General features: G+C 35.7%; 2 protein-coding genes and 1 pseudogene across 8 annotated transcripts; 1 reads left to right on the plus strand and 2 right to left on the minus strand.

Moving 5' to 3' along the window:
- Positions 1 to 17890: 17890 nt before the first annotated feature.
- Znf711 (zinc finger protein 711) lies at positions 17891 to 42378 on the plus strand. Of its 7 annotated transcripts, XM_052734979.1 has the most exons (11): positions 17891 to 18264; positions 20068 to 20193; positions 21096 to 21349; positions 21704 to 21808; positions 28622 to 29167; positions 32680 to 32835; positions 33446 to 33583; positions 36273 to 36418; positions 37192 to 37249; positions 38832 to 38975; positions 39692 to 42378. In XM_052734979.1, exons 4-11 carry the CDS (start codon positions 21730 to 21732, stop codon positions 40867 to 40869), a joined length of 2445 nt encoding a protein of 814 aa, XP_052590939.1. In that variant the 5' UTR covers positions 17891 to 18264; positions 20068 to 20193; positions 21096 to 21349; positions 21704 to 21729; the 3' UTR covers positions 40870 to 42378. The 7 variants fall into 7 exon arrangements, with proteins under 7 accessions (XP_052590939.1, XP_052590911.1, XP_052590921.1 ...); XM_052734951.1 differs by lacking the exon at positions 36273 to 36418 and having other exon boundaries at positions 17893 to 18264; positions 21096 to 21241; positions 37205 to 37249; XM_052734943.1 differs by lacking the exon at positions 36273 to 36418 and having other exon boundaries at positions 17894 to 18264; positions 21096 to 21354; positions 37205 to 37249.
- A 7308-nt stretch (positions 42379 to 49686) lies between these two features.
- Pof1b (POF1B actin binding protein) lies at positions 49687 to 121636 on the minus strand. Its single transcript, XM_052745803.1, has 15 exons — positions 121352 to 121636; positions 106963 to 107037; positions 98669 to 98749; positions 90833 to 90934; positions 86787 to 86960; positions 76579 to 76709; positions 71820 to 71847; positions 70421 to 70495; positions 65377 to 65469; positions 64419 to 64532; positions 63468 to 63620; positions 63061 to 63180; positions 60814 to 60942; positions 59880 to 59962; positions 49687 to 49825 (listed from the first exon to the last, which is right to left on the minus strand). The coding sequence occupies exons 1-15, from the start codon at positions 121634 to 121636 to the stop codon at positions 49687 to 49689; spliced, it is 1782 nt and encodes a 593-aa protein (XP_052601763.1).
- Positions 121637 to 129119: 7483 nt separating this feature from the next.
- The window catches only part of LOC128116923 (TBC1 domain family member 10B-like), a 15211-nt pseudogene continuing 151 nt past the window's right edge, over positions 129120 to 144179 (minus strand).

The raw sequence follows: 144179 nt of genomic DNA on the forward strand, positions 1-144179 counted from the left end.
GTTTTACAGTCTTGCATCTAAGCTGTTAATGCCCAATATGCAGGGTACACAGACAAGGAACTTTCCTTAAGCATTCAGGAGGGTGGAACCCGTCAGGGAATTAGCATAGGGAGGATATCAAGGTCAAGGTCAGCAAGCAAGGCAACAGTTACCCAAAACGGGGGTCAGGGCCCTACAGGTCACCCTTTTTACTAAAAAATGAGCTTCTGACTTAGGTTGCATGGGACATCAGCAGGTCACCTTATCTGTCATGGAGACACCTGCCCAGGCCACACAGGCACTCTGTCTTAGGTTGGTGAGCTCCCCCAAGGCATTACCCATCTCTGAATACTCATTATCATACAGGCTCAATTGTGTGTGAGCTGCAGAGTTAACTGCTGCCAAAGATCTCAAAGTGGCGCTGGGCTTGCAATCTGTGTGTTTGATACATAAAAGACCAACAGAAGTCCTAACCCACCCATAGCCAGTAGGCTAAAGGCAACTGAGCCATTCCCTTCCTTAACGAGCCTTATTGCAAATTGGAGTCCTTGTAAGACAATATCCCAAAAGCAAATGGAACTTGAGTTTATAAATTTATAACTTTCAAAGCCAATCGAAATGTATATGACTATTGAATTAAATTTATCATGCCCAATAGAATGAAAGATTAACTAACTGTGGTAGCTACTTTTGCTGCCAGGGTCTCCACTGTGCTATCTGTAGCAACCAATTATGAAATGGCAATCCCAGTAAGTAACAGTAGCAGCGGTGGCTGCCACTGCTGTAACAGCAACAATGGCAGCAGTGATGTCAAATTCCCTTCTGGAGTGTGTGGGCATCCACTGGTATGGACACAACTCCAAGAACACAAACTGCCAAGGCCCATTTTTCTTTATCCCAGCACGACTTAAGCTGGCAGCTCTGCAAAAGAACAACTAAGAACCATAAAGAAAAAACAGGCAGCTCACAAGGAGCAGAACTAATGGTCTTGTAATGGCTACATTCAGGCTCACAAATTTTAAGGTTATCTCCAAAGGGGGCTAAATGAATTTCAGGAGGCCAATAAGTGTTGCACAGAGCCACTCCTGAAAAGTACGTACTACACCAGCTTGAAGAGGATTGTGAAAATGCAAAGGCTTAGCTGGCATGCAACTGTTAACAAATGGAGGTCAGTGACCTTCAGGGTTATCCTTAATCTCCAAGGTGTCTGGGTGACACATTCTGAAACATACTTGAAAAAGCAGTTACCATACATTACCTTCTGGAGAATCCAACCACATGGCTAAAGTTCCTAGGCTTATGTTACTGATTGCCAAAGCTGGTCATATTGGACTCTCAATCCCCATTGGCATCAGAAGGGGAGAGTTTTTCATGAAGGCCCAATAGGTCTCTGCCATGTTGAGCTTCAGCAGCAGCCAGAGGGGGCACACAATGCTCAGGAACCCAAAGAGGAACCTCATTGTCCTGAGGAAAGACATAAACAGAACCCTAGGCCCACACCAACACCAGATCAGGTACCCTCCAAGTGCCAGTAGAAAGATACTTCCATTGCTCCAGAGGGTGATTTGCAACAGGAGCCCTCCAGTGCTTATCTGCAGCGGATACTCCAGCATAATCCACCAATAAAAAATTTAAAATATATAAAACAAGGGAAAGAATAGAATGTAGAGATGAAGATTGAGCCCCTAGTTCCCCCTTTTTACTTTAGCAAAATATGTTTTTAATAGTTCAAATTTTTCTTTTATTTTTTATTTTTCTTTTATTTTTTATTTTTTAGTTAATTAATTAATTAATTTTTCTATTATCAGCTTGATATAGTATAAATTCTTACCTTAATAGTGAAATGTTTCATTGAGGCTTACTCAGTAAAACCAAAACTTATTATAAGCCACAGTCATCCTAGGGTCCCCCATGCTATATATATAGCCTCCATGGTTCTCTGGGTTGCAGTTTGATTGTTCTTTGCTTTATATCTAGAATCCACTTATGAGTGAGTACATACCATGTTTGTCCTTCTGGGTTTGGGTTGCCTCACTCAGGATGATCTTTTTCTAGTTCCATCCATTTGCCTGCAAATTTCATGCTGTCATTGTTTTTCTCTGCTGAGTAGTACTCCATTGTGTATATGTACCACATTTTCTTAATCCATTCTTCAGTTGACAGGCATCTAGGCTGTTTCCAGGTTCTGGCTATTACAAATAGTGCTGCTATGAACATAGTTGAGCATGTATCTTTGTGGTATGATTGAGCATTCCTTGGGTATATGCCCAAGAGTGATATGGCTGGGTCTTGAGGTAGTTTGATTCGCAATTTTCTGAGAAACTGCCATACTGATTTCCACAGTGGTTGTACAAGTTTGCATTCCACCAACAGTGGTGGAGTGTTCCCTTTGCTCTACATCCTCTCCAACATTGACTGTCATTAGTGTTTTTGATCATAGTCATTCTGACAGGTGTAAGGTGGTATCTTAGAGTCGTTTTGATTTGCATTTCTCTGATGATTAAGGATGTTGAGCACTTCTTTTAATGTCTTTCAACCATTTGTGATTCTTGTTTTGTGAATTCTCTGTTTAGCTCTTTAGCTCATTTTTTTAATTCGATTGTTCAGTGTTTCGATGTCTAGTTTCTTGAGTTCTTTATATACTGTGGAGATCAATCCTCTGTCAGATGTGGGGTAGAAAAAAACCAAAAAAAAAACAACCTTGAAAACAAATGCCTTCTCTTATTGCATCATGTTATGCTGTGTTTGGTTGATATCCTTGGGAGGTCTGCTGCTTCCTGAAGGGAAACAGAGGAGCAATGGATCTGAGGGAGAGAGGAAGGAGGAGGGAGGGAATGGTGCAGTAGAGGATACATTTTATGAGAGAAGAATTAAAAAAAAAAGGTCCATTTAAAAATGGGCCTGTGACCTGAACAGAGAGTTTTCAAAAGAAGAAAAAGAAAAATGGCTAAGGGATACCTCAAAATTTATTTTTTGTCCCTAGTAACTAGGGACAATATAAATCAAAACAACTTTGAGATTTCATCTTACTTCAGTCAGAGTGGCAGTGATTAATGGAACAAGTGACAACAAATGCTGGAGGGGATGAGGGGAAAAGGGAGTCCTCATTCCCCATTTGTGGGTTTGAAACTGTTATAGTCACTATAGAATAAGTATGGATAGTTCTGAAAAGCCAAAACTAAACCTACCCTATAATGCAGCTGAACCACTCCTTGGCATATGCCCACAACTTAACATCCTACTCCATGACTACTTTTCTCAATCATATTTACCTCAGCCAGAAATTTGAAACAGCCCAATGTTTTACAACTGACAAACAGATAATGAAAATGTGGCACGTACATACTATTTAGTTGTAATAAAAAATGAAATCATGAGCTTTGTAAGTAAGTGGATGGAGCTAGAGAAGATCATATTGAGCCAGGTAACACATAGCCAGAAAGACAAATACTGCATGATTTCTTTCAATGGAGGCTCCTAGCTCCAAATCTTCCATTGTGAATATATAGCCTACAGTAACTACAGAAACCAGGAAAGTAAAATGGGATCATTGCCAGGACAGGGATATTAGGCAGAAATAGAGAGGGGAATAGCAGAGTACAAGTTGTCTTATCAGGGAAATGGGAAAGGGTAGACACTTTTAGGGAGTGGGGAGATAAATACAAAAAGGTGGGAAAGATAAAGGATAATAGTTAAGTACAAGTGATCTGAAATGGGAAATGGGAAATGGGGGGGCTCCTTAGTGAAGGAGATGAGAGTTACATATAGAAGAAGGAGGGGTGGGGTAAAACAATGATATGGATGACTGAAAAGGCCACAAGGCATCATTCTATTAACTATCAATAATACATGCAATTCTGTGTATAAATATGAGTATAGAGTTTTAATGAACTTTTCTCATCTGGGCTTAAGGTACTCCCTCTAAGAGCCAAGGATAAACTAACAAAAACTCCAGTATCAGAAATGAGAAGCCCTTTTGTGAGTTGCTGGGGAGGGCTGTCAAAGACTCTCAAATCATACAGCATATTACTGTTGCCCTTGGTTACTTCCCAGAAGTGAAAGGCAAGTCCATGTTGCTGAAGACATCATGCAATTCAGAAAAAGGGGCCAGAGAACCCTGAACTTCAACTGACCTGAGTGTCCCCTCTCTGAATTCTAGTGGTACCAAAAGACACTATGCAAGCTTCCAAAGGAAAGAGGAAACTAACAGTCCTACCCTGATATGACACTTATGGACCACAAGCAACATTGCACAATAACCCTAAGGGTAAAATACTGCATGAACACCTTGGTAGTAATCAACAGTTCTCTGTACTTAAGACACTCTCAACAAGAGGGAAACCATTTCAGATGGGAAACCTACTATTTACCCAGTGCTAGTAAAGTCATGGTTATTAGAGGAGAATCTACAATTACTAATTTAATAAACCAGCATAAGGCCTAGCAAAAATCTATAAACATTTGTCATTATATCCACAGACATAAGTGTAGCCTTCACCTTTTATCAAGAAAACTTCTTTGCAACAGATGGAGATCACTAAAGAAAACCAAAACCAATAAAAAACATAGAGGTCAGGAGCCTACAAAACACTCCCAATCCTAAAGCTCAGGGGAACACTGTGCAAGAGGCGACAGAAAGATTGCAAGAGCCAGAGGATCAGAAAGCTTGCTGTGAGACTGTGTCTCCTAGTAATGTCAGAAGCTACATCCACAAAGTCTCTCCAACATGACTGCTCAACTGTGAGCTGAACAAGGAATACACCAATGTACATGCCAAAAAGGATGGGGAAAAGGCTATGAATCTATCGGGGACTATGAGGGTCCAGCCCCTAGATAGTCCCCTCCCAGGGTCCGGGAAGAATCTACAGCCAGCTGATAATTAATCTTTGATGAGAAGAAATGAATCTATGTACACGAAACTCCTTAGTCCATATACTTTATTATTCTGTGTCAGTTACAAGCTTTTATTCTGCTCTCATATTTAGCTCATTTCTAGCCTGATTTCTCTCTACACTTGTCTGCGGTCCCCTCTAGGTTCTATCTTAATCCTCTCATCTAGTTCTGCCCCTTCAAGGTTCTCATCCACCTTCCCATATCATCTCCTTTGCCATCTTCTTCTCTCTCCTCATCTCGTTCTTCCCCATCTGGCTCTTCCTCACCTTCCATCTCGTTCCTCTAGTACTGTCTTCTAGCCCTTCAATCTAGTTCTTCCCCATCTCAGTTTGTTCCTCTCAAGTTCTTACCCATCTAGTTCTTCCATTCTCTTTTCTCTTCTCCACCCTGTGCCCTGGAAGTCCCAGTATATAAAGGGAGGGTCTGAGCTAAATTGTGTAAAGCTATTACTTAACGTCCACCTCTCCTAGGCGGTGTCTCCTTGTGGAATTTACCGTAAGTCAGGAGAGCATGTGGGTTGTTATCATTGTTAGTCCTCGGAAGTTGGGCACCCACCTGGGTGGTGTTTCCTGTAGTCCTTGAAGAAAGTGACTAAGGGAGATAATCTGATTAGAGAAAGCCTTTCCTGAGGCTGTTCTCCAAATACCTGGAATGTGTATATCCAGAGAGTGATCAGTCTACACTGTTAGTCCTTCTTAGGGGGAAGTCAACTGGAAAAACTATGAAGGCACACATGATTTTCATAACAGAATACAGCTGATATATAACAAGCCAAGTAACACCAAAAACTCCTTGGGATTTGGCTTCCTATGGAAGAATTCCCTGATCCCTCCAGGTAGTGACTTTGCCATAACCAGCTGAGTTCTTATGATATATTCCTGTGGCCTGCAGCATGAAGCCTCAATGCTACACAAATAACTATAGACAATTGAGGAAAACCTGGGGGTGAGAGAGGTGGTCTTTACAAGTGAAGAAGAACATACCAATTGGTTTTCCAGTACCAATTTGTCAGCCCTGAAAACATTCATACATGTAACATTATACAGACCCAACAGGTTATATTTAGGATATATCACATAAATATATAAATATTGTGTGTGTGTTATTCTAAACACACACATATATGTGTATATATAGTTAAATATAAATGATCTGAAAGGGGAAATGGGAAACGGGAGGCTCTTTAGTGAAGGATATGGGATGCCTACACGTGTATATAGGCAATGCAATTGTTTAAAAAGAGGTCATAAATTTGAAGAAGAGCAGCTAGGGGTCTGTGGGAGTTTTTTTTTAATTAAGAGATTTTTCTATCCATTTTACATATCAGCCACAAATTCCCTTCTCCTTGCTCCTCCCACCCCCAGCCTGCCCCCCACAACCCAACCCCCATTCCCACCTCCTCCAAGGCAAGGTCTCCCATGGGGAGTCAGCAGAGCCTGGTACATTCAGTTGAGGCAGGTCCAAGCCCCTCCTCCCTGCACCAAGGCTGTGTAAAGTGTCCCACCATAGGCACTAGGCTCCAAAAAGCCGGCTCATGTACCAGGAACAGGTCCTGATCTGATCCCCCTGCCTGGGGGTCTCCTAAACAGTTCAAGCTAAACAACTGTCTCGCCTATCCAGAGGGCTTAGTCCAGTACCATGGGGGCTCCTCAGCTATTGGTCCATAGTTCATGAGTTTCCACTAGTTTGGCTAGTTGTCTCTGTACATTTTCCCATCATGATCTCAATGTCCTGTGCTCATAGAATCGCTCCTCACTCTCATCGATTGGACTCCTAGAGCTTGGCCTGGCACCCGGCCATGGATCTCTGCATCTGCTTCCATCAGTCACTGGATGAGAGCTCTATGATGACAGTTAGGGTATTCAGCCATCTGATCACTGTAGTAGGCCAGTCCAGGCACCCTCTCAACTATTGCCAGTAGTCTAAGGTGGGGTCATCCTTGCAGATTCCTGGTAACTTCCCTAGCACTCTTTCCTTGCTCTCCCACTCTGTCCTTGTTCCAGCTCAAACGTCCCGTTCCCCTATGTTCTCATCCCCCATCCTTGACCTCCATTACCCCCCTCCCCAGTTTGCTCATGTAGCTCTCATTCATTTCTCCTTCACTGGGTGATCCATGTGTCCCTCCTAGAGTCCTCCCTGCTAGCTAGCCTCCCTGGAACTGTGGGTTGCAGTCTGGCTATCCTTTGCTTTACATCTAGTATCCACTTATGAGTGAGTACATACCATGTTTGTCCTTCTGAGTCTGGGTTACCTCATTCAGGATGATATTTTCTAGTTCCATCCATTTGCCTGCAAATTTTATGATGTCATTGTTTTTCTCTACTGAGTAGTACTCCATTGTGTATGTGTACCACATTTTCTTTATCCATTCTTCAGTTGAAGAGCATCTAGGTTGTTTCCAGGTTCTGACTATTACAAATAATGCTGCTATGAACATAATTGAGCGTGTGTCCTTGTGGTATGATTGAAGATTCCTTGGGTATATGCCCAAGAGTGGTATAGCTGGTTCTTTAGGTAGACTGATTCCCACTTTTCTGAGAAATGGCCATACTGATTTCCAAAGTGGCTGTAAAAGTTTACACTCCCACCAACAGTGGTGGAGTGTTCCCCTTGCTCCACATCCTCTCCAACATAAGCTGTCTTCAGTGTTTTTGATTTAGCCATACTGACAGGTGTAAGATGGTATCTCAGTCATTTTGATTTGCAAAAATGACTTAATCCTGATAACTAAGGATGTTGAGCAATTCCTTAAATGTCTTTCAGTCATTTGAGATTCTTCTGTTGAGAATTCTCTGTTTAGCTCTGTAACCCATTTTTTAATTGGATTGCTTGGTATTTTGATGTCTAGTTTCTTGAATTTTTTATATATTTTGGAGATTGGCTCTCTGTAAGATGTCTGTAAGATGTGGGGTTGGTGAAGATCTTTTCTCATTCTGTAGGCTGTTGTTTTGTCTTATTGACCATGTCCTTTGCCTTACAGAAACTTCTCAGTTTCAGGAGGTCCTATTTATTAGTTGTTGCTCTCAGTTTCTGTGCTACTGGTGTTATATTTAGAAAGTAGTCTCCTCTGCCGATGCGTTCAAGACTTCCTACTTTCTCGTCTTTCAGGTTCAGTGTAACTTCTTTTCTATTGAGGTCTTTGATCCACTTGGAATTGAGTTTTGTGCATGGCAATAGATATGGGTCTATTTGCAATCTTCTACATGTTGACATCCAGTTTTGCCAGCACCATTTGTTGAAGATGCTTTCTTTTTTCCATTGAACAGTTTGGGCTTCTTTGTTCAAAAATCAGGTGTTCATAGGTGTGCAGACTAATGTCAGGGTCTTCAGTTCAATTCCATTGGTTCATATGCTGGTTTTTTTATGCCAATACCAAGATGTTTTTATTACTATAGCTCTATACTAGAGCTTGAGGTCAGGGATGGTGATGCCTCCAGAGGTTGCTTTCTTGTACAAAATTGTTTTAGCTATCCTGGGTTTTTTTTTCCATATGAAGTTGAGTATTGTTCTTCCAGGTCTGTGAAGAATTGTGTTGGGATTTTGATGGGGATTGCATTGAATCTGTAGATTGCTTTTGGTAAGATTGCCATTTTTACTATGTTAATCCTACCCATCCATGAGCATGGGAGATCTTCCCATTTTCTGATATCTTCTTCAATTTGTTTCTTCAGAGTTCTTGTCATACAGGTCTTTCACTTGCTTTGTTAGAGTTGCCCCCAAGGTATTTATTTTATATTATTTGTAGCTATTGTAAAGGGTGATGTTTCTCTTTTTTCTTTCTCAGCCCATTTATTATTTGTATATAGGAGGGCTACGGATTTTTTTTAGTTAATATCGTATCCTGCCACATTACTGAAGGTGTTTATCAGGCATTTCTTGGTAGAATTTTTGGGGTCATTTATGTACACTATCATATCATCTACAAATAGTGAAAGTTTGACTTCTTCCTTTCCAATTTGTATCTTCTTGATCTCCTTTTGTTGTTTTATTGCTCTAGCTAGGACTTCAAATACTATATTGAATAAATATGGGGAGAGTGGACATCCTTGTCTTGTTCATGATTTTAGTGGAATTGCTTTGAGTTTCTTTCCATGTAATTTGATGTTGGCTGTCGGCTTGCTGTAAATTGCCTGTATTATGTTTAGGTATGTTCCTTTTATCCCTGTTCTCTCCAAGACCTTTATCAGGAAGGGGTATTGGATTTTCTCAAAGGCTTTTTCATCATCTAATGGGATGGCCATGTGTTTTTTTTCTTTCAGTTTGTTTATATGGTGTATTACATTGACAGACTTTCGTATGTTGAACCATCCTTGAATCTTTGGGATGAAGCCTATTTGGTCATGGTGGATAAATTTTTTGATGTGTTCTTGGATTCGGTTTGCCAATATTTTATTGAATAGTTTTGCATCAATGTTCATGAGGGAGATTGATTTGTAATTCTCTTTCTTTGTTGCATCTTTGTGTGGTTTGGGTATCAGAGTAACTTTAGCTTCATAAAAAGAGTTTGGTAATGTTCCTTCTGTTTCTATTGTGTGGAACAATTTGAAGAGTATTGGTATTAGCACTTCTTTGAAAATCTGATAGAATTCTGTGCTGAAATCATCTGGTCCTGGGATTTTTTTGGTTGGGAGAAATTTAATAACTGTTTCTGTTTCCTTAGGGGCTACTGGTCTATTTAAATTGTTTATCTGGTCTTGATTTAACTTAGGTATGTGGTAACTATACAGAAAATTGTCTGTTTCTTTGAGATTTTCCAATTTTGTGGAGTACAGGGTTTTGAAGTATGACCTGATGATTCTCTGGATTTCCTTGTTGTCTGTTATTATGTCTCCATTTTCATTTCTGATTTTGCTAATTTGGATGCTCTCTCTCTGCCTTTTGGTTAGTTTGGATAAAGGCTTGTTATCTTGTTGATTTTCTCAAAGAACCAAATCCTTGTTTTATTGATTCTTTGTATTGTTCTCTTTGTTTCTATTTTATTGATTTCAGCTCTCAAATTGATTATTTCCTGGCATCTATTCCTTCTGGAGTTTGCTTCTTTTTTTTTCTAGAGCTTTCAGGCATGCTGTTAAGTCACTAGTGTGAGATTTCTCCAGTTTCTTTATGTGGGCATTTAGTGCTATGGATTTTCCTCTTAGCACTGCTTTCATAGTGTCCCATAAGTTTGAGTATGTTGTACATTCATTTTCATTGAATTCTAGGAAGTCTTTAATTTCTTTCTTTATTTCTTCCTTGACCCATTGGTGATTCAGTTGACCATTATTCAGTTTCTATGAGATTATAGACTTTCTGTAATTTTTGTTCTTGTTGAAATCTAACTTTAAGCCATGGTGGTCTGATAAAATTCAGGAGGTTATTCCATTTTTTTTAATTTGTTGAGATTTGCTTTGTGACCAAGTATGTTGTCAATTTTAGAGAAGGTTTCATATGGTGCTGAGAAGAAGGTATATTCTTTTATATTAGGGTGGAATGCTCTTTAGGTATCTATTAAGTCCATTTGAATCATAGCATATGTTAGTTCCCTTATTTCTCTGTTAAGTTTCAGTCTGGCAGATCTGTCCATTGGTGAGAGTGGGGTGTTGAAGTCTCCCACTATTAATGTATGGGGTTTGATGTGTGATTTAAGCTTTAGTAATTTTTTTACATATGTGAATGCCCTTGTATTTGAAGCATAAATGTTCAGAATTGAGACTTCATCTTGGTGGATCTTTCCTGTGATGAATATGTAATGTCCTTTCTGATCTCTTTTGAATGACTTTACTTTGAAGTCTATTTTGTTAGATATTAGGATAGCTACACCAGCTTGCTCCTGAAGTCCATTTGATTGGGAAGTCTTTTCCCAGCCTTTTATTCTAAGGTAGTTTGAATTTGAGGTGTGTTTCTTGTATGCAGCAGAAGGATGGATCCTGATTTTGTATCCATTCTGTTAGCTTGTGTCTTTTTATAGGCGAATTGAGTCCATTGATATTAAGGGATATTAATGACCAGTGATTGTTAATTCCTGTTATCTTTTTGTGGTAGTGTGTGTGTATTTCCCTTCTTTGGGATTTACTGCTGTGGAGTTATCTATTGCCTGTGTTTTTGTGGGTATATCTGACTTAGGTTGGAGTTTTCCTTCTAGTGCTTTCTGTAGGGCTGGATTTGTGGATAGGTATTATCTAAATCTTGTTTTGTCTTGGAATGTCTTGTTCACTCCGTCTATGGTGATTGGAAGTTTTGCTGGGCATAGTAGTCTGGGCTGGCATCCGTGGTCTCTTAGTGTCTGCATTACATTTGTCTGGGACCTTCTGGCTTTCAGAGTCTCCATTGAGAAGTCAGGTGTTATTCTGATAGGTCTGCCTTTGTAAGTCACTTGGCCTTTTTCTTTTGATGCTCTTAATATTCTTTCTTTATTCTGTATGTTTTGTGGTTTAATTATTATGTGGCAAGGGGACTTTTGGGGGAGGTCTAGTCTATTTGATGTTCTATAAGCTTCTTGTATCTTCATAGGTATTTCCTTCTTTAAGTTGGGAAAGTTTTCTTCTATGATCTTGTTGAATACATTTTCTGTGCCTTTGAGTTGGTATTCTCCTTCTTCTATCATTATTATTCTTGAGTTTGGCCTTTTGTGGTGTCCCAGATTTCCTGGACATTTTGTGTTATGACTTTTTTGGCTTTGGTGTTTTCTTTGACTGACGGAACTATTTCCTCTATTGTATCCTCTATGCCAGAGACTTTCACTTCCATCTCTTATATTCTGTTGGTTATGCTTGCATCTGTAGTTCCTGTCCATTTACTCAATTTTTCTATTTCTAGCATTCCCTCGGTTTGTGTCTTCTTCATTTTTTCTGTTTCAGTTTTCAGGTCTTGAACTGTTTCCTTCACATGTTTAATTGCGTTTTCATGGCTTTCTTTAAGGGATTTATTGATTTCTTCCAATTTTTGTTTGTCTTTTCCTCAATTTCTTTAAGGGAACTTTCATTTCCTCTTTAAAGGTGTCTATCATGTTTATAAAGTTATTTTTAAGGTCGCTTTCTTATGTTTCTTTTACGTTGTGATGTTCAGGTCTTGCTGTTGGAGGAGAGCTAGGTTCTGGTGATGCCATATTGGTCTTTATGTTGTTGTATGTATTTTTTCACTGGTGTCTACCCATCTCTTCCTCCAATAGGTGCAAGAGGTGCCTGTGTCTGAGCAAGCTGCTCTTGGTCCAATCTGTGCTTGCTGTGTCTGTGTCTCGGGGGGCACACTGGGTCCAATCTTAGCTATTGGTCTAATTGGAGCTGGTGGATTCTGTGTCTCAGGGAGCTGCCCTTTGTCCAATCCAAGCTGACTGATTCTGTGTCTCAGGGGGCCACTTTTGATCTTATCAGGACTCGTGGTCCAATCAGACCTGGTGGATCCTGTGTCTCAGGAAGCCTCTCTTGGTCCAGCAAGAGTTAGCGGATTCTGTGTTTCAGGAAGCCCCTGGGGTTGCAGGGAGATTGGTATGTTTGGGGTACCACGTGGATCTTGTAGATTGCAGGGTCCAATGGGGGAGGTTTGGTCGGAGAGTCTGCCTGCAGGAATCTTCCCTGCTGGCAGGCGACTGGGGCAGTGATGTGTGGGGGTTCCCGGGGACTGGTTGTGTCCTGGTGCCTAGGTCCTAGAGGCAGGACTCTGCGTGAGAGAAGAGTCACTCACCTCTTGGTCCAATGAGAACCGGTGGATTTTGTGTCTCAGGAAGCCACTGGGGTCTCAGGCGGATGGGTATGTTTGGTGTAGGGCGTGGGTCTTGTAGGTTGCAGGGTCCAATGGGGGGTTTTGGTGGTGGAGCCTGCCCACAGTAGTCTTCCCTACTGGCAGGTAACTGGGGCAACTATGAGTCTACTTTTGTGTCTTTTGATGTTGGGATACATTCCTGGCTGGTAGAAGTTGCAGTCTGCCGAAAGCTTAACAGCTTTTTCTCTTATGGGTCATCCTGAGGTTTTGGGGTTCCTAGGTATTGCCTAATGGCAGCTATTATAGGGAGGAAGAAGAGGGGAAAGAGATAGCCTTCTTGTGTTCCTTGATTTCTGGTTTTTTGTTTGTTTGTTTTGGTGGACAATGCTACCAGCCAGCAATGTATCCCAACAGTTTTCCTCCCTAAATTCTACATATAAAAAATATTGTAACACTTGTCTTGGAGAGATTGATTTGTTTCACTTAACACAATGATCTCCAGTTCAATCTATTTAACTGCAAATAACATTATCACATTCTTTATAGCTTAAAAAACAATATACAATTGAAGTCAAGTTGTTAATAACTTAAAGTTTTTAAAGTTATTAAGACATCATAACCTAAATAGAGTATCACTCAACATTTAATTTTATCATAATTGAGAAAGGAATCAAAGCACATCATTATAAAAAGAAATCAGTGAATTACAAAACTAGAGATCTAGAGAGGAGCAATGGGACAAAAGAACTGCAAGACAGGAAATAATTAAAATGGCAATAGCAAGTCCTTCTTTATCAATAATTGTTTTTAAACAAATGGATTAAATTTCTCCAATGAGGAAATAGAATGATTCAATGGGATAAAACAAAAACATAAGTTAAAGCAATAATAACTATTCACATACATGCTGTCTACAAGAGACTAACTTTAAATTTAAAGATGTCCATATGCTGAAAGTGAAGGAATAGAAGAGACTATTTCTCACAAAGGCAACACAAAGTGGTAACTAAACTTACTTCATAAAAAGTGCAATTTAAGGAAAAACCTGTTATAGGAGACAAAGAAGGTTATTATATAATGATGAAAAATATACTAGATATATATTTACTCTACATTAAAGACATAAATATATGAAGCAATATTGGCAGCAATAAGAAAAATTGTAATATAATAATAGTAGAAAACTTATTACCTCACTTTCAGTAGTAAGTAAACCATCTAAACAAAAATAGTTAATCAGATAGGTACAGAACATCCCACCTAAGAGCGATAAACTGTACGTTAGATTCAAGTGCATAGAAAAATATTGTGTTACAAAACAAATTTTAGTAAAAGTTAAGAAGGGCTAAAATAGCATTGTCTAATTAGAAAGGACTATGGATTACCTTACTCAGGATAATTTTTTCCTCGTTCCATCCATTTGCCTGCAAATTTTACAGGTGAGTAATACTCCATTGTGTAAATATACCACAATTTCTTTATCTTCTCTTCTGTTGAGGGACATCTAGGTTGTTTTCAGTTTCTGGCTATTATGAATAAAGCTGCTATGAACATGGTTGAGCAAGTTGAGCAAGTGTCCTTGTGGTAGGATGGAACATCCTTTAGGTATATGCCCATGAATGGTATTGCTGGGTCTTGAGAGCACTATTAAAAATGCATTTACCATCATTAGGTACCAGACAAGTGCAAGTTTAAGATAATGTAAACTAAAGAATAGTGATAACATCAAATTTTGATGAAGATACTGATAGGGAAGCTGTTAAGATATTTAGGTGATAATAGCCTTACAATTTTTTACTTCAATATTTCATCTCATGTTTCATCCATTGGTGATGTTGCTTGGGTCTGTTACTACATTTGAGACTAAAAAAAAGTTGATTTTCTACTAAGACTATTTTGCTGTGCTGAGATTGTTTCTATGGAAAAAGGAAAATAAACTTGATTTATTTTCTTTTTATTGTTAATTTTCAGAGTATGTAAGTTGATATTCTATGGATGCCAGAAAAATAGCTTCCACTGAGGCTTTTGTTTAGGAGATCTCTTTGAAAATCCTGACTCAACTTAGAAATTTTTATATTTATTATGTTTCCATCATTCACAGCTACTATTATCTTTAGAAGCTTTTGTGTCCTTTTCGCACGAACACATTAGTCTTTGAAAGCTTCCTTTTTGTTAGAAAAAAATGACAAAATCTCATCTTATTCATTTCCTATCAGAAACCTGGAGTTAGTCATTTCCCCTAAGGTTTCCTGGTCCTGTTTGTGGAGGATAGTATTTAGACTTCTGTGTGTAATTTGCAGCTTTTATTCTACATTATTTTGAAGGAAAAATGGTATTATTCAATGTTAATTTAGTTTTATTATAATGTCAGTTAAACATGAACAAAACAAGAGCAGTATAGAAATACACTTTGGTTTTTTTTTTTTTTTTTGTGTGTGTGTGTGTGTGTGTGTGTGTGTGTGTGTGTGTGTGTGCAATTCAGAAAACAAGCAAAAACTCCCACTGAACTAACAGCATTAATTTAATATCACACATTATTTTTTGATGAAACTAAATTGTAGCTCATACATGAATATGACTGCTGTGGCATATTGAATGTGGCTTGCCCTTTTGTATGCTATGAGATGACTCACTCCACCCATCACTCTAACTACCAAGATATTTTATTATGCAGAGCACACTGGGTAGTACCACATAATTTACAAATGAAATCTGACTCTTGTTTCAAATCATCCCAGAACAATTAAAACAGCATTATCTAGTTTCAACATGTTTGTAAATAGAAATAGAAATATGAATGTTGACAGTGCATGACAGTATATAATTGTAAAGTGTTCTTCTAGGTGACCCGGAATATGCTTATGTTCATTCATTTGGTATTATTCCGTGGGAGTTGCCTAGGTTACAGTGAAAGCAAGAAGAGGAATACAGTTCATACATGCGATTCAGTTTAAAGAGAATATAGCTGATGACAAACAGTGACTGCAGAATCATTTAAGAAGAAAGAGAGCAATATTTGGTTTCTAAATGTACCGTAGCAATCCACTGTTAGTTAGCTGAGGTTACTCAGGAAGTCAAAGGGAGTGAATTGGACAATCTACAAAACCAAGCATGCTGCAAATTATAGAATTTATGTTTAATATTATTGGTCTTGTAGCTAGTATGAAACGGAAGAAGCACCAAAATATCAACATATAAACATTTATTATTTTTTAAAACATAAAAAAACCCCTGTGCTTCATGTTTTTTTTCTTCCACACGGTAGCCAATTTCCTCCTTTCAATGAGTATCTTTTATGTTTTGTTTTGATTAGATTTAAATTTTTTCTATTTCATTAAATTGGGTTATATGGAAGAGAAATGAGTCAGAAGAGCATTACAATGGTCTCACTTGCTGAAAGTGTCAAGTGAAGTAAGAATGGAGTGTGGAGACTTAATCTAGATATTTTTCTGGCTTGGAAACTTGCTATTTTGGGATTTCATGATTAAACACACACAATAATTCTGAGCATAGTATTGTAGTAACGTAAGTAAGAAGGGATGTGAATCTGAACAAAGGATGATGTCACAAACGGTCGAAATTTGGTGAATTCTCCAGATGTTGAGGTAGAATTCTCATGCCATTTTGATTGGCCAGATATTTAAGGAAAAAAGAGCAAGGATGAATTTGGGGTTTTTCAAAATTGTGTACCACAGTGCTGCCATTCATGAAATTGACTCTCTTGTTTCTGTCTCTCTCCATACACACACACACACTCACACGCACGCGCACACACACCCACAAGCCAAACCAATCAAACACACACAAACACTTCTTTTTCAAGTTTCTTCTATGTATTTAGTTGGAATTGTCACAGGAAAAGACCAGTAAGCAATGTTTGACAATGTATTAAGTACAGAAATAAGTCACCATATACACTCATAAAAACACCTTTCTTCATCTAGGAAAGAAAATAGAAGTGTAAAGAAATGACAGCTAAAAGGATGAACAAACCGTGGCCCACAGGCCAAACCTAGACAAGTGCCATTTTCTTTTTTTATACATATTCTGCACTTAAAAGGGGATTTATATTTTAAATGGTTCAATCTCTGAAAGAATGATTCAAAACACATTAAATGGAATAAAATTCAAATGTCAAAATATATTAATTCCTAATAGAAAACAACCTTGCTCACTGTGTACAAACTATGGCTGTTTGGGGGCTACAGTAGGAGAGTTGAGTAGTTGTGATATAGACTTTACAGCCCTCTGAAATATTTCCTTGGTTTGATTATGTAGTTCAGCAGTAGAGTGCTTGCTTAGATTATGTGTGGTACTGGGTTTGATCCCCAGCACAATGGGAAAAAATATTTATTACGATTTATTTTCAAAACTAAAATATCTAGTACCTGGTACCTTTCAGAGAAAGACTATTGATTCCTGGTCAGATAGTAATTAGAGTGTCATATCTTTCTAGACATCTAAAAACTCTCTAGAGGCATATAGTTCTAGATACCTGGACAAATAATCAAAGTGATCTAGAACAATAACATCCTTTGTTTTTACATATTCTAATTATTTACTCAATAATAGTGAGTTACCGTTTCCTCTTTCACAAAGGAACATATCTGCTCCCTGTTTAAACAGTGCTATAGATTCTGAATGAGCATACTATTAAGGCTTAATTCTCAGCACATAAGGCATGTTAAAATTACAGCCTGGTTCATATCTCCTTTTCTGCCACATTTCATCACTTTTTCTTGCATTCCCATCGAATTTTTCACCTTTCTGCAGACAGAAGCTAAAAGTGTCACATTCAGGAATTATTTAGTGTTCATTTCATTTAGTTCTCGTGTCTACCCTTTTCTTCCATTTTTAAAACTGTGTTTTTAATTTTTTATTTAATTTCATTTCATTTTACTTTCTTCCTCAAATTATCTCCATTATCAAAGGCACGGAATGGAGAAACGGAGGGAGGCTGCAAAACAAATATAGGTTTTATTGGTGGAGAGGCAACATCTCTGTGGTCAGCCTAATTTGTTTTAGGTCCTCCAGGGTAGATTCAGGGTAGAATGTACACACACAGAGAGACACACACACATACACACACACACACACACACAGACACACACACACAGACACACACACACACACACACACACACACACACACACACACACACACACACACACACACACACACACATTTTTAAATGGCAAGCAACATCGACTGGACGTTCAGCGAGTGCTTAATCTGCTTTTCCCTCCTTCCCATTTGGGAAACCTAGAAAACAAAATCTTCCCACGGAAACTCCTCGGGGACGTCCCAAGCCCCGAGCTTGCGCACTCGGACTGCACCGGCGGCGGCGGCGGCGCAGCCCTCGCTGCGAGTCCGCGGGGTCTCCGAGCACAAACCCAGCGCGGGCTCCACGGTCGGCGTCGCGCGCGCGTGCGCGCCTTCCCCCTTTGGCCCCCTACCCTGCAGCAAGGGTTGCGTGACGTAATGCAACCTCAGCATGTAGGAGCGCTATAAAGCAGGACGAGGCGGCGCGCCTCCCAGACGCAGAGTAGCCTGTGATTGGCTCGGGCTGCGGAACCTCGGAAACCCGAAAGCTAGGACCTTCCAGGTCCACAGCTGCCGCCCCCCGCGGCACTTGAGAGCGCGGCCTCCGTCTGACTGGCGGCGGGGAAGGCGGTGGCGGCTGCGGCCCCGCGGCGGCGGCGGCGGCGGTGACAGGTAAGGGGACTCCTGAGGAGAAACTCGCGAGCGTCGGCTCTGCCACGCTCAGCGTGGCTCCGTGAAGGGGAGAGGCTCCCACCCAGCGTCTCGGGGAGGGCGAAGGGAACAATGGAAGTGGCGTCTAGTCCCCGAGCTTTCCCCTTAGCCGCCAGAGGAGTCCCGGCTTCCTCCGCCGCCGCCGCCGATCTGGGGCGGGAGAACCCTCGGGGAAGTGAGGGTCTCCTCCTCGGCCAGCCCCCTCCTCTCCTAGGCCGGAGCCCCCCCCCCCCCGCGGCGGGGGGGGGGAAGCTCGAGCCGTCGTTTGGGCCGTCGGTGGTTTAGGGTGACAGGAAAATGGCGGAAAACAAAACGGTGGAGAGTGCGGCGTCCCCTTGGCATTTTTCTCTTAGCGACCCCCCCCCCACACACACACACACACCACCACCACCACCACCTCCAGGATCCGCTCGCCCGCGCCCCGCGGCGCGGCGTTTTGCTCGCTCGCTGGCTCGCGGGCGGCCGCGGCTGACAGGAGCCTTCGGCACACGCCCGAGGGCGAGCGGGCTCGGCCAGGGAAGTGGCCCGGGGCCGGGCGTGGGAGGGAGCCGGGAGCCAGAGCCGTCAGAGCCGGGCTGGGGGGGGGGGGGAGGAGGGGGGGTGCCGTGTGTGCGGCAGCCGTCGCCTCGCCTCCGACACCACCATTTTGCTTGGCGGCGGGGCTCCCACGTACGGCGGCGGCGGCGGGGCCGCGGGAGCGAGGGGCGGCGCGGGGTGGGGGCAGCGCCCGTGACCGCTGCGCCGCGGGAGAGCGGGGAGGGCGACGCGGGGGGGGGGACACGACTCCTCCTCGCTCGGGGCTCGCCTCTCCGCTGCCAAGGCTCTCTTGTTCTTGGTCGCTGGAACATCAGTCTCGGGGCGACATCGCAGAGGGCACGTGTGTGCGTTCTGCTGGCAATGATTGAAACTTGGCACGGTCGTGGGAAAGGGAGACTTCTGCGGGAAGAGTGCTGCGTCCAAAGCTGCAATATTGCTACTTGCCAGGGCTCCTTTGTCTATCTCTGCAAATACTACTTTCCCATTCTCTGGCTCAGCCGCCCTTACCGTTTCTCTTCTATCCCTCGCCCTGTTGACATCATGGAGAAGCTTGCCCCTGAACGAGTTGTTTAGAAGAGACAGATGAGAACAGAATTTGATTTTTGTGTTTTCTGCTTCCCGTGCATTGATAGAAGGATGTTTACTTGAAACATAGTTGCTTGGTTTATCTCGGTTCGATAAGCATGTGGGGTACACTCTTGAGAAGACGGAGTAGCTTGGCTACCTATTGGTTATTAAATACCATACTGCTGTTCCCTTACATTATTTATTATTGATCTTATTGAAACTTCCTATATGTGAAAAAGTATTGCACTTTATTTCTTTGCTATTTATACAGTGTGGTACTTTCCATAATATTTGCCCTGTATGTTGTAATTTTCACACTTCATTGAGTGCTAGAGCAGATTTTTCTGTATGGATTTGGCAAAAATACACCTTGCCCTTGGTTGTTCCTTACTTTCCAAATTAATGTGTTATAAAAATCCGATTTAAAGAAGATTTTTGCTTAAGCAGTAGAATTCTAAATGTAATATTTTTTATATTGTGGAATTTGGGGGAGGGGTCTGGTGGTGTCCCTCTGGCTGCTTTTTACACACACACACAGATTTGAGCACGTGAGCTTTCGCAACCTCACCCTACAAGTTGAAGAGTAGAGAAAAACATTCTTAAGTTGTGTAAGAGATTTGTTTAAAAATGTCTTGAAGTATCTAATTTGTATTTTCATAGTAGGTAAAGAACATTTTCCCAAAGAAAATGCATTGTTTTGAAGGAGAAAAATAAACAGAAATTTTGCAAAATTCACCTTACAATCTGTAAGGAAATCTACAGTTTCTTCAACCCACTTGTATAAAGGTGATTAACAAATTGCTTACTCTTTTCTTTAGTAATTATAAAAATTTAAACCATAGAGTGACATTTGTAATTGTCGTATTAGTTATCTGATAAAGAAAGCAAATGATAATTGAAGTCCACAAAGTATATTTTTAAGTGTCAAAAATAAATTTTTATGGCATTTTTATTTAAATGTATGGATAGACAGGTAATTTATGGGGAACTCTATTGGCCTTTTGTCCTTATCTTGGATACAGCAAGACAAAACATACTAATTTGAAAGAAAGGCAAAATATAGCTAGGAAGTCCTCCCAAATATCTAATTTTGTTCCCACATACTTTACCTAATAATTTTGGTACCTGGAAATAATTACCCACTGATATATAGAATATTTTTGCGTACAAAGCATACAATTCAAATGTTTAATAAGGAGTTTGTCTTCAAGATTCTTCTGCCTGTTTGGTAGCTATAGGACTTTACAGCAGAGGAAAAAAGCTTAGCCATACCCAGTACTTATTTTGTTTGTGTGGTATCGTTCTAAAATTTTCATTAATGACATAACCTTTGTGTGATATGGTTCAATTTAACAAGCACTTCTGAATGAAAATAAGATAAATACCTTTTAAAATTCACACAATTTTGGTTGTTTGGTTAGAATCTTTTGTTGCTAGGGCAATGCACATATGCAATTATAAGTATTACATGGAGTGAAAACATCTGGCTTTCTGTTTCATGTTGTCTGATTGTCTTAATATAGGAAATGAAACAGGTTGAGCTATTGCTTTAAAAACTTCCATAGAATAGCGTGATTTTATAAATCATTACTGGAAAATATAAGTTGAACAATTGCAAGCAAATGATATGCTTAAAGAGACAATGCTAAATGTTTGTATGTGATTGATCTTATCTTTACCATATTTAGGAAGCAGTCATGTTTCATGATTCCTCAAAACTGTGAGACAAGAGAATGTAGTAGAGTGAGGCCAGAAGTCCTTACTGGTTCAAAGAACTCCGGGGAAACTTGTGATAGAACATTTTGCATTATAAGTAGAGCCCCAGGAGCCAGAGGTGAATACAATATCCACAGAGCTCCGCTGCAGGGCTGATCTGGGTCTGGAAGAAATGGATGAGAGCTACTGGATGCCATTCACTAATACTAGACATCTGAGTCCTCTAGTAATGTATAAACATCCCAACTATTAATCTGTCATCATCTTATTTTTATTTATTACGTATATTTTAACTGGACCTCAGTCTTGCAGTTTTGTTCTTTTGCTTGTTTTTTATCACGTTCCAATGGCTCATCACCATAACTGTGGCTCATTTTCCGTTATCTTGGCTTTACTTCCACCTGCCTCTTTTATGTATGGTTCTCACATAAAGCATCTAAGCAGTTTTGGGTTTTTCTTTTCTTTTGTAATGAGCTTTGCATACCTGGTTGTAAGGCATATTTTCTATTGTATTTTTCTCAAAACACCTGACTTGGAGATAAATGTATCTAAACTATTTTTCAAACCATTTATTTTACAGATATTTGTGAATGAACTTTGTTAAGTATGGATTCAGGTGGTGGAAGTCTTGGATTGCACACTTCAGACGCTAGAATGGCCCATACCATGATTATGCAGGATTTTGGTAAAGCATTTTCTTTGTTGTACTTTATGTTTGTAAAGTATGAATATATTAAAAATAAACAAGGAAGTAGAATTACACTGAAATATTCCTTTACTAGGAAAATCAAATTGTACAGCTTATTTTCTTAAAGGCATATGTAAACAGTATATTTAAGATCATATAATTTGTTAGAAGTTTGAAATAAAGAAACTTGAGATATAAAGATAATATTTTACTAAAAATGAAAAACTCACTATGCATGAGTGCTGAATTGCATCAAGTTGTGGGATAGTATATATTAGTTTTCAGATGTAGAAAATGTTAAATCAGCTTTCTAAAATACATTTTAAGTTGTATTGTTCATAAAGCTAGAAAGGGAATGCTTCTATCAAAACAAAGGATTAAGATGATTATAAAGAGATAAAGGTAAGTCATGTATTTGGTAATTATGTTCAGATATCATTTCCTCAAGGCTGTTACTAATAAAATACACTTCTTTTTAAAAAGATTCATATGTGTGTGTGCTGCATGTGTGTAGGTGCCCACAGACTCCAAAAGCAAGCATTGCATCTCCTGGCGCCAGAGTTATGGGTGGCTCTGAGCTGTCTGACATGGATACTTGGAACTGAACTCAGGTCCTCTAAGAGGGCAGAAAACACTCTAACCTCTGAGAAATTTCTACAGTCCACTACCTTTTCCCTAATAAAAAATTCCTTAATTCTATGTCCAACTTTTTCAATAGCTTTAAAATAGTAATCATTTTTATGAATATATTAAGACTGCATTGATTGTCTAGAAAGGAACTAAATTTTGGGAAGATTAGTCTGAATTTTAGAGGAGATAGTGGTATCCAAATTAAAAGAGGCAGGAATGGGATCTTAAGAATTGAAGATGGCCGGGCGTTGGTGGCGCACGCCTTTAATCCCAGCACTCGGGAGGCAGAGCCAGGCGGATCTCTGTGAGTTCAAGGCCAACCTGGGCTACCAAGTGAGTTCCAGGAAAGGCGCAAAGCTACACAGAGAAACCCTGTCTCGAAAAACCAAAAAAAAAAAAAAAAAAGAAAAAAAAAAAGAATTGAAGATGATATAGGAATAAAAGTAGAAAACAGAAATAATAAATGGTTGTAAGAAGGACACAGGCCCCATAGGGTCATGTGGAATTGATGAAGCTGAAATCAGTGATGGGGGACTAGAACTAATGATACTTTGCTTGACTAAGAAAATACTACTACTATTCTCAGTATGGCTTAATATGCCATTTTAAAGTTCACAGTAATAAGAATTAGAGGAACTGTATTCTAGTCTTGACAGTGGTGTTCTCTAGGTTATAAACTTGGCTGAATTATGGATCTACTTTTATAATGAGGAGGTCTGTAATTCTTTGGCATTTGTCAGATAAATACAGCTGGTTACCTCAAGGTTGAATTTCGTAAGGACTGAGATGATAGTTAAAGTGATATATAAAGGACTCATGGATTTATTCTCCTGAAAGATGAGTGAGCTTTGTTGTTTATGCATAATTTCGAAATGATTTGGGGTGAGTGAAAAAGTACAAGAATTGTGATAGTGAATTGATTGGTGTGAGGATTTTAAAAAGTTATTAAAGCACATGTTTGGTTATGTCTATTAGGGTGTTTTTTTTTTTTACACAGGATTAAATAAGAGGAAAAACTCACCTTACATATAGGCATCATCATCCAACATACTAGGGGCCTAGATGCAATAAAATAGGAAGAGTGGAGAATGCCAGCTACCACAGGCATAGTCTCCTTCTGCTTCCTTTTCTCCATGAGGTTAGCTGCTTTGCTCTACTACATGCTCCCTGCCATGACATTCAGCCTCTCCCACTTGGGTCCCAAAGCAATGGAAACAGGCTGAAATCTCTGAAACTGTGAGCCAAAATGAATCTTTTAAATTTTCCTCTCGTGTTTAAATCACAGTAATGAAAGAAGTGACACAGGAAAAACTATAGAAGAAAGGAAATAAAGTTAAAGATAGATTTATTTTTTTGTCCTTAAAAATCTTGGCTGGGGAGTTCATAAGCTTTAAAATGCTAAAACCACTTATGTTTCAGTTTAGGTTATAGACTAGAGGGGTACTTGAATTTCAATATACTAAACACACTTTCATTTTAGATGTCAACTTTGTAACCTCCTCAGTATGTTGAGGTTTTCTTATATGTAATATTTTATTTACTTTTAGATGCTGGGAAATAGGAGCTACATATTGAATTACTTTTATACAAATATTTTTTCTTTTTCATTGAGATAAAATTCATATGCTATACTGTCTACCCCTTTTAAAGTTAATTTTTAAAGTAGTTATTTTTATTTGTATGTATATGTGTGTGTGTGCATGTATGCCACATGTATGTTGGTACCTGTGAAAGTCAGAAGAGGGCATCAGATCCCTTGGAGCTGGTGTTACAGGCAGTTATAAGCCACTGAAAGTGCTTGCTAGGACTGAACTCAGGCCCTAAGGAAGAACAGTAGGTGTTCTCAACTGCTGAGCCATCTCTTCAGACCCTATTTTAAAGTTTATAATTCCATATTTTAGTACAATTAGAGAATTATACAGTCATCACCAGTTTAATTTTCAGGAATTTGTTATCCTAAAATTTATCTCAAAATTTTTAAATATAAAAATTAAATAAAAGCCCTCATAGTTATTAGTAGTTATTGCCTATCCTTTCTGTTTCCACCAGTTCTTAACAACCAGTAATTCAATTTATGGATTTACCTATTCTGAAAAATTCCTATAAATACAATCATGTAATATATGGCCTTTCATGCATGGCCTCTTTTTACTTTAACACATTTTCATGTGTTATTTATGTTACTGCACATACAAACATATAACTCCTCTTTTATTACCAATTGATATGTTATAGGTGGTCACATTATGGCTGAAAGAAAAGTTTTCATTTGGTATATCCTGTGTTGTTCAAGGAAGGAGTAAGAGGATGGGAAAGTTTGAGACCTACTTCCAATTTTAGTTGGCATTGTCATAGTTATCTGAAGGCTTCTCTAAAGTGAACTAATGTAAATATTTTATGTCAGAAAAAAGTAGAGAGCTACTTTTTGTTATAAACCTATTTATGATTCAAACAGCTTAGTTGTGTTTTTGAAATAATAAGTTATTTTAAATTCCATTTTCATGATCACTTAAATTGAAATGGGTAAATCAGTGCCAACTGAATTTTTATATTGTGGCAATATTGTTACTCTTAATTATAGTGAAATCAAGAATTGCTAATATGAGTATGTTTACTCATTTATGGATTTACGGTTTGTGATGGTTCTGTCCTATAATATGTTAGGTTTCCAATTGTCCTTAGTAAATAGATTTTGAAATTTTTGAAGTTATTCAGCCATGTAAATTCTGAAAGGTTCTCATTTGAGACTATGGGATGAATATTGTATAAAAAATTGGAAGAACTAATTTAGAAGCTATGAGATCAATTTCTTTTGAAGGATGATTAAGATTTAAAATTTTACAATATTGTGTCATATAATATTTTTGCTGATGTTTGAGTACAGTGATTGTCCTTACAGTCAGTGGCATTGAGTTTAATAGTTGTTTAAGATTTTAGTGTTGCAAAGGTAAGTGTTGCTTTGAAACTTAAATAGCAAAATGGCCTTAGATACTAGTCCAAGACAGACTGTTAAGAAAGATTTTTTGCTATAACTCTAATGGGGTGCCATATAACCTTTGAACAAATTCTCATAAAATGGAAAATATTTTGTCAGAATTTACTGTTTATTGTTACATATTTATCTCATTGGTTCACATTTGAAAGATGATTGTTTATCATTTGTAAATTTTTTAACTAGTAAGATAAATTCTCTATGTCATTAGGTGCTGCTTAATAAATTTTTTAAATAATATTTAAATGAGTTTCTATGTGATAGCTCTTTTAATTCTTCTCAAAATATTACTGTGGTAATGCCCTATTTCCTTAATTTTATAAATCTCTCTTTTAAAACTTATCTAGGATAAGAAACAACTTTTCCTCCTAGGAGAGTAGAAGAAGAAGAAAATAATATTACAACCCTGAGTCAAAGAATGAATACAGCCAACCTCTCTATAATATAGTTTTGGGGGGCTAGCTGGATGGTTTAGCGAGTAAAGTGCTCTCCATGAAAGCCTAACAACAACCTGACTTCAATTCCTGGTTAAAGGCGAGAACCAATTCCACAAAAAAATCTACCCAGATTTTGTATGCACAACAAGAATAAATACAGTTTTTAAAGAAAAAACATTTTTTCTTCACATGTAAGATGGAGATAACACTCACATTATTTTGAGGATTAAACGAGATTGTATGTATGTATATGTATGTATATGCTTCATCTCACACACACATAGTATAAGATTGCTTGAGGCATTATTAATTCATAATAAATACTACTTATGTGTATCTGAATTAATGACATTTTAAAGACTATTTCTCCCACTCTGAACATTCCTTAGTTGCAGGTAGCTCCTTGTGTAGGGTTGACCCTTTGTGTCTATTTTGGTATGTCTGTTATGCTCTTTTGATGTAATTTAGGTTTTAGGTGAAAATTGAAGAATGTTGAGATGGATTTAGAATAGTTGAAAGGGAGGATGGGTGTGTTGGCATGTGCCTGTAATTCCAGAACTCCCGAGGCAGAGTCAGGTCAATCACGAGTTCCAGGTCACCCTTGACTTCATAGCCTCCCGAGGCAGAGTCAGGTCAATCACGAGTTCCAGGTCACCCTTGACTACATAGCCAGTTTGAGACCAGCTTGAACTGCATGGGGCCCTGCTTCAAAAATCAGTACAATAATAATGATCCCAAGACCTCTGTTGAAAAATCAGCTTTCTTTTCATTCTTAGCTTTTTATCATTGCTGGTAGAAACTGGTTTCCAGCTTTAACTAATATCCTGATGAATTGATTATAAATAGTGAGCATTGTATATCTTTACTAGTGTCTCCCTTTACATTCTTTCAGATAGTACTTTAAAGGAAAGTGATTGTTATGTTAAAAAGGCTATCTACTGCATCATACATTATAAGTAGACCCACAAACTCTTAATTTACTGTACCACCTCAGCGTGGCTAAACTGAAAATTGCTCATGAAGAGAGTTTACTCTCTTTCAGTATTTACAATGGAAGTGGGAGTTGGTGCTTACTATGCTTCTCAAGAGCAAAATTAAAGTTTTCTCCCTGTTGCAAACTTATTAATATTATCAGGCTAAATCTTAGTCTAGTATGAATTAAGATTCTTTTCTCCTAAATCAGGTGTTAAAAGATTCTAAGGTTTTGGATAGCAATTCCTTTAAGTTAAAGAATTTCTTGGGAATTCTATGGTTATATGTTTTGTGATATAATGTAGTATTAACTCGTAACAGTATCCCTTTGTGTTTCTCATTTTGCTTTCATTTTTTTCAAGAAATATATAGTCATAGGAAGTAAGAAAAATTAGTGTAGTAAGGTCTTATATACCTTTTATTCATCCCCCCCCCCCAATGCTGGTATTCTATTTATCAATAGTACAATACCAAACCCAGAAAATTAAAGTTTTAGGTAATTCCTGTTATCTAAAACCATATACCTTGTTCTTTTTTCTATCTTTTGGGCATACATTCATTTGTGAATTTTAAATTTTTTCATTTGTTCCTTTTTTAAATTTTACATGTGTATACCTTGCATTTTGACTACTTTTACCTCCTACTGCCTACCACCCACTCTTCCCCCCAACAAATTTATTTCTCATGTTCATTCTTCATTTCACTTTGTGACTCACAAAGATTATTCAGGGCCATTGTGCGGTGGGGTGTAGAGCTATCCTTTGGAGCCTGGTGGGCTCAGTAGAGGTTATACAAGTAAAGACAGTGATTTCCCTCTCAAATATAGCCAATAGTTCACAGGTCAAGGATAGATCCCTGTGACCCCCTTCTCCCTTCTTTGACTGTTGATAGGACTGGTCTTGTGGGGGAAAATGCAGGTAACTACTGTTACCTTCACCCTTTCTTTAGTTCTTACAGACATCTTTACCTCTTCTTTAATGTCTTCTTAGCCTTTGGAGGGGTGATTTAAGGGAATTGTTTAAGGATGGATCCACATCTGTCATTTATTTTCTTGATTTTGAGTAGCAGGTCCAAGTCAGGATAAATTTCTGGAGATTTATTCTGGTTGTTGGTTATATCAGTACCTTATTCCTATTTATGACTAAGTATTGTTCTGTGGTAAGGATGTGCCAGGATTGATTTAACCACACATTTATCTGCTGATGGATTAATATTTGGATAGTGTTTATTTTTTTACTATTATGAGTAATAACTGCTATGAACTACTATGAACATTGAAGTATAGTTTCTGTGTAAACATGTTTTACATTTTCTGGGGAGAAATGTCCTAGAGTACAATTGTTGCTTTGTATAAAAAATGAATATTTAGTTTTGTCAGAAACTGCCAAACTATTTTTCTGAATGACTGCTAACAGTTTACATTCCCCCAAATATATAAAACATACATTTTCTCTGTCTTCATCAGCGTTGTTTTTTATTTTAGTTATTTTAATTTTAATGTTTTGCTGTCTTATAGCTTTTTGCTTTTAAATAACAGTAAATTACTTTTAAGATCTTAACTTAGATTTTTTTTTCTTCTTTACACTGGTATCTAACCCAGTTGCTAATCAGTGACGATTTTTTATTACAGTTAAATTACCAACAATGCTTCTTAAATTATATATATACATTTATCAAGACATATAATAATATTTTAATTATTTTGTAGTAGATATTTATTAAATATATTTTATTAATAAAATAACTTTACCCTTTTTTGAATAATTGTTTGTATTGTAGTGGCTGGAATGGCTGGTACTGCACATATCGATGGAGACCATATTGTTGTTTCAGTTCCTGAAGCTGTATTAGTTTCTGATGTTGTCACAGATGATGGGATAACTCTTGATCATGGCCTTGCAGCGGAAGTTGTCCATGGGCCTGATATTATTACAGAAACTGATGTAGTAACAGAAGGTGTGATTGTCCCTGAAGCTGTACTTGAAGCTGATGTTGCCATTGAAGAAGATTTAGAGGAAGATGATGGAGATCATATCTTGACTTCTGAACTAATTACAGAAACCGTTAGGGTACCAGAGCAGGTTTTTGTAGCTGATCTTGTTACTGGTCCTGATGGACATTTGGGACATGTGGTCCAAGATTGTGTTTCAGGTGTTGACTCTCCCACAATGGTATCAGAAGAAGTTCTTGTAACTAATTCAGATACAGAAACTGTAATTCAAGCAGCTGGTGGTGTTCCTGGTTCTACTGTTACAATAAAAACTGAAGATGATGATGATGATGATGATGTCAAGAGCACTTCTGAAGACTACTTAATGATATCTTGTAAGTGAAACATAAAGTCCATTACTTGGGAGATTAATTTCTATAATCTGGAAGGTATTCTGGGATCAAGGATATATTTCATAAAAGCAATAGAAGGAATCATTTGAAAATAATTTCAAAGCTGTAGTGTTGAGATACTTTTTGAGTTTACTTATATTTTTAATATACTCTACCTGTATTTTTAATATACTCTGAAATAGCACACCAAAGTAAAAATGAAAAGGCCAACTGATGTCTTAGAATGGAAATGTGTGTTTGAAAGGCTCAATAGAAACATTAACTCATACAAAATTTCAATGATAAATTTGTATTTCAAAATGAGTAAATTATGTAATTACTGCTTTTTAAAGACATAACAGGTGCTGGCATTGCTATCATGCCCAACCTGGAAATAATTTGCCAGTAAATACTTACATTTTCTTTAAGAGAATGAGGTGCACTATTAAGATTGTGGGAATGATATTACGTATTCATGCATGTATGTGGCTTATTGGGGCAACTCCATATTTAAATACTAACTTGACGTGAAAAGCAACGACCATCATATAAGATGGTATAGGAAAATGTATTAGTTTCTCTATATTAAAATAAGTGCAGTATGCATTCAAAAATTACTCATTAAATTAAACCAGTATTAAAGTGCTAGAAAGTTTAAACATCATGTTTTATAGGTAATCATAATTTTATTGATGTACCTATCAGCGGTAAACTCAATAGCCTTGTGGCTTTAAAAAGGAGGCCATCAATTTGGGGAGGTGTGAAGAGGGCATGGGAGACAGAGATGAGGGAAATAATGTAATTATATTTTAATCAATTTTTAAAAATGAGTATTACACTGTATATTGTGGTAAAATGGAATTTTAATCAAATTGTGCCAGTGATCTACAAAAGAATATTGAATACTTCTAGCCTTTTCAGTGCTAGCAAACAATGTACCTTACTTATGTTCTTGTCTTTAATGCTAATAGAATTTTGTAGGGATGTTATATTGCTCACTTAAAGGTGGGTTCAGAAACAATAATGTGCTGTATGCCTTAAAATAGCCAAACAAATTTAAGCTTGAATCTTTTAAGTATTCAATTTGGATCTATGTTAAGAACAGTCACTGAAAGACAAGTGGTGGCGCATTCCTATAATCTCAGTACTGGAGAGTCAAGGTAGGAAGTTAGCAAGATCCAGGCCTACATGGAAGGCTTACATAGTTTTCAAGCTTGGGCTACATAGAAGCAGTCCTATATCCTAAAAATGGGAAGAAAAAAATATGTGAGAATTTATTTCTTAAAGTCATTTTGTTTCCTAGTAGAACTTTGTCAATGTATTTTCTGTAACTAAGAATATAGAATAAATATTAGTAAAGCTGATGGCTAACCTCTTCAAAGTTCATACCAGTTTTAAAAATAACTATCATTTATGGGCTAAAAATACAGAACAAACTCAGTTGCTTTATACATTTCAAAATTGTTCATTCTGAGATGCTTAATCTAGGCAGGAATCAATGGGTACATTAAATATTAAGCGTATGAAGTTTTTTTAAGTAGAAGTGAAATCAGAAATAATGCTAACAGAAAAAGTGGTGAGGGTATATTAAATTAGTGTGTTCTATGGTCACTTAATCCATTTATGTGTAATAATGACATATTTTCAAGCAAGAGTATTTTCTTATTTTTAACAATTTTCAAATATTCCAGCTTCCAAAATTTGTATTTTTGACTTTTAAAAAGTTTTCTATAAATCCCATTTTCAAATCCATGAATGAACAAGAGCTTTTTCCTTAAAAGTTAACTTATTGTTTCTATGATCTAATCATTTTATTTGCTATTTATAAGAAAAACTATTAAACAGATAACATATAGCTCATCATCTTAATTCATGACATTGTAACCCCAGAATTGCTAAAAATACAGTAAATATGATTAGGAGCTATGGTGGAACAGAAATATTTAGATCATTCTTATGTCATTTGAGTGCTATCTTTCATTAGCAATAGTATATTCAAACTTTTAAATAGAATGAAATTATTTATATTTAAACAAGAAGATAAAATAGCTTTTCAGTGTTAAATAATTTGTGAAGTGCATTCCTTGTTTTCCATTTCATACGAACAAAACAACGTTTTTGATGACATCAAACTTGACACTGAATTCCGGAAAATGTAGATTTTGATTCATTTAGATCTGCCTGAATTTTTAAGAAGTACCAAGGTTATAGCTCTTTAATGCATTTTATTCTCTTTTCCATAGTTCTAAAATTATTAGATATATTCAAGGGCTTCAGTATTTTATGTTTCATATGTGGTATTCTGAAATCTGTAAGGGCACAATTTTGGTTTAGATTATTCTTCAGTTTTTATAGGAACAGGATTGAAATTAATATGGTAGAGACATAATATTTAGAGAATATATTGCTTGAATATGACTTACAGCTGCTTTAAGATTATTAATAGAATTTATATTTCATAGTTCATATAGAGTATTCATGTGACATGTTGTGTCTTCCTCAGAAACTGTAGAACAGAATAAAATTGTACATATATATTGAAAATCTTTAGTAGTAGTCTCAACTGTGGTTGCTTTGCCTTTCTGTCTGGTTTTTTTCATATACTCTGAAGCATCAGGTTTTTAATAAGGAAAAAGTATCATGCAGTTATGTATTATCTTTATTTCTGATTTTAAAACAAAGCATATACTTAGACACACAAAATTTGTGTTTTGAAATTATCTTTAATGCCTCAACCCATATTTGAGCTCTTAGATAATATTTTCATGATGATTTATGAAAAGTCCTTTTTATTAAAATCATTTGGATATGTTCTATTTCATTGTTTAAAATAATTAATTTGATAAATTAATTAGTTTTAGAAACAACTGCTTTTTAGTTTAGGATTTGTTCATGTGAACTTATAACTCATGTATTTTTTTTGTTACATATTTTGGATAGGATTTTACTTAAAATGCAGTCTATGCTTTATTTCATAATTACATGTGAAGCAAATACCTAAGTAGATACTACCCCAATTTTCTCATCTAAAGCCTGATGATTCATTGAATATAAGAACATCATATATGAAAAGGTAACGGCACAGTATTTGAAGTCACCACTTATATTTATGTTAAACTTGTATTCTCTATAGTTTTAAGGATAACAATATCACAGGAGCATTATATATGAACTGCAGTGAGTAGATATTCATAAACTGCCAAAATCATAAGTCGTATTCAAGAAATATGGCCTACCTAAACACATGCTTGCTATTTTAAATTTCAATACTTTTAATACAGAAGCATGTTTTGGGTAATATGTAATTTTAAATATTTTTATGTAATTTGATCCTTTGATATAGCTATCTTGAGTATTGGTATCATGAAACATAGCATTTTTAGTGACTGCATAATAGGTCACTAAGGGAATATAGTGGGTAGGTGGTTAAAATATTTTATTTTGCCATTATGCTTAATTCTTATTAAATGCCAGAGGTACTTTTTGACTGAAATCGTTTCCTTTATATTTTGCAGTGGATGATGTGGGAGAGAAGTTAGAGCATATGGGGAACACACCATTGAAAATCGGTAGTGATGGCTCACAAGAAGATGTTAAAGAAGATGGATTTGGTTCAGAAGTGATAAAAGTGTATATATTTAAAGCAGAGGCTGAAGATGATGTTGAAATAGGTACAAAGATATTTTAATTCCATGATATGAGAGACATTAGAATTCTTATCTTTCATGGGGATTGTTCCAAAATTCTCAAAAGACAAAAATGTTCATAGGCTTCTTAGTATATTTCTAAAGCTCTATATGAATATCTACATATGAAGTGGGAATGGGGACTATGTCATTTTTAGATTCTTTTCAATATGAAACTATTATGGCAGAAAATTTTAAAACAGGTGAAAATAATTGGGATTAGATTAAGGGTTATGATGAGTATTTAATAGCATTGATGACAGAGGCAGGTATTTTGAGATACCTTCAATGGCTTGTCTGATCTCCTTCTGCTTTGTTTCCTATGACGGCCGTAATGATCATGACTACCTAATAGGATTTTTATGAAAACAAAATGGGTAAATATATATAAAATTTTTATAGTGCTTGGCATATAAGTGTGACACAAATGTTAACACCTGAAATGAGAGATGAATGTTTATGGTAAAATTTACATGAATATATTAATGTATTTTGAAGTTTATTAGAATTTTTATACACCCTCTATATCCTCCTCATTATTACAGGGATTTATTCCATGATGTGTTTCTAGTTTACATGTGTTTTAATTTTTAAGGTGGGACAGAAATTGTCACAGAGAGTGAATATACCAGTGGACATTCTGTAGCTGGCGTGCTTGACCAGAGCCGAATGCAGCGAGAGAAAATGGTTTACATGGCAGTTAAAGATTCTTCCCAAGAAGAGGATGATATCAGTAAGATAAAAGGGCACTGCAAAGAAGCAATGATAAAACTTTAAAAGCAATTGATAACAATAGATGTACTAAATAAGAACAAAGTTTAAAAAATAAGCCATGCCGGGCGGTGGTGGCGCACGCCTTTAATCCCAGCACTCGGGAGGCAGAGCCAGGCGGATCTCTGTGAGTTCGAGGCCAGCCTGGGCTACCAAGTGAGTCCCAGGAAAGGCGCAAAGCTACACAGAGAAACCCTGTCTCGAAAAACCAAAAAAAAAAAATAAATAAATAAATAAATAAAAAATAAGCCATTTCTGGCTGGGCAGTGGTGGCGCACGCCTTTGATCCCAGCACTCGGGAGGCAGAGGCAGGTGGATCTCTGTGAGTTTAAGGTCAGCCTGGTCTACAGAGTGAGATCCAGGACAGGCTCCAAAGCTACACAGAGAAACCCTGTCTCAAAAAACCAAACAAACAAACAAAAGCCATTTATTTCAAATATTTAAAAGAAAGAGTCCTTTTAGACATTCCTGAACCAATACATTACTCAGAAAAGGATACATGAACTCTACATTTCAAATACTATGTTACAAAAGATGAAGAATTTATTGTTTTTGATGTAATGAAGTTCACAAATATATAGAAATTGAATCATATATTATACATTATGTCTATATAATTACATCTGTTTAATTGGGGCTGGAGAGGTGGTTCAGTAGTTAAAAGCACTCACTATTCTTGCAAAGGACCCAGGTTCATTTTCAGTTCCTATGTCTGGCAGATTATAACCACCTGTAACTCCAGTTCCAGGGGATCCAACACCCTTTTCTGGCTTATATGAGTCCAAGCACACATGTACTGCACATAAGCTCACATTGGAATATACACACATAAATTAAAAAAAAATCTTTAGATCTATTTAATTTCATTTACCTTTAATAATTCATCTCTGAGGTAGAAAATATTCCTGTTTTATAAGACAAATAAAGGCTCAGAGAAAATAAGTTGCCTAAGATTTGTACAGTACTAGAATTTGAATCATTGTCTAACTCTACTGCCAGTGTTTTCTCCACATGGCAGTAATCACTTTTGGCCTATCTGGATTTAGCAGTGGAAGGGCTAACTGGTTGATCTCCTGTCACTGAGAGGTTAGGTGGGTAAGTATTTACACAAGCCATTCTGCCAGGATCTTATTAATTTATTATGCTGTTCATGGGTAATTGTTATTAGGGTTTCTTGGGAGTGAGGACCACAGGATAAACTCTCTATTCAGATTTGCTTTCTTTGTCATGTCTCACACTTTTTGTTGTTTATTTTTCATTAAGACATTTTATTCTTTTCCTACATGGTCTTCATCTCATTATGCAGTCTTTCGCTCAGGCTACATCTTTCTCATTTCCATGCTGACAAAACACTATTTTGTTTTATCACAGAAGGGCAAGAGCCTCCTTTTCACAGAAATACCATGATAGTGCTATGTTCTATTTATACTACACTCTAATAACTACTCCTCAAATCTTTGTCTAGCAAACATAGAGAGCTGTCTACCCCCATATCCCAGCTGAAACTATCAAAACATTCAGGGAGAGTATTTGAATAGGGACAGAAAACGTTAATTGAAATAATGTTTGTTTCATCTCTAAATCTTATTATTTTTAACTTCCTGAGGAAGAGGCATGGTAGGAGATGGGAAACTGAGGCATAGGTTTAGCTAATGCCAGAATTCGGAAGGAATGTGGAAAACTTAGTCCAGTATCTTGTGGTTTTTAAAGAGGAGAAACTAGAGGATACCTTTCACCTCACTGTATTTACACATTTCTTCTATAGTAAATAGAAGATCCAAGTTTTTGAATCATAGTAAAAGCATAAATTGAATTCAATAACACATTTATGACATTAAATAGAAATAGTTTTTCACAGCATGTAAATTGTTTCTTTAGGTTTAAATTTTTTAACCCCAATATTATCTTTAAATGTCTTTTTTTTTCTCTCTGTGTAGTATTCTTAAAAGTCCTGCTTCTTGAAGAGGGTCTACTAATTCTTGAGCAACAGCATTTCATATTTATATTTGTACATATGTATGTATTTACATATATATAGTTTTACTCATTTTTAAAAGTTTGTTCAATAACTAGCATATTGATCATTATTCTTTACACATATGGTACTATCAAAATAGTGCAGGAAAGCATAAATTACTCTGTAGCAATATTTTTATGGAAAATATTTTCTGAGTTCCAAAAAATCTCTTAGGAACATTTATGGAATAACACTCCTTTTATAAATTTCCAGTGTCTTCTGGGTTGTAATACCCTCTTCAAGCACACATGTTTGTAAATGTAAAAGTCCTTTTTAGAGCCAGACATGATGGTGCATGGCTGTAATCCCAAGACACAGAAGGCTGAAGCGGTAGGAATGCTGTGGATAGGAATGCAAGTTTTAGACCAGCCTTGGCTGCAAAGCAAGACCTTATGTCGGAATGAAAAATAAAGAAGCCGTTTCATAGCACTTGTTTCTAATAACAGGAAGATAATAATTTGGGGAAAACAATTGTCTTCTAGAAGTACTAGCTCTCAAAAATACCTAATATAAACTTAATTTAAATTTGTGCATTTTGAAATTAACTAAGATGAAATCTTGAAAACCTAAAGAATTTTTTGCCCATTTATTAAATACTTGAGATTGTAAACAAGCAATTATTTCCAAAATTTAGGTTATGTTGAAATATCAAATGAACTGTACATGGAAATAATCGTAGGGGAAGAGGAAGGAACACTCCTTAAGATTCAGCTTGAGATCTCTGATGTTAATAAAACAGGTTTCCTTGTTGTCTATCCTGCATCATACGGTAGGACACTAGTATTTTTACCTAAGTACATAAAGTAGGTATTTACTATGCCTTTGAGAAATTAAATATTCTGTGCTATAATGTCACTGTGTGTTGGCTAATAGAATAAAATATTCTGCTGTGAATTAATTCATTTCCAGTTATTTTACATGATTTTTCTATCACATATCTTATGCTACTAAAGCTTGCTTAATGCATTTAGAAGGATCTGTTCTAAATCCTACCTGTATAAGTGAGCACCATAAGATATTTAATTTTCCTAAAATAGTATCTTCTTAAGATTAATCCTTCCCTTTTACAAAAACGTATTTCAGTTGTTGACACAAATAATAAAACCGAAGTTCTGGGACAAAAACAAATTCTCTAGCGTATATGTTAACTTATCGTTTTTTTCTTACCCCATTCTGCCTTTTGTTAATCTCATTTTTTTCTATAATGTATGCATTAAAAGCTTCTGATAAACAATGCATTAATTTATCCAAAGTTGTTTTTCTCAAAGTTTCATTCATTCAACATTCATTCAATACAGTCATGCATCTATTGAACATCTTCATTGCTAAGGGTACTCTGCAGAAATAGCTACTCAGTTTCCACTTAAAATTAAAACTGTTCTAGATGTTATCAGTTCTAATGAGTAGTCCTTATTTTCAGTGGAGAATATTATCTAACATGTAAGTTTCAATAAAAAATGTATTTCATTGAGAAATTGGGAAAAGTAAAAGTTTATAAGTTAAAATGTGATCTGGTAGTAGTTTCTCTAGGCAGTGTATCAGTTTATAACTAGTCCCTTCTTATAGATGAAAGAAGAGTTTCCCGAAGGTATGAAGATTGTCAAGCAACAGGTGAGAGAGCATTGTAAAGGAGATATAAGTTGTTTTGTTTTATATACAACTTGATAAGTAAAAAAGTTAGCTTATGTCTGTAGACTTATTTGTTGGACTTCACCTATTATAGAAGTTATAGAAGAGTTTGCCTCTTTTTAACAACCAACATTTATAAATACAAGTGTATTAATTTGTGAATGAAAAGCATTTTGGATTTCCCTGATGGTACAAATATTAGAGAATTTACCACATGGGTCATAAAAGGTTGCTATAGAAAAAAATTATACAAATTACTTGAAGAGAAAAAGAACAGTTGTTCTTATCAACCATTTGTTAATGTCATTCTTGGAGTGAGACTGCCTTCCTAATTTCTATGGCAAACATCTAATATGAATATATCATAAATTCATATCCCAGCTTAATAACTTTTCTAGTTTAACACCCTCTAGTGTTATTCCATGGTGGATCAGTTTCTTTTTCTTAAGGAGACTTTTTCTTATGACAAAGTATATAATTGTTCTGTTTCTTCTACTGAGTAACATTTGACTCTAAATTTTAATGTAAGTTAATAGAAATATATATTTATTGTGTGTGTGTGTGTGTCAGCATATATACTAGTCTGACAGTTTTGTAGATTTAAATTTTTAATGTATGTCTTAGTTATAGTTCTATTGCTGTGAAGAGCTGTGATCAAGGCAACTTTTATTAAAGAAAACATTTAATTGGTGACTTGCTTACAATTTCAGCAGATTAGTCCGTTATCATCATGTCAGGAAGCATGCTAGCAGGCAAACAGGCAGGCAGACTTGAGGAAGAGAACTTACATCCTGATCCACAGGCGCGGAGGCCAGCAGAGAGATAAACTGTGCTTAGGGTGGGGTTTTGAAACCTCAAAGTCCACCCCCACCTTCTTCTACAAGGCCACACTGCCTCCAACAAAGCCACAGCTCTTAATCCTTCCCAAACAGTTCCACTAACTGGGACCCAAATATTCAAACATATGAGCCTATAGGGGCTATGCTTATTCAAAGTATCACAATGTATTTGTATGATATGATAGATTTGCGAGAACTGGTTTTATTAAAGACTTTATTTTGTATGCATTGGTCACATTGAAATTGTAGCAAATTACCTGCCATGTCTATTTTAATACCTGAAGTCAGTCTAAATAATAACTTTAATATCATAAAACATACATGTAGCATCTATTTTACATATAATTACCACGACTATATTGGTTCACTTAGTTATGTATGTTCTTTGCTGAATCCCTTTAATTTTATCAGGTTCTATTCATAAGTTAGTCTGATGACATAATTTGTATAGTTTCTTAAAATAAAGTTTCTTATGTTACATCAATCTTACCAGTTTATTTCTTTAGGATGGTTATGTTGAAATAACTTAACTTTGTGTGCTAACTTACTCAGTGTGCTTGCATGTACACGAGAGGATATGGATTAAACTAAGGAGAATGAGAAAATGTGTATACTTTCTGAAATTTAATACCATAACTTAACACCATATCACATCAATTAATTTGTCTAACGAAACCCTGAAACTATAAATATATACATTGAACAGTTTACCTTTTTGTTTTCAGGAAACACTTTTGACTCAGCATTAGAAAACAGAAGCACTACAGCAGCACAGTACCTTCAAATTTGTGATAGCATTAACACAAATAAAGTACTTAAACAAAAAATCAAGAAGAGGAGAAGGGGAGAAACAAGGCAGTGGCAAACAGGTAAGATACTTCTGTTTTGTGAATAGTATAGTCATTTGAGATGTACAATTTATGTAATACAAGGAGGAAAACCAATGTTTGCAAGATAGTTATTCCCCCATATAGCCCTGTATATTCTATAGATAGCTACATATATATTAAGATTTATTTTAATTTGGGGTGTGTGTGTGTGTGTGTGTGTGTGTGTGTGTGTGTGTGTGTGTGTGTATGTACACCACATGTGTGCAGGTATTTGTGGAGGCCAGAAGAGAGTGTTGTATCCCTTAGAACTGAAGTTGTAGGCAGTTGCATGCAGCCTGACATGGGTGCTGAGAAACAAAAATCCTCTACAAGAGCAGCAAGTGTACTCAACTGTTAAGCTGTTTCTCCAGCTCTGATATTAAATTTTAGCAGCTTGATTGATGCTTTTAAAATGCTTTTTCCTCCTTATTCAAAAGATATTTTAAAGACAAATTTCATATGGTTTAATTATAAAGGTGTTTTAGTCCTCTTTTTAATATATTTCATGCCGTAGATGAGTAATTTACAATAGAGAGACACTCATTACTCAGTAGGCAACATTACTAAAAAAATTTTATAGTATTTCTATCTTATAAGGCTTTTATTGAAGTAGTATTTTCACATAGTGAATTTCAACTAGTTTCAGAAACCTGTTTTACAAAATAGTTTAAAGCAGTGTGATCAATGTCACAATTTCCTTTTTTTCCCCCATGCAGCTGTTATAATAGGGCCTGATGGACAACCCTTGACAGTATACCCTTGCCATATTTGCACAAAAAAGTTTAAATCCAGGGGATTCTTAAAAAGACACATGAAGAATCATCCTGATCATTTGATGAGAAAGAAATATCAATGTACAGATTGTGACTTTACAACTAACAAGAAAGTGAGTTTCCATAACCACTTAGAAAGCCATAAGCTCATAAACAAAGTTGATAAAACCCATGAATTTACAGAATACACTCGAAGATACAGAGAAGCTAGTCCACTGAGTTCAAATAAACTCATCTTAAGAGACAAGGAGCCGAAGATGCACAAGTGCAAGTACTGTGATTATGAGACTGCCGAACAAGGACTGTTAAACAGACATTTGCTGGCTGTTCACAGCAAGAATTTCCCTCATGTTTGCGTTGAGTGTGGAAAGGGTTTTCGTCATCCTTCTGAACTTAAGAAACATATGAGAACCCATACCGGTGAGAAGCCATATCAGTGTCAGTATTGTGTCTTCAGGTGTGCAGATCAGTCAAATCTGAAAACTCACATTAAGTCTAAGCATGGTAGCAACTTGCCATATAAATGTGAGCATTGTCCTCAAGCATTTGGTGATGAAAGAGAGCTTCAACGCCATCTGGATTTGTTTCAAGGACATAAAACACACCAATGTCCTCATTGTGATCATAAGAGCACCAACTCAAGTGACCTTAAGCGGCACATCATATCTGTCCATACCAAGGACTTTCCTCACAAATGTGAAGTCTGTGATAAAGGTTTCCATCGTCCTTCAGAGCTTAAAAAACATAGTGATATTCATAAGGGTAGGAAGATTCATCAGTGTAGGCATTGTGACTTTAAAACATCAGATCCATTTATTCTTAGTGGTCATATCCTTTCAGTTCATACTAAGGATCAGTCATTGAAGTGTAAACGGTGCAAGAGAGGGTTCAGGCAACAGAATGAGCTGAAAAAGCACATGAAGACGCATACTGGAAGGAAGATTTACCAATGTGAATATTGTGAATACAGCACCACAGATGCATCTGGCTTTAAACGACATGTGATTTCAATACATACAAAAGACTATCCACACAGGTGTGAATTCTGCAAGAAAGGATTCCGAAGACCATCAGAAAAAAATCAGCATATAATGAGGCACCACAAGGAGACTCTTATATAGTAAGATCAGTATAAGGAAAAAAGTTATTTACAAAATAAGATTAAGATATGCTATTTGGGAGGAGAATCTTACTGTTTTATCTGGTTTCAAAGCTTGATATTAAGTCATACCTTTACATTCTTTGTATTAAAGATCTTAAAATATTTGGATTAAAAGGGTAATCTCATAGCCCTTTGCAAATTACATAAAGAATTTAAGAAGCACCATAGGATGGTTGCAGAGGGACTTAATTGTGTATTAACAGTATTATATGCATAACTAAACTACAGAGGGGAAAGTTAAGACACCTTATTTGAGTGGTAACACTAGAGTAAGTGTTTCCGAAAGGAGAATACATAATTGATTTAGAAATGCTTTGCTGTAGCAAGCAGCCTCACTTTTATGCAATTTTAGAAATGGGGTGGGCAAAGAAAATGCAGTCATCCATCAGTCACTTAGTCATTGAGCCTTTTATATTGTACCTGGACATTGGATTCCAGAAATGGCAAAAGTTTTGTGTATTCGTTACAAGGAATCTCACTGAGAAACCAAGTTATATTCATTCAGTACTAGTAAAAAAAAGAACTTCAGAGTTGCTGATATTTTATCACAGGATAGGATGTTTAAAACATAGCATTCTGTACTGAAATCTGAAGTGAAATATAAGAAATAAAGTTCCAGTTTTGATGTTCAAGTAGATTCAGTATGGCATATATGATAAAAGTGTATTTGAGTCAAATGTGGCTTTCTAAAATGGATGCAACTATGTTACAAAGTCAGCACTATGTTTCTTATAATCTAAATATTAAATTGAGAGAACAGTTTTCTTAAATATTAAAATATTTAGAATTTTTAGGACAGTTTTAGTAAGTATGACTGTTCAAGTCTTACTTGCTGTAATGTTTAAAGGTGCAATTTTATGCCATTATTGAAAAGTTTGATTTTTAAAATCGATATACCATATTCTTAACATGAATTTTCAATGAGGCGGTATTTATGCAGTAGTTGACAGAACAATATGCTGCCAATAGAGTTTGGAGGTGGATATTCAGTTTACAGTGTATAAATTTAAAATATGCATCCCTTTAACAACGCTTTGTGTTAGCATGCTGCAAATCAAAATGGCGCTTAATATTAAAAGCTGGTGTAGGGAATTTTAATGAAAATCCTGTTCATAAATGTAATGCATATGATGTGTACTTTTAAGTTTTAGTTGGCTTAATTTAGTTTATATTCAGCTGTTCAGCATAATTAAAATGAAATTTTTCTTCATGCTATAATTGTGGCTTTGTGTTTTAAGTAATATTCACCTTTCTGTTTTTGCACCAGATAAGAATCAGTTACTTGAAAATAAATTTTTTTATCTTTCTTAACTTCAGAATACTAAATTTGGAAAATCTACTAAACTTGTGTGTTATGTGGCTGTAAATGATGTACACGCTGTAAAATAAGATTGTTACTGTTATGTGGACTTATTATTTCTAAATGTTACTCATTGAAATGAGCATACAATAAAAAGCATTTATTGCACTTCAAAGTTTTATAAAATTTATTTTATAAGTTGTGTTATAATGTGCATTCCTGATTAAGGATTTCTCACTTAAACTTTCTCTTAGGCAGTTTGATCTTTTAAAAATATCTTGTTCAATTTTGTGCATTAGTTAACATGAGCTGGGATTTAAACAGTTAACAATGATTATGGCATGTTTATTCCTTAAAACTAGGTATTATTTGATAAAACCATGATGGAAGACTTTAAGTAAAAGTGCACATTTTAAGACCTGAGATTGACTATTAGAAAGGAACCTAAAAATTCTTAAACTGTTTACATGATCTTGTTCTGAGAAATGAATATATCTAGTAATTTTCCCAATATACATTCAAAAGATAAAATATTGCTTCAATCATTTGGGAAATGTTTCTGAAAATAAGCATATACCAATTTGTTATTCTCCAATAGTTATTATTTAACAGAATTCATATTCCATATATATATACACACACACACATATATATAGCACTATAAGTTAAAATTCTGCCAACTGAGTGATTATTCTTTAAAGCCCATTAGCAGCAGCAGAAATCTATTAACGTCATGTATTAGACCAGTATAAGGTTCACCTAGGGATCTTATTAAAATGCATATTCAAATTCAATTGTAGTGACTACAGTTTTAGAGTTCTCGCAAGTTCACCTTTGGTGTCACCCTGTGAGTACTAAGTACTAAGATGTTACACAAAGAACATCCAGTGTAATTCTAGAACTCTTCGGTGCTCTTGCCTAAATAACTGGGTAAGTGGATAAAGAAAATCCGTATTAGGGACATGCCATTAAGAGCAAGAAAAAGAAACTTGTAAATACAAATAATCTGAGATGAAATAAGCTGTTGCCAGACAATTGTGAGCAAGTAGGACTGATAAAGAGATGGGGCCTGTGAGAAGTCTCTAGTAGGAAACCACTGTGGGTTTGAAAGAATGGAGCAGTTTCCTTTCCTTTTCTTTCTTTTCTTCCTCTCTCCCTCCCTCCCTCCCTCCCTCCCTCCCTCCCTCCCTCCCTCCCTCCCTCCCTCCCTCCCTCCCTCCCTCCCTCTGGTTTATATTTAAAGATAATTTTGGAGACTATAAGGACTATATCACAAGGTTGCTGAGGGAAGCAAGGTGCCATATAAAGAGATTGTTCATGGTTACAATGGAACTAAACAAAAATAGATCTATTTCTTATAGATTGTCCCTAAAAATCATCAGTCCAGACAGAATAAAAAATTCAGCTCATGTAACAAATTAAAGATAGTCCTTTAAAGAACAGATTTTCCTGGCAGAGGACTGCCCTGTGTGTCTATATTGGAATTACTAAAAAGTCCTTTTTGTAAAAAGGATAGTTCATAGCCATCATATGCAGATGGATTTGTTCAACTCCTACTTTTAAATGATCTATGTATGGCATGACACAATATATCAGGAATTATTTCCAAGATCGAGTCCTCAAATTCAACTCATGTCTCAAGCAAGACAACCAGCAATATCAACCTTGCACTTCTCTTAAAGATTTTTTTATACACACATCAATTCAAGAATAAAATTAACTTCTATGTACACATTATAAATCTTCAGTGATTAACATTACATTACATAGCTTGTTTCATTTATATTTGTCCTCTTCTCTTCATTCATTTACCAATAATTGGTTATTTGATGTCTCCTTCCCCCATAGTTTAATTTGAAGGGAATTCCTGATACTGTTTAAAGAATTTTTGGTAAGTGATAGAATTCCTCATTTATGAAGGCAGTGGAACAAAAGAATCATAGCCAGCGAAACCTGGGACTCTGTCCAATTAAGTTTTCTTTGATTTTTGAATTAATAAATCTTCATGTAGAAAAGCATGCATGTATAAAGGCTATAATTCTAGAATGTCATTAGTTTAAAGAATCTTCCTTATTTTTCAACTTTGTGCAGATTAACTCTACCCTTCTAAAAGCATTACCATGTACACTTGAAACCTATTCAGAGACGTTGCATACAAACTCTGATCCTAGGTGCCTGCCTGTTCCAAGTATTATGCCTTTATGTTTGTACATTTTTCAAATAAGTACTCCAAAGAGAATTTTGTTTCATTTAAAAATCTGAACCAGTTGACAATATTGATACTGCCTCATACACCCCTTAATGTCTTAAGTCACCTCCCATCTGATTTACAAATTCTCTTATCCTAGGAACAGATACTTTCCACAATATGATTGTCTCACTAGACTCCTTTAGGAAACTACATAAAAATTGTATGTATTGGCTCATTTAAACAAATTGGCTTGCTTTGTTGGGTCTTGATCCACACAGAGTATTCAACACTGATGGTAGTAGCAAAGTGCATATATTTAAAGCATTATATTTTAAAGTCTGTCCCTTAAAGGATTTCTGTAGCATGTATTTCAAACAAAAAATATGCTGGGATGGGAAACCAAAGTTTACAAACACAATTTTTTTGAGACAGGGTTTCTCTGTGTAGCCCTGGCTGTCTTGGAACTTACTTTATATATCAGGCTTGCCTCAAACTCAAAGATCTACCTGCTCTACCTCCGGAGTGGAGTGCTGAGATTAAAGGTGTGTGCCACCACGCTCAGCTTTTTATAAATACATTCTTTATAAGATGAATTCAAGAAATTTACCAAGAACATCATAATTGATACTGGCTATCATGTAATTGTGTCATATAACAATCCCATTATTCCTTTGTATAATAAAAGAGGTATGACTTGTTCTGGAGTAAATATTAGTGAATTTTTTATTAATGAAAGATGTGCTTATTATACTCTTTACTGAAATACCTTGTTTACTATTTATCCTAGAGTAAGCATGAAATACTATGTATTTTTCAGTTAAACAAAAAACCCTACATAATCAAGTAAATTTTGTAATGATTTGTCATGGTGAAGATGGGCTATATGAGGAAATCATTTGAAAACATTTAATTTCAAAAGAATTTGTATTTTCCAAAGAAGTGTAATCTTTATAAATTGCAATAATGAGAAAGAAATACAGAGACAGGTTTTTGTTAAATTGATATAAATTTTATAGTTAAATATTTTTTAAATTGTGTTCTTTTTATATTGTTCAAGTTTGAAAAAAGTAATAGGATTAAAGCACCAGTTTTAACAAACCGTGTTTGGGCTTACAAAATTACATTTGTAAGCAAAGGTATAATACTTTTCATCAGCTGGATGTCAAACTTTTGTTAAAGTTCCACTTGAGTAGGCTACTTCAAGAAGACTTCGTTTGTTGTATTTGTTTTACAGTATTGTGTCTTCCCTCCTGTATAAACATTCAAATGATAAAAACTTCCTGGCAAAATATGAAGATAAGCTAAAAATCTTTCCTGTACATTTCCTATTCAAACTTCCACAAAGACCATATAAATGCTTAATATATTTTATTTAGACATATAAACAAATTTTGCATGCCAGTCTTTAGTCTTCATTTTATTTGACAAATCTGAAGTTAAAACGTACGGAAATAGAAATGAGATAAACAGGCATCCTCACCTGACATCACTGGAGTTTTCATTGAGAAACTTCATGAATTGGTGGGAGGAAAATACATCACTTTTGTTCAAACTCTTATTTCTATTGATCTTATTTTCAAATATAGAGAAAATCTCTCTGCCATTAAACTTTGTACGAGGTTTTTTTTTTTTTTTTAAGCTGGTAAATATAATGAGAAACTTATATATGACTCCAGTTCACTATCCTTGATCAAATGGGCTGTCTTTTTAATTGCCCTATAATTTTGAATATGATTAGTTTTGAGTAGTTTTGAAAAAGTCTTACTTATTCTTATTTTCAAACTGTAATTGTGGCAGCTTTCTGTCAAGGAAATTAAACATCTTACAACTTTTGTAATGGATGAATAACATAGCACACTTTTGCCACAGTTATGTATATGAGTAGCTATCAGAGAAGAAACTGATCTTTTCATAAAATATAGGGGCATTGCAGTAATATGAAACATTAACATTTTATATGATAAAATATTGATAAAACAAATTTTATTCATGTTGTAGAACTTAATGTTTAGCTCAAGTGTTATGAAAATATAAATAAGTCTTAATTTTATATCAATAACTTTTAAATATTTCTCTTCCATAGTTCCAGTTAGTGTAGTGCCATAGCCATGCTTATCTTATTTGCTCCTTGTATAATGGATAATTATTGGAATATGCTTATAAAGTATTGAAAAATTTTATAAAGGTTTATGAGATATTTTAGTACAAAATTATGTACTAAACATGTAACCTGAATATATTCATTATATTAATCCTAACTTTGATGAAGAAAATTTTGTACCTTTTAATTAGGTTATATTATGAGATTTCATTATTGTAATATATTTAACAAATACTTGTATCCACTTTGTAAAATCATTAAAATTCAACTTAGAAACTTCTAAATACATTAAAGACTCAACTATAAAATATTCTCTAAGTAAGATAGTTATCAACTACCTTTTATTGCCATTTTTATTACTAAAGCTTTTATGACTATATATTATGTTTATTTATCACTATGAAAACTTCTACATTCTTATTGTCCTACTACTACAGTACAGTATTATATGTTTTTAAGATAGTGAATAGGATCACTTACAGAAAACATGTTTTGAAAGAACAGATTCTCCCAGATACTAACATGTACTTAGAACCAAGTTGCATAATGTATAATTTAATTAATGTAGTTATTTAAAAAGACATTAGCCCATTTCCTTGATTAACAACATTAACCTCCACCTTTGACTTAGCTACATCTGAGGCATGTTAGCATTGCCATACTCTCATTTAGTCAAAACTCAATGTGAGAAAAATGCATTTAGGCTGTATATTTCATGCTCTAGTTAACCTATTTTTAATTTAATTGTCCTTTGCCTTTATTTTGCTGAAAGACAGCATTGAATCTTGTAGCTAAATTGCATGTTTAACATAATAGAATAACTTGTAAAGAGTCTATCCTTATGAAGAAGTTCAACATATATGAAGCACCCTATATGAAAGTAGCAGGTTAGGTTCTACAATGTCTGCAACCAGAGTTTAAACAAAGCTTTTTTTTCCTTTCCATTTGTATGGTGTATCAAATATATCAATGTATATAAAAGGATTCAGGTCTCCTGAATGGCTGGGGGAACTCATCTTCACAATTAAATCATCCCATTAGATTGATTGGGGTAGGACCATGGTTCACAATTTGATTGCGCTTTAGCAATAGAAAAATAACAAAATACTGATGCAGACAAAATCTCCTTTGAGTTGTAGTACTGCAGAGTGGATTCATTCATGGCTAGAAAAGAAAAAAAAATCTTAAAATTGGTTCACAATTATTTTAAAATACTGCTATTATAACAAGTATATAGTTCTAAAATTATTCAGTTGGGTATGTATACTCCTAACAGAAATGTATCATACTTTTTATATACTCTTTTATATAGTGCTCAATAAAATGATCTCTCTGACTTAAGGCATGTGTTTTAAATGACTAAGCAAGAAAGAGGGAGAGCGGGTGCATTTTCTTCTTATTGTCATATTTAGAGGTTAAGTATATGCTGAAATAGCTCTAACAATTAATACAGATCTATCATCTGTGAACCTGTATAAATACATTCCTCTATACCTCTTTCAGACCTAACTATTTCACTGGAGACAGAAGAAATGGCTACTACACCTACACTAGACCCTTATTCCACAGATTCTCACTCTATTGTCACCTCTGAGACACATGTAGTTAGTCTATCAATTGTTTCTGAGTCTTAACTTTCAGCATCAAATTATCCTTAAATTAAAATTGTGTACCCTGTGCAAACCTCTTTTGTTAATAATCTTATTGTTGAGTTATCAAATTCTCTTTATAACTTGATAATTAGTAATAGTTCCCAACTAATTAATGACCTAAGAAAAATGACTTTGAAAGATTAAACTTTGCATGTATTTTTATTTTCGCTGCAGATTTATTAAATACTGCTTACTTCCACTGATTACTTAAAAGATTGGTGCCTATGTACTGTGAAAGACCATTTGAACTAAAATCTTCATGATTTTTATTATTACTCAAGTATTTGAGCTTATTTGGCCATACAATATATATTTTAATGCATTATTTAACAACTTTTTAATTTTAGTAACATCATAACTGAAGTGTAATTTTAAGATGTAATATTTATTGCTTGTCACCATATACTTACCAAAATACAATAAAAATGTTAAAAATATATATTATAAACATTAGTTTCCAAACTGCACACATATACTCAAAACCACACATCTCAGAAAACAAAACATTATTAGTAAACTGGATGCCCTCCTTTGCTCCCTTGCAATCAGCCTGTACTTTCCCTGATAAGCCACTTCTTGTATTTACTAACCATGGATTTGCTTTGCCTATTTTTACCATGTAAGCCATTTGACAGGTAAATGTTAACACTGAAGTTACTTTCCACACAGTTTTGAATAAGGTCATGTGTGGTTTGAAAGGTGAGATTCTGAAACTTGTTTCTGTACATTGTACCTGAAAAATGTTACACATTCCTGTGCTCATGATCGGTGAATTACTGTTAAATATAATGTAAGACTGTAGAAGTGTATTATTAAGAAAAGCTCAAGAGCTCTTTTTTAATATTAGCAAGTTTTCTCAAGCTCAGCACTATTAAAATTTGGGGACAGATAATTCTTTGGTAAGGGAGGGTCCTGCAAACCATAGGATGCATGGTAGCACCTGTGGTCTCCACCCAGTAGATGTAAATATAGTTAACCTCTAATGAAAACTGAAAATGTCTAAAGACAGTAAATGTTCTGGAGTTGAGAAGTGGATGCCACTGGAAAGAACCACTGTGCTAGGGAAGATATATTTACTCTTTGATGATCACTACTATAAAGGTTAACAAAGAAAGCAGTAAAAGTTTTAACAACATAGCTGGCATCCATTTATGAGAAAGATTTTAAAATAATCATCCCTTAATAATGGGTTGAATTATTTAGAATGGTGTTGATATCTATGTTGTCTGGTTATGTTGAAGGAAGTTGTAGAAAGTAAATATTAGAGTACATGTCATTTGCATGGTTATTCAGCCTTACATTAAACTCTAGAATTTTAAGCTGGAGGATTTTACAGTGTAGAGAGAAAATAGACACAACTCTCTTTTCAGATTTTAAAGAAATGAAAGGTAATACATATCCACATTTAAGATTACAAAACATATTCTATTGATACATGCACATTCATGCTCCATTTCCCTTCAAATTGTCTATGGCATTTGATATTTTACCTAATTTTTCAAAGCTGTAAGTATATAATTAATTAAAACAGACTAGAAATGCCCAAATAAACTTACACAAGTCCATTTGTCTTCGGTTTTCTCAATCACAATAGTCTGTGTGTCACTTCCTGGTGGTATATATTCATAGTCATCATACAGGAGACCTAGGATTGGATATTGTGTCCTGTACCTATACACCAAAAACAGAATTACAAGTATTATGAAATAACTTTCATTTGTAGCCATTCCCATTTCTAGTTCCCTGTTTAAATCAATTTATTGCTGAATCATTTTTATTAGTTTCAAATGAAATGCCTTCTCAATATAAAAGAACAACTATCACTATTTTTATGTTTAGTAAATGGGAGAAACTTCCGTCTCTGTCCATGATGGATCATTGGTAGCACAGGACAATGATACACAGAAAAGATAAAAATAAAATAAGTACCATAAATAACGAGCTCACTGCTTAGAGAATTTTTCATGTTTACAGGACAGGAAAAAGGAAAACAAATGGATTTCAGAAACCTTATCAAGTTAAAGTGACACAATAATATACAGCACAGCCATATCTTGTGGGGCAGATCTCTTTAGTGCTATTCTCTACACAGAAAAAAAGCAGTATTCTGCCCCGTCCCTGACTATGACAGTTCCAGACACTCCTTGTCAAATGTTTCCAAAAATACTAGATGAAAATCCCCCAAATAAATAATTCTTAAATTATAAATAGTGCACCATTCTGAGTAGGGTAATAAAAGCTTGTTCTGTTGTATTATATTCTGTGTATGTATTATTCCTTTACTTAATGTATCCATGCCATATATATGCTACTCACAGTAACTCAACTTTCTTTGTTATCAGGTCAACTGATAATACCACACAAAACCATTTTATTTTCCTAAAGCACAAGATTAGTGATGCTAAATATTCAGATATATACATTCTTTAAGAGAACAGGTATAAAATCAGTACTTAATAAAGGAAAACATTATATGCTGATATTGATAATATCTGTTTTAAAAATCAAATAAGAAAAGACAGTTTATGTAAGGGTTTATACTTTCCAGGGTTTCAGACATGCAGTGTGATTAGTGGAGCATATACCTGTCACATATTCTCACTTGAATAAAGAAGGCAAGATAAAGACTGCTTTCCAAACTCCTGGGAACTCACAAACTCTTGACCTACAGCAGTGGAGCCTGCATAGGACCAAATTAGGCCCTCTGAATGTGGGAGACAGTTGTGTAGCTTGGCCTGCTTGATAGGTCCCCTGGCAGTATGACCAGGATCTATCTCTGGTTCATGAGCTGGCTTTTTGGAGCCCATTCCCTATGGTGGGATGCCTTGCTCAGCCTTGAGACATGGGGGAGGAGCTTTGTTGACTCCCCAGAGGAGGCCTTACCCTTTTGGAGGAGTGAATGGGGGATGGGTTGGAGGGAGGAGGTGGGGAAGGAGGAGGGAGAACTGTGGTTGGTATGCAAAATGAATAAAAAAAAATTTAAAAAAGGCTGCTTTCCAACTTAAAAGTCAAGAGAATTGTTCACTAGATGAGCAGCACAAAAATGTAGCCAGATAAAAGGTGATACTAGATAAAATTTGGACCCAGGATAAAGAATTAATAGAATCAGAAAAGATAATTATGTAGAGAAACCTAAAATATTGCTTTTGTTATTATTAATATTTTTTTAAAAGGTAGTTAACTTTTAAAAGTAAAACGTTTTTCATAATGTATATGAGAAAGTATATATGGTAAAAATAACAAAAAGATCATAAAGAATAAATAGAAATATGCTGCATATGATAAGTATAATAGTGTTTGAAGGTAGATTGATAGGCTAAAGAATACTATATATTATATACTATAAAGTAACAATAAAAACAAATACACATAATAAACAATTAACAAATGATTTATATCATGAAAGAAAATCTAAAATAAAAAATGGAAAAAAGGAGGAACAAGGAGAATGTTGAACAAATAGCAAACATCTAACAAGATGGTAGATTTCAACACACATTGTAGATAATTGCCATAAGTATAGGGTTTTTAATATGCTTTCTAACAGTAAATTTTCAATTGTATAAAGAACCAGCTAGTTGTACTATTTAAAAAATAAGCAAACAAAAATAATTCCCTAAATATAAAAAATATCCTTAGAACAAAATGATTATAACATATATACCATACAGCAGAAAATTCTGCTATGTAGGTAAGTTTTAGAAAAGCAGACGTGGTTGCCATTCTGGAGCACTATTAGGAAGTGACATGACCTTTAGGAGATGAGATCGAGTGAAAGGAACTTAGGTCATTGGAGGTGTACCCTAGAAGATGTTGAGATCATAGTCTGTCCTGTCATCTTTGATTCTTGACTGTCATAAGATAAACAGCTACTTCTGCCATGTGCTCACTGCTAAGAATTTCTGTCTTATCATAGGCCTAAATAAAGGCAGTGAGACCAAACAGCCATGCACTGAAACTTCCGTGGGGTGGTTTGAATGAGATATTCGCCATAATCTCAGAGATTTGAATGCTTGGTTCCCAGTTGGTAGAATTGTCTGGGGACGTTTAGGAGGTCTGGCCATGTTGGAAGAAGTATGTCACTGGGAAGAGGCTTTGAGAATTTAAAGACTTATGCAAGACTGCACTATAAGAAACTGAAAACCAAGATATTAACTAACCAGGTCAAGACCCTTTCTTTGAAGCCTGGTGACCTGAGTTCAATCCTCAGAATGCACTTGGTGGAATAAGGAAATCAAGTCACATAAGCTCTCCTGTGATCACAATATGTATACACCATGGCATGCACAGACAAAATAAATAAACACAATTTCAAAATTTATTTTAATAAAGAAATTCTGGAGACAATTTCAAAAGGCATTACAAAAATTATAAACATATATGTACCTAATAACAGAATTCAAAATTACATGAACCAAAACTGGGCAGAATTGAACATGGAAATAAGTAAATAATATTTGGAGGTTTCAGTAACCACTTTCTATACATAATAAACTGGACAGAATGTGAACATGGAAATAGGCTTGAATAACATTTTACATCCATGCCTAGTGGACATCAATAGTATTTTCTACTTAAAAAGAATTAAAATATATATATTTGAATATATATGGAATTTTGGGTGGGATAGACTAAATGTTAGACTATGAAATGAGACTCAATAACTTTAAGAAAAACAGAGTATGTTCTAGTTAAAATGGAGTGAAATCAGAAATAAAAGTGAATACCTTAAGAAATTCATGAATATTTTGTAAGTTAAGTGATACAATTGATGAGTGTATCCCCCCCCCAAAAAAAATCACAAAATATTTTCCAGAAGCTGGCAGTAAATGTCTCACAGTGCTTGCCTGTTTGTTATGCAAGAAGCCCTGTGTTCCATTCATAGCACAAATGAAAAAGAAAGAAAATATCCTAAACAACTACAATAATAAAGCATACTTAAACTTGGGCAATAGAGTGAAAGTAAGGCTCAAGAGAAAATATTCCAGCTATATTGCCTCTTTTATGAGGAAAGAACAATCCCAATCACCTAGGCTTGTATCTTAGAAACCTTTAAATAAGAAAAAGCTAACACACACACACACACACACACACACACGTATAAAATAAAATTTTAAAGATTATATGGGAGATAGAGATTACTCAAATCAAAATTATTTCTAAATAATTAACATAGATTGAGCAAGAAAAAGAGAAAGGTCTCTAATTGCTAAAATTGCATAGGTAAAATAGAAGATCACTATTACTGACATTGAAGAAATAAAAAAGATGGATCTGGGAAAGGGATTTGGAGGAAAGGGGTAGGTGATAGATGAGAGGGAAATAAGAGACAGTGGGAAGGGAGAATAAACAGAGTGCATTGTGTACATGTATAAAATTGTTAAAGAACCAATTTAATCAATAAAATAAAAATATAAATGACAAGGTAAGAGTTAATACAGATTGATCAAGAAAAAAAAGAAAGAACTCAAATTACTAAAATCACATGGGGAAAAGGGAAAATCACTATTACTGATTTTGAAGAAATAAAAATCAGTATATAAAAGTACTATGGAAATCTGTATGTGAAAAGACTAGGTAACACAGATGATATGAATAAATTCTTGGGAGAATACCAAGAGTAAATCTATCTGAAGAACAAATAGAAAAACCATGAAAAACAAAACAAACAGAAACTAATTTCCCACAAAGGAAAAACAATCCTCAAATATTTGCAACTAGTATAGCGTATCAGAAATTTACAGAATTAATTCTAATCGTTGGAAACTCTCCCAAAGACTAAGATTAAAAAAGCACTTTTGATTTCATTCTCTAAAGTAAGTTGTAACCTGCTACCAGAACCAGAAATATATCACAAGAGTAAAAGAAAAAACAGATGAATAGCATTTGTGAATGCAGAATTAAAAATTCTCAACAAAATGCTAGCAAACCAAATCCAATAACATATAAAAATAATTGAATAACATGAACAAGAGCATTTGACTCAAACAATATGAGATTCTAACATCTTAAAAATCACTTAATGTAATATATTATTTATAGAACCATGCACAAACTCTTTTGATCATCTAATATAAATTTTCTAGCACTGTCATAACTTGAAAAAGAACTCCATAAGGAATGAAAGTGAATATTTTCAATTAGATAAAAAATTACAGCTAACATCATATTTGAAAAACCCACACACCTGCTAAGATCAGGAAAAGTGAAAAAAAAATCTCTTTCCTACTTCTATTTAACGCTGTGTTGGAAGTATCAGGGTAATTAGGTAAGAAAAAGGAAATAAAATGTACCTAGACTGAAAATGAAGAAGTTATTTGCAAATGAAATGATCTCATATAAGATAATTTTGATGGGTTCAGTAAAAAAATATATTATAATGGATCTTTAACCTTGAGGAATATAAAATGAATACACAGACTACCAACTGTAATCCTATACCCCTATAATAAATGATCTGAAAATAAAATTAAGAAAATAATTCTAGGAGTTGGAGAAATGGCTTGGAGGTTCAGAACACTGGATGCTCTTTCATAGGACTCTGGCTCAATTCCCAACATCCACATGGTGGCTTAAAAACCATCTGTAACCCAGTTGCAGAAGATCCAATGCCGTCTTCTGGCCTTCCCATGCACCCAGACATGTACATAGTACACAGACACACTTACAGGCAAAAACCCCATACACAGGAAGTTTTCTCCTAAAAAAAGGAAAATAACTGTACTAATAATAGCATGAAAAAAACACAGCAAAGAAGTGTAAGATTTATAATTTGAAAACTACAAATTACTGTCTCATTAACTGAAAGACAGCTGGGCATGGTGGCATACACCTTTAATCCAGCAGTTGGGAGACAGAGGCAGGTGGATTTCTGTGAGTTGGAGGCCAGCCTGGTGAACAAAGAGTTCTAAGCCAGCCAGGTATAAGGGTTTGAATGAGAATGGCCCCCATAGGATCCTACACGTGAATGTTTAGTCCCTAACTGGTGGGACTGTCTTGGGAAGGATTAGGAGTTATGGTCTTGTTGGAGGAGGTATGTGACTGGAGGTGGGCTTCAAAATCCCAGTTCCAGTCTCTCTCTCTCTCTCTCTCTCTCTCTCTCTCTCTCTCTCTCTCTCTCTCTCTCTCTCTCTCTCTCTCTTTCTCTCTCTCCCTCCCTCCTTCCCTCCCTCTCCTTCCCTCTCTCTCTCCCTCCCTCTCTCTCTGCCCCCCCAGTCTCCTCCTTCTTCTCTTTATCTCTCTCCTTCCCTTTCTCCCCCACTCTCCCCTGTGCTTGTGGATCAGATGTAACTCTCAGCTACTGTTCCAGTGCAATGCAATCCTGCCTACCTACCATGCTACCTACTATGATGATCAAGGACTCACCCTCTGAAACTGTAAGCAAACCCTCAATTAAACATTTTTTTATAAGCTGTTTTTAAGAGACCTTGGTCACAGTGTCTCTTCGCAGCAATAGAAAAGTAACTACAACACCAGTGCTGCATAGTGAGATCATCTCTTAAAAAGAAAATTGCTAGGAGTCTTAGCTAGGGTCAGCCTCATAGATTTCTGGGAATTTCCGTTGTGCTAGGTTTCAAGTTGTCCCCAAGATGTTCCCCAATTCCTGTTATCTCTCTCAGTACTCTCTCCCTCTTTCCCTCTCCCACCTGATCTCTCATGTTCCCATCCCCACCTGCCCCCAGTCCACCCACGGAGATCTCTTCTATTTCTTTTTCCCAGGGTCCTCCTTGTTACTTAGCTTCTCTGTGTCTGTGGATTGTAGTGTGATTATCCTTTGCAGCTAATATCCACTTATAAGTGAATACATACTATGTTTGTCTTTCTGTGTCTGGGTTACCTCACTCAGGATGATTTTTTTCTAGCTCCAGCCATTTGTCTTCAAATTCCATGATGTCATTGCTTTTAACAGCTGAATAATACTCCATTGTGTAATTGTATCATAATTTATTTATCCATTCTTCATTTGAGGGACATATAGGTTGTTTCCAGCTTCTGATAATTACCAATAAAGCTTCTATGTACATAGTTGAGCAAGAGTCCTTGTGGTAGGATGGAGTGTCCTTTAGGTATATGGCCAAGAATGGTATAGCTAGGTCTTGAGGTAGATCCATTCCCAATTTTCTGAGAAACCACCATATTTATTTCCACAAGCTTGCACTCCCACCAGCAATAGAGGAGTGTTCCCCTTGCTCCACATTCTCACCAGCGTGAGTTGTTTCTTGTGTTTTTAATCTTAACCATTCTAACAGGTGGAAGATGGAATCTCAGAGTTGTTTTGATTTGCATTTCCCTGATGGCTAAGGATGTTAAACACTTCTTTAAGTGTTTATCAGCCATTTGAGATTCCTCTGTTGAGAATTATGTTTAGAGCCTATACCCATTTTTAATTGGGTTATTTCGTGTGTTGATGTCTTGTTTCTTGAATTCTTTATATATTTTAAATATTAGCCCCCTGTCTGATGTGGTATTGCTGAAAATCTTTTCCCATTCTAAAGCTGCCATTTTGTCCTATTGATGGTGTCCTTTGTCTTATAGATGTTTTTCAGTTTCATGAGGTCCCATTTACTAATGTCAATCTTAGTGCCTGCATTATTGGTGTTCTATTCAGAAAGTTTTCTCTTGTGCCAATGTATTCAGGGCTATTTCCCACTTTCTCTTCTATCAGGTTCAGTGTATCTGGTTTCATGTTGAGGTCTTTGATCCACTTGCACTTGAATTTTGTGCAAAATGATAGATGTGGATCTATTTGTATTCTTCTACATGCTGACATCCAGTTTGATCAGCACCATTTGTTGATGATGCTTTCTTTTCTCCATTATTTAATTTTGGCTTCTTCATCATCAAAAATCAGATGTCCATACATGTGTGGATTTACATCTGGGTCTTTGATCCAACATCATTGACCTTCTTGTCTGTTTTTATGCCAATACCATGCACTTTTTTTCTATAGCTTTGTAGTACAGCTTGAAATTAGGGATGGTTATAACTCCAGAAGTTCCTTTATTGTACAGGACTCTTTTATATATCCTGGTTTTGTTGTTGTTGTTATTGTTGTTTTTCCATATGGAATGGATACTGTTCTTTCAAGGTCTGTAAAGAATTGTGTCAGACTTTTCATGGGGATTGTGTTGAATCAATCTTGCTTTTGGTAAGATGGCCATTTTTACCATGTTAATCCTACTGATCCATGAGCATGGGGGTTCTTTCAGTCTTCTAATATCTTCTAGACTCCTAGCAATGGGGAATATGGAGCCTCAACTGGTCATCTCCTATAACCAGGCAAGACTTCCAATGGAGGGATTGGGACACCAACCCAGCCACATAACCTTCAACTTACAATTTGTCCTGCCTACAAGATGTGCTGGGGTATAGATGGCACAAAAATTATGGGAATGGCCTACTAATGACTGGTCCAGATTGAGTCCCATGCCACAAGAGAGATCCCACCCCCAATACTGCCTGGAGGACGAGGAACCAGAAGCTGGACTGCTGTGGGATGGTCTGTATGTCAAATGTGTTGCTGATTGGTCAATAAATAAATCACTGATTGGTCAGTGGCCAGGCAGGAAGTATAGGCAGGACAAGGAGGAGAATAGAGCTGGGAAGTCGAAAGCTGGGTGAGGGAGACACTGCCAGCCGCCATGATGAGAAACAGCATGTAAAGATACTGGTAAGCCATGAGCCATGTGGCAAGGTATAGATTAATAGAAATGGATTAATTTAAGCTGTAAGAACAGTTAGCAAGAAGCCTGCCACGGTCATACAGTTTGTAAGCAATATAAGTCTCTGTGTTTACTTGGTCGGGTTTGAGCAGTTGTGGGACTGGTGGGTGAGAGAGATTCGTCCTGACTGTGGGCCAGGCAGGAAAACTTTAGGTACACTGGACAGCCCAGAGACCTAGGATAGAACCAAACATGACTAGAAAAAAAACAATGAAATGATTCCAAATGATATTCTGCAATACTCAGTTGATTGGTGCCTAGCCCAATTGTCATCAGAGATACTTCATCTAGCATCTGATGGAAACTGATGCAGAGAGCCATAGCCAAACATTAGGCAGACCTCAGAGGATCCTGCTAAAGATAGGGAGGAAAGATTATAGGAGCCAGAGGGGTCAAGGACATCACAAGAAAACCCACAGAATCAACTAACCTGGGCTCATAGGAGCTCACAGAGACTGAACTACAACCAGGGAGCCTACATAGGACCTACCTAGACTCTCTGTGTACACATTACAGTTGTATAGCTTGGTCTTCTTGCGGGACTCCTAACAGTGGGAGCAGGGGCTATCTCTGACTCTCTTGTCAGCTTTTAGGACCCTACTCCTCATACTGGTTTGCCTCATCCAGCCTTTATTTGGTATGCCATATTTGACTGATATCCATGAAGAGGCCTGACCTTCTCTGATTAGAGACAGAGGAGAAGTAGATGGGGTGCCGAGGGGAAATGGGGGGAGGGATTGGGAGGAGAGGAAGGAGGGGAAACAGTGGTCAGATAGTAAAATAAATAAAATATATATTTAGAAAAAAAGAAAAACAAGAATTGACTTTGGAATCAGAGGAATAAGATCAAGGAAACAGTGTTTTCCAGAAACAACAGGGCAGGCACACATATGAACTCACGGTGATGGTGACAATATGCACAAGACCTGTACATACTCCAGCCAAAGGAATAAAGAATTTGGTGAGGAAGGAATGAGTTAGAGATAGGCTTTAATTTTAAAAGTCCCCATATGTGTGCATTAGAATATTTACTATTTTTAAAATGTTGATAAGATCTAAAATATTATATATATTTTATGAAATGCAGTGAGAACTTAACAAGGTTTAAATACATTGTGTTTTACATAATTCTACAAACTTATCCTAAGATTCATATAGAAAAGCAAGAGTCAACTAGTAGGAAAAATAATCTGGCTTTAAACTTACTAAAACCTATAGGATTAATAATAGTGTGACAGTGACATAAATACAGAGAGATCAATGGAATAAAACTAAGATTCTATAATAAAAACTAGTCAATTCAAAGTGGAAAAGGAATTTAATGGAACTCTATCCAAAGTATATGTATTTCATATATGTTCATATATATGCATCATGTATATAAATATATTGTGTTATATATGTGAAATATATGACATAATGCAAGAGTGTCATCAGTAGTGAAATACAAATCAAAGCTACAAATGGATAGCACACCTCAGCAACTAGGTTGTCCAAGAGAAGGACACTAACAAATGTTGGCAAAAGTAGAGAAACCTTAGAACCTCCATCCACTGTTTGTAGTATACAATGGCGCAACTGTTTTAGAAAGCAGTGAAACTATTATCTTAACCAGCAAACTTCACTCCTAAGTCTATATGCAAATGAATTGAAGTACATGTTCCACACTTGTACAGAGATATTCATTGTAGCTTTGTTCATAATAGTCCAAAATTGAGCACAACCTAAATATTCATCACCTGATAAATACATACTGTGTCATACATAATAAACAACCGATTGTTTGTTTTTACTTCTATAATATTTAACATACTATCGATATGATAAACAATTGTCCTAACCATGGTAGCAATGTATTTTTTGAATATCCATTCTTCAATGGAATTGCTTACAAGTAAAAAAAAACAAATTCTTTTTAGTGATATACACACCAACTAAGAGAATAATAACTTAAATTTTATAATAACTTCACATATTAAAATGTCATTTTAAAAGTACATTACTTTTTTGTGGTGATTGTAGTCCTTCCACTACTGGAGGCTTGGTTATGGGATGCATATATTTCCTGTCTCAACTTTGAGAGTTCCTTACAAATAAAACATAATGATTATTTAAACAGAAATATAAATATGAGGTAATAAGGTTACTAAGAACAACCCCCACCACTCCTCCTGTTTTGTTTTTATGTAGTGTTCTAATCCTACTAATGTTGATCCACAGTAGCCAAAATGCTAAACATGCCTTTAAAGAACCCCACTAACTAAGGTAGGATATCAACAATTGACTGGCTATGGATCTCTCAGTATGAGAATGTGAGTTTTTTGTTTGTTTGTTTGTTTGTTGAACAATTGAAAAGTAAGGTTAATGAATAATAATGATGATGGTGAAATTTCAGTAAGGAAGTAGATGCAGAATCCAAACAGGAATTTATCATGAATGTTACTGCAAGTGCCATTTTTTAAAATAATAACAATAAAATATTAGCTCATTGTTTTTAATAGTTCCTTTAGTACCTATTGTATGACAGATTTGGGGCTAAATGCTGCTGATATAACACAGTTCTTTAATGAAAGAGGAGTTCATGACCTTACACTGAGCTTACAGGCTTTAGGGAATTTCACTACTAATGAAATATAAATTAAATGTCTTAGAAATAGTAAAGGTATAACACCAGTCTTTTTTCTTTAACTTCAGTTCCTGCCTTCAGTTGGATTGTTTCTCAAATAGAAATTTTACTATTCACATAATACTCTCATGTGTAATAAAGTATGTCTTGGTAATGTATCATTTCCTTAATGTTTTAAGAGTCTAGCCTTTAACAGCTGAACCATCTCTGCAGTTCAGTGTGTCCTTTCCTCATACATGGGAAGTAACTGTTCTAAGGAACCTAATTATACTTTCCTTCTACCCGCTGCGTTTTCCTCTTCTTTTTCTTACCTCTGACTGACGCTTTATAAGAGAATCCTTCTCTTCCAGCAAGCTTGTCAGTTCATGAAGCTTAAATTGGAAGTCACTACAATTTCCTTCTCTTTTTGAAACATCTTTTTGGTACTGGCTTAATTGAGACTAAGGATTTAAAAACAATAATTATTATGATGCGCTTTTTAAAAGAAACATACAACTGAACTCAGGTGAAGTATAGTTATATCAAGTCACATAGCTAGTCATCAAATGAAAAATGCTATATCAATTTCCATAAATGTCTATAGAATTTTATTGATATAAAACATAATTTGAAGTGTTAGTTAGATATTTCTCATTTTAAAAAATCTGTGTTTGCTATTTATGATTAAGTACAATAATTGCTTTAGGCCATAGCAATAAAATAAAGCTAAGAAAATAGGCATTTTGGATTTCTTCAAACACTAATTAAGGCACCTTCATTCTTAAGGTTATACTGTGACTTTTAGTTCACAAAATTACTTTTGATGTGTGTCTTAAATGAATTTTCACAGAATCTGAGGGAGATAAGCATTATTTTCAAGAGTTAAATGAATCCTAGAAGTAACCCAGAATAACATAATAACAGCTGAAACTCAAAAAAAAAAAAAAAGATGCCTGAATAAATGTCTTGTCTTTCTTACTTCCCCATATGTGGATATAGAACCTGCTTGGTTAAAGTGTTACTAATAATGTTAGGTTGGAAAAGAGGAAATCAGTGGAAGATATTTGGTAGAATAATTAGTAGACCTATTAACAAATTAAGTTTCATTCAATTTATTTTAGAAAACAATTTCACTAGTCATTTTGTCTACTAAGATATTTAAATGCATCTGTCTACATTTAGGACTCAGTAAATTAAGGGTTAGTTAAATCCATTCAACATAGAATTATAAGGCAACATACTATATCCTTGCAAATATCCTAATTAAACAAAATCCAGTATAACTTACCATGAATGACAAAGTCCTTAATATGTATAATTTGTTAAAATACAGAGAACAAATGATCATGAGGTATCCAGCACCAACTGATATAGCTAAAACACAATTCATGAACCTAAGGCTCAGGGAACATCATGGAAGAGGGGGCAGGAAGCTTGTAAAAGCCAAAAAACCAGTAAATCTGCTGTGAGATTGACCCTTCTAGAAATGACTGGGAAATTTCACCCATGATGCTTCAACAATATGCCTGCCTAAACCAGACCTGAAGAAGTGTGACAATAGCCATGTTAACACAGAAGGGGAAAATCTCACCAGGCTGCACCCATAGACAAAGAACTACAGGCAGCTAAGGAATGCACAGAGAGGGAGAAATAGGTTTCCCTAGGGATGAATCCCTTAATCGGTTATTCAGTACAAATATATGCATACACATAACACTAAATAGCCGAGCAGGTTGTATTCATCTATTTAGGCATTTGTAAAAATACGTAATAATAACATTTAAAGAAAAAGAGGCCAGGCTCTCGAGAGGGAGCAAAGGATGGGTATAGAGAAGGGATTTGAGGGAGGAAAGAGAAGAAGGAAAATGGTGTAATTATTTTTTAATTTAAAAAAGTTAACTAAAAAATTTATAATCATCCAGCTAAACTATGGCTTAGCTATATAATTTTAAATATTACACGTTTCTGAATAAACATGCATTAAGTAATATTATGAAGGGTCCTCCACCCATTTCCCAAACATAAATTGCTGAAAATTAATAAAAATCAAGATAATGAAATTAATATCTTTTTCACCATCTGAGAAGAAAAATTAACCTACAGTATAAAATAATTTAACTTGAAATACCAGTTAGAAATTTCACTGCTTTTTAATATTCAGAAGTATATTCATAAGAAAAGGTTTAAGAAAATATTTAAAAAATCAACTTACTTATTTTTCTTTTTAGCTTTAAAATTATAAAAATCATTCTATTTATTTATTTATTTTTATTTTTAAGAGTGGTAGGGTGGGGGAGTGGTGGTAACGGTGATAGTATTTATTATCTTTAATAAAATTTACCATATTAAATTATCTGTTCATGCATGTGTGTGCATGCTTGTATGTGCATGCAGAGGCCAGAGGAGGGAGATAGATCTTGCAGAGCTGTAGCTATAGGCCTTTGAAGGATGCCTGGCTTGTTGCATTGGTGATGGGTTCCAAACTCTGCTCCTCATGATTGAACAGCAAATGTTTTCAACCTCTGAGTTACCTCTCAAGGTCTAACATCACTATTGCATGCAGTGTACGATCAACATACCCTCAGTTTGCTGATTTCTCTGTCTTTCTCAAGTCTCAAGTTTTTTACCATCTCCATATAATGGTTGCCAATCTCATCCATTTTAGCTTGTAGTATCGGGCCTGTGCAAGTCTCAGATACCTATACAAAATCAAAATAACTGTCTGTAACTGGATTGTTAAAAAGGAAATATATATTAGGTTTTCATATTTATTATTACAAGAATACCATGTGATTAAATAAGACATTGAAATAATAAAAATGACCTTGAGAGGCTATTCGATAAAGTTCAGGTGTAAGAATAATAAAACTTTCATTTAAGGTCAACAGAAGGGAGTCAAAGTACTTCACAAGGTAAAGTTTTATATTCTATTAACAGTGATAGCTTTATAATTACATAACTAGGACAATACTATAAAAATTAGTACCTGTATTCTAAGGTTTTTATTCTCTTGCTCTAAATTACGTTTACAATATTCAAGTTCTTTTAGTCTATATTCCATGTCTGATAGTGTATGTCGAAGAGAAAGGTTATTTTCTTCCAGTGTCTGACATTTTGAGCTTGAGTCTTGAAGTCCTTGCTGTAAGGAAGACAAAAGTCCATAAGAAAAATGCATTTTGATTTTACAGAGGAAATGTCCTTTTAAGTGATTCATTGAGAAAATTGAAGCAAATGTTTTCAAACTGAATCTTTTTAAATTCTTGCCTTTAGATGATATTTTAAACATCATACTACATGTTATGCTTGTCCCTAATCTCATTTGCCTAACTTGAACAAAAAGAATTAACATTCATATAAAATTTTCAGTGTCCCAATTTTGTATTAGATTCTTGATAGATTCATCACATCATCGTATACTAACAGTCACTAAAATGGTCATGCCCTTGATTGTGGTAAAAATAGAAACTTTGTAAAATCTTTGGGCAAGCCATGAGACAAAAAGGAGAGAAAGAACTCTAGGGGATCATTACAGTTTGCTTAGAATTATCTCTGCTCAGACAACTATAGAATGTGCCCAAGTTCATTCCCTTGTTTATTCAGTACACAAATGTAAGATCTACAGAAGATTCTTTTTCCCAATTAACATATCATTAAATTAGATGAATGAGTCAACCTAGACTTTCAGTGGCAATTCTTGTTGCTCCAAAATACAGAGAACTGTGTGCTGTGTATACTATATAACACATAAGGTTGCCCATTTTTCTGGAGGACATTCAGTTGTTGAAAATCTGCAAAGCTGTTCAATTCTCAGATGAAGAAATTGTTCCAACAGATTTTAACACTGTCTGGGTTGTATCTCAGAACTTAAATATGCCAGTAATTGTGCATATGGAAAGCTATCAATCTAGAGTATCACCTACAAAAGACATCAACTTACTTGCTGTTGGCGATTATTTGCTCTCACTGATGCCAAGAGTTCTTCATACTCTTTTATTTGATTTTCTTTGAATGCTAAGTCCTTTTCAAGTCTTATCTTGTCATTTTCCAGCGACTAAAGGCAAAATTACTTATTAGGACTCGGAGTTATATAAAATTGTTAAGAGGCAAAGTCTTGTTTATGTTGTAGAATTTAAATAAAAACTTGTTTCATCTGTCATTGCTTAACAAAGTAGAATTCTTCAAAGTCAAGCAAAATATAAGATAGAAAAACACAAACTTTGAACACCTGTATTAAAAGGAATATTTTGATGGATTGGCTAATGTTAAGTGCAATGAAGCAGAAAGTTCTCAATCATTTTTATGTTTTACTTCAATCTACAAAGACTTCTTAATCCCAGCAGGTGGAGAATTTTCAAATTAAAGTCCAACTACACTCATGAGAATGCAGAAATAAACCAGAAAAGTAGGGGAAAAAAAACATTCCAAAGTCCTCAAGGTGTTTTTCACTGTGAAGAGAGCATTCAGAATGTATCTACTTGATGGTACCAAGAATACCAATTAAAATAAAAAATAGGAAAGGTTAACTATTGGGAGGAAGGGGTTTTCAAGCTTTTTTAAAAGAGAAATTCAAAGTATGCTTTATTATCACAGGAAAGAAGGAAATTTTTATTAAATAACTACAGTTGTTCTAATTTTGTAGGTGACTCTGGCTTTAAGCATTAAATTATCTTAGTGGTAAATTAAATAATTGGTGCGTATCAACATACATTCATGTATTCATGGGGCAGTTCTTTTGTCATCTTTCAATGCTAATTAGCTGTTTCACAAAATAATTTATGTCTAGGTAGGTGTAATATTGTTGCAATACATTGAAAAAGTATATTGAATATTTTCATTTCTGTTAGGAAGCAAACAATCAGAAACACTTTGGAAAGAAGTGTCAAAATCAATCTTACTGTCAAGTCATTTTGAAGATGTCCAAGTTCTTCCCGTATGTTGCTAAACGTGGACAGCACTAGTCTCAGTGACTTATCTGACATACCCCTCATCTGGGGAAGAAAGCAGTTGATGGTTTATTTGTACTAATGTTTCAAAATAGGTAACACAAGCAAACATACTTTTTTTCTGTTCCTATGAAAAAAACTTAAAAAAAAATTTACTTTTAATACATTTTTTGAGATAGTTGCTCATTATGTAGCCCTGACTGTCTTGGAACTTGCTTGCTAGATAGAGTAGGCTAGCCTTGACCTCACAGAGATCCACCAGCTTCTGCTTCCCAAATTCTGAGAGTAAAGGCCTGTGCCACCAAACCCAGAAATTTATACATACTTTTAATTAAACTACAATATCACCACTTTTCTCCTTCTTTTCCCTTCCTCCAGACCCCTCCCATGCCCTCTCACTCTCAGTACTTTATTTGGTTAGAGACAAAAAGAACTTTCTGAATAATGCTCTCAAGCAGGTCAAGCAACATTCCTCAAAAGATTTCAACTATGCCTTTGGAAGACTTTTCTTTTCTTTTGTATGTATAAGTATCATCTTCATACAGCACAATTCTATCATCAAATTTTGCTTTTATGTTAATTCTTTGTTTAAGCGATTAAAAAAGAGATGAGGCACTTAATTTTCAAGCCCTAAAATGAACTTGCCTAAGTGTGCATGATGTGTATGGACTGTGCCTGAGGTAGGAAGAATAAAGTAGTCTGTTCTAAGCCTCACAACTATTGGTTTCGGGCAGTACCCTGCCTTGACTGATTCTGTTTGCCCCAAAGGCTGCTTGTTACATTTTAGAATGTAAGATACCTCACAGCACATTCCTTACAAAGATGTGTTCATTTTCTAACATGTGTATGAGTGTTTTGCCTCCATGTACAGATATGCATCACCAGTGCCTGATGCCTGGGGAGGCAAGAAGAGGGCATCAAATCTCCTGAAAGTAGTGTTACTGAATGTTGTTAACTTTATGTGGGTGCTGGGACCTCAAACCTGATTCTCTGCTATGGCAAAAAATAATTCATCTGTCCAGCTCCTCAAAAATCACACACGGCTGTTGAGACTGACTACGGAACAGAACTAGATTGCTGTATTTTGAATACAAATCCTGAGGCAGAATGACTCCCTGTTCTGTTGGATGCAAGTGAATAACCCAGTAAGAACCATGAGGTACAAACTGAAAAATAAATCATCTGTTTAGACAAATTAAATATTTTCACCTATGAACTTCTGCAATTAAATTAGATGAAGAACACATGGGAATATGGGCATATCAAAACCATAGAAAACAAAAACCAGGTCCAAAAGTATATCATACACACCAGACAAACAAATGATGCAACACTCATATAAAAGGAGGTAAACCTAACACTGACTTGTGGAGACTTATCTACAGATTACCAGATTTGTGGTACTTGCATCTTGGGATCAATAAGTGATAAACATTCAGATCTGACCCCAGAACTATGGCTCGTGATGGCCCTATCTTCCTGACATGGTTTACTGGAATTGACATTAGATGGGATGACCTCGTATGGACTACCCTTGAACCATGTCTTCCTTGAAGAGATTTTGTCTTGAAAAACTTCTTCTGCATGGGTTCCTTAATATCTTACCTAACTACCTCCAATGGCTCTCATTGAATTTGTATGCATGTACTGCTCAGGCCTTTATGAAAACTTCTTTGAATCCTATAGTCTCTTTAATGGTTTCTTAGCAATTCTGTATCCTATGTCATTGTGTGACATAAAATGTATAATATGTGCATTAATATTAGTAGCTGAGATTTGAATAAAAGACCTTGTTATGTCCAATGGCCATAATATGAAATAAATGAGGAGTAATTGTTGAAGTACAGCCAACATACTAACAGCTTGTGAATTTGTTATTAATCAATAAATTCTGAAATTGTGGAAATACATGCAAAGTTCTATGCTTTTGTCAATATTTTTAACATAACATACTCCCAAAATACTTATAAATTTTAGTGTTGAAATACAGATGAAACTGACTCATTTCAAAGGAGAGAAAATTCTTACAGTAAATTATTCGCATTTGTTTATTGGGAAACTTCAGCTTCTGTAAAGAAGGAAGAGAAGTACTTTTTCCTAAAGTTCTTTTTTTTTTGTTTTGTTTTTCAAGACCAGGTTTCTCTGTGTAGTTTTGTTGCCTGTCCTCGAACTCACAGAGATCTGCCTCCCAAGTGCTGGGTTTAAAGGCGTACACCACCACCACCCAGTCTTTCCTGATGTTCTTATTATGACTGAAAAATCACAGATAATTATATATGAAAAATATTGAAGGGCTCAAGATGATGAAAAACTTTGTCTCTAGGCTAATGACCATGAAAGGAGCAGACAAACAATGCAAAAAAAAAAAACTTTAAACAATAACAATTTTATTCCAACCAATACATTAGGTTGGACTGGGGAAACTGTGACTGTTATCTCACCTAAGGAAAAGAGGCTGAGAAATGAGCCCAGACTTCTGCCATGATCAGGATTTAAAGCAATACACCAACACTATTTTCTAGTATCATGTCAGAAAAAGCAGAATAGAGAGATGAGACTTTCATCCTAACAGCAAAAAATGATATCCCAAATTCTTAATGTCATAAAGCCTTCCATCCTATCATATGTAGACAGGCCAATTAGGAGAACATTTCATTTCCAATTCTCAGTAATAAAAACTGTTACTTCCTCTGATCTTTTACTGTAGGAGGTGACCTTCTAAAAAAAAAATCTGAATAAGACTCAGAGTTTCATAACACAGTAACAAAATGCTCAGGTTTCCATCTAGATTCACTAACCATTGAAAGACAAAAAAGTCTCAAGTTGATAAGGAAAATCAATTGATAGGTGCCAATATCAAGATAAAAAGAACTGTTAGAATTGCCCAACACCGGGAAAGGAGGAGTCAGACTCTTCCATAAAATAAGCCAGTGGTGGAGAGAGAGAGAGAGAGAGAGAGAGAGAGAGAGAGAGAGAGAGAGAGAGAGAGAGAGAGAGAGAGAGAGAGATTGATTGATTGATTGATTGATTTTGAAAGGCACAAGAGTAACCTTAGTTACTAGGAAAACCAGATAAAACAATAGTAGATTTCACCTAGAAATCACAGAGATGGGAAAAACTGATACAATATTTTTTTTCAAATACTCAAAGAACAAAAATGTCAACTGTAAATTTTATATCCAATGAAATTGAACTCCTTTTCAAGTGAAGAAAACAAATCATGATATTTTTCAGGCCTAGGAAAATGGAAATAATAAGTCACTATTAGACCTACTTTTAAAGACCAGCTAAAGGAATTTCTCTAAATAGAATAAAATTCTAAATCGAGAAGTGTTGGACATTAAGAAGGAAAAAAAAATCATGTGGGTAAACATGACAGGCTATAATTATGCTTACTTAGCCTTCTTATTTATGTTTGGTAGCTGAAACAAAAATTATAATACTAATATGTTGCTTATGAAAGGAGAAGAAATGTTTCAGAATAATATTATAAATACAAGATAAAGAGACATAAAACCCCAAAGCTTTCAGCTTTCTAAAACTGGAAAAATACTCAAATCCACACACTGGATTCACAAATATATAATGTGATAGCAAGAGAAACCACTGAAAAAGTTGCACCCCAAAACAACAAATCAAAATGGAATTCTAAAGTGCCATGTGTTTCATAAAGAAGCAGAACAAAGAATATCTGTGGGCTATTGTTTTGACTGATGATTGAAGTGGGAGGGCCCTGTGGACAGTGCCACCCTCGGGAAGGTGATTCTGAGTAAGCCAATACCGGCATTCCTCGATGGCATCTGCTTGAGTTCCTGCCCGGCTTCCCACACTGATGGACTGTTACTTGGAGTTGTAAGGTGAAATAAACCCTTATCACAGTAATGGAAACCCTGACTATGACAGTAGTTTTGTTTGTTTTTTGTTTTTTCAAGACAGGTTTCTCTGTATAGCTTTGCGCCTTTCCTGGAACTCGAGCCAGACAGTAGTTTTATTTCCGGTGTTTTTGAGAAAACTCCATAGTGATTTCCACAGTGTCTGGATTAGTTTGCTTTCGCAGAAGATATATATAAGAGTTCTTTTTCCTCTGTATCCTAGCTAGCTTTTTTATTATTATTTTCTTTTTTCTTTTCTTTTTTTTTCTTTTTTTTTTTTTTTTTTCAGAGCTGAGGACCAAACCCAGGGCCTTGCGCTTGCTAGGCAAGTGCTCTACCACTGGGTTAAATCCCCAACCCCCTTTTTATTATTTTCTTAATGCATGCTACTTTCAGTCATATTTCCTTAGCTTCTCTCTTGACTTGTGGATACCCCTTCGTTACAGGAGAATTTCCTGTTCCTATGGATTCAATCCTTACACATCACAGGAAAGGTAAGGCAATGTCTTTCCATCCTACACTGGCAGTACTTGGAATGGTATGGGCCAGGGAGTAGGTCATGGAATGGGTGCGAGGAAAAGAAGGGAAAGACTATGATTTAGAATCAAGTTGTGCTAAGGTATGAAAGTATGAACAAGAACAATTCAGAGAAGGTAATTTCTAGATTGATTTCCTGAATGCTAAACATTCTAGTTTTGGTGATCTTTTAAAACACACATACATACACACACACACCACACACACACACACACACACACACACACACACACACACACACACAGAGAGAGAGAGAGAGAGAGAGAGAGAGAGAGAGAGAGAGAGAGAGAGAGAGACACTTTGAGTTTACTAAGAAATTATTAAAATTAATGTAAGTTGATCTGAAATGCAGTGTTACTACTTTCTTTTTTTAATTGAAAATATTTTGTCACACAATGTATCGTGATTATACTTTCCCCTCCCTCAACTTCTCCCAGTTCCTCCAGACTTGCACTCTCTTCTAAAACTACTCCCTTTCTGTCTCACAGTAGAAAAGAACAGAGATAACAACCGAACATGACAAAATAAAATACAATAAGATGAAGCAAAAACTATCATATCAAAGTCAGACACTGATCCCATCTTACCTGCAGAATATAACGAATTTGCTGTTTTGTAAACTCTGACAGCCCTTTAGGAATCAATGACTCAATGTCTTCTGACTGTAAGAAAATGGAATTTATCCATTGAAAACATCAATATTTTAATCTTATGGGCCGCAGTTTATAGGCTTTTGTGTAAAAAAGCATATTTGGGGAGATAGCAGAAGATTAAGTTACCTTTCAAAGAATAGTTTCTATGAATACCATTTACAGTTTTACAAATTCTCACTTTTAAATACTTAGTTATATTACACAGACTTTGAAATAATACTAAATTCCAGAGATTGTTAGAGAAAAGATTTGGGCAACTAGCCAAATATTCCATTTCTACTTTAAAAGATCAGTTTAGGGCTAGGGCTTGGTGGCATAGTGCTTCCATAGCATTATAAGGCCCTGGCAAAACCAAGGGGGTAGAGGAAAAAGCAATTTCAAACAAAATGGTTACTTATCTGGGTATGGTGCTACATGCCAATACTCTCAGGACCCAAGTGTTTGAGGCAAGAGGAGCAAGGCTAGCTTGTGCTACATAAGTTCAAGGCAAGGCCATGATATATAGCCAGATCCTGTCTCATAAAAGCAAATAATAATGATGATGGAGATAATAACAATGTTATAAAAATTCAAAATCCACTGAAAATAACATCACTGTATCCTCCAAAACCAAGTTTTGTTGGATGGTAGACACATTTGAGAAGCTTAAATTTTAAATTATGAAAACCGTGAAATAAAATTATAGGTATTATAGGACTTAAAGAAAATTTGCTTGAGGCTATGGTGACTTTTGAAAGATTATAATGTTGCCACAGCAACATTTGTAAGCTTCAACTAAATTTAAGAGAGAAGCTAAAATAAGTGCTTTTCAAAGGCAATTAAAGACATACAGAATTACTTTGGTGAATGTAGAATAGTGATACAATGAAAATAATGATAAAAGAAAATAATATAAAAGACGTGATTGTTCTTTTTGTTATACTAAAATAAACTCTATTTATTGCTTATTAAATTAAAATAGTTTTACAAAATTGCAAACGTAAAGAAATTGATACAAAGGTTTTTAAATTCCAATCGATGTCACACACTGTATTTAAAGCATATTAGAAGTAATTGATTTTTTTATTGTATAGATTTCTGTCTTCTGAAAACAGTTTTGTGATCAGGCAAATTTTAATTGTGCATTCAACACTGACAATTTAAATCCTAGTGACAACCACAAAACTATTCTTTGTGATTATTGTATTTGTAGACATTACAAAGATATAAACATTATTTATTTTACTAACCTGTGTTTCCAGTCTAATAAATATACTAAATAAAAGAACATTATTGGTATCACAATTACAATGTACTTTGTTGTCTATTTAATTTTAATGATTTTTGGACTTACTGCATCTGAAGACTCAAAGTCTTGTTTGCTGCAAGAATAACAAGAAAAAGACAACTTTAGAAAAATGGATTCAGTAATTATATATAAATATGCCTGATATACTTGTTTTATATTTTGTATATCATAATAGTATTAGTTTAAGCTAGAATCAAAAATTTAAAAAGTTAATATAAAAATGGAGCTTTCACTTAGTTTGACTAAAATAACTTTTCTAGAATTAGCTGACCTACTAAAAATGAGTAACATCCAAATAAAAAAAATTATAAAATATGCAGAATTAGTTACTACATCATCCATTTTCACCAGTCTGTCTGAGGGTAGATGTAGAAGTGCTTGACAGCAAATGGTATTGGGTAATTAAACAATTACAGGTTTTCTCTATTTCTACCTCCCTTTTCTCCCTCTAGTTCTCACTTTCAATTTTGAGTCTAGTTTCTATTACTGTTTTCATGTTATTCATTCCATTTTATCAAAACGAAAACTTTCAAGATAAGGTCAGTTCATTTAATCTATATATACTAGGAAGACATGAGGTTAGAACAGTATTTGAATCTACACCAAACAAAGCAAAATGATCAAAATTCTAGTTTGACAATAAGATTTTGAGCAAGAAAATGAGTATTTGGACAGAGAGATTGAGACTGTTTTTGGAGCCAAATTAAGAAGGTGACTCTTATATTTTTGGTTGTGAGCCTAGCCTTTAAGGGAGAATTGTTGAGACCAAGGTTGGATAAAGCACAGGGACAAATAGCCAAACGAATGGAAACACATGAACTGTGGACCAATGGCTGAGGAGCCCCCAACTGGATCAGGCCCTCTGAATAGGTGAGACAGTTGATTGGCTTGATCTGTTTGGGAGGCATCCAGGCAGTGAGACCGGGTCTTGTGCTCAGTGCATGAGTTGGCTGTTTGAAACCTGGGGCTTATGCAGGGATGCTTGGCTCAGCCTGGGAGGAGGGGACTGGACCTGCCTGGACTGAGTCTACCAGGTTGATCTCAATCCTCGGGGGAGTCTTTGCCCTGGAGGAGATGGGAATGGGGGGTGGGCTGGGGGGAAGGGGAGGGGAGCGGGAGGGGGGAGAAGAAGGGAATCCATGGCTGATATGTAGAATTAAATTATATTGTAAAATAAAATAAAATTAAATTAAAAAAAAGAAGAAGAAGGCGACTCTTATGGGATTGTCAGTGTTTATACCAGTCTGGTATATACTCCTGTAGGAATTGTGAAGACTTGGAAGAATACAGTTACAGTGTTGTCAAGGGCAACAGATCGAATTTTATTTTTGTCTAATTGCTCCTCTGCACATAGTAGAAGAATGAGATATGAACATGTATGTGAACATGCCAAAATAAATCGGAAAACAGTTGTATATGTTCTGACAGCAAGACAGAAATAATATTTTAAGTTAAGAGAGTTTTAGTACATTAGTCCCTACCTTTATCCCTTATGTAATTGCTTATGAGCAAAATGTTGCTTATAGAGATAAGTGGGTCACTGTTAAAAGCCTCTTGCATACATTTATAAAAATAGACAAGCTACTACAGCAAAAGAGAACTGTACATTCCCATTCCCAGTGCATGCCTAGTAGAACATGTACAATAGTTTGCATGTATGTATTTGGCATTTGTTGTATTGTGCCAAATAGATATATTGGGATAGACTTAAAAAAATGAAATGTCCACAAAACATAACTAAAGCCCAAAAGAGGATCATTTAGACCTAATCAAGATTTTGGGAGCATTTTGCAGAAAAGCTGAGTCATAGATTATAGCTAAGAGAATAGAATATTTAAAAATATTTGAATACCTCTCAAGTCATCAGTAGATAAGTAATCTTATTAATAACATGCCACCTACATCTTCATCTGAAATTTTATGAGGTTAGTTTTGAAATTTTATAATACATATAAACAGTACAGTATCTGGCATATTATGGTCATTCAGTGAATAGGCTATTGAGGGGAAGAGAAATATATTAACATAGCAAACTTGTGTAAAAGAAATTGAATGCATCAGGTAGTTCTTTGGGTCATGGGGGAGAAGAAAGTAGTTTGGGTAATTTGAGAAGATGTTGATTAAGTATAACGATCAAAACTTCACAAAAGAGAAAACTTATATTTTATAAGGGAATAAATATAATAATTAGCTGTACTTTGCTGTATCTTAATGAATTAACAGTAATGATAGCATATGTTTAGTCAACAGATACCGAGTCCTGTATTAAGCTGAATGAATTCCAAACCACATAAAACAGCTTTTGTGTAGCTAGCTCTCTAAATAGTATGGACAGCTGACAGCAGGGGAGTAGTAGAAATGGCAGTAGAAAGACATAGTGGAAAGAGCGTCCTAGTGAGAACATCTTACTTACCTAAAGTTAGCATTTTGCTAAGTGGGATAGCCAAGCGGACAAGAACAAAAAGTAGTTGAGGAAATTGGTAGTAGGAAGGTAATAAAATTGATAGAAAAGAGATGGGCAAAAGATTAAAAGAATATATTAAAGGCACTAAATATAAATGTTGATCTGGAAAATATATGCCTTCTTTAACTTAAAAGGTATACAAAATAGTACATATTGGGTCATACCCTCTATATTTATATGCTATATAAATTCTATATTATAAAAATTTAGAAGCAAAAGAATGCAGTCAATGAAAATGTTGAATTAAAAAAAATCTATTGGCATTCCTTTATCTTCCGGATTACTTTGAACTTGTCACAGTCATGCTTTGACTAGATAGCACTAGGTAACTCATTTAATAGCCATGTGCTGTCATTAACAAATGAATGATTCCTTCCAATTCCAGGGAATCCAAATTCTACTGGTCTGTGCAGGCACCTGTAATCATGTGGTGCACATAAACTCATGCAGGCACACACATGTACACATAAAAAAGGTAAATGTATTTAAGCATATATAGTTGCATGTCATCTACTAAATTAAACAGTTTTTTATTTATAAATATATAATACTCCATAATTTATATGTTACATACAATATACTGTATAAATCAATATATTACGTGATTTATATGTATAAAATATAATATTTACAGATAAAATATTTATAAATTGAGAACACATCAGTGACATACACATAGTGGTGTATTGGTTGTAAATGTATATATTCTATTATAAATGTAATATGTCAAGACCAAGTCATAATAACCACATATTTTTAATTAACACATAGAATTATATGTATTTATGAGGCACCAAGTGATGTTTCCATACATGTGTAAACAGTGTAATTTTCAAATAACTTTAAACATTTCTATTATATCAAACATATTTTCTTTATGAGGAAAACACTCAAAATCCCTTCTTCTAGATTTGAAACTTAAAGTTCTTTATCATTATCTGTAGTCAACACTCTCCAGTAGCACACTAAAATTTAGTGTACATTGAGTAATATTTCCACCTTGAACCCTCTACTGCATTGAGCTTGTGACAATGACCATCCCACTCTCACTTTCTATGAAATTCTTTTTTTTTAAGATTACAAACTAAGTCATGTGACAATTGTTTTATGTGCCTGTGTTATTTTACTGAATAGGGTCATTTCCAATTCCATTTACATTGTTGAAAATGATAGAATTTTATTCTTTTTCTGCTGGTAGATTGTCAGGTTGTTTCCATTCCCTGGTATCGTGAACATGGGAATGAAGGTGTGTCTTTTACATACTCATTTCATTGTATTTGATTATATACCCAGTGTTCAGATTTCTGGATCGCATGGTAGCTCTAGTTTTCATTTTGAAAATCCTCCATATTCTTTCCTATAATGACTAGTGTGTACCTGTACATTACCACAATATTCATTTCCTTCTCCACATCTGCACCATCATTTGTTATCTTTTGTCTTTTTAATATGTCAGTCATTTTATTTAGCTTCTTTCTCAAGTAGTGGTTTTTGTTATCAAAGTACATTACAAAAGAAAACATACATAATTCTTAACTGATCTAAAAGTAGTTAATGAGGTCTCTGCTGATTTTCATAAAGTGAATTAACTCTCCTTTGTTTGGTTTTGATCTTTTTGAGACATAGACTTGCTATACAGCACCACATGGAAAGATACGTAGCCCAGGATGTCATCAAAATGAAGGCATTCTTCCAGTTCAGCCTCCTGAAGGCTGGGATCACAGGTGTGAAGCCATCACAATCAGCTTGATTAACTTTTTAAAAAATTTGTATAGTGTTCTGCCTGCATGTATGCCTGCCCACCAGAAGAGGGCACCAGATCTCATTCTAGATGGTTGTGAGCCACCATGTGGTTACTGGGAATTGAACTCAGAATCTCTGAAAGAGTAGTCAGTGCTCTAAACCTCTGAGCCATCTCACCAGTCCCCTTGATTAACTTTTAAAATGAAACATTTGCTCAGTTTTCTCATATAATTGATCTATTTACTCATTAAGAGTACTGGTATTCTGCTGTAAACCTGAATGTGCTCTTCAAAAAGGCTATTTTAAGGGCTATAGAGATGTTCAGTGGTTAGGACCACATACTGCTCTTTTAGAGGATCCAAGTTTCATTTCTAGAACAATGCTGGACATCTCACAACTGCATGTAACAAAAATTCCAGGGTCTCCAATTACCTCTGGACTATGAGGGCACCTGAACACATGTGGTGCACATTAACTCATTGAGGTATACATGCATACACATAAAAAAAATCTTTAAATGTTTATTTTTTAAATTACAAGAATAGACTAAATTATTGGACAACTGCAACATCAAGACAAAAAATGCATTTATAGTACCTTCCTCCAATTCTCTCCATATGTTCTAATAAGCAGTGATATAGGTCTGTATTCTTGCGGCTTAGGTCAGCAAGCAACTCTCCAAAATATTTGGGGTCCAATTTTTCAGGGCCATCATCCTGAATTATCACCTGAAGCAAATATCAATTATAATTATAAGCAATATTGTTTTACTAAGCACACAGATACATTGATATGAAGTTTTAAAGAATAAAAAACTATTAGAATCATCACATGAATCAAGTCACTGAATTGTCTATGCATCAGATGTGTATATTTTCAGTAGGGAAAGAATTGCAAGGAAAATCAACACTGAAACAGTATTTTCAATTTAATTTCACTCAATTCTAAGTAATCTAGTGAATGCAAAACTTGAGTAACAAATTTTTCTTTCTTTTATTGAAAATAGGTGTTTTTCATACAATGTATCTCTGATCATGGTTGTCCCTTCTCCAAGTCCTCTGAGATTCCCTTCATGTTTCCCCATCTGGAATCTACACCCTTTCTGTCTCTCCTTAGAAATCAAACAGGCATCTAAAAATAATAATTAAATAAAATAAAACAAAATCTAACAAACTGGAATAGGATAAAGCAAACAGAAGAAAAAAGCTAAAGAAAAAGCACAAGATATATACATAGATGCAGAAAGACGCTTGTTTGTACACATAATAATCCCCTGAAAACATAAAACCAGAAGCCATAATACATACACAAAAGACATTTAAGGTTAGAAGAAGAAGGAAGGAACGAAGGAAGGAAGGAAAGAACGAAGGAAGGAAGGAAGGAAGAGGAGAAGGAGAAGGAAAAGTGGGAGAAGGAAGAAGAAGAAGAGGAGGAGGAAGAAGAGGAAGAAGAAGAAGAAGAAGAAGAAGAAGAAGAAGAAGAAGAAGAAGAAGAAATAAAATAAAATAAAATGCCCTGTCAAAAGCCTTTTGAGACAAAGAACCTCCAAAGATGCTATTGAGTTTGTTTTGTGTTAGCCACCTACTGCTGGGCATGAGGCATGGACTTAAAAGTGGTTTGTATACCCATTGAGACTCCCTTCGAGAAAAAGTGATTTTGTTTTCTTCAGTTGTGAGTGCTTATTAATTGGAAAGAGCTTCTGGGTTAGGGATGGGGGCTTGTGTCTATGTCTTCTCTCAGCACTGAGATCCCATCTAATGTAAACCTATGCAGATCCTGTGCATTCTGCCCCATTCTCTGTGAGTTCATATGTGTCAGTACTACTGTGTTTAGTGTCCTCCATCCCCTCTGGAGTAATATTAAATTCTTGAGTATAGTTGCTTAAATGAAATAGCTAAATAAATAAATAAATAAAACAGTTTCCAATTATCACCAAATTTCATTTCTTTTTCTTAGTTTTATAATTTGTGTGTGTGTGTGTGTGTATGTGTGTGTGTGTGTGTGTGTGTGTGTGTGTGTGTGTGTGTGTGTGTGTGTGTGTGTGTGTGTGTGTCTGTGGGTGGGTTTGTGCATGTGCCTTTGGAGGCCAGAAGACATTGTCAACTCTCTCAAACTGGAGTTAAAGGCAGATGTAAGCTACCTAATATGGGTGATGGGAATCAAACTCAGGTCCTCTACAAGAGCAGTACATGTTCTTAACTATTGAGCCATCTCTCTAGCCCACAACATTCCTTTCATATCTGCCTACTGTGGATAAACAAAATGTGAATATCTTCAATTGTACTGATATAGAAGAATTACTATCACTTTGATGAAAGTCCATTTGATTATTAGTGTATATTAAAGTTAGACTAAAAGAAACTATTCAATCCAATGTCCTTTATATATTTTTATCTAATTCTTCACTTTTTTATTTGGATTTAATATCTAGTCAATAAGACATGGAAAAAAAAGTAGCTCAGAGACAAGTGAAAAAAATTACAGACATAAGAGACATTTAAACTCTTTGACACAAATTATTATGACTACTGTCCTAACTCAGACATATTTTATTGGCCTCATTCCCTTGCTATTAATCTTTCTAATACTGTTGGCTACCTTGTCTGTCATCCAAAGACTCACTGCTTGGAGAGTAATAGCTTAGGCCATACTCTATACTGTCTTAATTTTAAACATAGGATGAAGAGATGAATAGTTCAAATTTGACTACTGATACTTCCTTTTCAACCTCTCTGCTGAAGGAATACCCTAAAAGTCCAGGTATGCTGAGACAAATGGAAGGCCAGAAAGCAAGCAAGAACAGGCACTCATAACCACATCTGTAATAAGAAAATCAGTTTACAAAACACAGATTAGCAAAAATAAATGCTGAATAAAATCACAGTATATTTTCATCATAATTTGATAAAGAAATGTACATTCATGGGCCATAGTCCTTCTTGGAAGTCCCCTCATACTCATGTGAGCTCTGTTTTTCCTTAATAAATCTAACTGATTTCCTTTAAAGGAATGCAGATTCATATTTTGGAAAGTTTGGATGAGAGGACTGGATAAATGACTCAGATATCTCAAATACAAAATCAGCAATACTCTTTTAAAAGAAAGAATGAAATCAGAACCACTGAGATCATTCAGTCGGTAAAGGCATTTTCCTCCAAGCCCAATGGCCTGCACTAAAATCCCCAGGACCCACATGGTCAAAGGAGAGAATAGATTCTTACAAATTTTCCTCTGACTTCAGTGTGTGCTCCCATGGCATGTATATGTCATCTCTCTACACACAATAAGTAAATAAATAAACACATGTTAAAAAAAGAGAGAAGAAAATCTGGGTGAATAGTCCACAATGACAGTTTTCTTGACTATATAAATTGTGGAGTTGCTTCCCTAGAGAGGTAAAAGTTGTCTATTAAACAGTGTAAAGTCTCCTATATGAAGTCATGAAGTAGATGAGTTAAAATGTAATGTTACTATCACACATTATGTTTATATGTCATAGAACTTAGAAGTTGTACACAAAGATTTATAAAGATAGTATTCTATAAAAAAAACCTTTAAACACATATAAACATAGTACCTCTGTTTTCCAAAATGTTCTTTGTTTTACCAACAGTGGGATTCATTGTTCTATACATACAAACATACCTCAAGATTTTCTATCTCTATGAAAACTAAAACATGCCAGTTAATAAAGCTAACTGAATTCTTACACAATTATCTTGAATTTTTTCTTACTCTTTTCACTAACATATGTCTTGCTTTTTTAACTGCTCCCTCACCAATTTAAGTATAATGAAACCATTGTAGTAAACTTCCTGAGGACATTTCAGACAAAAGACTTAACACTAACAGATATGTTATATTGATGTTGACAAAAATGTAAGTTTTAAAGACACTGCATCCCTAGAGTAGTTTCCAGTAACAAAAGTGAACAAGTGAACAGTCCTGTATTGTATACAAATTATATATATTGAAATTGATATTGTTAGAAAATGCTATATGTATATTTCTAATTGTACTTATACCGTTCATTTAACAATGTAATGCAATTTTCTGATCCTTGAATGTTATTATTACCAACTATTAGGATATAAAGAAATGAAAATTAGTAATTAGACATTATAATAGAACTTGTAGTCACATTAGGTATATTTTCAAGATTGAGCAGATATATTTTAGATAGACAGGTCATCTTCAGACCCTTCAGAGATCTACAGAATATGGCATTTAAAATGTTTTAATAACTTAGAAAATTTTTCTTTTTTGTTATGACTATGAGACATGTCGGCTCCTAGCAGTACCAATCTACTTCAGAGAAAATATGGGCATTGAAGAAACTGCAATTGGAGTTAACTTTCATTGTGGCAAAAGTTAGCCACTGGACAACAAAGTATCCTCGAATCAACTGCTGACAAACAGGACAGACAGGACACGAAACAAAGGACTACTGATTCTTGCCAAAACAAGTGTGGTTATGGCTTTATCAAAAGGCATCTTCTGAGGCCAGGCCAATATGGCACCATCCCTGAAGTGGCCTTCGCAATCTGGAAAAGGTACTGTGCACTTTTCTTCGAAGGCAGCTGAACAGGCAATGGGCCGATGGCTTCTGACGTGCAATGGAACAGCAGCTGAAACAGTTATTCTTGAAGAGTAATTAAGCTCATGCCTCACAATAGTAGAATGACATTTAATAGAGGGATGTGGAGAAGAACGGGATGCTGAGATGAAGCCACACACACATAGCCAAGAAGAATGGACAGCTGAATTAAAAAAACATCAACAATTTCCAGAACTTATAATCCTGAATCATGACATGACACTAGTGGAATTCAGGTGTTTCTGGTACGTGGACTGCTCTCACCCAATGTGAGGTTGAACTGTTGACCTTGTGTACATCCTACTTCACAAATGAGTCTGTCAGATACGCTAAGCCTATAGGCTGAAGATGATGCCCCAACACTGCGGAGAAACCTCAGATGACTGTCCAGGCAGCTGGTTGTTTCTGTCAACTCACAATTTTTTGGAAGTTGCTTGCATGTACTTCCTGTTTTTATTTTTGTTAGCTAATATTATTTCCTTCTTGGGTCTCTGAGGGAGTTGAAGATTAGCTAGTTATAGTTGAAGATTAATTAGGATAGAAAGTGAATTAGATACATTTTGGACTTACCAAAATAGGATAGATAATGGAATTATTTTCTCTGAATTTGTCAAATACAAATGGACTAGACATTGTTTAGGTATTTATTACTTGTATATATTGTATATAGTTATTGTACTTTTGTATATAGTTTTTCTTATGTTACTTATAAGCTTTTTCCTTTTTATTAAAATAGAAAAGGGGAAATATGATATTTTATTTTGTACTAAAATGTTATTTGTATGTTAATAAATAAAGTTGCCCGGGGTTCAGAGCTATTAGCAAGCCATAGGAAAGCCGGGCGGTGGTGGCGCACACCTTTAATCCCAGCACTTGGTAGGCAGAGCTAGGTAGATCTCTGTGTGTTCAGGGATACAGCCAGCATTGGAGACACTCGCCTTTAACCTCAATACCAACCATAGAAGACTTGGAGGTCTGTACAGACAGGCAGTGACAAGGCGGTCATGTGGTTGGGTTTACAACCAATGAGAAGGCAGAACTGAAAGTCTTTGTAAAACTTTAACACAGGAAGTAGCTCTCTTTCGGAGAGGTAAGACCACCGCAGGAGAAAGGGTAAGGTTTTAGCTCTTAGCTCTGACCTCTTTGCATTGGTTCTGTGTTTCTTATTTAATAAGACAGTTGGTTACATCTACAGTTCTGTTCTTTATCACCTGTCATGACTCCAAAAAGGCTTGCCAGAAGACTCAAGGTAAACAGAAGAGTGTATAGATGTCATAAATAATTATTTGTCTTCATTATGAACTCCAATAGGACAATTTCTATTTATGTATGTGTGCATGCAAATAATCCAGTGCATATGCATGTGGGTTGTGGGCACATGTGCACAGAGGCCAGAAGCCAATGTTAGGTGTTTTCTCAATTACTCTCCCTCTCATTTATTGAGACAGAGGCTCTCAAAGAAGCCGGAGCTCACCAACTTGGCTAGAACACCTGGTCAGAAAAAGACCTACAGATATTTCTGTCTTCAGTTTCCCAGAGCTGGGGTTCCAGACATAAGCAGCCACATCGAGCTTTTTGTGAAGGCTGTGGAAATTTGAACACAGGTCTTCTTCATGCTTCTGTGGCAAGAACTTCGTTGACTAAGCCATCTCTTCAGCCACCCTCTAACTAAACAATAACTTCTAAAATGAGTTCAGCTGAGCTTTTTCCTATCATTAACTGTGTGAAATTATCTATGTCTTGCTAATAGCATGAAAATGATCACATCATGCTATTCTTAATTTGTTCTTAAGAAAGGATACATGACAAGAGACATTTTGGAATTTGAAGCTAAAATTATGTGGCTAGAGACAACCATGGGGCACATTCATATAACAATTTTGTAAAAAAATACAATGAAACCAGATTTGAGTTCACCTTATTTTCTGTTTGTTTTGTTTTTAATCAATACATTTTGCTTTGGGAAAAGCATTTTCTAGTTCATTATTTAAGTTACCATACAAACTAATACAAAGTATTTTAAAGCAAAACATTTCTTTAAGTAGTATTATAGGGGCTGATGGAATAATGCAGTGGTAGAGCATATTTAACATGTATAAGGGTTTGGATTTGACCATAAACACCAAAAATTGCTTTACAACATAACCAATTTCTAACAGTGATCCTTAAAATATCTGAGATCTGAGACTGAGGCAGCACAAAGGTCAGTGATCAAACATTGATTTGAGAATCTCCTATAGGATTGACAGTAAGCTGGGTGCTTTGCAGAGTTTATTTCCATCTTCTTGTAGGATATACCATACATGAAAGTATGATTCCCTGTTACATAGTAGGAAATTGACGCTTAACCAAGTTTACTGCTGAAGGTCATGTAGCATCATGTTTTATAAACTCAAGCAACTGAATTGAAAGATTGTGACTTTTTCCTTTTCCACGCTACATCCAAATTGCAATCTCAAATACAAATTTTAAAAATAGGTCAAACTCCAACATATAATGGACTCCACAGTTTTCTGTGTGCTTTTATTTTGTTACAGTTTGGTGTTTTTTTTTTCTTTTATGGGTGTTGTTTATTTTGTTTTCTTGGTTTTGGGGGCGTTTATTGTTGTATTGGTTTGTGTGTGTTTGTGTGTGTGTGTGTGTGTGTGTGTGTGTGTGTGTGTGTGTGTGTGTGTTAGAAAGAACTTAAAATTGGATGGGTGGGGAGGGGAAGAGGATCTGGAAGGACTTAGGGTATGAGAAGAATATGACCAAATATATATTTAAATCCAAAAATTGTTTTTGAATAATAAAAACTATAGCAAAAGTAGGTAAAACTATAATTTTAAAAGAGTCCAATTTACATCTGGTCTGCAATGCTTTCAGGAGAGTCTTCCAACTCTATGTCACACCTATAGGGGACATGTGACTACCGAGGCCCTCCTTTATCTATGTACTTTGTACACCTCATTATTATCCTCATAAAGTTCCACTCAGACAGAAAAACTGTATATAAGAAAAAGTACTCATATTTTCACAATGTTGAAATTGCAAACTGTAGTGTAAATAATGAAGCTGGAGGAACTACAGAAGTTACCTAAATATGATGATTATTTTCTAAGTAGATAATAATATCAGCTGGTCATATATATTATAGTTAAACTGTGAGTGAATGGATATCATTGTAATACTGTTGCTCCTAGCAAAAATTTTGAATCCTATAGTATTTCTTCCATCTTTGAAAATTATCTGTTATACCAATCCTATCATCATTAATCTAATTTAGGCTTTATTCTTTTCAAAAAGTTTCCTCCATGACATTTTTACATGTCTTCATAGTTTATGGGAATCTTTCCTCATGTATTTCTTTTAGTCTTTCTGTCAGTTCTGTGAGGTAGATATAACTACCAAAATTTAATGAAGGAGAATGTTGCAGAGACATTTGATATTATTATGATAAGTAGCTTAAAATATAAAGTTCTGGAGATGAAACTTAGATCTTCTTACCCTGAAGCCAATCCAGACTATTACACTATCAATTCATCTCCAGTGTCAAAATGTTCTTACCTTTTGTATGAAATTTGGATCTAACACATGCTAACTGTATAAGTCTCTACAAGTAAATTCTTCAAACTTTAGTTTCTTTATGTGAACAAAAAGACAATAATAATATCTTCCTAATTTGATCATTATGAGAAGAAAACTAAACAACATGCTAGTCTACTTGGCACAAAGCTGCCATTGTTAACCTTCTAAAGTAGTATTTTTATTGGTACTTTCTTATTTAAAACCTTTACTAACTCCATTATATAGTCCAAAGTTGTTGTTGTTTTTTTTTTGCCTTAACATTTTAGAACTTCATGACCTAGGCTTAATGAACCATGGTAATACTTCAACCTAGTATGTTCTTGGAATGCACCTTCCATTCTATTCAGATGAAACAACTAACTAGTCTTGTTTTTGTTTGTTCTCCTTCTTTACTCTGTGTGTGTCTGTGGCTGCACGTGTGTGATACATATGTGTGCTCGTGTGTGTGAATGTGGCCCATATGTGCCACTGCATGCATTTAGACGTCAGAGGACAATCAAAGTGTAAGGCCTACTGTGTTTGAGAAAGAATCATTTGTTTGCCACTGCATATACCAGTTTACCTGGCCTCCATGCTTCCAGGGATTCTCCTACCTGCCTTCCATCTTGCCATAGGAGCACTGGAATTACAGATGTGCACACTGTTGCCTGGCTTCACAGTTCTGAGGATCTGAACTTAGGTGCTCATGCTTGCATGGCAAATGCTTTACAATCCTACTGAGCTATCTTCGCAGCCCATGACTAAATTTGGAAACACAAAATATACTTCTCTAAACCTGTAATATTATCCATATGATTTTTTCTCCCTTGGCCATTGTCTCCATGTAACACCATGGTATCAAATGTGGAAATACTGCTCAGTTTTCAAACCTACTGAAAATACCCTTGATCTCCCAACTGAAATTAATTTCTTCTTTCTGTTTCTCCCGAAACACATTGCTTGTTCCTTCTTACGGGAGATGCCACATTTTGCTTTGCATTAAATTTTAGGTGCTTCCACTTTCCTCTATTAGAGGAAACCAAGGAGAAGCAAAATTAAAAATTAAATTGAACTGTGCAGAGGTATTTCTATTTGGTCAATTATGACCTATAAAATAACAATTTCAAATGATTTAATCTAATAAAATAGCTATTTTTGTCATTACGGATCCATTTAATGTAAGAAATTTCACACACTACTCTAGAGGCTAATGTTTCTGAGCAGACAGTCAGAGGAAAGATAATTTTAGGCTTTTTTATATTGGAAAACATGAATTTTAAATTACTTCTAGTTATTTTTTTACCAATATAGCCAAAGTATATATTTCTAAGCATCAGAAATAATCCCATGTATATTTACTATTAAAACATTTCTAATTCCTCAATTGGAAGCTAATTTTCTTTTAATAATTTTCTTTCTTATTCTTTTATCCTCTCCTAAGAGCCGTCCATGAGAGAGGTCAATTTGAAATTGCAGTAAGTACAAACGGTGTCTGGCTCTCCATTATCAGTCATTACCATTAGTGTTTACCAGATTGAAGAAAATCTTTGTTTCCTATTATCACTTGTGCAGCAGATGATTACAAGACTCCAAAGTCTTCACAACATAAATTAGTCACTCAAGATTGTATCTAAGGAGGTTTCTCCTTAGCAACTAAGTTTTGATTTCTATTTTGTTATAATACACAATAAAGTATAAGAATATTTTGACTTGAATTAGAATAATGTATTCTCAAAGGATATATACAGCAACTAATTACCAGCTTGTGAAATGATATCATTAACAATCATCTCAAATGATAGCATTTGCAACTCGTTGTTCATTTGAATATTATATATCATGGCAATGTGTAACACTGAACAACTGTTGGGCTCATTTCTAAAGATCAGTTATCAGTTACAATTAAATATTCATGAATCAAGTCATAACTTCATACATTTAATTAATGAAACTGAACGATTTTGTCTTTTGAGAGGAGTGTGGATAAGCTGTTTTTAAAATGTTGTAAAAACACAAATACCAGGGGTGAATTAGCTAAGGCAATGCTGGAGAGCTCATCCTAGTGGTGAGAACAGGGGAGAACTGGCAGTTGACCAACCCTGCAACTGCCTAGGCCCAGAACCAGGGTTATGAGTTGATTCACCACAACATCTACCGCATCTATGATCTGCTGGAGCATGTGAAGGAGCCTGACCCGCAGACCCAAAGCTGCAGGATCTCCACGATACAGAGAACAATAGGATATCCAAGAGAAGTTCCAATGATGGTCAAGCATTGATAGTGTAGTAGAAATCAGAGGCCTCGAACCAGACCAGTGACTCTTGCAATGAACACTTGGAAGTAAAGATATATGGACAAAGGGGCTTACTGAGTGAGTCAGTGTGTCACACTACAGCTTCCATGACAAGATGGTTTTTTTTTCCTTTTTTTCTCTTAAATTTTATTTTATTGGAGGGCAGGTGAGAAGGGACAGGGAAATGAATGGAATCAAGATGCATGATATGAAAGACACATAGAATAAATAAAGAGAAAGTAAAATAAAACCCACAAATACCAGTGATATAATTCCTCAATGTTTGAATGGAAATTTAATATGAATGTTAGAATACTGGTGTAAGAAATGTTCAAGAACATTGCTAAGCATTCAGCTGGTTGGTCTTACCTGTTCATGTATCTGGCTTGACCCACTGTGGCAGAGTTCATGCCCAATATTTGGGTCATTTTCTGTGATGCATTGGATTTGATGGCTAGAATGGGACTGTTGACATTGTGGAGAGTGGATGATCTGGGGTTGCTGGACGACATGATGATGGCATTGAATCTGAGGATAACATTCCTAAAACACATATACATGTCAAAAAATTGCCACCTAGAATCAGAACTACTAATGAATCAAGAAACATTTTGAACCAAATTTGAAAACTGCAATGTATCTTTTATCAAATAATTAAAGATGTAGAATTTGTAGTTTTAATTAGTGATATATTATTTACTTTATACATTAAGAAAATTTTACTGAATTTTGCTTGTATTTAATCAGTAGCTATGACCATCAAACTACTTACCTAGGTATGCCATAGAATTAAATGTCTAATTAAATTAATATTCTAGTTGTACTTAATCCTAAAACTACTATGAATATTAATTAAGCTTTGTTTGATGTTTCAACAGGCACTGCAGCACCTAATTATATAATAATCCTGTCATGCTGAACACGTAAAATAACTTAAAATTAGGAAATAATACAACAGAGTGATTTTTCAATATCAGGAAGCATGTTTGTATCCCTCTTGGGGAGGCAATGATCTCATGCTTATGAAAATTGAGAAGAGGCTTTTTATTTTTCAACATTTAAAACCACTGATTGGTGCTTTTAATCCAGAAAACATATGACCTTACTTTAATTCTATCAGGTACTCTTATTCAAATATTGTTTTCATTGAGTTTCTGTGTGGAGTAAATGAATTGTCTGTAAATTTTGTATTACAAAGTAAGTGAGGGATAAATGTGTATTGCAATTATTATATCAGTGTTGACACCATAATTCAATTTTATTATCATGTATCTCACTAAATTTGAACAGAGAAATAGTAATAAAACTAACTAATACCAAAATTGTGACTTGAATTCATGATTTGTACCTCAGACTCTCTTAGGATAAGGCTTCATTTATATCAACTACAAAAACATCTGGAATTTGCTTTTAAACGCAATCTATTTCACCTGCTTGTTTATGTCATTACTTTTTTTTCTGAGAAGTACAGTGCAGAAACTAACATTTACATATATCCATTGTGTACACTTCACGTATACTTGAACATTTCTATAGTATGTTGTTATGCTGCTTTGAAAAGCTCCTGCTAATAGCCTGCTTTCAAAGAAACATCACTCAAGTTTTAGTCATAATGTTACAGTCACTCACATATAGTCAAGTTTGAAAGTATAAATTCTGTGTAAATTTTGTTTTTGAGTGTAAAAAGTTGACTTATATTGAAAAGTTATGTAATTCAACAGTTTAGACTCTTAGATGAAACAATTTTCAAACTATGTCAGATAAAAACAATACCAAGGTACAGAACAACAGAGTATTTTTTTCTCTGGTTTAACATATAAAATAATCTACATACACACACATATATATTTATGAATATATATATAGCTGCTTTCATATGAATAGAGTAATAAACTTCCAAGAGTGGCTATCTGAAAAAAAAACTGGACACATGAAGGCCCAGATAGAGAAGTCAAGTACCATTAATGTCATTTGCATTATTTTTAATATTCATTTTACACTCTGAAACTTCTTACTCTACAGCTTTTTAGGTGCCTAAATTATTTTAGAATAAAGAAAAATATATGAGGAAGCATATATTATGACTAGAAACTGCCTCAGTAGGTATATAAAGGTCATAGAGTCAGTTGTTGGCATTCCTTTCTCTAGACTGCTTAATATGACTCATTTTACAAGTATGATAGCACTGAAATCTTTACAGTTTAGAAAACTAGCTACATGCGTTAATCAACTTAGCTACAAATCTGACAGAAATATATATATATATATATATATATATATATATATATATATAATTTGTTCTTTTATGGCATAAAATGTCACCATGCAGCATTGGTAATTAAAAAAAAAAATGTGTTTACTATTTTCAGTCTTGGTGTTAAGATGGAAGCCAGAGCTTCATACACTCAAGTACTTTACAGCTGCAGTTCTTAAATTCAACTACCAAGGTTATTGTTTTAAAGAAAAATATTCACATGGAGATCATATTTTGAAGTACATCATAATCTAAACTTTAAAGCACAAAATATCAAACAATTATGATCTTATCATAGGTTATTTCTTTAGCTAGAGGGTAAAAAAAGAATAATATAAAATACAAATATTTTAAAAGGATAATTATCTTGCAACTAGCACTACTTTACCAACTTTTTACTACAAAGGCCTTTTTTGTTCTTGGACAAGTCTAATTTCCGTAGCTACTTGTATTTGATTCAGTTACAAGTGCCAGTAAATTGTTTTGTTTGGACCTTAGCTTTGTCCAGCATGCCATGGTATAGCCTCTATCACTGAGGAAACAACAAAACAAAAAATTATGCTTTGTTCCACTTGCACAGGTAATTGTAATTTGGACAGCTTACATAACAGTTATAAAACTTGCAAATCATTGAAATTATTAGTGAGAAAATGTGAGTACAGTCAAAATAAGCAAAAGCAGTGTTCTTAAAAAATCTTTCTTAATTGTTTCAGCTACATGAGCGGTAAGACAATGTATAGAATAGTCAACATTGTATTCTAGAGGCTATAAAATAGAAATACTATTCATTCTCATTAAAACAATAACCTGAAAGCAGCATTAAATGATGTACCTCAAATACTCCTTACTACTTAAAATGTGTGAAACATCATTTTTAATAGCCAAGTTTAAAAAATATAAATGTAAGTTGATAGCTTTGGAAAATATTACTTGGAAGATAAGAAACATCCAGTGAATTTTTTCTACTTGATATCATAATGTTGGGCTCTTCTTCAGGAACTCTTGTGTTTAATGCCCTAGATCTTTAGAAACTATTCTGTTTAACAAGCAAACCAAAAAGGAGACATCTTGATGGTTATCATTCTGGAAATTTATGTCATTTCATTTTTACTGGGCATAAAATAAGGAATAACATGTTATTCCCTACAAGTCTACTAACAACTGCCAATAAGTGCTTATAAAAATAGCGTGTGTTCTCTTGCCAAGAAGTTTTAAAACAAAATCCAATACATTTTCAGTGTGCTTCATTTATAAATGAAAAAAAATGATTTTGTTATCCAAGCTGATTTTATAATATTTAACTGCCTATTATGTACTTAATTATTACCCACACTCCAAATTTATAGTGATGTTCTAAGTCCCAGTAATACAGCATTTGCTTTTCTTTAAAATATGGTCTTTTCAGATAGAAACAATTTAGAGTGGGATCAATTTACTAGGGTGAAATCCAATCCAATATGACCAATGTCCTTATAAAAACGAGACATTTGACCCGGAGACAGCCATGCAGAAGGGGTTGCTGATGTGAAGATGCACATGTAGGGCATCGTGTGATAACAGGGGGGTTGGAAGGTTATTATGCAATCAAAAGGATGCCTGAGGCTTCCACATGCTAAGCTAACAACAAAAAGGATTTCTTCTCTGAAGTTTCAGCAGGATGATCGTCTTGTCCTACACAGTAGTTTTTGATTTCTGCTTTATAGAACTGAGACAATACAATTTTTTTTCTTTAAAGCACCCAACTAAAAATGCTACTTAAAGCTTCAGTTTTCTATATCTTTCAGAATATTTTACTTATCTGTTAATGCATACTATTCATTTAAGTCTGAGCATATTAAAATAATGAAGATAACATTATAGCCTTTAAAATTATTTTTTTGTAAACTAGTTTAAAGGGAAACATATAATATATATTAAGTTCAGTTTCTACCAGTAACTTTTTATGTGACTTCAGATTCCTTTTGGGTAAAATGTGCTTCACAATAAAATAAATACAAAAATATTAAGGATAGCATGAAGAACTGTAGACATGATGACACAGTACAACTCACAGTGGTCTTGCCTGGTACTTGGTAATTGAGTATTATTTCAGTTCTATTAAAACATTCATAATTCAAAAATGAATACTTGTAAAACAAGTTCTAGAACAGTTATTACTTACCTGATCTGTATTTAACTTCTCCACTTTTCTTATTGTTTTTTCATAAATTACATTGTTTCCTGGGAAGAAGTGACTGCCTCTTAGGAAAGGAGACAATGGTTCCTAATAAGAGATTAAATAACATGTTTGGATATGAAAGGTGTAGTTTTTATAGGAACTCCAACAAATACCCAACATCTAATAGGCTCTGAGGTAGTAAGAGATTTTAGGAGGATAGTGAAATGATTCATCAATAAGTTTCTTCCAGTAGAAGGAAATAATTTTAAGAACAGTCGATTATCAATAACAATTTGAATTCCTCTTATTTGTTCTAGTTCTCTGGGGGAGATTTGAAGGAAGTAGGAAGGATAGCATTTGTTTCTCTGGGTGAGAAATGGGTGAGAAGTACAAAGCAGATTGGGTTTGAGCGTCTGTGGATCCATTGGCTCTAAGGCAGGACACAATACAAGTTTCTTCTAAGGTAGTCTAGCATGAGGTCACTATCATTTAAACTGTACTCATAGGCAGGTTTCATTCCAAACAAAGGAATTATTAGAGAAATTTAGAATAAATAAAAATCAGTCACTCCTACTAAACCATAAAGTAGGTAGAACTGCATTAAAGTATTTTCCTAGGACTCAATTTGCATGTCATTGAAGTGTACCATTCCTATTTGTGATGATAATCAAGGCTAAGATTCTCAGTACAACATATGTTTTGAGAACTGACAGCAGAAGCTTTAAGAGCCACTGTATCTCTGTATAATCAACTAAATTTCTGTAATATGAGCCAAGTGCTTAGAAGATGTCAGTAAATGAAATAAGGGCCTGTGATATGTCTTAGATCGAAAGACTAATAAAGAATCAAACAAGGAGTCCAAAAGAAATGTAATGCTCATCACATTCTTTTTTCTCCACTGTTTTTTTCTTTTTGAGAAAGGGTCTCACTATAGCCCTGGCTGCCCTGGAACTCTTTATGCAGATCTTGCTGGCCTCAAACTCAAGTATCAGTGAACCTCTGCCTCCAAGTGCCAGGGAATTAAAGGTGAGTACCACCACACTCAGTTTCTCCCTTGTTCTGATTTTAATTTGAGTCATGAGGTTATTTTATTCATTGATTTGTCACAAAACAAAACTGTATTCATTTGTTTTTAATGTACTTATATTAGATGAAATTGCTAGTATACAGCAGAAATTGTTGATTGGAAAACACTGTAATTACTCTCAGTGCTTAGACTGACTGGCCTAAAAGACTGATTGTTAAGAAGGGAAGAAATTCTGTAGCTCAAGTCTGCAGATCCAGATTTCTCAATGACCAGATTAGAAGAGGTGGTTACAATCACACAATTGCTAAAGAAAAAAAAAAAAAAAACCATGAAACAAAACAAAAGTAGAAATAGGGAAGTCTTAGAAAGTTTTAGAATCAAGACAAAAAAATCATTGAAATCAGAGGGAGAAATTTTCAGCAAATTAGTAAGAAATTGAACACAAAAATGCTCCCGAGACATCAATGGGTGAGAATCACAAAGCAGATTGGATTTTAGCTGCTGTTAATCTATTGACTCTGACTTAAGAAAATCAGCGGAAGCAGGCTTAATGGAAAAGAAAGGTATGAAGTCATAAAACAAGAGTTAACAGTTCTTTCTTCATAATCTATATGCAGTGGATACTTAGGTAAGTAAGGCGTTAACCTTCTCTGAATTTCAGTGTGCTTATCACAAGGATAAAATATACAGGGTACTCTGGATCAAGTGAAATAATATATTTTAAGGTACCATCAATTTTAACTTTTTTGTACATTGGTTTTTAATACACAGTATCATAATATTTTAATATATTAAAATGATTTTTGAGAATCTTGTCATAATATTTCTAGGACAATAATTTAAATTATACAAAGTAGACAGTTTTGAAGGTAAAGAAAGTATTGACTCTGAATATTCAATAGTAGATAAACCGATAAATGAATGAGAAGGGATGGTAGTAACTTTTATCTTGATGATTTAGAATTTTCTAAAAGAGGAAAACAAATATGAGATTTTCTTCTCTAAGAAATGTAACTCATTTTAAAGCTTTCTCTATTATTAGTGGTTTTTCAAGAAAAAAGAAGCTAAGATTTATGAAATACTGATTCTCTTTAGAGTATATTTTGGTTTTCCTGTAGATATAATAACAATAAAAAACTCATCCAAATTTAGATTACTACTTTCCCAAATCTATAAGAATGTAAAAATAAAATATTTATATGAGTAATTGCTATAGAAAACCAAATCAGCTAAAAAACTTTGATCAGGCATTTTCGAGTTCTTAATCGTCGAGGAGTTCAACAGTTTTACTGCTTTGGTATCTTCTTTTCTTCAGTCTCTACATTTGATTTGGTGCCAAATCCACCCTAAAAATTAGCAGGTGTTTTCAAAATGATTGATGTTATAACTTTAATTGTTACTTTCCAAACCTCTGGCAGTAGTTCTCACATTTAACCAAGTATGTAATTCCCAACATCTATTGCACTGTTCCCAGGCCACAAAGCTATAATAGAGAAACATTTTTTAAAACCAAAATAAAAATTTGTTCATTACAAGTTCAAGTTATTCAGTTTCAAGCATTGCCTCCAAGCTTTATGATCACACTTAGATTAATCAAATTCTATAACTGTGGTCCCAACGCCTTTTATTTTCCACGACCCCTAGCCTCATGCTGCCTCACCCCTTTCCTTCTGGAGATAATAAAATTTATGTAGTTAATGTGATCTCACCATGTTTCTCCACAACGCAAAACACTACCCTTTACATTCTGTCCCTTCCAGCTCATCAAGGAGGAATTCATACCTTTGTTTTCCTAAAGTTGCATCTCTATGTGTACCTGAAATTTTATCCTCTCTTTTCTCCTTCAGAATCTTATCTCATTTGTCCCTTTACTCTATTGGATCACTACCCTTAGCCATTACTGGTTCATTCTATCTACAAATCTTCTAGGGTCTCCAACATTCAGCTTTCTCCTCTAATGATACCTTTTCTCTTGCCTTTGATTAATATCCTTTTCAGAAAGGCATCCCTCAATTAACTTCCTCCACTTCCCTTTGAGAAGTCCATCCATTAACTTTCTGCATCTGGATTTTGCTCCCATAAGTATATTGAAAGTGTTGTTTTAAATACCACTGCCAATTTCTTGACTGTCAAAGCTCATTCTCATATCTGTCGTCCTTAGCTTTATGCTAATTTGATATGGTTACTCAATGATTCCTCTATTTCAGTGGGTCCTTATTTCTGCTCCTTTGAAATAGATATTTCTCAAGGTTCTGACCTTAATCTTCCCCATTACCCCACAGCAATCACACTCATGTCTTTACCTTTGGCAATAAACTTTAGATACCAACCCTCTTCTGTATATCTCATATGTGACATTTAGCTGTGTCATTTTAAATATTCACTAGGTACCCTCTCTATTATGCACCTCAGATCCCACTGGCTCAAGCAGATCTGGATTAGCTGTCAGAAAAGAGAAGAATTTGTGAAGACTTGAACAAAGCACACCTATTTAAATTTGTTTCCTTATGAGTATAATGATTTTAACATCATGTGAATGGTATCAATATATTACATGTCAAAATAAATCTTTTCCTTGATTTTCCACAAATAGCAAATGTGTTGTTTTCTGAAGTCAAACTGCAGTATAGTGATTGAATGAGCATAGCTCCCACAGGTCCATCTGTTTTAATACTTGGTCCTCAGTTAGTGAGCTCCTTGAGAAGGATTCAACATGTGACCTTGTTGGAGGAAGTGTGTCACTGGGAATGGGCTTTGAGACTTCAGAAGCCCACACTATTCCCAGTTAGTGCTTTTTCTGTCTCTGTCTCTGTCTCTGTCTGTCTCTGCCTCTCTCTCTCTCTCTCTCTCTCTCTCTCTCTCTCTCTCTCTCTCTCTCTCTCTCTCTCTCTCTCTCTCTCTTCCTAGTGCTTGTTGATGAGTTGTGAGTTCTCAGCTCCTGCTCCCCTGCTATAACTGTCTGTCTGTTATCATACTTCCTGCAACTATGGCTATGGACTCACCCTTTGGAACCATAAGTCACCAAATTAAACTCTTTCTTTCAATGTTGTCTTGGTCATAGTGTCTTATCATGGCAATAGAAAAGTAACTAAAACAGGAGTTGGTATAATGAGTGAGCTATTGGTGTGACATGTCTAACTACGGTGTTTCATTTTTTTTTTGTCTGTTTGTTTTTGGAGGAAAATGGAAAACTTTGAGACTTTGGACTGGAAAAGTGGTTGAATTTTATAAGTGGGGCTTTATGATCCATTCTAGTAGGCAACTGGAAGACAATAAGGCTTAGAGCAATGTGGACTATGGTGATCCTGATCAACTGGCTTCAGAGGTGAATAGTATTAGCAACTAGGATAACAACCATTTTTGGTGTATTTTCTCAAAGAATGTAGCTGCTTTTTGCCCTTGTGCTAAGAATCTGCTGAAGGGTAAACTGAAGAGTTTCAAACTGGTAGAGAAGATTCTGATATAGTCAACTATTGATTTGTGCCATGTGGTTATGAGTGATCACTATTATGCAGATCTACAATGAAAAAGAGCAAGCAGAACAAAAAGAAACACAAAATGTAGTTTGAGGAGAAAAAGAACACTAGGCTATGTAATGTTGGAGCCTTAGTTTGTGATGAAAGATAAGGAGAAATGTAATAAAGGTAGTGATATCCTCAAGGCAAGACCCCACCCAGTTGTAAGCTCTCAGCTACTGCTCCCGCACCATGCTTGCCTGCCTGTTGCCATGCTCTCTGCCATGATGGTCATGGACTCACCCTCTGACACTGTAAGCAAGCCTCAAATAGATGCATTCTTTTATAGGTTGCCTAGGTCACGGCATTTTGTCATGTCAACAGAAAAGTAACTAAGACTATTTGCATTTTTCTACTCACCCTACAATGTATTTTCCAATGTATTTTACACAGCTATTTGTGGACATGCCTTACTTCCTACCCTAAAAGAAAATGTAAGCACCTTTGGTTTAGGAAAAATACCTTATTTCCTTATTCTTACCTGAAGGCTATAGAGCAGTAGTTTTCAACCTGTGGATCTCAACCCCTACAGGGTCACCTAGACCACCAGAAATATGTGTTTTCTCTTTGTCCTGCTCCTGATATGGAGAAGGTACTCTATAGCAGTGGTTCTCAACCTTCCTATTGCTGCAAACTTTAATACAGTTCCATACTGGTGTATGGGTTTATCTGCATGTAAGTAGACCCACCTGGACAGTCTCAGTTCAAAAGACCATCAGGAACATCACAAAGAGAAACTTAATGAAACTGATAAATATCATTAGATTTCATCTACTATGAAACAAATGTGTTGTCTTCATTTTGGGATAAAAAAAACCAGCATATATAAATCCTATGATTACGATGACAAATTGAGAATAAGGAAAAATTAGGAGTAACCACAAATAGAAAGTCTGAATAGAGGTAGAAGGAATTGCAACTAGACAAGTCGCTTGGGAAGAAGAAATAAAGCTTAGAAAACCTAGGAGGTGAAAGAGGATGGGGTTATCATTTAAGAGCCTGGACTTACTGTAAACATTGCAATTAAACTAAATGTTCTCCTGGAGAGATTTAAAAGTGCAAAATACAAAAGAAATACACTTAAAAAGGAAAACAGGGTTATATATGAACAGAGTGTTAAAGCTATTTTGCAAAACCAGTTAGGTTATTTTTGTTTACAAAGCATGTGACTTGAAACCTGTTTTATTGTTCCATAAAGGACAAAGTTCAAAATCTTTAAAATGACCATTTTTTTCTTCACTCTTCTGTTAGATTTTCTAGAGGAAATGTTTGTAGTTCAACATGGCCTGAGATAACAAGTTCTTAGAGAAGCAAGCCCAGTGTTCTTAATATGTCCTTAGTTATACACATATGCCTAATTTTGCTACCTTTTAAACAACATGGTGTATAAGTACATATATAACTACATAATTTATCTGGTAATCATTTAAGGTCTATTATGAGTTGTCCTTCATTTGTTAATTTTTCTTCTGCATTATTCAAATCCATTTCCAACTTTGTCACTTTGTAACTCAGTGTTCCTGTAGCATTTAAGAACTTAAGTTTCCTCAAGAATAAGCAAAATACATTTTAAAGAATGAGTTCTGGGCCAGGGAGATGACTTGGTAGATAAAGTGCTTGTTGTGTAAGCATGAAAATCAGAATTTGGATATCCAGTATTCATGAAAGTCTGTCCCTGGTATCATACCTGTCATCTTAGCCTTGGGGAAGGAAAAACAAGTAGATGCCTGGAGCTCACTGACCAGGCAGGCTAGTCTTACCTATAAGCTCTAGATTCAGGAAGAGACTTTGTCTCAAAAAGAAAGGTAGAGAGTGGTTGAAGAAGACATATGATGTTAACTTCTGATCTCCACATGTACTTACACACATGGGTACACATAAACATACATATACATATACATCATATTACCAAATACAAGGATATATACCTATGTAAGTATAAGGACATGAACCATGTGGGTAAAAAGCAGATTAGATGCATATAAATAAGTACAGAACATACTAGAAATTCTGTCTTTGTAAGAAGCCAATATTATAGGCTATATTCATTCAATTCCCATCACAGGATTGAGAAAGAGAGCAGTAGAGAAACAAAGGTAGGGAAACATACTCTCCCCACTAAGGTTCCTCACTGCCCCTTGTCCAGCCACCTTGCCCCTGTTTCCAGACTTGTTGCTTAAATATTTGATTATTCAAAAGAAGGAGCAGGCAACTACTTTAACTATAATCACACCCTCTTTCTATGTTTACACAAACTTATGAAAACTCAGCAAATATTCAAAGCAATCATCACCTTACTCAGATCCTGTGTGTACACAAATTCACACAGACATGCATGAGCAACTAGCAGCTTCCTTAACTAAGGAGACACAAGAACATGATTTTAATAAGTAAATTAAAAAAATAGGAAGTGGAATAGATAGTAGTAGAAGTACATCCTCTACACCATCTAGATTTGTAGAAAACATGAGACTCCACATTAACCCCTTCCTTTCTACAGCTGGAATACATACTTCATCTTTCAGGAGAGAGAAAAATTGTTTCTTGTTATAATGTAGAAATGTAGAGTAAAGGGAAGAATGTCATATTTCTATCCATACTGCAGTGTTTCTTATTGGGAGACTGATGCCTTAAAATGCCAAGATATTCTGTTGCCACTATTGATGTATATGTGGATGCATATGCGTATGTGTGTGTGTGTGTACCTAAGGGATGTTTATTATTATAGAAAAATGTTTTCTTAATTTTCTTCTCAAATTAGACAGAAAATAGTATGTACCCTATAAAACATAAAGTTATATATCTTAGTTAGAAATATAATAAGGTAAATTTCTAAATAGCTTATTACTAAGTATATAATTCATACATCAAAGGCTATAAGTACATGAAAACATTTTTGAGCTTTGGACTTTTAATTTTCTTCTTACTAGTTCACATCTGAAAGGCAAATCCAAATACATTCAACCTTCCAACTCCTGGTGTTATAGTTGGTAGATTTTATGGGAAGCCTGTGAAGACCTTTGTCCCTTTTTTCTCTGGTTCAAAGTGCACAAAAGTCCTTGAAATGCATGGGTGGGGCTATAGAAAGGAAAGTAGTATACCAGTCAAGCTGCTTGGAGCTTTTGCTTTGCTATATCAGAATGTATTCAGTGCATGGCTACCTGAAATTAAAAATAAAGTTTTATATTAATGATTAGAAGTACACTTTCTAACTGGAAGATAGGCCAGTGATCTGTTTTTAAGGATCTGGTAACTGACAGACTCATCCATTGGAAAGAGAGATCACATGACACTTACCTGGTCAGGGTTTTGTACTATGTATCTCCTAATGGTAGTTTGTGGATATGTAGTAACTTTCACTGTTGGAGAATGGAGTTCCTGCAAAGAAAAATTAAATCCATATAACTACATAAAATTATCATTATTTGGTAACTTAGAGCCATCAATAATAAGGAACAATTTTCATAGTGAACATTATATAGTCATTTTCATGAGCAATGATAAGTGACTTTATGATTTATTTAACTTCAGTGTTGGAAATATTTTGCAAAGCAGCATTTTGTTCAATGCTGTTGTAAGTACTTGCACTATACTAATTTCTATTTTTACCATACTTTTTCACATTTTATTATAGTTTTATTACATATTCTTTTCTACTAGAGTTTGGCAAGTAAAAATTTCTATAAGAACTAACAGTTTATTTTTCCTTACATTCTACCCTACATCTTAAGATTGACTAATTCACGAGACCAAATGATTCAATAAATACTTTACAAAAATAATGGAGGTATTTTTCTTTAAATAAAATATTGAAAATTAATATTAATTAATTAATTCTAGTTCTTACTTCATATTTATATTTACATACTGGAGATATAGTGGAGTAGAGTAAAATTGCATAAATGGTGCTAAAATATATTAAATACGGTAAACTACGTTCCCTTTTATTGTACTTCTCTTCCCACTTTGGAACAATGCTGCTCCTTGTTTTTATGTCTAAGCTTCCTGCAGTCTTTTGAACCATCTAACACACAAACAGAAATGATAACGTTCATGGCACTGAATAGAATCATAGCATTATTTTCTGCTTTATATTAAAGCCTGTTTAAAATAAGGGCCTCTGAACTGCCCTAAAAATTCTCACTTACCTCCCTACGTCCTACCTAGTCTGAGGCAAGAGAATTTGGAAAATTGAAAATCTAGCAAAGTGACTTGAATCTAAATAACAATTGGTTTAAAGTGGGTGTCTCCACTGGGGTATTTATTTTTAAGGTATTCATTGCAAATTTCCCTTTTCCTACATTTTACCAATCCCTTTTCTTTCTAGACTTTCTCAGAGTGAATTGTGTTGCAATGGCATGTTTAGATAAAAACTTAAGCTTACATTAATTTCATATTAAATAAGTTACATATAAAAATTACTCATAATGTTTATGACTTCAATTTCTTTTCTCTTGGAGACATGTGATCTGATCGTGAATCAAATGCACTATGGCTTCCAGGCTGTTTGGTTTTTGTTTTGTTTTGTTTTGCTTTTATGTTGCCCCAATCCACCTGCCCAATCTGGCTGCTAGACATATTTCCAAGGATATGGACAGTCATCATACATCACAAGGATAGCATCATATGACAAACCCTATGGCCTGGTACATATCCCTAATGTAATCAATAAAAAAAGACTCATACAGTATAAGCAAATATGCACATAAAAATAAGCGGGGCCAATCAGTAGAATAGCACAGTGTATTTGCATCCAAAAACCCCGAGAGGGTATCTCCCCTTCTCCTCTCAGTCTCTTTATTACTTGCTGGCCTCTTGGAACTGTTTGATGTATTCATCATCTAAAGAAGTCTATATATTTCTGTCTGACCTGCTTGTACATGCTTCTGTTTACTTTGGAGATAATCTACATCAGAACTGTGTAGAGGAGTTCAATGGAAAACTCGGTGCTGAGGAGGTTGGGAATTTCCAACTAGTTGCTGCCAGCGACGATTTGTCACCACAGAAACAACACTAGACAGCCACTCTGATGCTCCCTATGCAATATGAAGCAGATGCAATCTTGGCCCATGGACCTGAAGATCTCCGGGTTTTTTTCCATACCTCCCCCCTGCCACTATAGCATAATTAACAGGAAGTCTTCAGGCTTTATATGGTCAAAAATACTAATAGATTCATGTTGCAGGTCACTTGCACAGAAAGGAGCAGGAGAAGCTAGGAGCTTATTGATCACCTTGTGTGCTTACTTCTTTTAAGAACTTAACTTTTTTCAAGCACAGTCATCACCCACAGATGTGTCCTTTTTGAAAAGGTTAGTAGCTTCCCAAATCTAACACACTTGGGCTCCAGCTCCTTTGAAAATGCCTTCAATTTATGGACAGGTTGGAGTGTCATTGTTCTAGATTTCATTGCAATGACTGCATTTCCACCAGACTTGGTGTGTTTGGGGTTGCCATTACAGTAGATAATATTACAGACAGACCAGAAAGCTGAAGTCACTCTTGCTGTCTCTGGGATTGTATTCTGGTTGTTCTTTGCTTTCAAAAGTTTGTTGGTCTGATTCTGGATCCCATCTTGGGGGAGTGGTGGTTTGAATGATAAATTTTCCCTATGGACTCGGGTACTTGAACATTTGGTGCCTAGTTGGTGCTACTGTCCAGGTAGATTATGGAATCTTTAGGTGGAAGAATCTTGCTGGAGGAAGTACTTCACTGGGGATGGGCTTTGTGGGTTTATAGTCTCACTCCACTTCCAGTATATTCTGTTACATGTTTGTGGTTAAGATGTGATCTCTCAGCTTCCTACTCGAGTCACATGTTGTCATGACTCCACTACCATTATGTACTCACCCTCTGGAACTGTAAGCCAAATAAATTCTTTCTTCCTGTGCTGCCTAGTGTTATGTCAACTTGACACAAGCTAGAGTCATTAGAGAGAAGGGAGCCTCAATTGAGAAAATGCTTCCATAAGATCAGGCTACAGGAAAACCTGTAGGACACTTTCCTAATTAGTGGTTGATGTGGAAGGGCCCAGGCTATTGTAGGTGGGACCACCCCTGGCAGGTGGTCCTGGGTTCTATAAGAAAGCAGGCTGAGCCAGCCATGGAGAGCAAGCCATTAAGCAAAACTCATCCATTGCTTCTGCATTAATTTCTGACTCCAAGATCCTGCCCTGTTTGAGTTCCTGTTCTAACTGCTGAAAGGACCAAGCAGACACCATAACAGGCTGCTCAGCCTTCTCTCAGAGATCAGGCCTCAATTTCAGTTTACTGAGACTTGAGCAAGCAGTTTCTAGGAGGGCCATGAACAAAAGACATAATCCTTGCAGAAGTTTCCTATCTGTATGTACTCGTACTCTGATGGCTCAAGGTTCAGCCAATTGTTTACTATCTGGAACCCCTCACTAACTTAGAGCTACATGCATGAGTCAAGAACAGAGCCTTGGGCCACTGAGTCAGCCCCTACAGTCAGTATGTGCTAGACCAGCCAGCCTCTATGGCAGCTCAAGGACAAAGCCTGGGACTTGTCCTGGCCTGCCCAAAAATGGATAACTGTAGCCCCCAACTAACTCCAGCCAATTAAAAGTTACTAACATGATTACCACATGATTCACATAAACCAATCCTGAGTCTGTTACTATGAAGTCTGTAGACGTCAAACCCCCTTGCTTTAAAAACCCTGCCCCATTGCTACTCGGGGTCTCTCCTGCTCTGCTGCTGTGTCAGATGGATGGAGAGTCCTGAGTTAACTCATAACAATACAAAGACACTTTGCTTTTGGTTCGGATTCGGTCTCTTGGTGGTCTTTGGGGGACTCTGGGTACAACACTAACTTTATTGTTGAAGAGTAATGTGGAAGTATAAACTAAATAAATCCAATCCTCCCCAAGTTGTTTTTGGTTGTGGTGTTTTGTCACAGCAATCATAACTCTAAGCAGAAGTTGGTACCAGGATAGTGGAGTATCGCTGTGACAGACATGACCATGTTGTTTTGGGAGGATAGTGGAGAGACTTTGGAACTTTGGGATAGAAAAGTCATTGAATGTTGAGAGTTCAATGAACTCTTCTGGAAGATATGAATGTTGAGAGCAGTGCAGATGATAGAACCCTGGCTTGTGACATTCCATAAGGAGGTAAAGCCTCTATCTGGTCATTTGTGTGAAGGATGTGTGGTGTCTGGTCAGCAGGAGCTGAAAAATCGGCTATGGTTAACAAGAGACCAGAACCATTAAAGTAAAACCTTTTCCTTGCTGTGACATTTGATGCTGGTCAGCTGGGATGAAGAATCGGTGGTGATTAAGAACCAGCATCACTTGTAAAATCTTCTGGAAAGAGTTTCCTGAAAGCACAGGGAAGCTGTGTTCCAGAGGTGGCCAAGGTTGTACCTTGTGCTGGCAGCCGAACTTAGTAATATGTAAGCATCACTCAGGTAATTCTAGTTTTGAAAGCATGAAGAGGTCATGGAAAGCAGCTAAGGCTTGGCACTGTGAGAGGCCAGGAGAGGCCATTAGTGAAGGTGCAGTCTCAGTGACAGTTGAAGTCCTAGGACTGAAGGGTTTATTCGAAGAAGTTGAGGCTTGGCACCATGAAAGAGCCCAGGAGAGGCTATTGGTGAAAGTGCAGCCCAGTTGCACCAGAAGACTGTAGCATTTGGAAATGCCAGCACCATAACATGACTACCAAGAACAGCAGCAGTAGTCGAGTAAAGCCAGCTGGATCCTAGAAGAAAAGCTGTGTGAGCTGAAGAGGGTGGAGCCAGAGAAGTGACTCAAGCCCTTTGGAGGAGCCCAGAAGATCTTGAGTGAATCCCAGACTTTGGACACTGAGTTATTTACAGTTGGGAGTTCATTTTGCATTTTTCAGATTGTAACTATGCCTTTGTTCTTCCCTTTTGAAGTAAGAAAATATTTAATGTATTTTTGTTTTATAGGAGTCCACAGTCGAAAGATACTGGATTTTAAAAGACTTTGGATTTTAAAAGAGATTGGATATTTTAAAGAGACTGAAATTTTTAGTGCTTAAATTTTTAAAGACTGTGGGACTTTTTAAATTTATAAAATGTTTTATAGTGTAATATCAATATTAATGTGTGATCTTGGTGATGGACAAGAAAGAAAAGGTTGTGGCTTAACAGTGAGTTATTTGTGTGTCAAGTTGGCAAGGGGGTCAGTTGTGCTGGCCAGTTTTATGTCAACTTGGTAAAATGAGAGTCCTTAGAGAAGGAAGCCTGAGAAATTGCTTTCATAAGATCAAGCCGTAAGCAAGTCTGTAGGACATTTTCTAAGTAATAATTGATGGAGGGGAAGCTCATAGTGGGTGGGGCCACCATTGGGCTGGTGGTCCTGAGTTCCATAAGAAAGAGAGCTGAGCAAGTCATGCGAGCAAGTCAGTAAGCAGCACTCCTCACGGCTTTTGTATCTGCTCTTACTTCCAGGTTCCTGCCCTATTTGAGTTCTTGTCCTGACTTCCTTCAAAGATGAACAGCACTTTGGAAGCATAAATAAACTCTTTTCTCCCCAAATTAATTTTAGTCATGGTGCTTCATCACAGTAATAGTAACCCCAATTAAGACAATTCTCTAATCACTTTTGGTCATAGTGTTTTATCATAGCAACAGGAAAGTAGCTAATATATGATATGTAAATACTTATCATTCCTACTTATAGTCCTGGTCCCCACTGTTTTCCCTCGCCAAGGAAAAAGGCTTCTGCCATCAGGGTTGCAAGTTCTAAGAAGAATGGAGGTCCTTGTGCTCACAGATAAGCACTAGGTGAACCGGGAGGGTTAAACACACGGAGTTGTCTTTTCAAAGGAAGAGATATATAACTTCGTTTTTGTTTTGTTTTGGTTTGGTTTTGCCCAGAAGGCTGAGAACAGATGTGGTTAATAGCCTGGTAACATCTGCTCTGTCTGTATGGCCAGGCAACACCAGCTCTTCTAGACTTATGTTTATCTCAGTCAATCTATAGTGCCATCCTCCCAGAGACCCTATCATGAGCACTGTTTATGTTGAACCTGTTTCCTTAGTTAATATATATAACCTATCTTTATAGAAGATGTCACCTGTATTTTACAAGAGTTTCAATATAATCATGTCTTAAGCTTTGTTGTACATGCAGGATAGGGTTAATTATCATGAGAAAATATTTTTCCAAATTGTGTTGTGCTTACATATGCCTAAAATAAACTGCCCATTGTTAGGCTCTGGAAGTTTGAACCAACACTGCCTACTGAGTATTGTTTAACCAGACTTTATTATGTATACAGCATGTATCCCTGCAGGCCAGAAGAGGGCACCAGATCTCATTACAGATGGTTGTGAGCCACCATATGGTTGCTGGGAATTGAACTCAGGACCTCTAGAAGAGCAGTCAGTGCTCTTAACCTCTGAGCCATCTCTCCAGCCCCATTAACCAGACTTGCTTTTCCACTCACAGAGACATCCTGCTGGCTAGAAAGTTTCATAGATTAAGGAGAAAAGATCTGGACCTAACATTTGTAAGTAAGAGTGCCCAATCTCTTGTCTGATTTGCTTTCTGGAGAAGGGGTGGTGGTGCCTGCTCAATGGTCAACTAATCCTCTAGTACTTCTTTGGGAGAAAGTGAAAGGCATTTCTGATGTGGTGTCACTTTCCAAGTTAAGGCTATTCTCCAGCTAAAGCTAGCTGATGTGGCCACATGAAGCACACTGGAGACCACAAAGACCACAAAGAACTGTGCTATGCAAGCATGACCAATAGCAACTCCAGAAGCAACAACAGCAGCTTGGAGTATAGGTGCCTCTCTATACTTTTTAAACTACAATGGTGAGATATTTTAAAGTATTTTGTTTTGTTGGATGCATTCCCACAGGATTAGAACAAAATACTTCTTAATGTTAGTCAATTAAACATTTGGCTTTATCTGGGCATGGTAGCATACACCTTTAAATATTAATCGTGTTGGAAGTGGAGAGCCATAGATTACATTAAAAGGGACAGAAAGCCTGTATGTGGTGCTGCAGGCCTGTAATTATAGTACTTAGGAGGCTGAAGCAAATAGATCTGGCATTCCAGATTAGCCTTGTGTATGTACCTAGACTTGTCTCTGAAATCCAATCAAAGGAAAAAAAGAAGAAGGAAAGAAGGAAGGAGAGAGAGAGAGAGAGAGAGAGAGAGAGAGAGAGAGAGAGAGAGAACACTAGAATAAAGACAATTGGAAATTGGAAATGTTTTATGGAAAAAATCAGTATTACTAATGTAAGAGGCTTGGTACATATCAATGAGAAAAACATCTGTAAATGAACAGTGAAGCGATAAAGTACATATACAATTTAATAAAATGCTCATAGGTTGTGAAAGAAGGGGTGGGAAGGTGGGAAGATTGTAAGAGCCAGAAATCGAGGACCTCTCCAGGAAAACCTTCTTTACTGGGCATGGCAAACCACTGTACACATGAATTCACAATGGCTGTGACTGCATGGATAAGGTCTGTCCAAGATCAAACCAGCCAAATACCACCATGGTTGGGAGAGGAGATCATGAAGCCCACCCCTAGCTAAGGAGTTTCTGGGAACTGATGGCTGCTAGGGGACAGGGAGCAATATTTTGTCCGGGATGTGTCCCCTGAAAAGCTACTCATGCTATAGCATGATGTCCAACAGTCATGCCCATCTAGGAAGCACCCAGAGAATTCTGTTTGGAAAAAATGATAAAAGCACATGAAGTTTGGAGAAACAGGTGTTGTGAGGAAAGGATGGGAATTTAAGAGGAAGAAACGGAACAGATTTGATCAGAACACATTATATGCATATATGAAATTCTCAATAAAAATATAAGGGGAAAGGAAGTGGTTAATAAACAAACTATTCCAACCAAACTGGGAATCAGGGTTTAATGACAACAAAATACCATGTGTTTGCCAGAAACTTAAAATAGCATCTCTCTTGTTTACACCCAAAATTGTATGCTCCTCTCCCATGTAAATATAAATATAATATGCTTTATTTTTATTTCCTTAGGCTTTACTTTTTGCACATATCAATTAGCTAAATAAATTTTATTACAGTATTAATTATTATTACAGATCTCATTTGGATGTACAATACTTACATTGAAACCTAATCCAATAACTAGGATTATTAGGTCATAAAGGTAAAAGGAAATAAGAGTCTGTGTGTCATTGAAATCATATACTCATAATAAGGATAATCTCTTGCCCTGTAAGAGTCAACCTCTAAATATAAATTTTCAAATACTATCACTTGCAAAAGCAGTTCCCCAGTCAACCCAAAATCCAGATACTTTATTTGTACTAAAACCAAGGACCCTTAAAATATCCACACTCACTAGAAGATTCTAAACAGAAGTTAATCTACACTTAAACTAAAAACAGTTCGAGTCAGAGAATAATGGAAATAAAAATGTAATTCATGGTACATTCTTTTCCTGGGCAAAGATTATATTCATATATGAGAATATCTTCTTCTGTTTGTGAGCTATGACGTTTTTGTGAATGTGTAGTTCTATAAAGACCTAAAGATTGTTCACACATATGAACAAGACTTACATAAAAATAAGAAAAACAAATCTAATGTAACACACAACTTTGTTTACCTGTTCAGCATTTTGTGTTATATGTAGAGTACTTGGTGCACAAGTAGATATTTTCAGAGTTGGAGAATGGAGCTCCTGTTGAGAAAAAAAAATTCACAAATTGTTTCTGAGCACTGTACTTTGTACAACTGAAAGGATGAGGTGTCCTTTATATTTTCGTAATAATCTTAGTAGTTACAAACAAGAGCATTGTATGTAAGCTTTCTTTGATGATGTCTATCTTTCCAAAGGACACATTTACTGAATTACTTAACCAACTTCATGTTAGATTACTTCAAGTTGGCTCCATCATACTTTATCTGGTCTGGTACCAGCTTAATTCTGGAGTCAGAAGTGTTGCTTCAAAATCATTCACAGAAGTGAAAGAATGTGGTATTCATAATGATTAGACAAAATTATTACCCTTTTGACTATGCTATCATTGTTTATCTTTCTCCCATGTTAGTTAATATGCATTGCTTCATTAGTGTGTACAGGTACTAAGGATCAAACCCGAGACCTCACACGATACTCCAGTGCTTACCACTAAGCTACTCCCTCATCTCCAGATTGCACAGTTGATAGCATTACTCAAGCTCCTCACGCCTTCCTATAATTTACAATGGATTGACATGCCTCCAGGATATTTTCCCACAAACAGAAAAATGTTTTTCTAAGAAAGGGATAATTAAAATCAGAATCACAGGTATACAAGGTAAACACTGACAGGTTTATCAGAAGCCAAGGTACAATGTAAGTACAACATGTGTTTTTGAAACGTTTGCTCAGACTAGAAAATGTTCTGGACACTTTGGCATTTTTTTTTATCATTTTGTCTTCAACTTGGTATATTTTCATCTTCCCCTTCCTTTATGTCAACTTCAATAATATAAATTCAGTATTTTCAGGACACCTCTGAATAGGTTCCTGGATTTCCCACTGGAAGCTAAAAATTGTTCAGGTAAATGCAGAAGGTTACAGACTACAAAGCAAACGGGTACATATTCTTCACTTCAGAAAAATTATTCCAAATACAACCATGTGCTAATGGATCTGGCCAAAAGATCATGAAGGAAAAAATGGGGGGGCGGGGTTTTTCCTACATGAACATAATTCTTCTTTTCTTTCTTTAAAAAAAGATTAGTGAGATATTTTACTAGCATATTAATCATACAAAGTAAGTGGTTTCATCATGACAGACACATGCATACAGTGTTCTTAAATTATAATTATCCCCTTTATTGATCCTGCAAACAGTCATTTCCTGTTCCATACAAAGTGAAAAATTGTTTGTGAATGAATCAATGAAGAGCATGTCATAATTTAAAGGTCACCCCAGGAATAAGAATTTCTTTTTTAGTAGACTTTCTAGGTGTTTAATTTTATATAAATCACACACACACACACACACACACACACACACACACACACACACACGTCATTTAGATCCTTCATAATGAAATCATTAAATTCAATGGGCAGTGCTATATTTGGTTCACGTGTTTTTGTACCACAGCCTTTCATTCCTGATAATTAAGAAATTAAAGGCCCAGATGAGGTGTTTTGGTTATCATGGTATATAATAGAAAGGTGCCAGGGCTTGGAGTCAGGCTTCCGTTTCCTTATGTGGAAAATAACATGAGATTGTGTGTAAATGTGATTTAGACACTCCTTAATCTATGTTCTATTTCTGACATTCTATAAACAAAGGGAGATCATTTTTAACTTTTTTCCATATTGGTTCCATATTGACAAAACAATTTTAAATGCCTTAAGCTTATCTATCTTGTTTTACCTTGATGATTTATCTGTCTTGTTTTACTTTGATGATGATGATGATGATACTAATGATGATGATGATGATAACACATATTAAGAGTTTTTTATTTCAAACAACTTGTATAGCATTTTCTAAGTCAATACTTAAAACAAACTCATAAGGAAGGTACCAGTACAACTCTATTATACTCACAAGTAATGTTAGAAGAAAACAGCCTAATTTAATAGATGAAAGTCATATAGGCAATATTGGGTACTAGAATTTCAACAAAAGTAGCAATGACTCCAGAAATCATACATTTAATCAATCTATATTACCATATTTATAACTTGCTTGATTATATTTTCAGCTTTATAAATTGAAGAATCTACTTATAAGGTAAATTGTAATTAGATCTTATATTAGGAGTCTAAATATATTTTTATTTGCCTCCTTAAGATTAGTTCTTGTGAAAAGTAACATTTATATTTTTGGCTATTGGAAAATTAACTGAGGTCTTTGTGCATGCTAGAAAAAGTGCTCTACTGCCAAGCTGTATCCTTGCTATTTTTTTCTGTGGCAGCATTTCAGTTTGTCCCTCAGGCTGGCCTCATGATTCCCCTGCCTTTTCTTACAGTATACTTGAATTACAGGTGTGCATCATCACACCCAGTTCAAAAACAACTTTTCTGTTCTTGAAAATATTACACCTATCTAAAAGTGATTGCATGAGGAGACAGCCCTGATTAAATAATTTAAGCTGTTAAAAATTCAATAAAGGGTATCTCTAGACTTGCATGATATATTTGCAAAGTGTAGCCTCAGGGCTCTAAATTAAATAAAACACTGAAGTTCTGTTTACTACTTTTTGCCATTTAATCCCTTTAATATTTCAGGACAATTCTACTTCTTCTGATAAAATATATACTATATTATTGAGTCATCTATCCTTGTGGCTTAGAAATGATAAGCACCACCGTGTTGTCAACTTCCTTTACATATAAGCCTGGTGAAATCAATGTTCGTAATTACATAAGCTAGATCTGGTATAAAATCCAGGTCTGTTTGTCCTGTGATGCCTCAGGTAATGATTTTTAGCTTTGACAAAGTTGTAACAGTGTTCCTTCTTCTCTTCCTCATTTACTTTTTATGAAGTAGACATGGCCTTGGCAATTTTAAAATCAGAGTAGGTTGAAATCAGTTGGCTTTTTGAGAGAATTTCACCACATCACTCAAGACAATTTTCTGCATCTTAGCACATACTATATCAGAGCTAGGAACTTTAGTTTCCAGTAGGGAATTCACTATTCACAAGTATATATCCATTTTCAACTGTTAAAATAGCTATGTTTTTTCAAAGTTAAATCAGTTGAAGTGTAAATGGCCCAGAGTTCCTCAGTTATTTACTCTAATGACAGTGCTTTTCAGTATCACAGTGTAGTGAAGAAAGAAAGAAAATCAGAAGCTGGAAAGCTGTTATTCTCCTCTAGACATAAAGGAAATCTGAAAAACATATGCTATGTTCTGAATTCAAGGATTGTTTGAAGGATGGAATTAAAAAAAACAGAATGGATGCTACTTTTGTCCTCTAATAAATTTTTATGCTATTCTAGGGTGATGAAAATAGCATTATCACCAAATGACTTATCATAATAAAAATATAAACATGTTTAAAGTGAGACACTTTACTATCTAATTAAAATGAACTAATGTAGACAATTGATACAATGGAATTATCCTAAGTTTCTAAATTCAGTGATGCATAATTCATTAAAATAGCTGTGTTAACTTGGGCAAATTATCTTGGACTGTTGGAACATTGGATTTTTTAATTTGTATTTTTGTTTTATTTTTTTCTGGAAACAGAATCTCATGTAACCCAAACTAGTCTTAAATTGCTATGTAAGCCAAGAGTAACTTTAAACTTCTGATTCTCAAATGCTGGGAACGCAGGCATGTATGACCACATGCAGCTTATGTGGGTACTGGAGATCACACACAGGAATTCATGCACGCTAGGCAAGCACTCTACCAACTGAGCTATATCTCCAGCCCTCTTTATATGTATAATGGATATCACTTGTTATGCAACAGTATAGCGAGGTATAAGAATTAACAGAATATAATCTCTATTGTTACCAAAGTTATAATCAGGTAGCAGATAAAAATTTACAAATAAAAGTGAAGTAAGAGCTATAATGAGTTTACTACAGGAACTTCAAGTGTTAAGAGGTAAAGCTAACCTTAGATAAGCAAAGATTAGATCACAAAGAAACATTAAAAGAGGGTAATATATTTTGCTACAGTTTTGTCATGTATAGATTGGTGAGAGGTGTAAACATTGGGGTCTTATTTAGAGAATGGTAGTTTATATTTGGTCTGAAGCACAGGACAGTAGAATAGGGTTTCAACAAAATAAGGTCCATAGGAAGCAGATCACAAGTAGATCTGGAAGTCAAACAAAGAAATTTATAGACAGAATGTTACTGAAAGTTTTATGGGGAGAGAAATGAGATGAGGTGTTTGTAGAGAATTTGAGGAAGTTCTCTAGAAAAGACATTTTAGGTGTAATTAAGTTTGGGAGGAATTTAAAATAATTATATGTTGGAATCTCTACACCAGATCCAGTCACTTTTGGATAGTTTTGATCAAGTACAAAAACAGGCTAAGGGAAAAATCATTTTGGCTCGCAGTTTCAGAATGTTTGGTCCCATGTGATTAAGAACAGGTGGCAGGAGCCTGTGGTGGAGAACAGCTGATCACACACCATGACAGATCAAGAAACAGAGAGAGTGGTCCAGGAACTGGCCAGGGAGAATATGCACTGAAGGACCTACCCAAAGTGACCCTATTCTTCTAGGTAGACCACATTTGCCTTAAAGTTTCTAGATTCTCCAAAAAATAGTGTTACCAACTCATGAATAGATGTATAAAACATGAGCTAGTTAGTGCACTTTATAGTCAAGCCCCAATAACATCCAAGCTAAAGTTGTGTAAGAACATAAATGGGTAAGTAGATGGTATGTTTGAGGCAAAAATCTTTCTTTAGAAAGTTCCAAATATAATTTGGTGTGTGGATAAGCAATGAGGAGTTATAATAGTCTTTACAAGAGAATCTTTGGGCATGTAACTAATATGTCAAACCATTAGAGGTTTATAGAATGAAATTTAATAAACAAAAGAACTTTACTTTGACAGAATTTCATCAGCAGGGCAAGTACATTGAATATATCTAAAAGCTAACTAATTAACGGCTACAAGCGACAATAGTTGATATGAGGACCATTCAAAATACCTGCCCTTTAACATCCATCATATGCCATAACAATTGTGACAAACATTTATCCATCAAAGTTACAGACCAAATATAAACAAGTCAATTTCAGATGCTTAATAAGACCTAAGATCTGGAAAACAAAACTAATTGACTCATTGAATTACTTCCTTATGTCTATTATGTTTATTTTATGTGCTGTTCAATTTTTTTTAAGAAGCAATATATGCCTTTCTAGTTTCATTTCAAAGAGAGGTCGTGGAAGAGTAACAGACTGAGACAGTTCCATGTCTTTACAAAAACCATATTCAGGAATTTGGAGAAGCCATAATCATAGAAAAGGAAGAAAACACAGAGGTATGAAAGAGGAAGGGGGTAAGGGAGGGAGCAGAAAAGCAGAATAAAGAGAAAGAAAAAGTGTACATACTCTATTTCCATAACAATTATTTTGATTTGCCTTTGAGTCTTGATTTTAGAAATAATGTGTCAACCTTTAAGAGGTGTAAAGCCTGGGTGGAAGGACAGACCAAAGTAGTATTTTATGTGTCACCCACTAGTTAATGCAAACTAACATTAGTTAAAAAAGTAGACCACATCTAAGGTAGTTTTAGATGGAAAGACATAGGTTATGAAAAACCTTAAAGATGACTTTATAGGTGCATTTTTGAGGAATAAGTAAGATGAACATCGATATCTGAGTCAGGATTGATTGTTTACAGAATGTAAATAACAAAGGTGGAAGTGGAGAGAGTGGCAAACCGAATTTGTTTAGGAAACAGTAGTGTGGATATCTGGAACACAAGATGGAAAGATGTAGCAAATGGGGGACAGATTAAAAAGCAGAATTGGCCGGGCAGTGGTGGCGCACGCCTTTAATCCCAGCACTCGGGAGGCAGAGCCAGGCGGATCTCTGTGAGTTCGAGGCCAGCCTGGGCTACCAAGTGAGTTCCAGGAAAGGCGCAAAGCTACACAGAGAAACCCTGTCTCGAAAAACAACAACAACAACAACAACAAAAAAAAAAAAAAAAAAAAAAAAAAAAAGCAGAATTGGAGGTCCTAAAATGTTCTTCACATCATCAAAGACATTGTGTCATTAAGATCATAAATTTCACATTAAGGGAAAGGGAGATCTTATTCTTTTCAATATTTCCATCAAAGTTATCCCAGGGCATTTGGACCTTTGAAATAACTAAAAATTAATAAATTTCTTACATCATGTATTTTGATAAAAATAATCAGTAAAATTATTGAAAAATATTTTAAAAAGTAATTCTGAATGACAACAAAAATTTTGTTCCTGAGAAAGAAAATAGTTCAGACAGAATTTTATTCATGCTACATTTTTTTTGGGAAGTCTATGATGGCCTCAAATTCACTGTGTAGCTAAGGCTGGTCTCAAATTCATCATGATCTTACAACCTCAGCCTCCTGAATGATGAGACTACATCGTGTCCACCCTATGTTACTTATTACGTTCATCTATATTATCTTAGGTAGTTTATGATGGGTACATATGAAAGAAAATGATGATGAAATGTAACAATGAATCAGATATCACAGACTTTGTAATGTAAATGAGTCAAATGCACATGCCAAGAATATAAAATATTACATAATGGTTATAGGTATAGACTTGCAACTAACTGCTAGGTTTAAATCCCAGTTTTAGTATACTCTAGCTGAGCAGAATTCCAAAGGTCATATTACATCTCTGTTACTTCATGGACCTGGTCTGCAAAAATGAGAATGGTATAGAACTTCATTTACTAAAGTTTATAAAATAATTTAGGAGAGTAAAAATTAAGAGACAATTCCAGAGAGGATATGAAATCCAAATCATGTGTACAAAAGAAAGAAAGCCTGAGCACAGTGGGATGTATTTGTAGGCCTAGATACTTAGTAGGCTGAGGCAAGCGGATCACTTGAAATTGGGAGTGTCAGGCCATCCTGGTTATCATAGTGAGACCTTCCAACCTCCTCCAAATGAAACAAAGACAAGAAAATGCTCTATGATTAATAGGAGTCACTTTTCATCTCTCTCCTATTCCTAACAATTTTCTCTGTGAAACAATGGGATTTTGAAAAGAAAAAGATCAAAAGATACATGTTTACAAACATATGCTTTTTGTTCAGGTCTTTTAAAGTTTTTGTTTTGTTTTTTACTTCTGAAGGTCAGTTACTGTACTGAAATAGTTACTGAAAACTCACACTCTGGAAGGCTGTAACTTCATTATTTTTTCATCCCCATGTATCCAGCATCACTGATCTAACAAATTAGCAGCATGTGCATCATACACTTTTACCGTCAAATATTCCTTTAAATTCAATGGTCTTTAGAGGTATTTCTCTACTTAGATAATAGATGGCTTGAGTTTATAGACACACACTGGTAGAACTCATGGCAATGTGGGGCATGTTCTATATCGGCACTGATTAGTACACAAACCACTAGGCACATAGGGTATTAAATGCTTAAAATGACAGTAGTGTGACTGAAGAACTGAATTGGGTTTTATCTAATTGAAATATGAAAGTTAATAGCAACATGTGGCTATGGCTTCTGTACTGGAAGTACATTTCTTTTGTTTGTTTTTTTCCAAAATAATATTTTTATTGATTATTTGGGAATGTCACACAATGTATCCCTGATCACACTTGCTTCCCAGTCCTCCTAGGTCCACTCCCTCACCCTTGTGCCCTATCCTCCAAAAGAGAAGAAAAAAATACACCAAGTCCAATTTGTGTTGCCCATATACTCACTGGAGCATGGTCAAACTTGCAGTGGCCAGCCCCTTAGAAAAAACTCAGTCCTTCCCCATCCCCCACCAGAAGCCATCAACTGTGAAGAGCTATACTTCAGCATTTCTATTACAATTTTTAAGGATACATTTCTAAGGAAAACATTAGGAGGCTTTGATGCTTGTTGTGACCTTATTCTTAAAAAAAAAAAGAAAAAGAAAACACATTTTAAAACCTTACCTCAAATATTGGGTTTCAAGTTAAAAACTAAGAGCATGAGGACTTCCAAATGATGTTCTCTAAAGGATATTTGTGTCATTAAGGACTATAAATACAATTTTCTATTTAAGTCTTCTGAACATATACTATACACTTGGTAAAACTGCTTTAATACTTTTTCTCCCTATTCTTTCTTAGTTGGCAAAGCCCTATTAAGCTTTTCAAGCACATGAAGTCTACCTAACATTCTAATGTTAAATGAATTCCTACAGTGTGGTGTGCTATTTAGTTAATTTCCTTGCTTGTACCACAAAGGGGTTTTTGTTGACCATACTTTTAAGGAATCAAATAAAAAAGAATATAAAATTACTGAGTGCTAACTATCTCTAAGATTGCATTGAATACCTTCACGTTTACTTTATTCAGTAGTCTCTGCAGTTCTGAAGAAAGCCATTTATTTTTCCTTTCCAAATAAGCAAACAGAGGTTCTAACAAGTGAGTTATTCAAAGTAATACAATACTTATCATTTAACGATGTATTTTCCACTACATATAATCCCAATTGACTATAGCAATAATCCTACGTATTCCTTATTATTGCCCCACTTTATAAACGAGAAAAATGACATATACAGCCAATGAGTTCTTGTACCAGGAATTAAACTCAAGCTTAAAATCTAAAGTACATTGTTTCAGAGTTCTGTTCTATCATAGTCCACCTGAACATTTAGTATCTGAATGTTTAGTACCTACAGCAATCCCTAAGACATTCCATAGAGAGCAATTTTGTGGGAATTTTCTCTGTAACTGTTCTTTAAACTGCAAAATCTGAACCTCTTCAAGCATCTCTTACTGGCTTTCACTTATCTCTTGGTGGCTCTGGTCAAAGTACTTAAGATATTCAAGTAACAAAGAATAAATAAATGAATTAGGTAGTAGAGAATATTATATACACAGTGAAAGATTTTTTCTGTATATATTTGGAACTTCTTCATGATTTTTAATTTGAACTTTAAGCCTTTACTTAAAGACTAATATATAACGTTTTCTGACAAAGATGATGGGAGCATTAGGGATCCTCCTGTTAGAATCACTGAAAGTAATAGTACTGAGTTAGGTTTAGGCTCAGTTGCTTGAAACGAGCATTAATTTTTTTTAACTTTTTTTTTTTTTCTAGAAAGGGTTTCTCTGTGTAGCCCTGACTGTTCTGGAACTCACTATGTAGACAAGGCTGACCTCAAACTGAGAGATTCACCTGTCTCTGCCTCCCAAGTGCTGAGATTAAAGGCATGCACTACATACATACATACATACATACATACATACATACATATATATATATATATATATATATATATATATATATATATATATATATTGGTTTTTTGAGACAGGGTTTCTCTTTAGCTTTGGAGCCTTTCCTGGAACTCGCTCTGTAGCCCAGGCTGGCCTCGAACTCACAGAGATCCACCTGCCTCTTCCTCCTGAGTGCTGGGACTAAAGGTGTGCGCCATCAATGCCCGGTTCTTTTTTATATTTTTATAGTTCTTTTATAATTGAAAATAATTTTTTTCATACAGTGTATTCTGATCACAGTTTCCCCTCCCCCAACCACTCTCAAATCCTCCCCAACTCCCCATCTACCCAGTTAGAGACCTGCTTTTCTCTCTCTCTCTTTAGAAAACAAACAGGCAAAATAATAATAAACAAGAATAAAAAAGAAAATAAACACACACAAATACAAAACCCATAAAACACAAAATCTGAAACCATAATATATTTAAATCTACCTGACATTTATCCTGATGGAATTTCCCAAGGCAGACTAGTATTTGAATAACTTTCCTGCATGGTGTGGAGAAAGCTTTTGTTAGAATCTTTTCAAAGTCAGTAACATCATCAAACACCTGCCTTAGGTTCAATGCTTTATACAAGAAACATGTAAATTATAAGCACCTTCCCCCACCCATGAGACAAACATTTTGTTCACTTAGAATAAAAGTCTATGATTGTGTTGTAGTGTAAAGCAAAGAAAAAGCAGCTCCACTCTTTTCTTCTTTTCAAGCCCAAATCCCTCACTTAAGATACATATTCCTGATTCTTATTCTGTCTTTTTAAAGAAAACTATTAAGTGGAAATGGGACAGAATATATAGTTCTTTTCAGTGCATGCTTCTTGTTTTATAGGAGCCAACAAATGTAAAGAAGGCCTACTACTGGAATAGCTTCTGATGCTAAATGTCTGTTTAAATCTATTTATTTAGAAAGGCTTTAACTTTTAAATGAAGCTTAAGAACATGACAAATCTCCCAGTAGTTTCTCCATAAATTGTGAAGAAAGACTAGTTGATAAAACACTTTTTCTCTTCTTCCACTGGCTACATTCCCTGCCCATTACTACACCACCAGGACAGCTTGTGAATGTCACTGTCTGAAAACTGGCCCAGAAATTTATCAGATCTGCTTTAACAAGAGACAATTGCCATGAACGTTTTCACCCAGCAATTACTCGCAACTAACAAATTCTAAAGCTTCATTTAATTGTAAGCACAAAGGAGATGACCAACTCTGAAAACAGCAGCCCCTTTATCCCATGACCTCATTCTTTATTCAGGCAACCTACTTCCCTGAACAATCATTCCCTTTACTGACCACACCCTTGAACAACAATTTCTCAAAGCAACACACCTCTCCACCCAGAACAGGAAAAATTTCTGGTAGTAAATAGCAATCTTAACACAGTAGGGAAGTCATTCACAGTCTTTGCAACCAAAGACAAAGGAAAATAACAATGCAAATAAACCTATGCCTAGGTGAATAGTTATTGGCAGCGAAGGTCATTTATAAATTCACATTTCCTCTAGGCTGCTCTCTGAAGTCAGATTTTTTGTTACAAGTTTTTAAATTAAAAAGAATGGCAGACTTTTTAGCTCATACATTAAAACCGAATATTTTATTTAATAAAATCCTCATGAAACATAGAAATTGATATTTTAAAATGTAGATAGGCATATGTGCCACACACAGCCCAGACTCTGTATGTTGATCCTCAAAGTGGACTTTCCTTTGACAAGCAAATGGTATTTATCCAGAAGACAGCATTTCCTGTAAAATAGGCACTTAAGGAGCATCTGTTCACTGAATGACTGGAATTTAAAATATTTAATTTTGATCCATTTTTCTTTCTCAAAACAGTTTCTCAGTATTCATGGAAAATATCTTGACCTTCATGAATACTTAAATTAGCTAAAGGAACAAATATAAGTCCAATGAATAATTCACATCAGTGTTGTTCATTTAAAGCAGTATGCCACTTTGAGTTAATTATGGTGGTTTAATATTTAAGCGTTAAGGATTGAATTATAAAGGAGTTTGTTGTTACTGTTTTCTTTGGCTTTAAGTAGCTTCTAGAACATTATTCATTTATTTGTAAGACCACATTGGGCTTAAAAGTGTTTCTGGCTTTGTATGATTATACTTGTTCCTGAAGGCAAACCTAATAATTTAAATTTTACTATTAATTCAGATAACTTAGTAGCAACTGGTATCTACACTTAATTTTATTTGAGAAATACCCTATTAGTCAGACAAAATAATAATCACGAAAATCGTAAGTATGTCTCATCAATTATAGATGAGAAACGAAAGCAATATTATGTATCATATAGAGAGAAATATAAATATGTTTATATCCATAAATTTTATACACAAGAGCACAGTAATAAAAAACACACAAACAAACAAACAAACAAACAAACAAACAAACCTGTTCTAAAACACCAGAGATAGAAAATTCTAAATAGTTGTAAATGGCATTCGGTTAAGTCTAAAATCAAGATTGAGATTCATGAAACAAAGCAGTGAGGCATGAATTGTTTCTCAAAGGGAGCATATTTTACTACTGACAAGACTTACTTTAAAATCTGAGTTCTCTAAATATCCTATATTCACCAAAACAAAGTAAAAGTTTAATTGAATTCATCATGGCCAGAAATTGAATGTTAATCCTCATTATCTTGGCTTCCCCTGTAATAAACTCTGACATCAACATAATTGCCACATATCAACTCATCTAAAACACTGCATCTTAAAGAGAAATTTTATTAAAATTGTAAAAGGAGTTTTGAGTAATATTCACTTCCCAGTGCCTAGATGGTATGTAATAAAGGTACCATTATAGCGAAGACATTTTGTCAGCATAAAGGTAACTCGAGATCACATCTAGGACTGCTTTACATAGTGTCACACTATCATCCCAACAACACACAGGAAGAAAGAAAAACTAAATAGAAGTGATTCCTATTCATTATCATTGTGGTAACTATCTTAAAAAAAAAACTGGTTTGTTGTAGGCCCTTTTAGTGGATTTCATATCTGAGTCAACTTGAAATTTATAGTCAACACTTCTCTTTCCTATCAAGGGAATCTTCTTCCTCTCTACCACATAGCTTGAATCTCATCTCCCTCCTCTTCACTCATCCATATTTTTATTTTTCTCTAGTGATAACTCCAGACATCACAAAGAAATCCATCCCAGTCTCTTATCTCAGCTACTAAGGTTACACTTTCTGCCCCCAAGGGTCTGTACTATTTTTTTCTTCAGGGAACTAACTTTCAGAATGGAAATAGTCTTAGAGGGATTGATTTAGCAAATTCCATATAAAAGAAGGAAAGTCATATAAAAAGCTTTATCATCTTAGTTTGGCCCTGGCATTATTATTAAGAAGGAAAGTTGAAACAAGGAACAAACAATAAAACACAATTCTCAAAATTGTTCTATATTCAGTAATATATATATATATATATATTTGCTCTTAAGTATGTATCTATCATTCTTTTACTAGCATGAAAAAAAAGGCTGTAGGTTGAAATAACTGAAAAGTAGGATGACTTCAGCATTCCTATGATAATAGTAATTGTTGTTTTTAACCTTCCTTGTTTTGGAGGTATTAAGGATCTAAGATGATATCAACTTTCTTGCTCATCAACATGCTAATGTTGAATATTGGAATGTAAATGTGGGTCACTATGATCACTTATACAACCTTGGATTTTTTTTAACCTTCATACTTTTCTACCCCTTGAACTCAATACAGATGACACTTTTTCATAACTACAGACAGAAAGGGTGTGGATTTGGATGGGAGGGGAAGCAGGGAGGATCTTTGAGGAGTTAGGAGGACACCAAATATATTCTATGAAAAAAAATCTATTTTCAATAAAAGAAAAATAAGATAAAAAGGAAATTATTGGTATTAAATCCTAGATTTATTTTGCATTTTTCCCTGTAATTATGCTAAGTGTTGAATAAAACAATAGTAAAATTGTTGTGCCTCTACTTTGTAAACCATCTGTATCTTGGAGGAAATCTATTTTTTAAGTTTCTCTGTACATTTTAAGGATGTTGCTTCATATTCTACTTGAATTATGGACTTCGGAAAAATAACCTATACTCTTTCCAATCTATATAATAATGTAAGATAGGAAAGGACCTCAGTCATTGCTTTATGAGGTCTTCACAGTATAAATATCTTGAAAATACAATTTCAGTTTGGACAGAAGTTCACAGAAAGCTTAAAGATATCTACATTTAATATAAAGAGAGTTAGAGAATCAAAACAGACATTAAATTGTCATTTTATATCGGATTTCCACATTGTTTTTCATGTACTTGCAAGACTATTAGCACAGATATTGATGGTAAAAACAAAACAAACAAAAATCTTAGAAACTATTTCATTTTCAAGAGTGCCTTAGAGATCCATCTTTTGTGGCTTTCATATAATACTGGCTTACCTCTTTGTTGCTTTTCAAATCCTATAACCTGACTTCTACCAACATTCTGTAAATTATTCAGCCAGTATATATAAGAATCAATGTGTCATTTTGACACATAAGAAAATTCTAAGACATGTGCACCTGTCACTTAGCCAGGATCAGCATACTATTAGCTGAACACAAATAACTACACGTCACTCCATATATGCCATTGTCTCTATATCATTCTACTTGGCACAAAACACCTGTTTGCTCCTGATATGAAGCGAATCAGTGGGGAACTATTCTAAAAATAAACCTTTTGCATTTAGGTTGATGACTACTTTTGTCGTTAAAGGCAAAATGGTTTGCCACTTACGACACATCTTTCAATCAACTTCAATTTTTAAAATGTGCCTTCCTGTGCTCAGGTTAGGTTATGTAAATCATTGGAATGGCAACCAACCAAACAACCACAGGCACTAGTAAATGAAAAAAAAAATGGCTAAGAGATAGAATTTGGGAGACTGTCCAACACATACATAACTGCAGTTCACCAAGAGCTATCCTGTAGATGACAGTGAATGAAGCAAAAAAGAAGAGTAGTGAGGTTTAAGATTTGTTTCTCTTTTCCCAACAATGTGGAATAACTATCTTTTATTACCTGGGAATGGTCGCTCCAAACCAAATTTTGGTAGGAGGAGGCAGTTTTGAGCGGGGAGAGCACTTCCTGTGAGCCGAGGGGGTCCAAGGCCTGCACCACCTTATTCATAGGCCCGCTGTACGTCCTCACTCGCTCATACACTACATTTTTTTCTGGAGGCTGCTGGGCTTGACTGGACTGATGGTAACAGTGGTAATGCTGAGGCTGGCACTGCAGCACCTCTGTGGGCTGCTGGGTCCCACAGCTGCTGCTGCTGGTCTCACTCCAATAGCTTGAGCTCATCATCTTCTCAGTGGTCAGAAAGGGTTTCCCCAGGTGCTCTCCCTACGGAATAAACAGAGCAAGATGATAGCAGGGCAGGCAGGCAAGCGGGGGCACGCAAAGAGGGTCTTTATCAACCACCTTTTATCCCTCACGGGGCCAGTCAGAGATGAGTTACCTGAGCAGCAGCAGGAGCAGGTCTGGCAGCTGCAGAGTAGACAGCAAACTATTTGAGCTCAAATGAAAAGTGGAGCCACCCTGGGAGATTGCTCCAGGAAATGGTACTGACACGCCCCTGAGGGGCGGATTCACCTGGCAGGTTTGCGTGCCAGGAAAGGCCCTGCCTTGCCGCAGAGATAGCAACAAGGCTTCACAGTAGGTAAAGGAGTCTGAAAAAAAGAAGAGACAGACGTTCAGGGCAGGAGCTCCTAGGACTGGAAACCTGAAGACAAAGACACCAGTGTCCAAACTTGTTAGAGAAAACAAAGCGACTTTCCCATGGCTTGTAAACTTAGCAAAGGTGGGTTGTTTCAAGCCTAAGTACTTATTCCAGGATCTCAGACCAAATTAAAGGGTATTAGCCTAGGGACAAAGTAATTTTCAGAGATAAATTTGCATTCTTCACAAACTCCTGGTGATAATGCAGATAAAGCAGATTACCATGGGGACTCCAAGAAAGAATTCTCTAATTTGTGAACCTGTTTGTCTGGCTCCAGTCACAGTACGTGTTTTGAACAACATTGACACAGATGTATCCAAATGATTGAATTTCTGTCTAGATATTGGAGGGTGGGGTGGGAATGGTTCAGGAAAATGCTTTGCGTTTTGCTTTTTGCTTTTACTGGTTTGCATTTTTACAAAAGAATTTGCCCTGACTTTTTTTTTTTTTTATGCCTTAGGAAACACGGAGTTCCACTGTTTCTTTAATCTCCAATTGTTAAAGGAACTGTAAGCCTTTAAGGTGCTTTTTGAGACAAACAGATTTAAATGTGTTCAGCACTTATTTGCAACCACTTACAAATCCAATCATAATGGTATTTACCAATCAGGTAATGCCTTGCAAGTCACTCCAGCACAACTCCGCTGTGAAATACTACCTGAAGGCTCCTTCAGAAAAGAGTGTCTTCTTTATGTGTATATGAACCTTGAGACCACTATTTCAGAAAGGAGATAATGTCTTTCATCAAGGTAGCCATCTTTTTTTTTTTGTTGTTCTGAGTAGTAAACAAAAGCTAATCATTTACTTGTCACTTACTGTGTGCTGGATTGCATTCAAGAAACTATATAAATTGCTACATTCTCACAACTTTGTAAGGATGGACTGGTGAGAAACTGAGGCACAGATATAAAGACACTGAAAAAAGTTCCCACTGTTAAATAAGTGCTAAAGATGGATCTGGAATGTGAATATAGGGGGATTCCCATCAGAGTCTAAGCTTTTAGGAACTACATTATACTGCTAAATAAATTTTTAATTGTTCATCACATAGTCATCTAAGAAATCTCCTAGGTGACAGGGAAATGAGTTACAGGAGTCCTTCAAAGAATCTGAATTGTTATGGAAGAAAGGTATATGAAAAATTAACATTTAAAATGCTTTAAAATACCTTGTTGGTATTACACATTTATTGCTGTTTGCAGAGCTTTCAGACACAATTCTTGTTCATTTAGATGTTGTTCCACAAAAATCAATATAAATGAGCTAGACATGGTGGTACATGACTATAATCCCAGTCCTTGTAATGCTGAGACAGAAGGATTGCCATGAGTTTGAAATCAGTTCCAACTAAACAATGAAGTCAAGTCCAGTCTGAGCTAAAGACTGAAACCTTGTCTCAAAATCCAAAAATAATAAAATAATCAATGAAAATAACTAGAAATACATGGTCTACCATGTAACCAGGTATAGTATCAGATCAGTATCTAATTACTAACCTTGGCTATATCATTGTGCATAAACTTTGTGTGAATGGGAACTGGATATAAATAGTATCATCTAGTTAATACCAACTGAAATCTGAATTTAACACACACACACACACACACACACACACACACACACACACACACACGCGTGCGCGCGTGCGCGCACGCGCTGCTAGTATCTGTTGCCAGTCAATGGGGAACCTTGTCTGTAAAGAAGAAATTGAGGTGAAGAGTAAAAGTATGGTACCCATAAAATTCTGACTGTATTTGCCCTCTGCATTTCTTAGAAATAGAGGCAGTCAACTTTTTCATAGTTGGACTACAATTAATGCGTGGAATTGATATGCTCACTCAGTTTTTAAGCATCTTATATTCTTGTTCCCATTCTTAGGTATAAAGAATACAGCTTGAAGCTCAAGAATAAAGAAATGTGCATAAGCACCACATGGCAGACATATGAAGTCTAATTACAAAGCAGATTCTGACCATCCTCATTCACTTCCAACAATTTAATCAATCATTCTGAAGAAAGATTCTATTCCTTCTCTGAGAACTCCTTTCTGAATTCATAATCTGCATTGCCAATTCTTTTTATTGATAAATAAGTATAAATGCACTTATCTATGTAACAGTGTACCTACAACATTTCACACTTGAAAATCCAGTGGCTTGACACCGTGGTCTACAAGCTTCATGATTGTATTCTCCATCTCCCTTTGGTCTATGGGGTAATACAAGTTCATTTCTTATATTTAGCACTAGACTTGTTCAAAGAATTCTTGATTATATTTCCAGCAGTCTTTTGTTTCACTCTATAATATAGATATTTTATATTTGGTACCTAAAAAACTAATTTTGGATGTTTGATTTGGGAGAATAGAACAGATATTCCCTAAGAAGATAATTTAATTTAAAAAGAGCTACAAATTTTATTCACTTTGCCTAGCTATAAAAGCAATTCATTCTTTAAGAATTCAAATGAAGGTGTTAGGGTGATGGTTCACCTGAACCACCATGTAGGTTGTGAGCCACCATGTGGGTTCAGTTCCTAGCACCCACATGGTGGCTCACAACCATCTGTAACTCCAAGTCCACGGTGATTGATGCCCTCTTCTGACCTCTGAGGACAATAGATACATGCACATGGTACACATACATACATACAGGGAAAAGACTCACACACAGTAAATAAAATGTTTTAAATCTAAAAAGGAAAAAAAGTGAAAAGTTAAAGTGAGTACATACACAAGTAAAGTAGAAAATGAAATTCCCATATTAGTGATAGACATAAGGATTAAAACATCAGCTAAATATATTAAAGATAATAAAAAAATAATTTGCATTTTGGCTGAGCTGTCTTGAGGGTCATTTAAAAAGTACTGATTTGCCCTACAGAGGATACTGGATAAACAAACTCAGAGTCTCTTACAGTTACAACACAAAACACTCGTGTAAACACAGTTATGTGTGCGCAGGGGGAAGGAAGGGACTTTTCCTGCTTGCTAAGCAAGCTGTTGCTTCTTCCATGGATACCATCTGAGTGCCCTCTAATTTAAGTCAATTTTGATTTTGGGGGCTCAATCCTACAAGATAGTCTGAAAGCCTTAATGTTCTATATTTTAGTGTTTCCAGAATCCAATGATCATCTTGTAGGTACCTATAGGCTGCCAGTGATTAATCAGTTAATTAACATGCCAAAAAAGGCAAATCATTTTAGAAATTATATTCCACCTCGTGGTAGATTCACAGACCTTCACAGTCATATACTTCTGTGCAATCACAGAATCATAGAGACAGGGACAAGTGACCACGAAACCTCAGAAACTGTGAGGCAAAGACCTACATCCAGTAACTGATGGAAGCAGATGCAGTGATCCACAGCCAAGCACTGGGCTGAGCTCCTGAAGAGCAGTTGAAGAGAAGGAGGAGGGATCATATAAGCAAGAGGGGTCAAGATCATGATGGGGAAAATCACAGAGACGGACTAACTGAGCTAGTGGAAGCTCATGGACTCTGGACTGACAGCTGGGGAACCTACAGGGGACCTAACTAGGGCCTCTGAATGTGGGTGACAGTTGGGTGGCTTGATCTGTTTGAGGAGCCCCTGGCGGTGGGACCAGGACTTATGCCAGGTGCATGAACTGGCTTTTTGGAGCCCATTCCCTATGGTGGGATACCTTGCTCAGCCTTGATGCAGCAGGGTGTAGCCCCTGCCTCAACTTGATATGCCAGACTTTGTTGACTACTCAAGGGAGGACTTGCCCCCTCTGCAGAGTGGATGGAGGTGGGATGGGGGGAGGTGGGGGAGCTGGAGAAGTGGAGGGAGGGGTATCTGGGGATGGTATGTAAAGTGAAAATATAATTTTAAATTACAAAAAAAGAAAGTTAAAAAAAGAAATTATATTCCAGGAAAAGAGGAAGACCAGGTGTGTGTGTGTGTGTGTGTGTGTGTGTGTGTGTGTGTGTGTGTGTGTGTGTGTGTGTGTGTGTTAAACACTATCGCATCTATCTCACAAACTTATTAGGTTCAAATATGAAAATACTTGCTAGTTGCAATATACTACCCAGCTATATGACTTTAAAAATACATTGTTCATAGAATTCAGTGTAATTTCTGTGAATTAGTCTATTTGAAAATCAAATTAAATGTCCCAGTGAAGTATGGGGCTGATTTTGGAAACTTTAGCTCCCTGAAATCATTACGATAAAACAAAGCAACAATTAATTTATCAAAATTGACATATAGAACTATATTAGATCATTAAACAGCAAAAGTAATTATAAATTTGTCACCAACTATATTTCATCAGCATCAGCAGTTTTTATGTGTATTACTAATCCTTTACTCCACCTTCTGTTTTATGAGGATGATGCTTAGATCCAACTCTAGCCCAGGCTCATAGCTTGGGGCTAATGATACAAGAGCAACAGATAGAGTTAACACAAAGTTACCTAAGCCTTTTTTGCTTCTGCCTTCTTTGTGATAAAGAGAAGAATGTTCATGGTATAAAAGGTCACCAAGCATTGGTCTGAAGGAGGTAAATCCCAAGGTAGGTGAAACCATTGTATGATTATATGAAAGCAGCTGTGTGTTATTAACTGAGCCCAATTCATTTGATCCTGCAGAACTCCATTCCAGCCTGTTGACAGGACTTAACACCGATCTTGTTTAACTGCTGTTGGGAAATTTTTGACTGGGCAATGGTTCAGGATATGAGCTATGAAAAAGATATTTATTTTCATTTGAACAAAAATGAAAGGCAGCATTTATAAACAGGTCAATTTAATCTGAAGTGAGTTCAAATTAAAATTCTATATCAAAATACCAGCTGGTTAATGATACATATAACTAAAATGAAGGCAGATAATCCCTTATAAAACCTGTAGTATCACTGCATCAGAGTACCGAGCTCTCTTCCTAAAAAATAGTTTACTGGTGGTATACGTGTTCAGAACTAATTGACTTCTGTGTTTTAAAGCCATGCTAGAGAAAAGACCTGGGTTCTGGACAGATTATCCAACTCCTTATGTGTACAATTGCAGTGGAATAGGCTCTATGATTCTGGAAGATTTTTAGGGATGTAGCATTTCCCAAAGTGTGTCAAGAACAATACTAGCTGTACTGGGTGCTATACAAAGAAGTGTTTTATGACCCTATGGGTTTAATATACAGTTGGTTAAATATAATTTGTAGAATAGCTTTATTACTACAGTTCCTATAGCCTTTTACAACATGATATACATTATGACCATAATTTTCCAAATGGATCCACTGTGTGTAGTGTTTATTAAATTTTTGTTGACAATGAAATATGTTTATGTAGAATATATATACAATCTATCATTTATGGAATAGTCTTCATATTTTTCTGTGTGACTTTATCTTCTGGATATTTTTGGCTGGATTCAGAAAGTAAATGAGAATACATATCTGGTTTTCAATTTTAACCATATCATGAAGACATATCAAAGATAATTTGATCATATGTATCAACATATCTGTCATACTCAAAGAGAGATCTTGGAGCCAGAACCATTAATAACACCTGGAAAAATTTTAATGCAAAAATTCAGGCCTTATTCCTTATCCTTATCCAGCCAGGAACTCTAAGAGGTGTGTTCCAAAAGTCAGTCCTAATAAGCATTCTTGTTAAATGTGATATATAGTAAGGTTTATAAAATCTGCAACATATACCATGATATTGGGAGCAGTAAGCAAAGAAGAGGACGATGGTAATGGCAGAGAGCTGAGACATTTTACTTTGTAAGAATTTGTTGGGTACTCAAAGTCAAATGGTTCTATACATACAGAGATGACAGGGAAGTACAAACATACTACATTGTTTAAAGGTTGAATGACATAAAAAATAAAAAAAAAAAGAGGATACTATTGGAGTATATCAGAAAGTTGTGTATTGTAGTGGTGAAGAGTAGATTTGTAATCAGACAAACCTAGATTTAAACGCTTGCTCTAACATATAACGGATCTATTGCTGTTTCAGTTTTTGTTTTATAAGCTAGACAAGACTAGACTAGATAAAACAAATATGATGTATTTCACATTATGTCTAGTATCTTGTAGCAGACAGTTTCATTTAAGAACAAATGATAGTTCTTAAAATTATATCCTAGGTCTGAGTTAGGATGAAAGAAAAAAGGGCTTGCTGCACCTGCACAGAAAAAATTACCTCTGGTAGAAAGTATTCTGTGATGTAGGCCTATGACATGAAAAGGGGGGAAAACAATAAAATCAGAGAAATGCCAGATGACACTGTCACAGATCAGGCTTAATAATCTCATATAAAAAGCAAAGATAGAATGAAGCTGAATGAAAGACAGTCATTCATAATTTAAACCTTTAGCTAAAATAAAAGACATTAGTTGAAGGTAAACTCCCATGTTATCCACTCTAGATATCTGTATTGTAGCACAGAAAAATTATAAGAACAATTATAAAGTAATAAGACAGTTTAAACTCTATGTACTCAAAAGTAACTAAAACAAACAAGGGGAGTGGATGAGAACTAAAATTCACTGAGTTTGAAAACAGAAAAACAGAGGACATGAGTGCAACCAAAAAAAAAATTCTTTGAAAAAATAATTCAATATCAGTTAGAAACTTCTGGTGAGATATACACATTAAAAAAAAGAAAATAAGCTGGGCGGTGGTGGTGGCGCACGCCTTTAATCCCAGCACTCGGGAGGCAGAGCCAGGCGGATCTCTGTGAGTTCGAGGCCAGCCTGGTCTCCAAAGCGAGTTCCAGGAAAGGCGCAAAGCGACACAGAGAAACCCTGTCTCGAAAAACCAAAAAAAAAAAAAAAAAAAAAAAGAAAATAGTAATAACAGAAGACACTAATAAGAATAAACGTGGTCACAAAACTACTGAGCCCATGGAAATTAAGAGGATAATCAGGTATTCTGTGAGCAACTCTGTTCATGTACATCATAGAAATCAGGAAATGGAGCCGTTCCTTGGAAACCACATATTACTACAACTTAACCAATATGAAATGTATAAAAAGGGTTTGAAATAACCATTACTACCTTTTCACAAAGAAAAATCGTAATAACACTAAACATTCAAAAAAATTTCTGTCTCTGTTGTCTCTGTCTGCCTTGCTTTCTCCTCTCTCTCTCTCTCTCTCTCTCTCTCTCTCTCTCTCTCTCTCTCTCTCTCTCTGTCTCTCTCTCTCTCTGTCTCTCTCTCTTTCTCTCTTGCTCTCCTCTCTCCCTCTCCTCTCTCCTCTTCCTCAGTTGAACCCAGAGCTTTATATTTGCTAGGAGAGTACTCTACTTCACCATTCTACTACTACTAAGCCACACTCCCTTATATTTGAACATAATTTTTCCTATAAATTAGTAGGGAATGCTTTTAAAAACATTATTGTTCTTTTACCTTCGGCACAGTGGCTGTGCCTTTATTGCTATCTCAGCCAGCAATTGCAAGTCTGCATGTAGGGGCCTGCTTCTCTAGCAGTAGCCTGGTCACTCAGACAACAGCCTGGTGGGAACTTTGTTACCATAGGCACTGGCCCTGCTGCTGCCGCTAAAGGTAACTTTAACTAAATCTCTATCATTCTATGTAAAAATAAAACTGGAGATTCAAAGGCTGGGGTAAAACCCTACTAAATTAGAGAGGTTGAGTAGCACCTAATTGTAGTTGGAGTTTTCTCCAGTCCCACTCAGACCCGCAGCCACTCAGACCCAAATAAACACACAGACACTTATATTATTTAAACTGTTTGGCCTAATGGCTCAGGCTTCTTGCTATCTAGTTCTTCTATCTTAAATTAACCCATTTCTATTAATCTATCAATTGCCACATGGCTTGTGGCTTACTGGTACCTCACATCTTGCTTCTCATGGTGGTGGCATCTGGCAGTGTCTCCTGACTCAGCCTTCCTGTTCCCAGAATTCTCCTCTTTCTTTATCCCACCTACACTATACTTCCTGCCTGGCTACTGGCCAATCAGCGTTTTATTTATCAACCAATCAGAGCAACACATCCACAGCATACAGAACATCCCATAGCACCTAGCTAACCTTCTCTCCTTTCTGGCCTCCTAAAGAGAGCTTCCTTCTGCTCCATGAAACAAACAAAGCCATGTCCCTCCAAATCCCTCCCCACTACCTCCAGTGCATCTCTCTTATCTCTTCCAGGTGCTCTCTGATGCGCCATGATTACAGTTAACTAGTTGCTAACTCAGTCTCCTGATTCAAGGTTAATTTTATTTAATTAATGCAAATGCAAACTCAGGGTTCACAGTGTGATCAAATATCCCCCAATACATTATTCCAGTATTAATACCACATAAAAATGATACAAGAAGTCTATAGAATGATGAACAACTCACAAGTCAAATCCAACAACAAAAAAGGAGGGGATATGTCATTAGAGGTGGGCTTTGAGATTTCAAAGGCCCACACCAGGCCCAGTCTCTCTCTGTTTCTTCCTGTTATCATAAGTAAGCTCTCAGCTACTGTTCCAGTGCCATGCCTGCCTGCCTGCCTTCTGCAATGATCCCCACCATTATGGTTATGGACTCACCCTCTGAAACTGTAAGCAGACTCCCAAATTAAATGTTTTCTTATATAAATTGCCTTGATCATGATGTCTCTTCACAGCAATAGAAAAACAACTAAGACAATAAGAAATAGAACACTGACTAAACATTCCAAAATTAATATAATTCAGTGACTAGCAAACTGATGATAAAGAAGTTCAGCTGAGATCCTTTTGGGTGAAGACTCAAAAGAGTTCAGTCAGAGGATTCGTGGAGTTGGTGAGGTAATAGGTGGTGGCTGTGGCTTGCTCTGCTTCTCTGATCTTTCAGCTTTTACCCCAATATCTGGTACCGGGTTTTTTATTCTTCTAAGATTCAAACAACACCCCAACAAGTCTCTTAGCAATCACATCTATGCAATGTACTCTCAAAAAAATCCAAAAGTCAAGTTTGGTGAGTTTCCTGCTAGAGCAGTGGTTCTCATCCTTCCTAATTCTGGGACCCTTTAATAGAGTTAGTTCCTCATGTGTTGGTGACCCCCAAGCATAAAATTATTTTTGTTGTTACTTCATAACTGTAAATTTGCTTCTGTTATGAATTGTAATGTAAATATCTGATATGCAGGATATCTGATATGCTACCCCTGTGAAAGGGTCATCGGACTCTCAAATGGCTCATGACCCACTGAGAAATGCTGTCCTACAGGAACATGAGAAGGTTCCTGGAGGATTGCACATAGAGACAACATGGAAGCTCCATGACCTTTCTTTCAGACCTGCCCTATTTCACATCTTTATCAGTGTACTTTACAATACTCTTTATAATAAACGCGTGTTTCCCTGTTATATGAAATGCTTTAGAAAATTAATTGAGCCCAAAGAGTGTATTGTGGAAATCCCAGTTGTATATCAGGTCTGTCACAAGTACAGATAAAAATAGCCTGGTGCTTGTAACTGGCATAAAAAGTGGGAAGAAACAGTCTTATAGATTGAGTCCTCGACCAATAATATCTGACACCATCTCCAGGTGGTGTCAGAATTAAATTGGATTAGAGAACACCCAGCTGGTGTCCACTACAAAATTGATTGCTTGATTGCTAGTGGAATGAAATCTTTACACCTTTGATGTCACAAAAGTTGTCTGTGTTGATTGCAGTGTGAAAGTCGATGAAAAACAAGAAATAATCATAATTGAACAACTGGAAACAGAAATCATTCAATAATAACACTTACAATACGACTCTTACATCCCAACAAAATATGTGTAAAATATTTATGCTAACACTATAAAATGTTGATAACAGAAGCAAAAGATATTAAAAAGAAAGATATCATATGTGAATTAGAAGATTCAGAATACTTAAGATGCCTATTTCCTCAAGTTGGTTTATATTTATCAAATTTAATATTTATAATATAAGATAAATTTAAATCAGTTCCTGTATAAGTCAAAACAAGATTATTTGAAAGTACATTCTGAAATTTGTATGAAAGAGAATGTATTTAGAATAGTCATGCCAATTTTGAAAATTGTAGTTCAGAGTCAGAATGAATGTTTAGCATACTTAAACCCCTTGATTAAACATCCAGCACCCTCCCTGCAAACTTTTAGTATACCTGATATTTAATAGTAAGACCAACTGTAAAAACACACATCAGTAGAACTGGAAGAGAATGCTCATATATACATTAAAACAAATATGGTCATTTTTTCAGGTTCTAGGGATTGAATCCATAAGCACTCTACCAGTGAGACATACACCTACCATGAGGTCAGTCTTCCTGTTTTTCATTTTTGGCAAAGTTACAAATAGAGTTTAATGGGGGAAAGGCAATACCTTTCAACAGTGGGCAATCATAACTACGTTTTCATAGGTAATAAATGATGAACTTAAACAAAAACATCTATACAAAGATTAATTCAAAATGAGTTAACAGCATAAATTTAATACATAAAGTATGTAACTCAGAGATTGATATATAGGAAAAAACTTTTATAACATTGGGTTGAACAAAAACTTCTTATATAGGACACCCAAAGCAAAGTTTGTTTAAATAATCAGATGGATTTCATCAATATCAAAAATATTTTCCTCTTTGAAAGACACAATCAAAAAAATGCTAAGCCAAAGACTGTGGAAACCATTTTCAAAATTGCATACCTGATTATCTGATTAAAGCCTTGTGTCCAGAATACAGTTTTTAAAAATTCTGATGATGGGTATGAAAGTCTATTTTGTCAAAAACTTTGAAACTACACACTGTAAATGATGAGTTTTCCTATATATGAGATATGTTTTGATACTTAAAGACTCATAAAAACCCCTGTAAGTAATACTTGAGGTATAAACCAAGTTGTGATATATAGAGGATTATATTTTTATTATTTAGTTCAAATATTGTTTCCATTTTCAGGAGGATGGAGGGTGATAGAGACCAAACCCAGGACCTTGAACATACTAGGCAAGCAATCTACATATACATCCCAAATTGTCTGCTTCTTAAATGCTCTTTTCTTTGATGTCAGTTATTTATAGATGTGATTATTGATTTCCAGGAATATATGGACTTTTGTTTAACTTTTTACTATTGATTTCTAGCTTAAAAGTATTGTGGCTACAGAACATGATGTAAATGATTTTAATTTTTAAAAACTTGATACTTTCTTTATGACCTACTATAAAGCCAATATTTAGAATTCTGTGTGCTGTTTAAGAAAATGCATATTTGGCTTTGGGGGAGTATATTATTCTATGTTTTTTATTAGCCGTGTTTCTTACTTGCATTATTCAAACAATATATATCTGGGCTCTTTTCTTCCTCACGTGTCTGTTATTAAAAGAGGTGTCAGAATTGTGCCTGAGAATTTTTCATTTGTCAGTTTTAGCTTGTACTTAATAAGTTTTTGGTTCATGTATTTTATTTACTTTTGAAGGGTATTTTTATATTTTAATATATTTTTATATTTAAACACTGCATTTTCATCACATCCATTCCTTATTCCTTCTTTCCAACCCCCTCCACCTCACCCACATATCTCCTGTACCTTCTAAATTCATAGTTTTTCTTTTGATTATAACCCACACATTTGCTCATGTATGTGAGGTCCTCCACTGAGGTATGGGTAACCTACCAATGCCCAGCCCCCTATACAAAGAAAAGTGAATTCCCCTCTCTTGGGAGTCATCAAATTCCATTAGTTCTTCAGGAGTCCCTCCATGCTGGAATCTTTAACTCTCTTGATCGCGTGAAGGTATTGTGGATGTAAACACGGTGATTGTGAGTTCATGTGTGGAATAGCTATGCCGTGCTGAGAAGACAGCACTTCATAGCATTCTTCCTCATCTCCTGCTCTTGCACTTCTGTCCCCTCTTTTGCAGTGTTCCCCTAGCCATGGATGGGGGTTAATATAGATTCTCCATTTATAGCTGAGTACTCCTAGTCACTTATTCTCATCAGTTAAAACAGTTATGACTCGGGGCACTAACCACTACATTACATCTACTTGACGCAAGCTAGAGTCATCTGAAAGGAGGGAACCTCAATTGAGAAAATAGCTCCATAATAGCCAGCTGTAAAGCATTTTCTCAACTAGTGGCTGATGTCGAAGGGCCCAGCTCATTGTGGATGGTGCCATTTCTGGGCTTGAGGTCCTGGGTTCTATAAGAAAGAAGGTTGAGTAAGCCCTGGGAAGCAAGCCAGTAAACAGAACCCCTCCATGGCCTCTGCTTTAGCTTCTGACCCCAGATTCCCGCTCTGTTTGAGTTCCTGTCCTGATTTCCTTTGATGAAGAAGAGTGATGTGGAAGTGTAGGCCAAGTAAACTCTTTCTTCTCCAACTTGCTTTTTGGTCATGGTGGTTTTGTCACAGCAATAGTAACCCTAACTAAGACAATGTACATGTGGCATAAGTATCTGCTTCCATATATGTGTGCTGTCATGGAGAAAGCAAAGAACAACTTCAAAATCATTCTTTGGGTATACCATCTATTATTTTATTTCATTTATTGAGACAAAGTCTGTGATTAGCCTGAAACTTGCCTGGAGTATCTGGCCAGTGAGTCTACCGTGTCCTCTTATGGTCACGTCCTCGGTGCTGTGGTTCCAAAGGCACATCAGCATGCCTAGTGTTTTTTTAAACCTGGCTTCTGAAGGTTAAAATCAGGTCTCCTGCTTATAAGGCAACAACTTTACTGATTTAACTATATCCCCAATGCCTCCAATAATACGTTTTATGTTCAAATCAGTTCTGCTCTATACTAACACGTTTGTACCCACTTCATTTATTTTACCTTCTTTCTCGTTTTGTTGGGCTGTAAAATGAAATCAGGACTCTATTAACACTAGGACACCCTATTTAACACCTTTAGCTTTTATTCTATTAAGCTTTTCACTGAAATATTTTTTCAAATGTTTGTTTTTAAACTTTACCCTCATATTTAGGATATTATTTATATAAAAACATTTTCTTGGGTTTTTAAAAAGTTCAGGCAATCTACCTTTCTAACTGGAAGTTTACTATATGTGCATTTAATTACTGCCATATTTTGTGTTTAAACGCACCAAACTATTCTTTTCACTTATTTCAAGTAGTTTATATTTCTCTTTTCTCAACTCACTTATATATTTGAATTGTAATAATTTTCTATTTCATTTTTTCCATCTACTTAGTTCCATCATATTCTTCCTCCCTAATATTCCAGTATTCTTTTGATGTATTACAGTAGTGATGTCAGCACAGTACGAGGATGCCATGCCTAGATATCACACAGAGACTATAAGAAATTAAAAAAAAAAAGACGGTTTTTCAAGTTGCTAATATTAGGGGTTGTTTTAATATATGCGTATGCAAGTGAAATAACTCTCCCACATCCTTGAAAGACATTTTCCCTGGGACTAGAAGTTCACGTGAACAGTAAATTTCTTTAAGCATGTTGAAGATGTGATTGCCATTTTTTTCATTGCCTTGTTCTTCTAGAGATAATCAGTTGCTCTAGGTAATTCTTTTCTTGTTATCAATTTGATTTTTTCTGTCTTGTCAGTTGTCTGTACTTTCACTATGCTATATTTGAGTATTTATTAATTTTTCAGTGCTGGGACTCAAAGACAGGGCCTTCTACATGCTAGGTGAATGTTCTACCACTGAACTCCATTCCTAGAACTCAGTAAGGTTTTAAAAAATTTACTTCATCAAATTCACTGGGTGTATTGATTTAGTAGGTCAAGCCTTCACTCATCTTCAAGAATGCTACCATTATCTTTCCAATGTTGTTACTGCTCCATTCTTTCTTTTCTATTTTTGGAATTCAGTATAAGTGTTGAATAAAGATTCTCAGATTAGAGCTGGCAAAACGGCTTAGTGGGTAAGGGGTCTTAAAAGCAGGCCTGACAATCTGAGTTTGATCCCTCAATTCCACAGGGTGATAGGAGAGAACCAATTCACAAACGATATCCTCTGACTTACACACATCATGGTACACATGTCCCCCCCCCACACACACATGCACAAACACACGCATGCATGCACGCACATACAATCACATCAAAAAGATAAAAATAATCATGTTGTTTACCTCATTATTTAGTGTTTTCTTATGCTATGTACAATACTGTCCAATAATCTGGAGATGAATATTCCCTGTCTTGCAGAAAAATTAGGCTTTAATTTTAAACACAGCAGGTTAAGTCGTGGTTAGTCAAATAGTTTCACCAGAAGGCCAATTTTGTATTCTCTGTTAAATAAATTCTTTGACAATTTTATGTAGTTCATTTTCCTATTCCCCCTAAATTCTCTGGTATTCAGTGTGAGAACTTGATACACTTTCAGGTAGTAAAACTCACACTATTGTCAGTGCCATGTAGAATTGATTCCTCTTGGAGGTTTTATTTCTCAGACTTATAAAACCAGCCTATAAGAACTCATCAATTATAGTGTACTTTCCATTTTGGAAATTATTCTCATGGATATTTGTTCTCATAGATTTTTGCTTTGGTAAGTTGCAATGTTCTGCATCTACCTATCTGTCCCACAAGTTTTCAGTAACTTACACTTATAACCTCAATTTCCTTACAGATCTATAAAGAATTCCTGACTTTGCAGGTTTGTTTTTTTGTTTTGTTTTACTTTTTCTTGCTACTACAATAGACTGCCAATTTCCAAGCTAATTGCATGCGAGGGCTAACCCTGAAAATCCAATATTATTATGTAATTTTTATCCAACATTTGTTTTTATATGAAGAGCCAAGATCAAAGTTTATCTACTACTTAGATGCAGAGTAATACATTAAAAAAAGAAACAGGTTGTGGTTCTGTTCTAATAAAATTTTATTGAAATCAAGCAAGTAAGAGATAAAGTGCATGCTTAGCATGTTCTGGGTACTATCACTATAAGAATAAGTGATTGTGAAAATATGTAACAGTCCAAGTTTTCACAGTAAGCTATGGTTCACCAAATCCTGCTTTAATTTACCAATTTATGAATTATAGCAATTGATCCATATTCTACATATGAATGTGTGTGTTCTACATGCGAATAGGCACATATAGAAGCAAGAAGTGAAACCTGAGTGGTGTTCCCCAAGCAGCATCTACCTTGTTTTTCTAAAAGGAGCACTCAGTGGCCTGGGGCTGGCCAATTATGTTAGGCTGCCTGAACATGGGTCTTCACAGATTCACCTATCGCTGGTTCTGCAGCACTGAGATTTCAAACCCCTGTCATCATGCACAACTTTTTAATGTGGGTGCTGGAGATTGAGCTTAAATTCTCATGTTATACAGTTGAATTACCTCCTGAGCTACTATTGCTTGCTTTCTAAATGTTAAATTAAATTTAAAGATATGGGGTAAGTTGAACTTAGTCTTAATAAATTATTATCTTGTTATAAGTACTTGATTTACATTTATATATGGTCAAAAATATCTTAATACCCAAAGTAGACAATGGTAAGGAAACCATAGACCAATATCTATCAAGAAACTTCAATCTTGTAATAACAAATATAATGTGCATAAAAGAAATGGATTCAGTATTATATAAATATACATTGATAAGAAATTGGAAACTTACTCACCAAAAGATCAGGAACAACACAAGGATGTCTTCTCTCACGGTTGCTTTTCAATATTTTACTGAAAGTTCTAATTAATCTAGTAGGAAGGACATGAATAAAAAGGAGAAAAATCAGGTTCCTACCTGGCAGGTCAGTATTAGCAAAAAAAGTGGCATGACTGTTATGGGGTAAACAACTTCTTTCTGCTTGGATTTGAGGACCACTTCACTGGAAGAAACTCATGCCGCATACTGTTTAAACTAGTCAAACTCCATGACTGGAGAGGTCATTGGCCCTACTATTCTTATTTTGCCAACTGGTCATGTTGCCAAACTGCCTTATTCTTATCCTTGGTCAGAGAAGCTACTTTTTGCAGTCATCAAAAGTCAATGCTAGGGCTGGAGAGATGGCTCAGTGGTTAAGAGCACTGGTTGTTCTTCCAGAGGTCCTGAGTTCAATTCCCAGCAACCACATGGTGGCTCACAACCATCTGTAATGAGATCTGGCACCCTCTACTGGCCTGCAGGTGTATATGCAGACAGAACACTATACATAATAAATAAATCTTAAAAAAAAAAAGTCCTGTTTCTGGCGCTCTTTCTCCTGCCGCAGTGCCTCCCGCAGTGCCTCCTTGCTGGTGCCTAGTGGGGTGCTGTTACCAGTAGGTGAAGGAAGTGACAGTAGGTGAAGGAAGTGACGAATGCAGTCCCTCAGCAGTGACAACGGCCCCAGGGACGGGACCAGCACTAGCCCTGCGGACAGGAGGTGGTGGAGAAGGAGCCCCTCCAGCTGCCCAGGAGCCCCTGCTCTGAAGACTAGGGAGGCTGAGGAGGCTGGAGGAAGGGCCCAGGGGTGGCTGCTGCCGCCTGCGCTCCTCATAGATGGCTCGGGAGCCATGTAGTCGCCGTGAGGGCCGATACTGTAAGCTCTGCCCAGATTATTTAAGGGGACATGCAAGGAAATGTCCTCCATTTCCTTTCCACCTATGTCCTGCTCTCCCTCCTAACCCGCTTGCTTTGTATGCTCAGGCCTCTCTGCTGCCTCATCAGGAAGCCTGTCTCATTTTGTTCCTTTCCAGCCATCAAGTAAGGGTCTTCCCTTGAGTCCAGGGGTGGAACCCAATGTTTACATTCTCTTCTGTCTTGGTCCCATCCCAGTGGTGGTTTTGTGGCGCTTTGAGGAACCGGAAAAAGAACCTGCTGTTATACCTGGAAAAAAAAAAAAAGTCAATGTTAAGACTCGTAGATAGAGTGCTGAGAAGTGACTGTTAGTGCTCAGCCTGAAACAGGATGTCCTTATCACTCCCCCATTCATCCCCCCCAAAATACAAGACTCAGGAACATTGCAGTAAAGGATGCAGAATGGATGTAATATCCAAAGAACAGGAGAAGTGCTGTGAAATGCTGTATTCCAGGGGTTATCATACCAAGGAACTCACAGCAACTGTGGTTAACTGTACAAGACCAGCACAGGGCCAAGATAGAAAACATTTCAGCGTAGATAAGGTAGACAGTCTACAGGCTCCAGTCCTAATTGAGGAGATATTGGCAGTTGATAACTGCTGTGAGGTGACGGGGTCACCACTGGGCAGCACTAAATGGACTTGATAAAAGTTAGGAGTTGGACAAATGGGAGGAGATACAGGGAGAAATTGAGGGGTAAATATGATCATATTTGATTGTATTCAAGTATGAAATTCTCAAGGAATAAAAAAGTTCCTAGAATTAATAAATGTTTATAGGAAAATGTATACACATATGTACATGTGTATAGGTATACATGTATATGTACGTATATATATGTGTGTGTATGTCTATGACTGTGTATGTATTAGTGTTAATCACTTTACTATATAAAAGAAATTAATAGTTGAAATTAAAAATACTATTTTTATAAATAAATACTAATTTATATTTTTACACCTAAATGAAGTAATTAAGTATTAATTAAAATATATAAAATCTTTATGAGAAAAATCACAAACTTCTGATGAAATAAATTACAATAACTAAAGAAATGGAGAGAAATTTCATCCCATAGATAGGAAGATGAAATGTTTTCAAGATGTCAGCATATTCCTAATTTGATGTGTAACATCAAAAAAATCCTAGTCAAAAATCCTAACAGATTATTTTCTGGCTATTAACAAAATGAATCCAAATTTACATGAAAAGATAGAATAGCTGGTATAATTTTAAAAGAGATGAACAAATCTGGATTACTATACTATCTAGCATTTTGACTTAGTATAAAGACACACTAATCTCAATAATGGGGCATTGGTGAAAGTACAAATAAATAGATTAATGAGTATAACCAAGAGTCCAGAAGTGGACACTATGTATATAATCAACTGAATTTTGTCACAGGTGCAATGGTAGATTAGTTAGTCACCTTTTCATCACTCTGACAAAACAAAACAACAAAACCCAACTTGACATAAACAATTTGGGTCAGGGTTTTAGAGGGTTCAGTCCATGTTTGGCATGTTCCATTGCTGTGGGTATATAGTAAGATAGAACATCCTGGTAGGAAGAGAAACATGGATAAAAAAAAGTATTCCTTCATGGTGACTAAGAATCAAAATGGTATCATGCCCTTAAATGATCTGCTTCTTCCATTTAGGCCTCATCAGAGAAAATTTCTACCGTCTCTCAAAATGGTACTGCTTGCTGGAGACCAAACTGCAATAAAGTTCCCTACAGGGCATATTCCTTACTCAAATTGTAACAAAAGGAAATGATCTGTGGCAAATATTATATATTCAACAAATGGTGCTTAAGCAACTTGATATCCAACCATGTGCAAAAAAACAATGTAGACTAATATTTTATATACATCAAAAATGTATTTCAAAAGATATTACACACCTAAATGTATAATACAAAGCTATGAAGCTTCTAGAATATAGCAGAGTAAAAAATATAGATGACCTTGGATTTGGAATTATTTTTAGATATAATATCAAAGGCATAGTCCACTAAAGACAGAATTGATAGACTAGAAAAATTTTTGTTCTGTAAAAGATATTGACAAAAATGACTCAGCCCACAGACTGGGAGAAAATATTTTCAAAAGACATATCTGATAAAAGCCATAAGTAAACAAAGTATCCAGAAATTCAATAATGAAAAAACCTAGCTCAAATGAACTAAAAGCTTTTACACACACTTCATCAAACAGACACATCAAAGAAGATGTATAAATGGCAAACAAGCCTGAGGACAAACACTCAGTGACTTAGCCATTAGAAAAATATAAATCAAAATGCTGAATCACTACCACACATTTGTTAGAGTGTCCAAAATCTGGAGCACTGATAAAACCAAATTCTAGTGAAGATGTGGATCAGCAGAAGGTCCCATTCTTGTTGATAAGGAAGAAACCACAGCCATTTTGAAAACAGTTTTATAGTTTCCTATGAAACTAAACATAATTGTATCATAAGAACTGTCTTAGGGTTTTATTACCTGTGAAGAGACATCATGACCATGGCAACTCATACAAAGGAAAACATGCAATTGGGGCTGGCTTACAGCTCAAAGGGTTAGTCCATTATCTTCATGGTGGGAAGCATGGTGGAACACAGGCAGACATGGTGCTGGAGAGGTAGCTGGGAATTCTACATCTGGATCCACAGGTAGCAGGAAGAAACAATGAGCCACTAGACCTGGCTTGAGCTTCTCAAACCTCAAAGCCCACCCCCCAGGTGGCACACATCCTCCAACAAGGCCACACCTCCCATTAGTGCCACTCCCTATGACCCTATGGGGCCATTTCATTCAAACTTCCCATAGGATATAACAACTTCACTCCTTGGTATTTATCCCAAAGAGCTGGAAAATCCATGGATGTCTGTTTCAAGACAGTGTTGTCTATGTGACAGAGTTGTACTCATGAACTTTTAACAACCTGGTTGCCTAAACAATACCTGCACAATGACATTTGTCTTACTTACTTTTCTATTATTATAAAGAGACACCATGACCAAGGCAACTTATAGAAGAAAGAGTTTATTGGGGCTTGCTTAGCGTTTCAGAGGGTTAGTCCATGGAGAATTGTGTCAGATAGGCAGATATGTCTCTGGAGCAATATCTGGAAGCTTACATGTTGAGACAACAACCATAGACTGAGAAAGAGAGAGCTAATAAACATAGGTGTGGGCTTTTGAAAACTCAACCCCTAACCCAATTCCATGGCATACCTTCTCCTATAAGGCCATACCTCCTTATTCTTCCCAAACAGTTCTACCAACTGAAGACCAAATATTCTAATATGTGGCCTGGGGTGGGGTTCTCACCCAAACCACCACAACATTTTATTATTGATGGGAAAAATCTTACAAGGCCACCCCTAGATAGTTAGAGAAATTTAATGTGTGCTAAGAGAGGGAGACTGTTCGTTCCTTAACATTTATAACAAATGTGCCACACTAGTGAAGGGAAGGCTTTTTATTGGTGTGTGGAATGGTAAATATATTTGCCTTCCACACAACTTTTTTCTGCAGGCCTAAAACTGCTAACTATAATGCCTATAAAAATAAATTACATGATTGCTACAGTGTGGATATGGTATAAGTATGTTCCCCAAAGGTACATGTGTTGGAAATTTGGTCCACAAAGTGGCAGTATTTGGAGGTGGTAGGGTCTTTAAGAATTGGGGTGTGAGGGGGTAGAGATATATCTCATGAATTTAGGAATGCTTATTCCTTTTCCATAGGATCAAAATTCACAGCATCCATATCAGGCAGCACATAGCCACCTGTAATTTCAGATCCTGGGGACTTGATATCCTCTTCTAGCCTCTCAGGGAACTGCACTCATGTATACAAACCCTCACACAGACACAAACACATAAATATAATTACAAAAATAAGATCTTTTCAAAAAGACAACAAATTGAATCCTGAGGGATGTAGTATAATGGTAAAGTGCTTCAGCTCAGTCCCCTATACAGGAAGAAAAGAAAAAAGAAGGAAAAGAAAAGCAGTCCAAAGCAAATCCAAGCAAAACAAAACAACAACAAAAAAGCCAGCTGCCTCAGTTACTTTTCCTGTTGCTGTGATAAAGTACCCCAATATAAGCAACTTTATGGAGAAAGAGTTTATTTTGGCTCACAGTTTGAGGGCATTCTGTCTTACTTACGTTTTGATTGCTGTGACGAAACACCATGACCAAGTCAACTTATAGAACAGAGTTTAATGTGGGGTTCATGTTTTCAGAGTGTTAGAGTCCATGACAGTCGTGGTGGGGAACATGGCAACCGGCCAGGAAGGCATGATGCTGGAACAGTAGCTGAAGAGCTCTGCCATAGTGAGATTTTCTATTGCTGTGAAGAGACACCATGATGACAGCATTCCATTCTTACAAAGGAAAACATTTATTTGGGACAGCTTGCTTACAGTCCATTATCATTATGGTGGCACATAGCATGGAGGCAGACATGGTACTGGAGTAGCTGAAAGTCCAGAGACAGAGACAGACAGAGAGAGAGACAGAGACAGAGAGACAGAGAGGGAGAGAACTGGGCCTGGCACGAGTCTTTTGAAACCTCAAAGCCTGCCTCCAGTGACACACCTCCTCCAATAAGGTCATAAGCCCCATACCTTCCCAAACAGTCCCACGAACTGGACAGCAAACCTTCAAATATGTGAGCTTCTGGGCACCATTCGCGTTCAAACCTCCATCTTTAGTTACTTTTCCTGTTGCTGTGACAAGATTCCCCAATAAAAGCAGCTTCAGGGAGAAAGCATTTATTTTACCTCACAGTTTGAGTGTATAGTCCAACAGGAAGAGGATGTCCTGGTGGCAGGACATTAAGGCCACTAATTATGTTGTATCCACAGTCAGGAAGCAGAGGATAATGAGTGTTCCTGTTCAGATAGCTTTCTCCTTTTTGTTGTATTTATTTACTTTAATATACTATTTTTTAATTCCTCAAGAATTCCTTACAATATATTTTGATTGTATTTACCCCTACTCTTCCCCCAGACCTTCCCTCACTTCACAACTCCCCTTAACTTCATGTCCTCTTTTTTTTTTTTTCTTTTTGTAACCCACAGACAGAATCCCTCATATGCTGTCCTTATACTCCTGAGTGTGAGGCTATCCACTAGAACATGGACAGCCTAGGATGGGCTACATCCTTAAAGAAAACTGACTCTCCCTTCTCCAAAAGCTATATATTGTCAATAGCTCCCCAGTTAGGGTCGGGTACTTAAGCCCTTCCCCCTCCATGCTGGAATTTCAACTGGCCTGATTTTGTGCAGACAGCTACAGTTGCTATGAGTTCATGAGTGTAGAAAACCTGTCCTGTCCAGAAGACAGTGTTTCACTCCAGCCCTTCCTGACCTCTGGCTTTTATGATCGTTCTGCCCCCTCTTCCATGAACATCCCTAAGACTTGTATGTATTGAGGAGGATATTGATAGCTCACATGTGGCTGAGTACTCCATTGACACCCTCTGCACTTTTATCAGATGCAAGTTTCACATTAACTATCCTTCACTGTACAGAGAAAATTCTCTGATGAGGTCTGAGAGCTGGGTAAATCTGAGTATAAGATAGCAGTTTAGAGCATACTTAGTTTT

Source organism: Peromyscus californicus, unplaced genomic scaffold, assembly GCF_007827085.1.
Source record: "Peromyscus californicus insignis strain IS unplaced genomic scaffold, ASM782708v3 Scaffold_10__1_contigs__length_136768540, whole genome shotgun sequence".
In the NCBI taxonomy this organism is placed as follows: Eukaryota; Metazoa; Chordata; class Mammalia; order Rodentia; family Cricetidae; genus Peromyscus; species Peromyscus californicus.

Excerpts from the sequence above, each read along its gene's own strand:
- Znf711 (XM_052734979.1), top strand. The coding sequence starts at position 21,730 with ATGGATTCAGGTGGTGGAAGTCTTGGATTGCACACTTCAGACGCTAGA. Across the intron at positions 33,584-36,272 it reads CCAAGAAGAGGATGATATCA|GTTATGTTGAAATATCAAAT; the intron begins GTAAGATAAAAG and ends TCCAAAATTTAG. Across the intron at positions 37,250-38,831 it reads TGAAGATTGTCAAGCAACAG|GAAACACTTTTGACTCAGCA; the intron begins GTGAGAGAGCAT and ends TTTTGTTTTCAG.
- Pof1b (XM_052745803.1), bottom strand. The coding sequence starts at position 121,636 with ATGATGAGCTCAAGCTATTGGAGTGAGACCAGCAGCAGCAGCTGTGGG. Across the intron at positions 98,750-106,962 it reads TAACACAAAATGCTGAACAG|GAACTCCATTCTCCAACAGT; the intron begins GTAAACAAAGTT and ends TTTTCTTTGCAG. Across the intron at positions 64,533-65,376 it reads ATCTTCAAAATGACTTGACA|TCGCTGGAAAATGACAAGAT; the intron begins GTAAGATTGATT and ends TTTTGCCTTTAG.